Raw genomic sequence first — 144,179 nt, forward strand, 5'->3', positions numbered from 1 at the left:
CCATTTAGTATTGTTTTGACAAATCCGTTTGAGGTTCGTTGGGAGACGACTTTGGGTTGCACCCTTATTACAAATCCGAATCATTATTCATCTAATCTATCGGTGTTCAACAGCCCGACCAATTATCGAGTCGTTTGCGGATTCGAGCCGTCCAAGCGTCCGGCCTCTAACTCGTGATACGCGGCACGCGTCCGTTGGCAAGGAGAGCGGAATAGGAGTGCTAGCTCCTTCTCCTTTATGCGGCTTGTGTATGGACGGTAAAAGAACACCCACGTTTCAAATCGATGCCAAAAGAAACCGGGAAGAGTGAACGGCAATACATTTTTCAACTATTGAAAAACGACACCAAAAACACTACTATTTTGGGCAACTCATAAAGGGATATTTATAGTGAAATATCCTAGGGTTTCTAAAACCCTAATAGATTGGGCTAGCCCATTAATTCTAATTTAATTAGAATCTTAAGTGGGTTTATTCTAGTCCAACTAGAAATATAATTAAATGGCCCAATTCTTTTATAGGTTAAATAAAATATTATGGCCCAAATCTAATTCAAGCCCAAATATATTTTATTTAATATTTGGCCCAAATCTAATTTGGTCCAAATATAATATTTAATTTAATATTTGGCCCAAATCCAATTTAGTCCAAATATAATATTTAATTTAATATTTGGCCCAAATCTAATTTAGTCCAAATATTAACTTAAGCCCAAAAATATTTTATTTCCTATTTGCCACTCCAACAAATAGAAAATTATTAAATTAGAAACTCCTTCCTAATTTAATCAATTTTCATTTTAGGAAACACTTTCCATTATGATGACTCCTCGTCATATCGACGTCATTACGTCTATTTGTTCTTTTTCCGTGAGAACCTACGACGGCAAAACTTTTTGCCGAAGTGTCCCACTTAACCATACGTCCACTCTCCTGGTTTAAGCCAGGGACCGTGCCTATTGCGTATGACTCATTAGACTTCCGAATATGTTGGCAATGTGTCGGTACAAACACATAAGACAAGATTGGCCTCTAGCAAGGCATCATGCCTACTCAATTATTCAGAAGGATTCATAATCCGCAAATAACCTTTCACGAGCATGGTTACTGTGTAATTCGATCCTCTCGTCAATGTATCTTATGTGATCTCAAGTATGGCGATGTGTTGCTTGATAACGATCACATGAGTTTTCTTCAGTCTTCTGGATATCTTCACTTAATAGAAAGTAAATCAATAACTCCTTATTGATCTCTTTTACCATGCCCATGGATTTAAAGTGAATATCCACCGAAAGCGCCTTAGATACATCATCCTCTATCAAGGGATAGACGAGTCCCATCTTGGTTATACACCCATCTCCATAAGCCTCACGATATGCCTAACGATCGCCCACGTGCAGCCTTTATCTAGGACCATCGAAATGATGTCAAAGCATATCGGTCTTCTTATGAGATGACCGTGACAACCTCAGGTCCAAGGATTAGTTACACCTATCTCGTATGAGAATACCATCAACATATAATCAAAATGGATTCTCATGGCGAGTCATGTCCAGTGACACATTCTCCAACATTGGTCACCTATGTACTTGTTTAGGCATCCCCATGCCTATGGGTGTGAGACCCCCATTATTATCACATAGCAAAAACATAGCACATACAAGTCTTACGGCAATTGTCAATGTCCATTCTTGACATTGCTACGACTTGGGACGTTTAATGATGTCTAGAAATTGTGATGCATCATCTCACATCTTTATAGATTATTCACAGTATACATCATATGAACTTCTATCTAGTTTCATTCGGTTATTACAATAATAACAAGAAACTAATAGAATGACTTCTTGTGAATTTGAATAACTCCTTATTCAAATAATAACATGATTATAATTGTCAATGTACAACATGCCCAATCTGATTGGGTCTAGAGCACCTACACTAGCACTTGGGACATATCTGCACTCACAGGCACAAATTAGAAGGCAAGTGGTGACTCCTCACCTGCGTATGCCCTCTAATGCTTAAGTCAGTACCGATAGGAGAGAAAAGTAATAGACAACACAATTATTGAACATAAGATAGTTGTACCTTACCCGGTCAGAGAGGGTTGACCACAGTACTGTTACACGTGACAAGGGATTGACCTGCATGTTAGTAACATTCGGACGGGTTTAAGAAGAATCTATCCCGGAGGGTTGGATTGCCTAGGGGGCCTTCCAGGAGAAGGTGGGCCTCAAGGCGGGTTGTCGAGGCAGGGCCTCAGCCCCTAAGGGACTTGCCCGGGCGCAACTCCGGGCTTGGTGAGAGATGTTTCGAGGTGACTTTTACTTGACCATTGCTCTCTTAAGGGATATATCGCATTACACAAATGCCACCATATTACATTACCTAATATAAACATATCATGCATGGCATAACATAAACACTATGTTATATATATTATGTTGTGTTACACATTAAGATGTATGATGCGAGGGTGCATCATAATAGTATTCAAATACATTACATCCTATCACAGCATATGGATCCACTACTTGGCTGTCGCATTTATGCCCTAAGCTTATACACACATGTATATAATATATGGCTCTGCAACTTATATACATTCATACATATTGACGCATGCACATAGAGAGAGAGAGAGATCTTCCCGAGAGACCTCGGAGGGATCCTCTCTGAGAGACCTCTCGGGAAGAGGCCTTGTGAGAGATCTCAGGAAGAAGCCTTCTCGAGAGGGAAAAAGACACAAAACTCCAGTTGTCGCGATGGACCAAAGGATTTTCGAGAGAGCTCTGGCTCTGTCCGAGAGAGATGAGAGCCTTGAGAGAGATTGTTGCGGAGGGATGCTACCACCACTGAGATGCTACCACCGCCGGGAGTTGCCATACTTACCGAGAGAGAGGCTTCGCTTTTTGAGAGGACCTGTGCTACTGAGAAATATTCTAGTGCTTGCTGGGGAACACTGCCATGGCCGCTGAGAAAAAACACCGAAAGAGAAACCGCTTCAAGAGGCTCTGCTTCTTTCCGCAAGGATGCGTCTAAGAAGAGACCCATGCTGTCGAGAAAACCAAGGGCTTGCCATAGCCGGGGAGAGGGAAGGCTTGACTTCCCGAGAGGTCACTGAGAGTAGGGGAGCCTCTCCGAGAGAAGTTGGTTCTCTCTGAGAGGACCTCGTTTTCTTTTCAAGAGAGAGGATCCTCTCCGAGAGCGGAAAATCTCTCTCAAAGAGAGATCGACAGAGAGCGCGGGAGAGAGAAATGAAGAAGATAAACAGTGGCCTCCCCATCTTTTTGGCCAGCCTTTGGCCCTTTATATAGGGCCCTTAAATTTGCTTAATTATGGTTTTGACCCCTTTAACTTCTATATTGTTCATTTGCCCTTCGATTTAAACAATTTCTTCGTCGTTCGACCATGACTTTTTCTAAGGATTGAAATCAGAGCTAAGGATAACTTTTGGGATTTTCTCGCCTTGGGCTTAATGACCGAAATACCCCTTGGTGCCTAATGACTAAAATACCCCTAGGTGGACCTTAGGAATTTTATGGCACAACAGTCACGCTCTGCTTTAATCATCATTTTTTCTAGACATTTTAGTGACACTCCCATGAACTTTACTTCTTATTCAAATTCAGCCCAAACATCACGCTTATGTTGTCATTCAATTTTAGAGCCAAATCTTTGATACCAATTAATGTGAAGCCGGGATGGAACAAGGCCAAAGGAATCCACAAAAGATTGAAAGAAACCACAAAAAATCCAAAATCGGATATAAGGCAAAGAATTCCTAACCCATTGATTCACGAATCAAGGCCCTAGACTATATTAAAATCTACAAAAACAAGAACTAAAATTTGTGTTGTTGAATGCCACAAAGACTGCCTAGATCTTTAATAAGTTCAGGTCTTGAACACCACAAAAAAATCAATCATTTGATAAGTTCAAAGATTTGTTTATTAAAGAATAAGATAGAAAAAAGAGAAATTTCTCAAATTCAATTCATAACCTCCCCTTCTCGCCTATGTTTACAATCAAAAAGCCTTTAAATAAGCAGAACTAATTAAATCCTAATTCGACTTGGAAATTAATAAAAATCCTAAACCTAATGGGTTTTAGTTAGCCCAATCCAACTACGAGTTGGAATAATAAAACTAGCCCAATCCAATTACATGTGGGAATAATAAAACTAGCCCAATCCAATTATAAGTTGGAATAATAAAACTAAACATAGCTAAATAAGAATCATTTTCAAAAAGAAATTAAAAATCATATAATTAGACTTCTAAACTAAAAATGAATCAAAAATATGAAAATCTAGGAAAAATACAAATTTCCTGCTAGAATGATTAAAGTGCCAATTTGACATGCTAAATGATGGAATTTGGCCACAAAACTAGTGGGCTGATTTATCCCATGAGTTTTGCTCAATGGATCGTGTCTGCTTGGAAAACACATATTATTCATCCAATTCCGACACAATTGATTGGGTTGATTGATCCAATTACGTCATTGTTAGTCAGTCCTCCATGATTCTCATCAGGAATGCTCATGCCAAATGGATTGTCCTTAAGAGAAAACTAGTGTATCGTTAGAGTACCAAGGGGTCATTTGAGAATTGATGATGGAATGTGAGAGCTCTATCTTGATGTGAGCATGTGCAATAATGGCCTGGATTTTTTCTTTTGATATAGTCTCTAACGCTCAACTTAGTATAGTAAATGAGTAGTAAAACATATTAAATGATTAGAGTGTTTGGTTTATTCATGAGAGTTTCATGCCTTTATATAGGCAAAGACACTAAAATAGTTGGTGTTATCATCTTCGAAATTATTGGACTTGATGACTTTGACATATGAGAAAATTTCTTGTATAAGATAGAAGATAGAAAAGAGATGGTTGTCCTAGATTTCTCATATATGAAATGAGGCAAGTAGAGATAATGTTAATCCCTAATCATCTAGAGAAGACGTGATCTAAATAGAGATACAACTTCTGAATTGCTTGGAGATGCAATGAACTAGCAATTTTTTGTTAATAGTTGTTCTTGAAATTGAATTGGGTGAGGAGACATGTGTTATCTCTTTATTGGTTGATTTTTAAGGGGTATTTTGGTGATTTCCTATTTTTGGTTACCTTCTCATCTCTTGCCTCCTATTCCTTGAGTTGAGCAATCTATTTAGTTCAAGGAGTAGTAGAGATTATTTTTGGCCCTCCATTGGTCTTCCCTGAATTGGTTTTGTCAAATTGGTCTTCTCCCAACACAATTTCGTCGCCTTGGACTACTTTGTCTTGGCCTTCACGTTACTTAGGCGTGCATGGCTCAGTCCTACGTGGCTCTATCGCGCAAGGCATAGGGGGGCAGAGTTTAAAATTTTTTGTAAAATATAGTAATAATATTAGTATTTAACTTATATGATTATATTATTAGTAATTATTAATTAATACATAAAAAGTAAAATAAAAGCTTAAATATTCAAATTTCCAAATTGGAAACTATTTAAAAATACACCCACACACGCAGACACACAAAAAAACTAGTTAAGATATTGAAATCTCATGGTCATAATAATACAACACAAATAAGGTTTGATATAAGCTATTGGCGATGGGTAAATGAAGATGGCCCTTAATTGGAAGGAGGAGACTAGACTAGACTAAGAATTTGAAGTAAATAGTTGAATCCTATTTTGATAATAATTATGATGATATTTACAGTTATTACAAATCCTACTGTATAGAGATAAAGTTTAGAAAGAAAGATAAATGGAATGTTAATTATAGTTCTTGACATGCAAAAGGCCAATGGCAAATGGTGAAATTTATGATTTTATTTTTTATATTAAATTTGCACTCACAAAAAATTATGAATTTCTTTTTTAGCCTCTTAATCACAACACAATTAGATTAAGGAAACTAATTAGAGTTTTGCATGAATTATAGTTTAAACCGAACCTAAATAAACATCATATTTGACATTTATGTAAATAAGTGTAACAATTTATCATAATAGCAACAAGTATAGAAAAGTATTTGAGTAGTCCTCATTTCAACTAAAACATCTTAATTTACAAATATCTCCTAATCAATACTGAACATTTTGTACAATCAACTAACATGTTAGATATTGTTCAAGCTTTGTTCATACTGTATCTCATTCCTTTGAAACTATTCAATCCACGTAACATGTTGAATATGCTAAGGTAAGCGATACGACTACTTAGTAACACACCCAGAATTATTTTATGTGATTAATGAGGTTGTAAATGTCATTTTTTGCTTATTAATTTGAACCTAGGTGAAATGGTTCGAGGTGATTAACACATTAACCAACCATTTAATGTTAATACTACCTTAAATTAACACCCATCCATAAAGTTAAGATGATATGCCCATTTTTGCATAGTTTAAAGTCATCAAACTAGGTTTCAATGCAATAATTATAAATCTTGTGCACCTACTCTGATATTAATAAATTATAGGGCAATAGTGAAATTTCTACAAACTAGTAATGGCATGCATGCTTGATTTCCTTAATTGCAAGGTGAAAGGGAGCAACCATGTATATAATAAGCATGATTTAAGGGTGAAAATCCATTAATAGAAGTTTTGGGTAGATATGTCACCTTTGGAAATTTAGGATTTTTCATTAATTATGCTTTCACTCTTTATCCATCATATTCTTCTTCAACCAACTGCTTGCCACTAGCGAAGGTTCGGTTAACCCCTGTTGAGTAGGGTCATTACCATCTGATATGCCCACAAAAATCAATAAAGAGACTATGGGTCGAGTCCGTAAATAAGAATAAAAAATGCCCAACAAAATCTCTAGAAAAAAATAAGTGAAGACCAAAAAAGTTCCCTCCCACATCAAATCGAGAGGCTTTTGGTTCATTGGTTGTGGCCACCATTGGGTTGCCTAATCGAGAGGCTCTCAGTTGTGAACCGAGAGCTTATCGGCTCTCTTGTTTGGCCACTGTATGGTGTCTCAATCAAGAGGTTCTTGGTTGAACTAAGAGCCTCTTGGCTCTTTTGAAGAGAAGGGCCAAGGCCCCATCTCATTTAATTAAGGGGACTTCTCAGTTCAATTAAGGGGGGGTCGAGAGCCCCCATCTTATTTAATAAAGAAGGGTCTCTCGCCCCTCTCTCTTGTTTCATTAAGAGGCCCCTATCTTTTTTTAAGCTTAAGGAGCCGAAAGGCTCCTAGCCTTTTTGTAAAAATTAAGAGGCTCTCTCTTCATTTCCTAAGGGTGGTTATTAAAGTGGCCACCACCGAAACTCTCTCAGTTTTGAATCGAGAAACTCTTTATTCAAAGGGTGGCACCACCGAGAGGGACTTGATTCTATTGAAATGCTCTTGGTTTAAGTCTTCTTCAAAATCCCAAATGGAATATGTCGAGAATATGCCATCTAAGAAGCCCTAGATGGTTGCTACGTGTCCCCCAAGAAATCCAAGATGACTGCCATGTGTCCCTCACTCCCTCCTTTATAAATAGGCAGGCGACTTGCCTTTTCATTAAGGGGGATTCATTTTTGGACAAGGACTCTATTTTGCTCTCAAGAATTCCAAGGTCCAGTCAGTTCTTTGGAGCCAATCGGTTCTTTAGACCCAGTCAATTCTTAGGGGTCAGTCGATTCTTTAGGCCTAGTCGATTCTCAAGGGCTAGTGGATTCTTTAGACCTAGTCGGTTTTCAGGGCCATTTGGCTATTTGGACCCAATCGGTTATTTTAACAGTACTATTCATGAGGGAGTTATTTTTCAATTGCAACTATACATCAGCATAAACATGAGCATCTATGCATAAATCGATAATGTCATGTATATTATTTGTGACATGCATTGGACATATTTCTCAGAACGTTGTTTGACTTGGCTATCGTAGGACCCGCGTGGGGGACTCCCCCATGTGGACTTTTAACTGTTGTGGTGCCCGCAAGCTAAATCTTGGATTGTTTGCCCCTAGCCTTGGAAGACCAACCTATTGAAGACCTCCTCGGGGTCCCACATCGCTCGTCACTCAAGGACCCTTCAGGCCCCTTGTAGAAGAGATTTTGGAGACTATTATAGGCTTGTGTCTTGTTGAATTCCAACTTCGACCCGATCCAAATCCGTTGAAACCCCATTGATGATATCCTGGACCCTTGACAGCGGTGGATGCTTCTGTTTAGGCCGATCCTGAGACAAATAAATTTTATTGTTGTAACTTGTCCACAACACCATCAATGAGACTTTTTTTTTTTATTTCTTTTTCAAATGGTTGCCATGTTTTCAACTCATCATTATTATCGTGTTTTTGATCACCACATTGATTTTTTCAGCCAATTCCATGTCTTTTTCTCTATTTTTTTTAATCTTTTTCACTCACCTTCTTATTTTCCCTTTGCTCAATACCAAAGGGCCATTACCTTTATATAGCTAACAAAAAATAACTCCCTACGATATCACCATGTTGTTGTCACGTCACCACCTATTGCCATGATACATTGTTACTCTAGTCACCATCCTAGTCGACATCACAATGTTGTACCACACCACGATAATATCATCATCTTATTTGTCTCCATTCATTAATGTCGAAAAACCATGAGGAAACAGTAAAAAATTGCTACCAAATCGTAGCACTTGCATCACGTACACATACAATCCAAGTGATAGATTGAATTCGAATAGCATCTGTAAAACTTCATTGTCTTTGTCAACTTTAACTCAACTTTCTTGCACATTGGTGGTTGATAATTTGAAATGAAACCACCAAAGTGTTCATTTCCATGTCATTTATGAGATCCATAGCTCAGTTTTATCTGTTCTAAAATTGAGTTTGAAGTGACCCGCCTGCTTAAACTAACCAATACATCATTAACATATATTTCAATCATTTTTGGATCTCAATATCTTAATTAAAAATGTTGGTCACTAATGTCAATTAAAATCACTACCATTATGTTCTTTGTCAACTTACTTCAATAACTATAATACCCTAAAAATTCAATGGAACTTTGGGAAAAATGAATATAATAGTTATCTGGATAAAATTAAACATATAAAAAATTAAATTAAAAATTTAGGAGATAAGGATAAAAGTGTGTATATATATGTGTGTGTGTGAAATAAAATTACTAGATAAATAAATACACGGTGGAATTAATCCATAAAAATAAAATAGAAAACAATAAGAAAAACATATGGTACAAGGGTTCATCAACCATGGCTATTGGCGTAGGTACGCACTTCATAAGCTTAATTTCTATTCCATTAATTAAAGTTCTTAATGCACCGTAGGAAGTGATTTAAACCAGTTTCATGTTGAAACTAAAGGCAAAATCGAATTTAAGAAAAAAAAATTGATGTTATTCTAAGGCTGCTTTCTAATACTTAAAACAAGAATATTTATAGACTAATGCTAAACCTTAATTAACTAGAAGAATGAATTCCTAGCTAAATTAGGAAGAGAAAAACAAAAGTTAATAATCCTAACTAAAGTAGAAAACTGAAATCCTAATTGCAATGGGAAATTTGAAAGGCATTCTAATTGCAATAGGAAATCGAAAGGCTAATCTAGGTTCTTTCGAACTCTTATGGATTAGATGTTCCACGTCAATCCCATCCACTTGAGAAAAACTCAACCTCGAGTTGTCATGAAGATTAGAGTACAAGGGTTTGTCGGAGGAATGATAGGTATAAAGATCTGCAACATTGAATGTCTTAGATATACCCATCGATTTTGGCAAATCTACTACATAGGAATTGTCATTGATCTTCTTCAAAATCTTATAAGGACCATATTTCTTATGTTGTAACTTGTTGTAAGTGCTTGCTGGAAATCTCTCCTTTAACAGAAACACCAACACATAATCTCTGACTGAAAACAACTTCTCTTTACGATGTTGATCAATGGCTTGTTTATACTTAGAGTTAGCTTGTTGTAGCTTTTGCTTCACATCTTTTTTCACAATTTACCATTGTTCTTCCATATTCCAAGTAGCTACATTGACTCCTAGATCCTTTGGCAACTTGACTAGATCCAAAGTGTGTTGCAATGTCTTTTGATACACGACTGAAAATGGCGATCGTCCTATGGCACTATGAATAGCACTGTTGTTATCAAAGTCTGCATGTGCTAGTGATAAATCCCATTGTCTGGGCCTACCACTACAAATGCTTCAAATGATGTTTCCTAGAGTTATGTTCACCACTTCTATTTATCCATCTATTTAAGGGTGGGATGAACTGTTGAAATTCAATGAAGAATCGAACATCTTCAATAAAGTTCTCCAAAAATGGCTAAGGAACTTGGTGTCTCTATCTGAAGTGATGGTTTTTGATACTCCATGTAATCAGACTATTTCTTTAAAGAATAATTTAGCAATAACATGTATTAGTAGTCATCTTGTAAGGGATGAAATAAGCCATCTTTGAGAACATGTCAACAACAACACAAAAATAGAATCCATACCTCTTTGAGTTCGTGGTAAACCCAACACAAAATCCATGGATAGAACCTCCCAAATAGCTTCAGGAATAGGTAAATGAATGTATAACCCAATATTCTGCGATTATCCCTTAGTAGTTTGGCATATGTAGCACCTTTTCACAAATCTGGATGCATCTCTCCATAATTGTGGCCAATAAAAATGATCATTAATCGCAACAATGGTTTTATTACAACGAAGATGACCAAGTAAACCTCCTTTATGTAAGTCTCAAATAAGATTTTCCCTTAGAGAGGAACAAGGTATACAAAACTAATTTCCTTTCATGAAGTACCCCTCATGGATGTGAAAATCATTCACAAGTTCATTGCTATTGCACTTTCCCTAAAGAACTTGGAAATCCTCATATGTCTCATACAACTCATTCATTTGTTCAAAACCCATAACTTCTATGCTCATTGTCATCAATAAGTTTGATCGTTTACTTAAAGCATCCACCACTTTCTCCCAACTTATGCTTCAGTTTAAAAGGGAATTTCTGCAAAAACTGAGACCACCTGGTGTGCATATCATTACTGATTCTCTTTTGGCTATTCAAGTACTTCAAATCTTCATGATCTAAGTACAAAAAAAATTCTCTTCCAACTAGATAATGCTCCTATGTTTTCAAAACTCTGACGACAGAATATAATTCCTTGTCATATGTGCTCCGCTTCTTCCTTGCTTCACTCAACTTCTCATGAAGTATCCTATGGCCCTCTTCTCTTGGGACAGGATTGCCCCTATCCCTACTCCATTGCCATCACATTCCACTTCAAATAGTTTGTCAAAATTTGGTAGTGCTAATACTGGGGCAGTACACAACTTTTCTTTTAAGACAACAAAACTAGTGTTGGCTTCCTCTCCCCACTAGAATTTCCCCTTCCTCAAACATCTGGTTATGGGTGTGGCAATGCTACTAAAATTGCCTATAAAACGCTTATAGAAAGTTGCCAATCCTTGGAAACTTTGCACCTCACTGATAGTTTTCAGGATTGGTCAGTCTCTAATGGCTAGATCTTTTTCTTCATCTACTCGTAACTTACCAAAAAAAACATCCCACATCCACCAAACCCTCCTAGCTTATTCCTTTTTGAGATGGAGGTATGAATTTTTGCAGCATATGGTATCTTAGCTAATCAAGCACAAAGGTAGTCCAATCCATCTTTTTTGACTGTCTAACATCTTTAACCACCTTCAACAACTTACGACTAATACTATGACTCTGTGTGGGGCATAATAAGACTCCTAGGATGTATAGTATAATTTTTTTTTTAAATTCCTTATTTTTCAATTCTATTGAAAATTTACCCAATAAATCTAACTTAGAAATTTCTCTTCTATTGTTAAATTTCATTTTCAATTTACTCAATTTCTCCTAGTCAATATTGGTTGGAACTTTAAGTTTGCCTCCTGAAATACCCATAACCCAACCAACATGATTTGAATTGATCTTAGCATAATAGTCATTTCTAAGTTTCAACTCACACTTACTAAGGTTCCCTTTCCATGAACCAATAGCACAAATACTTGACAACCATTTTGCATCTCATTTTAATTAGGTCACCAAAACCCAACTCCTACCCATTTATGTTGTTCTTCCATTAAGGATACAACCATGGCTAGAAATTAACGTGTTACTTTTACATGATAGGGTGATAACTTACATTACCACCCCATCTTATACTTTTGTAGACTTGCACTTTTTTCTTAAATTTTCATTAGAACTGTTTCTTCTAACTTTATCACCTTTGTTGAGTTTGTTGTTATGAATGTTTTGATGATGATTACTTTATGTTAAAACTTTAATGTTCTCATATGTTAATATGTTTTATCTATTTGTATTAACATTATTTTTATGTCTTATATGTTGATGTGCTTTGTATTGATAGGTTTATACATTTGTACTACATAAGCTCTCATATTTGATGTGCTGAGGTTGAAAACCTCAATATGTTATTCTAGGTCTTCAACGGATATTCTAAATATCCATGATGCATAAGTGTCATTAATAGATGTCATGTGGACCTCATGATACTTAGAGTAAACTTGTCGACGTTCGAAATTGGTCAACTGTGATTCGTTGGTCCACACTGGTGCAATGAATCTGAGAGGGAGAAAGGGGTTATCTGGTTTGGTTTGTTGATCCGCCTATTGGTCAACCCTTGCAAAATAGTTCGATGCTCAAGTAAGTAAGCGAGTAAGGAAATGCAGAGTATTAGTAAGTTGGCAGGAAAAACATATCATGGCTCTGGGGAGAGCTAGCTGATATATAGGAGAAGGAGATATCCTCCTGCAAGTGTTGTACGTCTGCAAGTGATGGGACAGAATATTCGGCGTCGGTGGAAACGCCCATGCAGTGGCAAGGTGCCGACAAGACCCTCATTAATATGGATGGGATCCATCATTAATGAGGATGGGATCTAAGGTAGGCGCGTGAAAATCCAGAAGTGGCTGTAATGATGTTATTGCAAGGGGCCAGGATGGGAATGACATGGGCCGAGAGGACGGGGCCAAGTTAGGCCTGAATGGCCTAGCTGGGATGGCTCCTAGCCCATTAATATTCTCTGGCATATAATTTTCTTGTTATGCGAGCTGATCGGTTAGGCTGACAAACTGCAATAGTCGCTGGGAGCTTGCTCATATCAAGCCCGCTTGGTCTTGCGATCTGAGCTCAGGTTTCAATAATGTGCGAGCTCGCTTCGACGAACTCAACTCGGGGTCTACTGGGCTTTATGCGATTGGGCTGGCTTGCTGGGTCAAACCCATCCCATAAGGAGTAGAGCGGGAAATACCCGTAACAAAACTTAAGGTTGAAAAATATTTGAAGTTCTCAAAATATGTGGCAGCATGTAACGACCCATTAGTGGGTCTAGATTTATTTGATAATATTATTTTGATGAATGATATATGTTGGTATCGAGTGAATTAGAATTATGTTCCAAGAATTATTTTGCTTGGGTAATGTTTAGTATTATTTGGTTAAAATGAGGATAAAAATAAATAATGATGTGTAAGTGTTGTGGAAATGCATGAGAAGTGGTAAAAGAAGAAAAATGGTGAAATTACATAATGGGAATGTGTGTAAAAGAATTTTATGTTATTTGAGTTAATGTAAATGGTAAAGGATATTGCAGGGATTAAATGAAAAGGTGAAGGGCAAATGTGTAAATGAGATATATATATATATAGGAGAGCCCAATTCTTCCCCATTCTCATTCATCTTCTTGTCCGAGGCATTCTCTTCTTCTCTCCTTCTCAATTTCTCCATTTCCCATCAAATTCTTCAAGTTTGTTTATTCATTTTGGATTGGAGTTTCATTTGGGAGCTAAAGGCAAGGAAATAACGGATCAAAATTGCTCTGAAGTGTTTGTTTCTTCAAAAAGGAAAGTTCCTTTTCATTCTTCTTCATATCTTGCAAAACCCTAGCTTGATTCTTGGGGTAAATGCAAAAATTGGGTTTGAGGGTTCTTGGGTGTCCTAGTGGAGTGAGATTGTCGGTTTAAATTTGAGAGTTTTGGGGTTTGTTTGTCATGGGCTCGGGTTTTGCATAGAAATTTGGTTGATTGCATGTCATGAAGATCTTCTTGCAATTTTGGTAAAACGAGTTTATAACTTGAGGGAGGCCATGAGTTACCCCAATCTTTCAAAGGAACTTTGTATTATTGGGTTAAGGATTGAGAAAATTGGAGTTTTGAATGATTTTGGGGTGTTCCCAATAGTTTCTATGTGTTTCTGCTTTCAATAGTAGACTATTTTGGTCAATAGTCAACTAATTAGTGGGTTTGTTGACCCACGAAAGATTAGTTCTTGGCCTAGTCGACTAAGCCTTTCAATAGTCGACTAAGCTTCTTATTAGTTGACTAAACTTATTAATAGTCGACTAAGGGTTCTAGATAGCTTTGCGCAGCTTTTACTTTTTTACGCATAGCTTTTTGTAGAAATATCGGAATCGAGTTTTTTTTTTTTGTAAACTGGACTCGAGGAGGCTTCGATTTGGTATAAGATTTGGGCCATTTGGCCAAGTCCTGAAATAGTGAATTCCCTTTGAAATGCTTGCTGGGAATTGAGAAATTTGAAATTTGTGCCTTTGAATTCTCCTTGCATGGTCTACCTATTCCTTGGTTGAAATCATGTTTTGTGCCTATTCCCTTGCTTGGTTACCCTTGTGGTGATATTGAATTCATGTTGAATCTTGTTGAAAGCCTAAATAGGGTTTGATTCACCTTATCTTTCTCAACGAATGACGCTTTCTTGGTTAAGGTGTAGCTTATGCAAGACTTCGGTGTTGTCTTGCTTGTATTCTCTGACCAATCAACATTTCTATCTAATTCTTAGTTTAACCATTGAAATTGACATATGTGGGCGTATGATTGGGAAGGAAAGGGTACGGACATAAATATATGTGTTCATTTATGATGGTTATGATATGACGGGTGGGGGTAGAGATTGTAATATGATGAGGACATAACCTAGGCATGTGATAATATAATTGTGTATGGGAGTTAGCCCTATGAACTATAACATGGTATAACATGAATGTGGGAATGTGTGGTTATTATATGGGGTATTTGGGGAATACTTAGACATAACTATGATGACCAATAGTTTGGAAAGATTATTATGTGCATGTGATTATGTATGATCCAAATTGTGTTATCCCACAGTGGTTGATGTTGTTTCTGAGTTACTATCTTGTGTGGAGGACTAGGTACGCGGGATATCCCTAAATTATTTGGCCCGGCCATGATGCTTGCCTAGCTATGTTTAGTGCATGTGGTAACGCTTGCCTAGTGTGTATCTAGTTCATGTGGAGCATTAGCTCATGGTGTTTGCGCAGTGCATGCTGGTGCATGTGTGGTGTTGACCCCTAATGCTTACCTAGTGGTATCTAGTGCATGTGAGACCAGTCTGAGAGCGCTTCTATGATGGGGCCACTGCATATTGGGCGTGTGGTATCATAGGCATGTATCAATGTCACAGAGTTAGAAGCAGTCCGAGAGCACTGCTATGATGGGGCCACTACATACTTGGCATGTGGTATCACAGATGGGTGCTAGTGCCGTAAAGTTGAGAGTGGACCGAGAGCACTACTATGATGGGGCCACTGCATACAAGGTGTGTGGTATCATAGGCGGGTGCTAGTGTGGCAGAGTTGAAAGCATATTGAGGTCATTGTTATGATGAGCCCACTACATACGAGGCATGTGGTATCATAAGCGGGTGCTAGTGTGGCAGAGTTGAGAGAGGTCTAAGAGGATTGCTATGATAGGGCTACTGCATACAAGGCGTGTGGTATCATAGGTGAGTGCTAGCACCGCAGAGTTGAGAGCGGATTAAGGGCACTGCTATGATGGGGCCACTGCATACTTGGCATGTAGTATCACATGAGGGTGCTAGTGCCGCAAAGTTGGGAAAGGTCTAAGAGCATTGCTATGATGGAGTCACTGCATACTTGGCATGTGGTATCATAAGCGGGTGCTAGTGTCGCAAAGTTGAGAGTAGTCTGAGAGCACTGTTATGATGGGGCCACTACATACAAGGCGTGCGGTATCATAGGGGGGTGCTAGTGCCATAGAGTTGAGAGCGGATTGAGGGCATTGCTATGATGAGGCCACTGCATACGGGACCTGTGGTATCATAGGCGGGTGCTAATGCAGCAGAGTTGAGAGCAACTTAGAGCTTTGCTATGATAGGGCCACTACATACAGGGTGTGTGGTATCATAGGTGGGTGATAGTGCCACGGAGTTGAGAGTGGTCTGAGAGCACTGCTATGATGGGGCACTACATATGGGGCGTGTGGTATCATAGGCATGTGCTAGTGTCACAGAGTTGAGAGCAGTCTAAGAGCACTACTATGATATGGCCACTGCATACGAGGCGTGTGGTATCTTATGCAGGTGTTAGTGCCGCAGAGTTGAGAGCGAATTTAGGGCAGTGTATGATGGGGCTATTTCATACAGGGCGTGTGGTATCATAGGCATGTGCAAGTGTCGTAGAGTTGAGAGCGAATCGAGGGCACTGCTATGATAGGGTCATTACATTCTTGGCATGTGGTATCATAGGCAAGTGCTAGTGCCGCATAGTGGATTGGATTTATAGGCCTAGAGTGGGTTGCCTTGTGACATGAATGTATGATACCATAAGATAATATGTGTTATGCTTAGAGCATTAGATGGGTTCTAGAGATTATATAATAACAAGGCTACTGAAGTGTGCCTTATACATGCTATGGTAGGAGTTAGTTATTTTTGTAGATTGCACTAATCTTGATTATGACTATACCATGATCCTACCATATATTGCTTGTTATTGCTTACTGAGTCTCTATTTCGATATATCTCATGCTCTATTTCATTGTATTATGCTTGTTGGGCCTTGTGGCTCATTCTTTCTCTTCACATCATTCCAGGTGCAGGTAAAGCGATGGATGAGAGGGGTCCTAGCAAGGCATGATTTGTTGGGTTAGATGTGTACAGAGCTCACCCGAATAAAAGGTTTTGGGGGCCTTTGTTAGTTGGTTAGTTTGTACTATGTTATTAGTTGTATTTTATTATTGGGGTTTCTTGTATTCACCTTTGGGATAGCTTAATGAAATGTAAATAATAATGCTTATTTTGTTCTGTATATATGAAAAAAGTGGTGGAATCATTACTATTTGTTGTATGGTATAAATGATCTTGATTGAGTTACACTTTGTTTCCATCTTATATTGGACCTCCGAGTCATTACACTGCATTTCATAAGAAGCAATCAGTCTCACATATATAAAGTCTTAATGTTTATGGTTTGATCCATAGATCTTGGATTGCCCATTTGATATTTAATATCAAATTCCTAAAGTTCTCTAGTCCTGAAGTTTAAGAATGAACCCTTGAATAACTTATAAAGTTGAATGTTTGTTGTTTGCTTGATAAGGAAAATCATTCAAGTATTTGAAAAAAAAGAAAAGAATTTAGAGGTTATTGAATTCAACAGTATTTGATCAAGCTATTATGATTTCTTAAGGTATTAATTGAGTGATGCATGCTTATTCTTTCACTCAAACAGAGTTGTCAAATGCTTTCAGGTGATGATGTTTTGGATTATATATCTTTTAAAATGTTATTAGAAATATGCAATATATGTGTTCTTGTTTTGGTAAATGTGAATGAAATAACATGATGCTCAAGTTGTTGCATCTTTGTGTTATATGTTGTGATTTGATGAATGAGCTAAGTAGAATGATTTTTATTTGAATATAGAAAATAAAATCTTCTAGTTGAGTAACACATATTATGCTTAACATATTTGCAATCAAGAAAAATTCTATATATTCTATCTTAGTCAAGTAGCAACTAAGTTACTTGACTTGTGTGCGTGTGTTTGATAAGGTAAATATAAATAAATAGTTATTTGGGTAATTGTATTTCTATTAAATATGTCGTGTTGAGTGATAAGTAGAATGATCTTCCTTTGATTAAGAAAAGAATATTTTCAATTGAGTAGCAATCATTGTACTCAATTTTTTATTCTTTGAAAATCTAGTAAAATTTCATGATATGAGAATATCTTGTCATCTTGATCCATTAAACCTTTTTGTGTAACCAAGTGAATGTGATTGGAAAGTTAGCTTTAACCAACTTTCACAAACAACAATTGTGTTAAATGTCATCATATCACTCGAATGTAGATTGTTCTTGAATCAATTATATCTGAATATTAATCAAGTAAATATTCCATGTTACTCGAGTAAACTATTGATCTAGGTAATTGAGTCACTAAACTCATTGTTTTAATCGAGCATAAATTTAATTGTAATCGAGTACATCCTTGTATTTTATCTTGTAATCAAGTAAAATATTTATTTTCTTGGATAATAATCTTTTTTGAAGTAAGCATGTAAACTAAATCGAGTTAAGTCAAGTAGGCCTTTCTTGTAGTATAGTAAAATTCATTTGTAATTGAGTAAGTCAATTCTGCATAGTATATAATCAGTTAGAAGTTAAAATGTATTCAAGTATGAGATTATACTCGATTAAATATAATTTTGTAATTGAGTGATTATTACAAGTCTTTGGCATAGCAATTATAATCGAGTACCTATTTCAATATATTCGAGTAAAATCCAAATTGTAATCGAGTACTTATTCTCCAATGAATTCTGAAGTTTCTGGAATGTTAGTATAATTGATTATTCAAATGATTTGTAATCAAGTAGATGTTAAAAGTATATTCGATTAAATTCAAAATGTAACCGATTAATTATTTCAGATCTCTATCTCAGAATTGTAATCGATTAATTATTTCAGGTCTGTATCTCAGAAATGTAATCGATTACAAATGTTTTGTAATCAAGTAAAATCCAAAATGCATCATTTAACGACCCGATATAGGGTTTAGAGTGTGTTGGCCTTGTTTAGTGTGTGTTACATTTTGCCATGACTAATTTAGATGGTTGAAATATTGTAAGTGTTGTGAAAGACAAAAATTAAATGAAATTTATGCAAATTGAATATTCAAAGTCAAAGGAAATGAAAAGGTGTGGAAAAGTCAAAATATGTGATTGTACGTTGTGTGGTGTGAGTGTGTGAGATTATATAAGCATTTTCTATTTAATTTAATCAAGGAAATAAGGGTGTGGTAATCTCGTAAATTCTTGCAAGTGTAAGGGTAAATTGAGAAAGAGGAGGTGTATATATATATATAAAGTCTTCTGTAATCTTCTTCATTTTCTCTTTCTCCTTCTTCTTTTCTTATTCCACCGACCCTCCTTCTCCATCTCCTTGTGGAATCCAAAGAGAAGATTGGTTGCTAAAGCTAGCTAGTTGTGGTGGCTTGGTTCGTGGCTTTCCATTTTCTTTGAATTCAACCATCAACTAAGACAAGTTCCTCTTCTATTGTTTTTCTTTATCAAGCATCCTATTGGATTTTTGTGGATGGTTGCCGTGAGTCCCTTTCTCCTATGTGATTCTTGAAATGATTGTTTTAGGGTCAAGTTTTGATAAAACCTTTTGTTGGAAGGAAGTTTTGTATAACCTGGTTGGTTGCAACTCGTGTCATTTTTTCTTGTATTTCTGATAAACTGTGCCTATCATCAAAGCGGGGACTTGATTTACCTCGTATTTCTAAAAAGAATGGTGTGTTTCTTGCTAGGGTGTAGTTGCATGCAAGAGTTTGGTGATTGTTTGTATGGTTTTTGGCCTTTCGTGTTGTAATTTTTGGATTGTGGAGGTTGCCTATTGACTAAGTGGGGTGGGTTAGTTGACATACAACAAATTGTTTTTGGGTTAGTCGACAGAAGGCATCTTTCGATAGAGTGAGTTTCGACTTGCTATTAATCAATAGATCCCCTTACATTTGTTAACAAATTGGTGTCATGCATGGCGATTGGTTGATAGATGGGTGCATTATGTCAACAAATTGGGGTTTGGGCCTTCTGTTAGTCAACAGATGCAAGGCATGTGTTGACAGATTGGTGTATACAAAAGGAAATCGGTCGATAGATGGGTTGCATCTATCAACAAATTGTTGGCGTGGCTTCTAGTAGTCTACAGATTTCCTCTATATGTTGACAATTTGTTTCCCCCTGGTTGTTTGATTCTTCATTTTATGTTTACAACATACCCCTAATTTATTATCCAACCTTCTAGCAAGCCCCTCTATATGCTCTAGACTCGTTATCATCCTTGGAAGGTGGGGAAAATGGTTATTTGGCTATGTGTTTATTTATGTAAGTAGTATGTGAAAGGGGGAGTTGGGGGCTATGGTTGTGGGTAGTGTGAGGAAGGGTAATGCTTACATAAAACCCTTCTTAAGGAGACAATGGGAATAGATTCATAAGTACTCAAGGCTATGCTTATTATGGATGGGTAGGAGTATGTATGCGCCCATTAACCTAAAATGGCAGTGTATCGCGTAGATGTATGCCTTCCCCTATTTTCTTTTCTTTAAATTTTCAAGCATCCCTACACCCCACACTTCATTTATTTTGATCTTTCACACTTATTTCATTTTTAATTCCATGGATTAATTAATGACAAATATAGCTCACGTAAAAATATCAACAAAACCTCCTAAACCCGCTAACGAGTCGTTACATTATTTTTTAAAAAGGGAGAAGAAGCTTAGTTCACCCATCTTTTTAAGTTATAACTCGTATATCAACCATCTTCTGAGAAATCTAAGGATTGAGAATCACTTTAAGAAATCCTTAATCTGAAAGTATTTGTCAGATATTCTTAATATTTGAGAATAAGACTTTCATTAGAAAATCTAATGGCTTATTCATATATATTGATTGGAGAGGTATAAATGAAAATATGACCTTAAAATATGAAAATATATTTTATTATATTTGCAAGATTTACATCATTAATCCCAAAATACAACTGATATATGTCATTTAAATCTAGCATTAAGGGCACTAACAATAATAGTACTCACTAGGAAGTTCAATAGATTCATTAGAGGAAAAAAGTTGGAGGAAAGAAGAAACCTTAGGGAGAAGAAGGATAAGTTGAAGGGGGAGGAATATAGAAGATAAGCAAAATGTTTTGGATGCAAAAGGTTTGGACAAATCAAATTCGAATATCTCTTGTTCGAGGAGAGTGAGAAGAAATCCAAGAAGAAGACCAGTGCAACTTAGAGTGATGAAGATCAAGAATCATGCTAGATGTATATCATTTTTGTACATCTTGGGCTACACAAAAGGGTATTATGACCAAAATATCATTCGTCTTCATGCGCCTCACGCTCCTCTATACGCCTTGTGAGGGATATTTTTGTCATTAGTACACCTTTGTATAGCCTAAGGTGTACACAAAGGTGTACCAATAGCATTATTCGAAGATCAATCCACATCAAACAATAAATCAAGTGATGCCAACATATGCTTAATGGCTCAATATGAAGATCATGAGGTAACATCTCAAAATTTTGATACTTCAAATGATAATTTCTCTTTTGAAGAATTGCAAGATGCCTTTGATGAATTATCATATGATTTTAAGAAATTGAGTTTGAAAAATACTATGTTGAAAAAGAAAATTTTATCTCTAGAAAATAAAGAAAATTCTTTGAAAAATAAGAAGAAATTTTTGAAAGCTCAAAATGATAAATTTCAAGAGAAAAACTATTGTTTAAAAGTGTCTCTTGAAAAGCTTAACAAAGAAATGGAAGTATTGAAAAATGCCTTTGAAACTCAAATAAAAGATTTTCATAAATAGAAGAAAAAGGCTAAAATAGTTTTGTGAAAAGAAGACAAAAATCGTTTGTCTCACATTCTAAAATCTTTGTCATTATTGTGGAAAATGTGGGCATTCTATAAACAAATATTTTTTTTTAAGAAATTATCCCACTAAATTTAAGCAAATATGGGTTCCAAATGGAACTTTCAATGTTAACAATGATGAATTAAAAATGGTTTGGGCACCAAAATCTTATGTATAGTTAAATTTTGCAGGTATGTTTGACATCCAAATGAAGCTACAAAGTGACATCATTAAAGGATGAATCATGTATGAATGAAAATAGGGAAGTGAAGAAGAAAATCACCCCTCAAATGAATTATCAAATTGCCAACCAAGAGTAAGGAATTCTTTTTAACGTCAACCTTAGATGGTATACCCCTCAGCCTTCCATGATTGTGATCATTTTGATGATTTTGAATTATGTGCTTAATTATATTTATTGTTGTATCATAGACAAAATCTCATTAAAAACTCAAAAAAGTCTAAAAGTCCAAAATAAAATTTTGGGATAAAAAAGTTTAAATCTCCCCTTAATTTGTGGGGGAAGGGTCTCATGTAACCCACAAACTGGATAATTCTGACATCTGCAAATCCCCTCGAGGGTCCTATGAAAAGGAGGGTCTCATTATCCTTTAGGAATTCTAATAAAACCTTGGTAAAAAATGAGATAAATATTATCTATTAAAAATCCTAATTCTAATAAGATATTAGAATATTTGAGATAAACATCATTTATAAAAAAAATTCTAAATGAAAGAGATTTAGGATTTTTTCATTCTCCTTTATAAATAAGCTGGCCTTCATTCTAGAAAATGTATGTCTCTAGCTAATACTGATATAATTTTGCTCTATAGTTTTTTGTATCCTTAGTGTTTGACTTAAGTATCGAAATGTTTTCGCACTTCCTGACTATTTTTTTTCCTTGCAGACTTAGGCGGCTAGACGACGATGTTCCCAATCAAATAAATTCATTGATGATCTTGATGACAATAATTAGCACTATATGTGGGAAATGTATGAAAAGCCAACGAATGAGTCTACAATAGCCCAAACGAGGAGCACCACCAATTAACAGAGTTGAGAAGGAATGGAGTCTCAGTCCCTAGGGCTTTCACTCAGAGCAAGAAACGGTCCCTCACACCCTACGAGATCGCCACCGAATAGTTTACCTCACACCACTCGAGATTCTCAGCCCTAGGGCCCTTCGAGGGCTCTTTCTAAGGGCTCTTTCCATGGGCTAGCTAGGAATACATTCCCAAAGCCAATTGAGAATCCCCTCCCAAGAACTATTGGGACTCACTTTCAAGACCATCTTGGAATCCCCTCATAGAGCTAGCTGGGGACTCACTCTCAAAACCTGTTGGTAATCCCGTCTCAGGGTCAGCTAGGGATTCACTCTCAAGAATAGTTGGGAATCCCCTTCTAGGGCTAGCTGGGGACTCATTCTCAAGATTGATTGTGAATCCCCTCCCAAGTCCAGTTAGGGCTCATTCTTAAGGCCAACTAGAAGTTCATTCTCAAGATTAGTTGAGGATCCATCCCCGAGGCCAACTAGGGAACCATTCTCAAGATTAGCCAAAGACTTACTCCTAGGGTCGGTGAGAAACTCATCCCACAAGACTCATAGACCCAATCGAACAAACTCTTTTTGTGGTGCCATGGGCGGAGTATGAAGCCTTGTGATGCTAACATGAAGAAGGAATACATGCACTACAAGAAGTCATTGGGTTATTACATAATATTACCTCGTGAGTGGCACTGCCTTCAGACTTGAGGAAGTTTGTGTCCAACCCAATCGCTCTTCAAAGGGAGTAAGAGGAAAGTTCCGAGACTACAGTAGAACCACAAAGAATTTGGTCACAGCCCACTTCTTTTCGAATAACTCATACCTTAAACCCTTCTCCTCCTAGAATTTGGGATAAGGAAAGGGAGGCAACATTGAAAAGGTGCAAGGGAACCCAAAGGGATCCTCAAAAAGGGAAGTTCCTTGAGATTGTTGAAAGCATGTCTATTGACAAAGAATAAAATCTACCAATAAGTCTTATGAAAAGGATCAACGAAATCTAGGACCCGTTAGCATTTAGTGTTCGCGAGGCAGTGGATATGAAAAGAATGATCGAAGAAGTCTTGGAGCAAAAGAAGTTGTTGTCTATGTCAGAAGATCAACTTAGGAAGAGAATTCCTTTCACCACAACCATCATGGAGAAACCTTTGCCAAAGAAGTTCAAGATACCCAAATGACTGTGTACTTGAGTAAAAGCGACTCGCACGACCATATTCAGAATTATGAATCCCTCATGGTGTTACAGAGATGGGTAGATGAAATTATGTGTTGAGCTTTCTGTCTTACCTTAAAAGATCATGGTTGAGCATGGTACAATAGTTTGCCCAAAGATTCCATATTCACTTTCGGATAACTAAGATCAGAGTTTATTAAGGCATTCATCATCAACAGTCAATGGAAAAAGATGCAACTTATCTTCTTAGCATTGAACAAGGCAACAAAGAGACCCTTCACCGATACGTGGACAAGTTCTCCAATGCAACTTTTGAAATACAAGTCTTACAAGTTAATATTGTAGTGACAACCATGCTTCAAGGAACTAGGTCCACTTCTCTACAAGAATATTTGGCCTTAAACTGGCTAACTACCCTGACATACTTGTTTACTCAAGCTAATAAATATATTTTACAAGCCGAAGTAATGCAAATAGTTGGAAGAAATGAAGAAAGAGACCAGAAAAGAAAAGAAAAAGACTCCGATTGAGAGATAAGCTAAAGGGAAGAGAAGGCCAAACGAGAAGATGATACTATTCCACCCTAATTTATAGAATATACTCTACCTCACATAATCACACTCCAATATCTTGGCAATCGTTGGAGGAACGAGCCTTATTAAATTCCCCAAGAAGGTTGATAAGCGAAAATGGAGGAAAATGGACGCCTTCTGCTAATTCCACAATACTCAAGGCCACTCTATTAACAAATGCCAGGACTTGGAGAAACATGTTTCATCACTCGAAGGCCAAAAGCTTGCAAAAGAATTCAAAATCCATTTGCCCACCTCAGTAAAGTATCATAGGCAAGATTAAATTTATATATGTCATTTAATAATGCATGAATAAAATAACTTTCATCTTGTGGCAGTTCCCTTTTATGTAATTTGTTCTTCAGGACAATGAATGCATTAAAAAGGGATTGAAACTCTAGTAGACAAATGAAACCTAGTGTTGAAGCGTGAAGAGGTGAGAATGATCTAAAAATTGAAGCATGAAGGGGCAAGAATGGTCTAAAAACCAAAGTTCAAAAGTGCGAGAATGGTTTAAAAATCAAAGTGCAAAGGTGTGAGAATGATCTAAAATCTCAAGTAAGAAGGTGAGAGAACAATCCAAAAATCAAAGTGTGAAGGTGTGAGAATTGTCTAAAAGTCGAAACACGAAGGCAAGAGAATAATCTAAAAATTGAAGCGCGAAAGCGTGAGAACGATCCAAAAATTGAAGTGCAATGGTGTGAGAATGGTCCAAAAATTAAAGCGTGAAGGCTCAAGAACAGTTTAAAAGCCGAAGTGTGGAATAACGAAAAAGTTCAAGAAATCAAAGAAAATATAAGAATTGCCAGAATGTTAAAGAGAAAACCTAACATTAGGGGTGTAGAACACACAGATTGAATTACGAATAAAAAATGCTAAAGCACAAAAATGATCTAGGATAACCCAGAATCAAAGGTAATATATGCACAAGAATGATCAAGAATAATACAAAGTAGAAAAGTGCAAAATGTATGAGACCGGATCAAAATCGAAAATACAGAAGCGTGAGTGCAACATCAACAAAGAACTAAAGAATTGGGGAGCAAGCATAATGCTCTTCCCACATTCATAAAGGACTAGGAAGCAGGCGCGACACCCCTTCTTAGTGAAAGCAAAGTGTAAGTGGTAAAAGCTTTAAATGAATCACGATTCAAATGCTAAATTGCAAAATTTTATATGTTGTGTGAGCTACTAACATGTTAAGCAGAGAAACAAGTACAAATCTAGAATCAGAAGATCATGAAAGCTCGAGAATAATCTAAGGAAAATCTAGCATAAAAAAATGTGTCGATGCATTAACATGATTCGGGGACCATTGTCTAAGGAAAAAAGAAGTCAGAAGCACCAAAGGATTAAAAGGAAGACTGTTAAGATATTCGGGGATAACTTGTGTTGATGGGTGAAGGTTTTGCCCCGAACACATGCGGATAATAAGATGCCTAGGAGCCTTCATGGCATTTAGACATGAACGAACGCCTTGTCAAAGCCAAAGGATTGGGGAGTGACGATGCAATCCTTCCCAATGTGAAGTTTTATAACAAACTGGCCCACACAAAGGACTGGGGAGCGGTGACACAATCTTAAAGTCCTATCCATAAACCAATCTCCTTAAAGGAATAGGGAGCAACAACACAGTCTCCTTTAATATAAAGTCTTATTAATAAACTAGTTCACCTAAGGGACTATAGAGAGATGAAGGAATCTTCCTAAATGCATGACCATCATTAATAAAATCCCACAATAAAACTAGTCCACCGGAAGGAATGGGGAATGACGAAGGAGTCCTCCAAATAACATCTTTTGACGACACTAAGTTTTCCCAAAAGAGTTGGCAATTTACATAAATGTGTAATGCAAGATAAGTGAAGCAAGCAAAGCGAAGAGATTTCAATGTCACCAAACAAGAAAGTCAATAAAAAAAGAAAGTCATACAAAGAAGAAATCATTACAATAAAAGAAAAAAATATTCATACAACACAAAATAAAATCAAAATGGAATAAGGATGGTTCAAGGGACAATTATATCATCGAAAATATCAACAACCAAGAGTGTAGAAAGATCCAAAAATGCGGTAAAAGGAGTTGGGGTACCACTTACATCAATATCTAAACTTGGAAGGGTGCCAATTTGCTCAAGAGCTCTTGGCCCATCTTTATACAACTCCCAATGACCCGTCAGACTCTTCTAAAGAAGAACGATTACTTGACGAAATACTTAAAGAAATACCTTATGGAGGATTAAAACGTCAAAGGAAATTAGAAACAATTCTAAGAAAGGGCTACGGAGGCTAACTCTCACCTCCAAGAGAGCAACATACAAACTTCTGGGAAGTTGGCAACAATAATGATGGATCAGGAAAAAGAAGTAAGGGTAGGCCATAACACAATCTACCCTTCCATCCGAAAAACAATTGTTATGTCATATAGACAAAAGTCCATTACAAGTCCAAAAAACTTAAAAGGCTAAAATAACATTTTGGGTTAAAAAGGTTTAAATTTCCCCTTAATTAGGAGGGGGTCTCACGTAACACACAAATTAGATAACTCCAACATTTGCAAATCCTTTCAAAGGTCCCATAAATAGATATTATCCTTTAGGAATTCTAATAAAATCTTAGTACAAAATGGGATAAATATTTTTTATTAAAAATCATAATTCTGATAAGATATTAGAATATTTGAGATAAATATCATCTACAAAATCCCAAACTAAAGAGATTTAGGATTGCCCTATTTTTCTTTATAAAAAAAATCCTAAATTAAGAAGATTTATAATTGTCCCATTCTCCTTTATAAATATCATTTATAAAAAAATCCAAACTAATGAGATTTAGGATTGCCCATTCTCCTCTATAAATAAACATACATTCATTTTAGAAAACATCTCTAATACTAGTAGAAATATTACTATACAATTTTTAGCACGCTCAATATCTAAATTAAGTATCGAAGTATTTGCGCGGAGACATTTCTGCATTCTCTAACTATTTTCTTTCTTACAAATTCAGGTGGCCAAATGATGATATTCTCAATGAAATAAATTCATTATTATATCTTAATAACAATATTTATGATTTTGCTTGCAAATCTATCCCATGGCTTTTTATATATTTAGAATGAGCTTAAAATTATATCAAATAGTATCATCATTGTTATTAAGTTACATTAAATACAAAATGGTAACACTTAATTCCTATTAATAAAACAATTACAATATGATGTGAGTGAGAGAGAGATACTAAGGAGAGTACAAGCAGGGACAAATGAGTGCAAATACAAATGAGAAGAGGCTGTTTGGCTTATTGATTTTTTCATAGCTTTTAAGCTATTTAGATTTCAAATTAAAAGTTATGTAGTGTTTAAGCTGATAATGTATTTGGATAAATGTGTTTTTAAGTTATCAATTAGTATTTATGTGTTTGGTTTGAAAGAACTGATAAGTTATTAAAACTTGATAAAAAGATCAAAATAGATATGATGTTGAATGATGTAAATTTTTATTATTAAATGTTAATAAATTATACATAATTATTAAAAATATATTAATATAATATTACTATATATATTATATATGTTATATATAGTAATATATATTATTTTGTGTTATATATATATATATATATACACGCTGCACGCAGCGAGAAGAATAGCGGCCGATGGGGGTGATGGCTGATAGAAAGCGACTAGTGGGGGTGACGGCGATGGTCGACAATGGCGACCAAAAGAGGTTGAAATGGAACTCGATGGCGGCTTGTGGCGCCGATGGCTCGACCCACCAATCTGATGATGGCTTGAGGCAGCTTGGATGATGCCGGCAACAGAACTAAAGGAGGGGCGATGGCGTCAGCGACGATAATGGCAGAAGCTCGAAAATGGGAGAAGAAAGGGACAAGGTGTAAATATTCAAAATATTTGAGGGCAAAATAGTAATAGCATTAGTTAACACAATAGCTTCTTTCGCAGAAGGTGAGAGTACCAACTTTTCTCAAACATTATTATAATAGCGTTTAAACGTTTTTGTGTCGTCAAATACTTCACTCAAAAATGCTACTTAGCTTAAATACTGCTTATGCTTATGCAGCTTATAAGCAGACAAACGGCAGCAAAGCAAAGCGCAAGAGCTTGCCAAGTGGGCGCACGCATGTTAGATATACGTTACAGACAGACACGTGTCCTGCTCTCCGCTGTCTGGGGTCTGAGTAGTATGATTTTAGGCAAAATATTCACCCCCGCACCATCCTCCCAATATTCTCAGTTGCCAAGCCAGCGCAGAGCAGAAGAATGGCGGAGAATTCATCGCCGTTTCCGAAGCCAATTCGACAATCCAATGCGGCCGGATCCGTGTCTCATAGCCTAATCATCCCCTCACCGTCCCCATCCGTGGACGCCCACCGAATTCCCTTACCTCCATCTCAGCAACCGCCGATGACGCCGTCTACACTTCCGTGGCTTCAACAACAAATGCTACAGCAACGGCCGAGCAATTTGACGGCCGCACGGAATATCCAGATGCCACACAGGACGCCTTCCACGTCGAGGGTGCATCAGGTGCAGCACAACGTGGCGGCGGCGGCGTGGCGGCCGCAGATGAACTTCGGCGGCGGCGGTCTCGCTCAGCAACCACAGGAACAGCAGATGGCGAGATCGGCATTGATAGGGCAGACTGGCCAACTGCCTATATTGTCTGGCCAAGCCCCGGCGGCGTCAGCTGCGTCCCAGTTCAATTTGCAACCGCCGTTGTTAGCACTGGTACGCAACGCTTAATTGTTCCATTTTAACACTAAAACTAAAAGAGGGAAAAAAGGGAAAAGTTCGGGACCTATTTGGTTTGGATGCCAATTGTTTGTTTGGTTAGATTATTCAATTTCTTTACTCTTTTTTGCTGAATAGAAGGGGGTTCTGAAATCTGACCGACGCCTTTTCTAATTTACGAAACAAAGGATAGAAAGGGGAGAAACTTGTGGCTTGATTTTGTTCGAGTGGCAATTTACTCTAATTTCTATTTTGGTACGAGTTTTCAAAGAATTGCTTTGTGTCTCTCTGTTTGACAAGGCCATAACAGCACTAGTATGCACTATCTTACTGTTTTTTGCTTGAAAAGTAGAAGAGAAAAGGAAAAACTTGCAACTTATTTTGGATTGGGTGATATTTGTTGATCAGAAACTTTATTGTTTTTTTTTTTTTGGATTGTTTTCTGCACTTCTATTTAACAAGTGGGGTGTTTACTGCAGCCTAGTCAGAAAAGCAGGTTATTACAAGGATCCCAGTTCCCTGCTGTTAGTTCGGCCGGGCAAGCTCTAGAGGGAATGATGGGACCTCTCAACTTGAACTCTCAAATTAGAGCAAAAAGGCCCCTTCCATATGCCCAACGGATGAACCAGGGGCATTTAAGGCAGCAGTTGTCGCAGCGACATTCACTTCCGTCAAATCAGGTTTTAAGTCCACCTATATAGAGTTTTTCCTTATCCTTTTTTCTTAACTTGTCTTGTATGATGTCAAATTCTCATCTGAATGGAAAATGTGCACTTTTAATATAGCAGAAATGGTGAGTTAGGCTAGTGTTGCAAGATGAAGTTTCTACCACTGAGAAGATTGCTGTCTTCCGGTCTTTTTGCTCTACAGCCCCATTTTTTGGTCAAACCAAATGCTGCTAAAGCTTATTATTGGATGGAGGGATGCTTTGAATTTGAGAAGAAACTTTCATTATCCATTCTTTTGTTGGCTCTACTGATTTTACTACTTTCGGGTCTCAAAAGTAATTGTTCTATATGTCTGTTTCCTTGTGTAGATTGTTGTATATGCATATACATACATACATATATATATATATGTATATATTTAAGAACTGTCTTGAGTAGTAGATACTTATTTGTAACACTTGTGGTCTAGATTAGAAACAGATATACAAGATTATGTACAATGAGTTGCATAGAGTGCTGTACAGTGTATGGTAGATCTTTGTATTGTTGATATATTAATGATTATAAGTAATATTATAGAGGATGCTTGGATGAGATCTGGATATCATTCTTTCTTGCTGAATGCCATAGGTGATTGATTGGTCTTGCTTCTGTGCAAAGTTTAGTTCATTGTCTCCCCAATTCCATGTTTAACCAATTTGGGACTGCATTGAACTTGGAATGTCTGTGGCTGTTTCAATTGTATTGGTAATTTGCTTATGCAGTCATGTACCTAATACGAAACAATTTGCAACTTCTATGTAGTTTAAGTTGCATGATTATGATTCCATTTTCTAAGTAAATAAGAATGCACTAAAAAGAACACCTTAAAAAGGGGATTAACCTTTTATAACCCCCATAATGCTAATAGCAGTCTATATCTATTGCATGCAGTTCAAGCTGAACTTTGTTCCCATTTTGGTCTTATAAGCTATAATAATACTATTCCAGCATCAATATGATTTTCCTTCGGTAGAATGAGGCTCATGGATGAATGTTTGGGATCAGAGTGCAATATAAACTAAAAAAATTTAGAGGTACACTAGGTGCCTTTAGGTTAGTGGGGTATTAACTTTATGAAACAAACTTCTTGACCTATGTTGCCTATTTTCTGATACAGGAACAGGAGCGTAATATGCCTTGTGATGAATTTTTGAGATACTTTTAAAGCTCTTTTATTTTGATCAAGTAGTTACACGATGAAATAACATAATTAGTTTTGTAACTATCAACATTTGAGATGCTTTAAAATTTTAATTTTTTAACAATTAGACACCTAATGGAATAACATAATCTAGTCTATTGTTTGATTATACCAAAATATATTTCTTAGAACATGACTGCCAACTTTTTCTACATTTTCAAGCCAAAAATCTTCTATCTATGATTTTATTTGACATATATATTTCTTTCCTTCCTAAGAAGTCATTTAAGAGGATACAACAACAATATGTCAAGCCTCAATCCACTAGTTGGGGTGGGTTACATCCATTTTAGCTTGCCAGTAATTTCTGTCTTTGGCTGTATCTGCTATAATGCTCTTATAATTTGTATCATATCTGAAAGTCTTCCACCAAGTTTTTAATAGATTTATCATCATCCTCAACAACTACACCTTATCCTAACCAAGTTAGTATTAGTGGCACAACATCCATAATTTCAATTATCTCCTAAATATCACATTAACAATACAAATCCATGATGCAGAACAATGTGGCAAAATACAGATATTTGAAATGTAAATGTACCATGTTTTTGAATGTGCTTACTAATTCGTAGTGCATGAGGGTATTAGCTTTTTTTTTTCTTGGTTATCATAGATCTTGACAAGTCTACTACTGAAGGAACCTTGCAAGTCAAAAAGCTGTGAACCAAACAATAAGGGGCGCTTCTTTTCGTGTTTCAGTTTTAGTTTTGTATTTTGAATTCATTTTCAACTTTGTGTTTTGAGTGTCTGCTTTGAGATGGCTGAAAACGCGTTCTTTTTATCTGTAGCATTTTCTGCGTTTTGAAAATTTTTAGTATGTTTGTGATGAAAACAACCAAAACAACTTTTTAGTTGTTTTGAGTTTTTTTTTTACAAAATTTTTCATTGTTTTCAAAAATGCGTTTTTGAAAATATGAACGTAAATACGTTTTCACTATTTTGGAAAACTGAAAACTGAAAACGGCCTAAAAACAACAAAGATAACAAGGCCTAAGAGTCTGATTTGATGATGTAATCCTACTGGGTACATATGAAAAAGAAAATATAAGCATTTCCATTTAAACAACTAGATTTAATTCACATGAGACTTAAGATCATGTCCTCAATTTGGATTTGAACAATCTGACATGCATTCTTATCATTTATGCACTCTCATAAATAGAGGACCATCTTCTTGAGAAAGAGACGGTTTGAGGCTTAGAGCTAAGATGTCATTTCAACGACAGACCTCTGGACACTTATTGAGACATAGAGCTGAGATATTCTTTTTTCTGAAGACCTTTTGTAGATGGGACTTTGTAGATTATTACCATTCCACCATCTTTCTTAGAAATGCTACCTTTCAAATCCCACTACTGCCTAACTTTTCAGTCAATGGTTCAACATTCATGCTTTGACATCATTGATTTGGAAACTTGAATTTCAGTTCTGACACTCCTCAGATATGGAATTATTGGTAAGGGATTTAACACTTTTTCTGCAATACTTGATTCAATATCGCTAATCTTATGTGCTGCCTAACTCAATGAAAAAATGATTATTTTGCTGCTGATATTTTTCTTTTCATAATCATGAGGTTTCTTTATGTAAGGAGCAATTAGCGAAATGAAGTATTTGATCTAAAACAGGGCCAACGCATTACCACAATAAGCACGTGATCCAATATCCCAAACAAATTTTTTTCCTCAAATGCCCTATTCTAGACCATGATTGGTAGCAGTGGAACAATTAGTCATGTTCCCCCTCTTCCTCTTGTTAAACCCATAGACTGTATGGTGGAAATCATCTGAGCAATAATGGGGTTCATGCCATGACAACAATGGGTACACAAAGGAACAAAAACGGGTATAGGAGCATTTATAGCATTTACTCAAAAGTGAAGGTTGCAATTTACAATACTGCCCTTAAAAATTTAAAAGCACACGTTGTGGGGTCACTATTTGAGATAATTACTAAAATATATAATTTTGGATATTTAACAAACTCTTTTTCTTGATTTTTCAAGAACTGATTTATTCAAAATTTTCCATAAATGGAGAATAAATTAGGGACATCGCTCAAAAAAAGGAACAAGGATTTGTGATTGAGTATAGTTTTGTTATTTTTGGTGTTTATTCATGTTTTGCAGGCTGTTTTTATGTTTTTTTTCAATTTCTGTTTTTCATGCTTGATATTATATTTCAATCATTTTATTCTTCATTCTTTCTGCTTTCCATTGCGATTTCTTCCTTATTTCCCGCAATTGGGGTCTAATTTTGGTTAAGTGTGGCATAGAACCCCTGGTGTTGCCAGCGGATCTGAACCTGGAATAAAACCAAAAACAGCTGGTGGCACTGGGGGTTTTTCCCCGGTGATGGCACACAGGATCCTCTCACTGGGTGACTGCACGTGTCATGGAGGATGCTAGGTTGGTAAAAATTTGCAAATAGATGCCATTCTAGGAATCTTTTTTGAATTGGATGCTAACGTAGTAAAAAATTGTCTTATGTTTATTTCAATTTCTGTTTTATGTGCTTGATACTATATATCTGCCTTTTTTCATTATTTTTTTACTTTGCCATGCTAATTTCTTCTAGAAACTACAGGGTCAAAATGTACCGAGGGCCTCATTTATAAACCCTCAGTTATCTGGGCAGTCAGTTTTGAACCCTTTCTCTCCGCAACAATGGTCGATGCAAGAACCGACGATGTCTAATCCTAATTCTCCCTATCATCTTCAACACCAGAGGCTAGAACAACTACTTTTGCAGCAACAACTAGCTTCATCCTCTCAGATGCAGCAAAATTCTACATCATTGAACCCACAGCAGTTTTCCCAGCCTGTACAGCAGCAGCAGCCGATGGTGCATCCACAACTCAGTCATCAGCAACAGCAACAGCATCAAGTTCTGAATCAGCAACAGCAGCGGTCTCCAACGAGGGCAGTGCCTGCTGGCCAAAAGTGTCTCAGTTTGACAGGATCACAGCCAGATGATACTGGATCTGGAACAACTACACCAGGGGGGAGTTCAAGCCCGGGAGCGGAAGCAAACAATCGACTTCTTGGGAAGAGAAGAATTCAGGATTTGGTTTCCCAGGTCCCCTTATATTCAAATTGCTTGTTCTCTTTACCATGTTTGCTTGTTAGGCAATCCAATAAACCCAAATCCTAGATTTTAATTTGGAATCTTTTGGTCCCTGGGAATGATTTGACAGTTATTTTGATGATTCAGAGTTATTTTAGGAACATCCAAAATTGACACAAAATCTGAGCGTTTAGACATTTTTGGAGAAATTTTTTATTATTAGCATTTATGTAAAATATTTGCTAGGCAGGGATTGTTTAATTCCTCTTCTGCTTTCAGGTGGATCCAAATGCAAAACTAGATCCTGAAGTCGAAGATCTTCTTTTGGATCTTGCTGATAACTTTGTCGATTCGGTGAGGCCTATTGATGATATACCAGTTATTTGGAATATGCACTGTATTTCCTTGTGTCTACACATGTGCTTGATATTCAAACTTGTTATCTCATGATACCCATCTTTTGCATGTGTATTAATTGATTTATGCCAATAGATAAAATGACATGCAATATAAGACATCATGTTTACATTAAATTTTATATTGTTTTTGAATTAATATGTTGTTTGATTGAATGTGAGCCTTGGTAGTAATAATAAGGTTGCTCATTTGATAGGGGAAGAGGTTTAATTTTTTTCTTAGTTTTAGTTTAATTAACAGTGTTAGTAATAGGGGGGTTGTCCCTGAGATTTTAGCAAAGTAAAAGGATCAATTTACCAAAGTCCCAATGTACAAGGGGTGTATGGTCAATTTACCCTAAAAAATTTATTAAGAACTTTTATCATAGAGAAAAAAAGGTTTGTTAGGGTTTGTAGAGGAGATGATTGAACTTTCCCAATTATAATTGGTTTAATCAATCATCTTCATAGATTATTTTACCTCTTCGGTGTAGTGATGGATATAGTCACTAAGCACATATAAGAAGACATGCCTTGGCATATGTATAATATTGTGTTGAGATTGAAGATCAAGTTATTTCAAGAGAATATGAATTTATACATCTCAAATCAATTATTCAAAAAGATAATTAGATTATTGAGGATGATGCACACAAATTCATTGTAAAATCCCTTTAAAGATAGAAGGAAGCTTTTATTCCATAGCTACAAAGCCAACTCTATTGTATGACAGAATATTTGGAGAATTAAGTGTACAAAATGTTAAGTGTAACTGAGTGGGGGATGTTATGATTGATGTACATAATAAATGTAGGATGGATCATGTGAAGATTTGCTTTATACTTTTTATGCATTGTAAAATCACTTTAAAGGTAGAAAGAAAGTTTTATTGGACGGCTACAAGACCACTTTTGTTGTATGGAATTGAATATTTGGAGAGTTAAGTGCCAACATGTACAGAATATAAGCATAAGTGAGTTGAGGATGTTATGATACATCTATAACCATACAATATAAAACAAAATTAGAAATCAGATTGTTCACAGTATGCTTGGAGTGGCACCTATTAAAAATAAGATTTGCAAGATATGTTTATGTAAAGAATAGGAGAAATAAAACTATATTCTATCTTTTACATGTGTGGTACAGACCCATTTATAGGGTTAGAAATTTACACCATAAGAAATATTATATTTGTGCTAAACTAGGAAAGATAGGTGTCAAGAACCTAATGTTTGCATAAGGGTTTCTTGGTATTTTTGGCATGCTACTTACTGCAGTTGTTCTGTAACAAGCTGTCAACGATTGGGAAGACTGATTTTGTCCTTATTCTCGGACAAGATCAGATCAGCATTGATTCGTAATTGATTGATCGGTACTGATTATTTGTTTCCTAAAACAGAAGATGCATATTCTAGATTTAGATTGATGTATCTTTCTATTCTAAGCTGTATCTTTCTATTAGTTGTTGTATCCTAAAGCTTTATAAGTTTCCAAAACCAGGTTTGGAAACTCTCTTATTTAATTTCTTAGAAACTTCCCAAGTTAGTGAGGAAGTCCTGTATATAATTGGATCTACCCATTCAATGAGAATAAGATTGAAAAGCATTCTTTTCACGTCCTCTTTGACACAAGCTATTCAAAGTTGTACTTTGTATTGGCAGCTTTATTGATGCCAAAATTAACCGCTTGGATTAGTATAAAAACCTAATCCAGCTGAATGAGAGGGGATCAAAGCATTTTTCCAGAAATTCTTTGTTTCTCTCAATTTCTGTCTCTTGATCTTGCTTTCTCTCTCACCTACTTCTATTTTCCTCTCCTTCTCCAAATCTTCCTCTCATTTCTCCCTAAGTTCTTCCCCAATTCTCTCAATTAGCAGAGAACTGACCTGTTTAGATTTGAGGACTTGACAATAGGCTGTACTGAAAATAGGAAATGTTGACTATATAGAATATAGGAAATTATTCAAAAAAGATAGGCTGGAAATCACTCCTTAAAAGTAATCTCTAAACTAGGGATGATTTGGCCAATCAATCTCTTAATTTAAGAAATAATTCTAGTCAAACATTCCTCAAGTTGGTGAATAAATGTCTTTCATCACAGCTTGCACAATAACTCCTCATTTCTTCTTGTAGGTAGTCCCTTTGTCGATACATCAGCCAACTAGTTTTCGGATGGGACAAAGGGAATACAAATTAGGCTAGCTTTTAGCTTCTCCTTTATAAAATGTCGATCTATCTCAATATATTTTGTTCTATCATGTTCCACTAAATTATGTGCAATATTGATGGCTGACTTCTTGTCACAAAACAGCTTGATTGGTCCACTGCTAACAAGCTTTAGGTCATCCAAAACGATCTTTAGCCATAACAATTCACACATTCTAGGGGCCATAGCTCGAAATTCTGCCTCAGCACTGGATCTTGCAACTATGTCCTGCTTTTTTACTTCTCCAAGACACTAGATTCTCTCCTAAAAATACACAATAACCAGTTGTAGACCGACTATCAACTAGAGAACTTGTATAGTCTGCATATGTGCAGCTTGCAACAGCTAGGTTATTCCTTGATTTGAATAGAATTCCTTTCCCATGTGTGGACTTTAGATAACATAGAATTCTTTTGATTATTTGCATGTGTTCTTCATTTTGATTGTGCATAAACTGACTGACTGGGCTGATAACAAAGGCAATGTCAGGTCTAGTATGAGATAGGTATATTAGGCGACTAACCAACCTTTGATACCTTCCTTTGTCCACCAGTTGACAGTTGGGATTTTCACCAGTTTGAGATTTGGTTCCACTGGTGTGCTGGTTGCTTTTCCACATAACAACCCAATTTCTTTCAATAAATCTATGATATACTTCCGTTGGGAAAGGAAGATTCCTTCTTTGGAGTAGGCTACTTCTATTCCCAAAAAATACTTAAGTTTATCAAGATCCTTAATCTCAAATTCTTTTGTGAGGCTTTCTTTTAGCCATTGTTGCTTCATAGCATCATTTCCAGTCACTATGATATCATCCACATACATAAGCAAAGCTATAACCTTCCCCTCTGTTGAATGTTTAATAAAGAGAGTATGATCTCCCTTACTTTGTTGGTATCCCATCTTTCTTGTAGTTTTAGTAAATCTGTCAAACCATGCTCTAGGGGACTGTTTAAGCCCATAGAGCCTTATTTTCGCTTGCACACCCTGCCTGAAGCTTCTTTATTAAACCCTAGCGGTGGCTCCATAAAAATTTCCTCCCCTAAATCTCCATGGAGAAAGGCATTTTTTACTTTAAATTGCTATAATTGCCAACCACAACATGCAACCAATGATAGGAGGCTTTGGACAGTTGTCATCTTTGCCACTTGTGCAAAGGTCTCCAATTAATTTTGTAGGTTTTTGTGTACCCCTTAGCAACCAACCATGTCTTATCTCCCACCAATGTGCTATCTGCCCATATGCAACCCACAGGTCTTACTCCCTTTGGTTTAGGCACCATGTCCCGAGTTTGGTTCTTTTCCAAAGCTCTCATCTCTTCTTGCATGGCCTATGTCCAATTCTAATCCTTTAATGCATCTTCAGTTGTTTTAGGAATGGCAATGGCATCAAGAGAGAACAAGAAGCTTTTATGTTGGGGTGAGAGCCAATGATAGGAAATGTAATTGGCCAGTGGATGCTGTGTACAATGTCTAATCTCTTTTCTAATAGCAATATGTAAGTCCAAATCACTAGGAATAGAATTGGTATAACTAGGTGAGTGAGTGATTTCAATACTTGGTCTAGGAGTAGATGTTGGCACAAGCTGGGAATCTAAAATGGGTTGAGATCTTCTCTTGAAAACATGGGGGGAGCCTTTAAATCTGACAATAGGTGGTAGTAGTGGTTATGTTGTAGGGGAGTCACCCTGTTCTTGTGTGTCCTGCTCACCAAAATCTAAAACTAAGGAATCAAGAATAGAAGGGTTTGAGGCAAGCTCGGGTTTAGGTTCAACTGTGGCTGGCTTTGTTTTTAGTTGTCTCAAAGGGGCCAAATCCAAAGAGGGAAGGTCACCACTGATAGTCTTCCCCTGGTGACTGGGAAGAGAAAAAAAAAAAAAAAAGGTGTTGGGTTTTAATGAAAGTAACATCCTTGAACACAAAGTTTCCGAGGAGGAGGATAATAGCAAGGTTATCCCTTTTGGGCAGTAGAGTAGCCAGGGAAGATGCATTTAAGGGCTCGAGGATCAAATTTGTCTCTATGCTGTTTAAGAATGTGAACAAAGGGGACACATCCAAAAACTCTGATAGGAAGAAAGGTATGAAGATTGACATTCGGAAAGTGAGAAGAAAGACATTGCAATGGACTTTGGTTTTAGAGAATTTTAGAAGGAACTTGATTAATAAGGTGGGCAGCAGTTAAAACTGTTTCCCCCCAAAAAAGATTTATGAACATGATGATGATATAGGAGGGCTTGGGTAACATTGGGTAAATGTCTCATTTTTCTTTCAGCAACCCCATTTTGTTGAGGGGTATCAATGTAAGAGGAATCATGAACAATGCCTTTTTGCTGAAAGAAATGATGAATATGTTGATTAAAATAGTCCCTTGCATTATTAGTATGAAATCGCCTAATAAGGGACCCAACTTGGGGGTAGAAATCATCCTGTGGAAGAATGTCAAAATTGTACTAATGACTGCCCTATCTTTTAAGAGATACACCCAGGTTATTTTAGTACAATCATCAATAAATGAAATGAACCATCTAGCCCCAGAATAATTAGGGATCCTAGATGGTCCCCAAACATTAGAATGCACCAAAGAAAAAGGAATGGGAGAAAGTTTCTTAGTAATTGGATAGGACACTAGGTGATATTTGGATAATTCACAATCATAATGAATTTTAGTAACATTTAAACCCTTAAATAAGGAAGGAAACATAGTTAGCAACCAATTGAAGCAGGATGGCTTAAACGAAAATGGTGGAGCCAGATTTCAATCATGGCAGGTCTAGTTTGTGATGAGCTGGCAAGAATAGACTGGTCCCTTTAGAAACATGACAAACTCTCCTTAGATAATATAGGTCATTTTGTTCCTTAGCAGCCCCACTCATCTTCCCCTAGCCCAATTCTTGAAAAACACAATCATTGGGAGAGAAAATAGTTTGATAGTGTAATCGAGTGTGTTTGAATATATCTCAAGTTGTATGCTTCTTGAAATCGAGTATTCATTGCAAGGTTTCGGCTATTTCAAAATTAATGAAGTGATCTATGTGATAGCCGAGTGTTATGCCTTTATAATCGACTAAGAGATGTGCATAATCGAATATATTCTTGTATTAGTTGAGTATGATGATCCCATGGTCAAATGTTCATGATTATAAGGCTTTAATTGAGTATTTTTGAGAGCAATCAAGTGTTTGTTGATGGATGATCGACTATTAGTGAGTGATAGTTGAGTATTTTATGAAAGCTATCTATATTTCAAGTTAAATCGAGTAGCTGATGAGCTTACTCGAGTATCTAATGAATTCAATCAAGTAATAAGGTTGGTAGAAAGGTTAGGGACATGAAAAACTTTTTTTAACAAGGAGTGATGCATTGAGTATAACACTTTCCTGACCTACTCTAGGAACTGTGTGACCATTGGCTACAATTATTCTTTTGGAACTTAATATAGTTTTATAGGTTTCAAAAATAGTTGGGTCATAGGTCTTGTTATCAGTAGCTGCTGAATCTAGAATCCATAAGCCATTTCTAATAGTTTGTGAAGCATTAAAATTCTTAGAATTAAGACATGTTTGTGCTAGAGCAAGAACTAGTTTGAATAGTTTTCAGGAATGATTTCAGCTTACTGATTTCTTTTGCATTTTCTATTTTTTTTTTTTTTTGGGTGGGGGGTTCTCTCAAGTTTCTTGGGTGTGAGTTGGGCTTGAGCTTGATTTTTAGCCTGTAGATTTCAGAAGCATCCCATCCTGTTTAAAACAGTCTCCTTTCCATGAAGCTTGAAACACGTCTTTCTAGTGTGCTTTGGTTTCTTGCAGTATGAACATCGCAACCCTTCTCGGCTTTGTTGTTGTTGTTTAGGGTGAGAGTCATTTCTTCCTTACTGTGGCCTAGAATGTGAGATATCTACCTTGTTGGAAATTATGGTTGACCCCTCGGGATTAGGTTCATCAAGCATAGCTATTCTTCAATGATCTTCACTGTGGATCATAGAAAAAACTTCAATCAAGGATGGAAGTTTTTCCTTGCCAAGGATTTGAACCCTTACTTGATCGTACTTAGGATTGAGACCAACCAATAACTCCATAGTCCTGCCCCTTTCAAGTATGGAAATAAGAATGGTAGAATCTTTACTACACAACATCTTTATGTCTTGATAGTGATCTAACTCAAGCCAGTAACCACTCATTCTATTGTAATAATCAGTCATCGACAGAAATTCCTGCATGGTACTACTTATTTTTGTCTTCATCTGAAAGATAACAAAGGCATCTTGCACTTTAGAATAGGTTCTTTTTACTCTTTTCCAAATATCCTTGGCTATAGACAAAAATATGTGGTTTCTACTTATCTCTGGCAGCACAGAACTCTAGAACTAGGACATCAGCATTGAGTCCTCAACATCTTAGGCAACGAATGCTGGATCAGAGACTTGGGGTGCTGGTCTAGTTGGATGGGCTATCTTCCCTTAGCTCTTCAGAAAGGTTCTTACTAGTTGAGACTATAGATTATAGATCCTCTCAGCCATATGATCTATCACGTGCGTTACATTCAGTAGATGCTCCATTGACACCTACTCACGTATATACTATATTCATCTCATGGATTATGGCATGCAAATCACCATTCTTTATCATTACCATCTCATACTAATGAAAGGTAGTATCCCACGTACCAGTCCGTACTTGACTAATCATAGTCCGCTTCTGAGAAGTCTTAAGGACTGGGAATTAACCTTAAGATATCCTTAATACAAAAGTCCTTTGTCACATATTCTTAACATTTAAGAATAAGACTTTTAACAGGAAATCTAGGGACTTATTCATATATAATGATAGGAGAGTTATGAATGAAGATATGACCTTAAAATAAAAAAAGATATTTTATTACATTTGCAAGAATTATATCATTAGTCTCATTATTACAATTGCTAGATGCCATCTAAATCTAGCATTAGGGCACTAATACTAACACTAAACTCACAAATATTCAAGTTCCTTATAATATACAAGAAACTCTCCAAATACCTGAATGGAAGAAAGCTGTAAATGAAGAAATTAGAGCACTTGAAAAGAATGGAACTTGGGATGTAGTCAATTTGCCTCTTGGAAAGAATCCAGTTGGATGCAAATAGTTTGTTACCATTAAGCATAAAGTAGATGGAAGTGTTGAAAGGTTCAAAGCCTGATTAGTTGCTAAAGGTTTTATACAGACTTATGGTATTGACTATTAAGAGAATTTTGATCCTGTTGCTAAATTAAATACATTTTGAGTACTTTTATCTCTTGTTGTGAATAGTGATCGGAAATTACATCAATTAGATATCAAGAATGCTTTTCTCAATGGAGATTTAGAAGAGGAGATGTACATGGAGATACCTACAGGTCTTAAGGATTAAACAAATTCAAACAAAGTTTGTAAGTTAAGGAAATCTCTTTATGGTCTCAAACAATCTCCTAGAGCTTGGTTTGACAGATTTACTAAAGTAGTAAAGAAATTTGGTTATTCACATTGTCAATTTGATTACACTTTGTTTGTAAATAGTTCTCCTAGTGGAAGAATATCTATTATTATTGTGTATGTGGATGATATAATCCTAACAGGAGATCATGAGGAGGAGATTAGCAAACTTAAGAGATTTCTTGCAAATGAATTTGAAGTTAGAGACTTGGGAAATCTGAAATATTTTCTTGGGATGGAAATTGCAAGATCCAAGACAGGTATTGTAGTTTCTCAAAGTAATTAAGTAAGATCCAAGACAGGAATGTTTGGATGCAAACCTTCAGATACTCCAATGGAGATTGTAACTAAAGATAGAGAGGAAAGGAAAAATGCTCCAAGCTGACAAATGAAGATATTAGAGACTGGTTGGTAGACTTATTTATCTATCACATATAAGGCTTGATATTTTTTGCAATAAGTGTAGCTAGCCAATTTATGAACAATCTCACTAAAGAGCATATAAATTGATAGTATCACATTTTGAGATACCTAAAGAAAACTCCTAAGAAAGGTCTATACTTTAAAAAGACTAAGAAGAGGAATATTGAGGTATTCACTGATGCAGATTCGAATGGTTCTATTATTAATCGCAGGTCAACTTCTGGATATTATACTTATATATGGGGAAACTTGGTAACTTGGCATAGCAAGAAGCAAACAGTTGTGACTTGAAGTAGTGCAGTAGCGGAATTTAGAGCAATGGCTCATGGAATATGCAAAGGAATGTGGTTAAAGTGATTGCTCCTTGAACTTAAATTTGTATCAAGTGATCAAATTAATATATTGTGTGATAATCAAGCTGCTATAAGCATTGCTAAAATTCCAATTCATCATGATCGAACTAAACATGTGGAGATAGACAAACACTTTATAATAGAAAAAGTTGATGGTGGGACTATCAATATTTCCTACATACCTATTGCTCTTTAGATTGTAGACATTCTAACCAAGGCTCTACCTAAGATCAAGTTTGAGGATATGAAATCCAAGTTGGGTTTACTTAACATTTACAACCCAGCTCGAGAGGGAGTGTAGAAAATATGTAGTTATTTAGTTTTGAATATTCTATTTGAGTGTATAGTTTGTTATAATTTTATTTCTAGGATATTTCTTTTCTTTGTTTGTCAGTTTCTAAGTCATAAATGACTCTTATGGATTAGTTACATTTGTACCATATATATTGCTCTGTAAATTTTGAATGAAGTGATGTTGATTTTCTGTCAAATTCTACATATATCCATCTGTTCTATTCCAAGGGGAAAAAGGTCACCTTGGATGGTAGAAGTTCCTCCCCACATTGGTTGGTTTGCCATAGCCAATTGACCTGACCTCCCTCTTCCTAGAAAAGGGCAAGTGGAGGAACATTGCAAAGAAGATGGTTGTGGGGTTTATTTCTCAGTCTTGGAGATGCACTTAAACTGTGGTGACCAAATAAAGCCTTTTCGAGACCAGGTGTTAGGAATAAGTGAAACATTTCTTATCCCCCTTATTTTTCAAAAAAGGGGAAAGAAAATTTTTCCCTTGCCTTAGGTGTATAATCATTCTCTGATATTTGTAGGTAAGATGGCCATTGACACACCATTGTCCAAGCCCTGAATTTAATTTAGTACTTAAGAATTTGATTAGATTAGGATGTGAGTATATCAATCTTATTTGTGAAATCAAATACTGTGGCCAGTGGCCGTGCCTCAAATATCTTATATTGGGGCAAGTGTATACAATAAGTGCTGGACAAGTGCATATGCATCTTATGCTAATTGTATTGGGTTTTTTGAATGTATTTCTCTGTTTTTATAATGCACATTTATGTTATTTTGTTTGCTTGTGGTAAGAAGCTTGCCTTTAACCGTCCATATCAGTATTCTATTATTTCTATCAAATTGTTGTGGTGCCTAAATAACATCTTCTAACAAATATTTTGGAGGCATTTTATGACCATCCTGTGTGCCTCATTGCAGGTAACTACATTCGCATGCAACTTGGCAAAGCATCGCAACTCTTCAACTCTAGAAGCCAAGGACTTGCTGCTTCATCTAGGTTTGTTCATGTCACTTCATCAGTATATTTGTGTTGTCCTATATGAGAATCGTCAACCGTTCAAAATTTAGAATATATTGAGCTGCATGTGTTAAATCTCATTGAGTAATCTTGGGAAAAGAGTAGACTTATATATGCATTGAAAAATCAAAAGAAGCTGCAATACATTTGCTCACATTTATCTGCACTCTTCATGTAGCTTCTATTGTAACTGGATTTACTGGAATCTGATATATCATTCTTGTCAATAGCTTCTCCTTTTATTTTTAAGGATTCCAGTTTAATGCTCACCTTATAGGCATACCTTCAATTTCTTTCCATTACTTTTATGTCGTACATTGATAATGAAACTTTTAAGAATTCAAATTTCCCAGATTGCTTTTATTAATTATTTAGCTAGCCATGCAAACACATGAATATAGAATTTTGAAAGTAATAAAAAGACTGAATATTTTGATGTTTGCACTATGATCTTTCTTTATTTTTGCTGAGTAAAAGAGGAAAGTGGGGTGACTAGGGTAGCAACTCCCTTGGATGTGGCCATGAGGGCCCTTCCTCGCTAAGGACTGCCCTTCCTCACTAAGGACTGTTCACTCTGAGCCATAGCTACTGTCGAGAAAGTGAGTCTGTCACCCTAGCTCCACTGCAGTGCATAGGGTTAGGCCCTGCATCTATTGCTTACTTTTGGCATCATGGGTCTAGGTCATTCCATAAGCAGGATGGGTTTAAAGTTCGAACCCAGACCCAAGGGAGACAAGAGAACTCCCAAACAGTTAGGCTAACCACCATGATGGTTGCGCTATAAATCTTTGAATGATTAACAATGGTTGCAATTGTGTCATAGTCTTGTAAGTTGCTTGAAGAATCATTTTTCATTGTTCCTGCCATACTGAATCTTTGGCATATTTATGTCACATTTTGGTATCCAACATAGACCTTGAACTATTATTTGAATGAAACACTTGTTTGGAGATTTTGAAGTTGAAGCCCAGCATAAGTACCTTTCTTTTATCCTTGTCTCCAAGGCTATGTAGAATGATGCCCCATGTCTTCGTGGTTGTGGACAACTTGTTGGAATTGGATTCCACCACATAAAATTTTTGCAAGCCTTTGAACTCCGAACTCTTCTGTATGAAAGCTGAGTGAAAATCATTGCGGCCCTAGGCCCTAGACATCTATTCTATGCTCCACTTTGTCACATTGCTTCATTAGAATTTCAGTCCTAGTTTTGACTCTTGGAACATATAATTTGAATATTTCCATGACATGTAAGTTGCAGCCCTCTAAGATTCTCTCCAATGGTGCAAGAGATTCATTTTGTTGGATATCAAAATAAAAAGTTGTAATCCAGATAGTGCAGCTGTGTTAAGTTAGGTATTTTGTGACTTCTTCAAGTTTTCCTTAATTGTGATTCTACTTGTGCTTGGCTTGTGTGATGACTTGAACCGCACCACACACATTTCTAAATGCGTTTAAGAGAGTACATTGATCTGTTACTTCGAAGACTAAAGAATTGATAGGAATTACAACTTGATTTGGTAATGAAATCAACTGTGCATACATCCCTGTGCTAGATTTTTGTAACCTAATTAAATGGGCCAAGTGATTAACGAGGCAATCATTATTTTTACTTAGCCCTTTGCCCTTCTCAGAAATGATACACAAAGAATGATACTTTTTTGGATAGGACTCATGATATAGATCTTGTAAGAGGGACTGGGGCCGAAACAAGAGATTTGTTCTGGGATAAGTTGGTTTTCTCTTGGATTATGTGCCAAACTTGATTTTACTTTTGCTTGGGTTTTGCAATGATAGGAACTGCCTAAGATACACGGCTAAACAAACTAAGAAAATGTAAATCATATCTGTTAATTAAACTATCAAACTTAATGAATTATAACTTGATTGACAATATACTAGATTTAGTGGACCTATTTAAACAGGGCATGTGATTGACTGTAAATAATTGTTCTTACTTGGACCCATGCCTTTCCAGAAAGAAGCATGTTTTTATGCAAGGCTCAGATTTTTTTTTTTGTATAAATGTGCTCTCATGCCAATTGTAATTATTATTGGATATGAAAAACTGAGAAGAAGGAAAGGGATGGAGGTTTTGCAGAAAAGGTCAAAAAACTAAGCTGTAACCCTTTTTCATATATATGTGTAAATTATAGGACAAATAGGAATGGACATATTACGTCCTACACAAATCTAGCTCGTTTAACTTTTCCTGATTTTAAGGAGAATCACAAACTAGAAACAAAAAACAAAACATCATTAGGTTCTTCCCTAAATTCTGCAGCACATAAGCTGCATATATTCAGTCAAAATGACAGAAGTAAAACTGACAGCCAAAACATCATAATCTTTACACTCCTCCTTGATGTTTTTGCTGGAAACACCAAGATTAGACCTTAATGTTTCAAATCTTTCTCTTGGCAATGCCTTTGTCAGAATATCAGCAACTTGAACCTTTGAGCTGCAATGCTCCAATTTCACTTCTCTCTCTCTTTCAGCTTCTCTCACTGCATGATACCTTGATTCTGATATGTTTGGTTCTACCATGGAACACAGGGTTCTTTTCCATAGGAACTGCTGATTGATTGTCACAGAACACTTCTGTAGCTTCATTATGCTTTTGCTTCAAATCATTCAACACTTTTCTCAGCCATATAGCCTGATTGACTAGCATCTGCGACAGATATGTACTCTGCTTCAGCTGTTGATTGTGCAACAGACCCTTGTTTCTTTGAATTCCTACTGAATGCGCCAGAATTCAAGAAGAATACATATCCAAAAGTGCTCTTCATATCCTCGATATAACGAGCTCAATCAGTATCAGTATGTCCTATCAGCTTTGAGTTAGCTGATTTCCTGAACCAGATTCCCAAGTCTTTAGTTCCCTTTATATACCTTAACACTCTTTTTGCAGCTTTGAAGTTCAATTCACTAGGATCTTGCATGAATCTAGATAGCAAGCTAGTTGCAAACATAATATCTGGTCTTGTTGCCGTTAAATATAGTAAACAACCAATTAAGCTTTTGTCCGCCTTGCTTGCTCCATCTTCATTGATCACATACACATTATTGGCTCTAGATGGTTCATCTCCTTCATTGATGATCATACCAGGGTTACATGGCTATTCCTTATGAAAGACAAAGCCGAAGTGGGCCAAATCTTCCAAAACTTAAACATCATGATTCAAACCTAATTCCAAGCTAAGATCCAAGTATTTAAAATTGACAATGGGTGAGAGTACTTTCATTCCATCCTTGGATCATACTTGATGAAGCAAAGCATAGTTCATCAAAGTTTGTGTGTAGATACTCCTTAGCAAAATGGCGTTGTTGAAAAGAAAAATCGACATCTACTTGAAGTGGCTAGATCACTTATAGTTAGACCTAAAATCTACCAAATGTATCTTTTTGGGCTACTCTCCAACTCAAAAAGGCTACAAGTGTTTCTCACCCAAGACACATAAATTTTACACTTCTATGGATGTAACCTTTTTTGAACATCAGCCTTACTATGCCAAACCTACCATTCATGGGGAGAATCCTCTTACTCGGGACTTCCAGCTTTTGACAATTGATGTTACCAAACCATCAAGTACTCCTCACCCCAATGATCTTCCAAACCCGCGGCGATTTAGGGCTGGTCGGCACCCCTAGGCGTCGGCCCGACTAATCGGGCCATAGCGGCGCCTAGGCGGACCAGGTGGCCGCCTCCTAGGTTGTGCGCATCCTGGGCCGACCTTATTTCCCCCTTCCCTGTCTCTATTTCCCCTTTCCTTTTCTCTCTTTGGTCGTTCATTGTGGGTCTTCTCTCTCTCTCTCTCTCTCGCCTTCAATCTCCTCTTGGTCGTTCGCCGCCGCTATCGATCTCTTCTCTTGGTCCTGCTCTCTCGTCGCCGCCGACCTCACCTGTTGGTCGTTCTCTCTCGTCGCCACCAATCTCATCTGTTGGTTGTCATCTCTTGTTGCCGATCTCATCTTCCTCCGGTATGTATCCATCTTCCTCCGCCTCCGGTTATTTAGTAAAAAACATTGAAGAAGCTGCAGCAGCAAGCTTGCGTTGCTGCTTGCTGCAGCAAGCAGCGAGTAGCTGCAGCAAGTAGCACCAACTTGCTGCTTGCTGCTTGTTGCAGTAGGGAGAATATATTAAGAAAAAAATAAAAAAATATTAAATTTTCTAGGCCCTAGTCCTTGCCTAGGCGCTAGGCGCCAGTCTGCAGCCCGACTAGCGCCTTTTAGAACACTGATCATGAGGAAGATATCAATAACCTAAAAAGTCTCATAGCCAAAGTTCGAAATTAAGGACTTGGGACACCTCAAATACTTTATTGGCATGGAAGTAACTCAATCAAGGAATGGTATTTCTATTTCAGAGTGAAAGTATACCTTAGATTTACTAAACATGAATGCTTGGATGCAACCCTGTTGACAGTCCTATGGACCCTTCAATTAAGGTGGGAATGGAAGAAGGGTGTCCATCTACAAATAAGGGTATACATTAAAGACTTGTTGTTTAACTTATTTATCTCACACACGACCTACCTTTGGTTTTTTGTTAGTATGGTGAGTAGATTCATAAAAATCCAACTAAGCAACACTTAAGGGCTGTATATCAAATCTTACAATATCTAAAGAAGAGTCTTGTCAAAGGCCTATATTTCAAGAAGACATCAAACCGAGACATTGAAGTATTTTTTGATGTAGATTGGGTAGGATCAATGACAGACCAAAGATCAACTACTAGATATTGTACCTATGTGTGGGGAAATTTGGTTACTTGGCAAAGCAAGAAACAATCAGTTGTGGCAAGGAGTAGTGCAGAAGCTGAGTTCGGGCTGTCTCAAGGAATATGCGAGGGAATTTGGCTAAAAAGGTTACTAGGGGAGTTAAAAGATATCAGCTGGACAGTCCATAAAATTATTCTGTGACAACAATGCTTCCCACAAGCATTGCAAAAAATCCCATTCATCATGACAGGACAAAGTATGTGGAGATTGATTGTCAGTATCAAGGAAAAAATTGAGGAAGGAACTATCAAACTAGTATACACGCCTACATGCCTTCAAATTGCAGACATCCTTACAATGGCTCTTCCTTGACCCAACTTTGAAAGTTTGAAGTCCAAGCTAGGCATGATTGACATCTACCACCCAACTTGAGGGGGAGTATGGAAATCTGGCCTTGATTCTTTTAGAATAATTAGCAATATCTATATTTAGTTAAGTTGTTTTTTTTCAGTATAGTGTGATTTGGGTCCATTAACTAGTTTCCTAGTTTGAGTGGAGAATAAATCTCTCTCAAAACTAGCTGTAAGTTTCCTAATCTAGTGTAGCTGTAACTTCCTAATTCAGTCTATATAAATCTCAGAATAGGAAACTAGGAGATTTAGTCTTCTGTGTATATATATATATATATATATATTCCAATAAGGCAGATAAATAAGATTCTCTCTTCCTACCAAAATTTCTACAGCTCCCAAACACCCTGAGATGCTCCACAACTGGTTTAACTCCATACCAAGCCTCAAATGGAGTTTTATCCTTCACAGCCTTGGATGGAAGTCTGTTTAGCAAATGCACTGTTGTATAACTGCTTTTGCCCAGAATTTCTTAGGCAACCTCTTCTCAAAAAGAAAACACCTTGCCATTTCCACAACAGTTTTGTTCTTCCTGTCACTCACTCCATTTTTGTTGAGTGTAAGTGATGGACAACCGATGTTCAATTCTAGCTTCTACACAACTTTTCAAACTTAAGTATTGTGTATTTGGCCCCATTATCTGTTCTTATCACCTTGATACTGCAATTGGCTTGGTTTTCAACCAGAGCATTTAATTTTGGAAAATGTTATTGGTACACCTTTGTGTACACTTTGGGCTACATAAAGGTGTACCAATGATAAAAATATCCCTTATGAGGCGCATAGAGGTGCGTGAGGCGCATGGAGGCGAGGGGTATTTTGGTCATAATACTCCTTTGTGTAGCCCATGATGTACAAAAATAATGTACATCTAGCATGATTCTTTAATTTTTGAAACACGCCAGCCACTTTTGATGTCTGCCTCAATAAATAAACCCAACACATTCTAGGAGAATCATCTATAAACAAGATGAAATACCTGCTTCCATTCAGTGAGAGTGTCCTCACTGGTCCACATACATCAGTGTGAATCAACTACAACCTTTCAATAGCCCGCTAGATCTTCTTGATAGTAAATGGAAATTTGCTTTGCTTTCCAAATTGACAGGCTTGACACACATTATTATTAACACAAATAGCTGTCAGGCTTTGAGTTAAGCCTTTGTGATGCAAATGCTTGAGTGCTACATAATTAAAGTGGCCAAAACTTTTTTGCCACAAACTAGACTCCTCAAGAACAGTGGGCTTGCAAATTAGTCTCTTTCAGCTTAATTGGAAAGCTCTTCTCTCATTTTTATGGTCAGCAACTCACAACCAGCATGATCAACAATGATGCAAGACATATTTTGGAGATGCAAAGAGTAATTCTTCTTTAGCATTTGGCCTGCACTTAGTAAGCTTTGACTTATCTCAGGCACAAACAAACATTTGATATGAATTTAATACCTGTTGAAGTCTCAACAGCAACAACTCCCTTGTCTTTGACATCAACAAGTTCTCCATTCCCAATCTTCACCTTGAGTTGTATGTCTGATCCAACTCTCTGGAGCAGCTCAATTCCGGGGTCATGTGGTTTGTGCAGCCAATATCAATGAGCCAAGTTTCCGTGCAGCTGCTTGTTGCATAGCATGTGGCAACAAACAACTGCTCAGCCTGCTGTTGCTGCTGTTGATTTTCTTCCATTTATGCTTGCTGCCTTTGCTGATCATTTTTGTTTTTGCATACCTGATAAAACCCTGACACCTTGATTGAATTTTAACTCTAAAACAGTAGGAATTCCTCAATTACAGTAGCTTATAGCAATCGATATGAGCAAATACAATGAAAGATCACAAAAACAAGCCTATTCGAGAGGGCCTCACTCTCCAACGACTTATTCAAAAAATTCTCCAGATCCTTCTCTCTCCTCCTCCCTCCCCTTTTATACCTATCTCTCATTCTGTTTCAGCCACGTGAATGAATATTCCCCCCCAACCAACTTCTGACTCTTTTGCCCTTGAATCAATTCCCTTGGTTGCCCCTATCCTTCCTCTCCTTTTACGCCTTTGATAGGTAAGACTAATGGGAGTCCTAACAATACTCCCGCCCACAAGTTTCACCTTGTCCTCAAGGTGAAATTCAGGAAACTGATGCAGAATCTGATGATAGGGTTCCCAAGTGGCTTCTAGGGGTGGCAACCCTTTCCATTGTATCAAGACCTTAAGGTTTCGTAGATTCTTTCTCCGGCCCAGGCTTACACCCAACAAAAATTTTAGATGCACCTTCATTTCCCACTCAGCTGTTAACTGGTCGGGAAGTTTGATTGTTTCCCGCACTGCTCCTTCCGCTTTGCGAAGCTGGTAGACATGGAATACGGGGTGGATCGCACACGAAGATGGTAGGGATAGGGACAGCTTGTAGGCCACCTTTCCGATCCTTTTCTTCACTGCAAAGGGCTCGTAGAACTTAGGGGACAACTTGTCATTCATCCGAGTAGCCAATGTCTTCTGCCTGTGGCGAATTTTAACATAAACTAGATCAGCCACCTCGAATTTCACATCCCCTCCTCCTTTTATCTGCTGTTTCCTTCATCCTTACTTGTGCCCCACAATAGTTGGGACTGCGACTCTTCCAAAACAGAATCCCACTCTAACAACTGCTGTTCAATTATCAAAACAGCCGTGGTGCCCTTCTCGAACCTTAACAGTGGGGGAGGTTCACGCCTATAAACTATCTAGAATGGAGTCACTCTAGAGGAGACATGGAAGAGAGTGTTATACCAATATTCTGCCCATGGAAACTAGCTGTACCATGCCATAGGCTTGGAGGAGGAGAAGCATCGAAGGTGTGTCTCCAAGGTGCGATTTAAGACCTCCGTTTGGCCATCGGACTGAGGGTGGTAGGAAGTGCTTCTTCTCAATTGAGTGCCTTGCAACTTGAATAACTCTCCCCAAAAATGGCTAACAAAAATTCTATCTCTATCGGAAACGATAGAACTTGGAACCCCATGTAACTGCACAATCTCCTTCACAAAAAATCCTTGCAATGTTGGCAGGTAAAAGGGTGTTTCAAGGCAATAAAGTGTTCGTACTTACTTAGTTGATCCACTGCCATCAAGATAGTATCCATCATAGCTGACTTAGGTAACCCTTCGACGAAATCCATGGACACATCTTCCCAAACTTGACTAGGAACTGGAAGCGGCTGCAACAACCCATCAGGTGATAGAGCCTCATATTTATTTTCCTGGCACACATAATAACGTTGCTGAACATATTGCCGAATATCCCGCTTCATTCCCACTCGATACACATTGGCAGCTATCCTCTTACAAGTCTTGAGAAACTCAAAATGACCCCCAACCAGTCCATCATGCCCTTCCTTTAACATTAACGGAATTAATTTTGACCCTTTAGGAAGATACAGCCTGCGCTTGAATAGCAAATGGCCATCCACCAGCGCAAAGTTGGGTTTGCTAGAAGGATTCGTTTGTATTTCTCTGACAATATGTTGTAGTGTTGCATCTCCTTTCACCTCCTCTTTTAGTTGGTCTAGCTACAATATTCGAGGAATGGAGAGGGCCATCAATGTGGCAGGAGAATGGAAGCGTGAGAGAGCATTAGTTGCTCGGTTCTCCAATCCAGGATGATATTGAATCTCAAAATCGTATCCCATCAGCTTCATGACCCATTTTTGACACTCCGGGCTAACCACTCGCTGCTCTATAAGAAATTTAAGGCTTCGCTAATCTATTCTAATAACAAACTTACACCCAAGTAGGTAATGTCGCCACTTCCTCACTGCAAATACTATTGCCATCAATTCCCTCTCATACATTGACCTAACTCGACTAGTGGGATTTAGGGAGTGGCTGAAAAAGACAATTGGCCGTTGCTGTTGCATCAATACTGCCCCTAATCCGTGCCCTGATGCATCAGTTTCAACAATGAATTCCCTTGAAAAATCCGGCAAAGCCAACATGAGCAGATTGGTCATTTCCTTTTTAAGGGATTGAAAAGCCAGCTCTGCTAATTCATCCCAAAAGAAATTACCCTTCCGGAGGTGGTCTATCAATGGCTATGCCAACTTTCTGTAATCTTTCACAAATCTCCGATAATACCCCGTAAGACCCAAGAATCCTTGAAGTTCACGCAAGGATTTGGGGCTGGTCTATTCCACCACCGCCTTAACTTTAGAGCTATCCGCAGCCACCCCGTCTTGAGAAATGACGTGCCCCAAATACTCAATCTCTCACTGCCCAAACTAACACTTCTTCACATTTGCATATAGTCGGTGGACTACTAGGAGCCCCATCACACACCTCAAATGTACCCTATGTTCAACCATATCCTTACTGTAAACCAGAATGTTGCCAAAAAACACCAAAATGAAATTCCTCAAATGCTCCTTGAAGACCTCGTTCATCAAAGATTGGAACGTGGCGGGGGTATTTGTTAACCCAATCGGCATAACTAAAAATTCATAATGTTCCTCATGTGTGCGAAAAGCAGTCTTAGGAATGTCATTAGGTGCTATTCGAATCTGATGATACTCTGATTTCAAAACCAACTTGGAAAAAATAGCAGCCCCATTCAATTCATCCAATAATTCTTCAATAACTGGGATTGGAAATCTCTCGGGAACTGTTACCTTGTTTAAAACTCTCTAGTCAACACAAAATCTCTAGCCTCAATCCTTCTTCTTGACTAGTAACACCGGGTTGGAGAACGGACTCACACTCGACCTGATAAGTCCTGCTGCCAGCATTCCTCGAACCAGCCTCTTAATCTCATTTTTTTGAAGATGGGGGTACCGGTAGGGACCTATATTCACCGGTGACACTCCCGGTTGCAACGTAATCACGTGGTCCCGCCTCCGGTGTGGGGAAAGTCCACATGGCTCCTCAAACACATGCCTGAACTCTGCTAGCAGCTCCTGCAAGCTGCCAGGGATTGCCCAACCCGCATCCTTTTCCTAGGTAGTTAAACCCCCCAACTCCAATAACACCCCTTCTCCATTCTCCCTAAACGCCCTCATCATCGACTTCAACGTTACCAAAGTTTTACTGAGGCTGGGATCCCAATGTAATGTTATGGTAGCTCCCCCTACTCTAAACTTCATGACTAATGAGCCCCAATCCACTTGTGTTTTCCCGAGTGTGGCTAACCACTTCATTCCAAGGATTACGTCTGAGCTTCCCAGCTCCAATGGCAGGAAATCCTCCACTACTACCACATTTTGCAACGTTAAGGTTACCCCTTTACACACTCTAGCCCCCTGAACAGCCATGCTCGACCCCATGATCACTCCATAACCTCTTGTTTGTGACCGGACCAGTCCCAATTTCTACACCAATTTCGATGCTATAAAGTTATGGGAAGCCCTACTGTCAATTAGGACCACCACTTGCTGGCCTTCTATTTCTCCTTTGATCTCCTTGGTCTGTGGAGGGGTTAAACCAACTGCTGAGTTTATTGACAGCTCCACTACTTCCCCCGTTTTGATCGTATCACCTTCCTCCCTTGAATTTTCCCCTGTTTTAGCTCTTTCTATAACTTCCTCTTCCTCTTCCCTTTCCTCCTCGTGAATTACCATCACCTGCAGCTCCTTGTTCTTGCATTTGTGCCTAATCGTATATTTTTCGTCACAATGGAAACACAACCCCTTAGCTCGTTTAGCTTGAAGTTCACTTTCACTTAGTCATTTAAATGGGGGACTATTCCATTTTCTGATATTTAGAGGTTGGCGAGAGGAGCTGGGGTTGGTGGTCGTCGATCGGGGTGATGCCACCCGGGGAGGCGAGACCACTACTCGCTGGTGGTTGGTGACCAGGGTTGCAGGGGTCTGTGATCTGGTTGTGCCAAGACTGGAATGGCTCCCTCGAACCACCAGATTCCTCTCCTCAATTTGTTAGGCTAGGTCCATCATCTGCTCCAGCCTAATTTGTCTCAGTACCCTCATCTCCGCCCTTATGTCGGGCCTCAACCCATTTATAAAGTGACCCTCCAGCAGTGCCTCTGGTATGTCCTTGAGAGGTGCGGCCAGCGTCTCAAAGTAGAGGCGGTAGTCCTTGATAGACCCCCACTGCCGGAGTGCCAGGAATCGCTCTTCCACCGTGCCTTCCTGCGTGGGCCTGAATCTATTCCTCATCACTACCTTAAGCTCCTCCCAACTCCTCACCTGTCGCCTTCGCTGCTCCCACTGGAACCAAGCAAGAGCAGCTCCTTTAAAGCAGAGAGCATCGGAGTCTAACTTCTCCGCATTCGACAACTGGTTCACGGAGAAGTACCGCTCGGCTTGAAACACCCAACCATTTGGGTCGTCTCCTTCAAACACTAGCATCTCCAGTCGTCGGACCCTTCCGTCTGACCTCCCATAGGTATCGTACTCACCGCCAGTTTCCTTATGCCGATTTCCCAGTTTTGGCGTGGCCTCCCCAGTGAGGGATGAACCCACCAGTAAGTGCTCGCCTGACTGTTTCCCTTTCCTCCCTTTCTCTTGGTCCTCCCATCTCTCCATTAGCAAGCCAAATTGTTCCATCATCATCGCCATGTTTTTCTTGATGTTCTGCACCCTTTGGAACTCTTTTTTCATTGATTCCAATCCCATCCGTAATCCCTCCATCTTCCCCTCAGTCTGCTGTTGATAATTCTCCATTCATCCCTCCAAATTCCCCACTCTCTCATAGACGGTCACCCCCATGGATTGTTGCTTTGATACCAAAATGATAAAACCCTTGCACCTTGATTGAATTTTAACTCTAAAACAGTAGGAATTCTTTAATTACAATAGCTTACAACAATCGATATGAGCAAATACAATGAAAGAACACAAAAACAGGCCTATTCGAGTGGGCCTCACTCTCCAACAACTTCTTCAAAAAATTCTCCAAATCCTTCTCTCTTCTCCTTCCTCCCCTTTTATACCTATCTCTCATTCTGTTTCAACCACGTGAATGAATATTCCCTCCTAACAAACTTCTGACTCTTTTACCCCTAAATCAATTCCCTTGGTTGCCCCTATCCTTCCTCTCCTTTTATCCCTTTGATAGGTGAGGCTAATGGGAGTCCTAACAATACCCTTTCCACATGGGCAAACTGCTCACATGACCAAACTGCACACCAGGTCTAAACCAACAAAAATTCTCTGAATGACTCTTCTTTTTGCAGTGAGCATGGAGGATATGTCCTTTTGCCTCCACTTTTACTTCCTTGTCCTTCAATCTTCTTTTTGCAGTGAGCATGGAGGATATGTCCTTTTGCCTCCACTTTTACTTCCTTGTCCTTCAATCTTCTCCTTATCCTTCTTTTCACCAGATTGCTTCTTCTCTCCACTTGGAGAAGCTTTTCCTTTTTGTCTTACAAGGAAAGCCCCTTCACTGCTGTCTTCGTCTGATTGATCTCCTTTGTTCTTGAGCTTGAAAGGTATGAACAAGCTCTGATGAGGAAATCTGAGATAAATCCTTTTAAGTCTTCAAGAGAGGAGATCTTGGAATCAAATCTTTCAGGCAAGCTCACTAAAACCTTTTCCACAACCATCTTGTCTGTTAACTCCTCACCAAGAAGCCTGATCTTGTTGACAACTGTCATGAGCCTGTCAAAATACTTGGTAGATTCACTGTCTTTCATCCTCAAGACTTCAAATTCTCTCAAATTCAGAACCTGCATTTTCCTGGTTCTATCACTACCCATATACTCGTCCTCTAGCTTATCCCACCCCTCTTTTGGTGTTTCACAAGCCATGGTCCTTGTAAAGATCAAATCTGTAACTGCAGCATGGATATGGGCCAAATCTCTTGGAGCTTTTATTAATTCTTCTTCATGGATTCTGATTTGATTCAAGGTCGGATTTGCTCCCAAGGGTGTTGGTTCTCTATCAGTTTCAACCCACTGCCACAAACCCAGGCCTTTCAGGTAGGCTTTCATCTTGACAGCCCAAACCTGATAGATTTTTCCATTAAAAACTGAGGGTGAAAGAGAGGGAGAACTGCTGGAAGCCATGAGGGTTTGAAGTCTGGGTTTTAGTAGTCTTTTTGGAGGGGAAGCTTTGCTAGTTCTCTTTTTTGCTCATAGGTCCTCGAAGATCAGAAGAGGCTGTGATACCATTTATTGGATATGTAAACCTAAGAAGAAGGAAAGGATGGAGGTTTTGCAGAAAAGGTCAAAAAACTAAGCTGTAACCCTTTTTCATATATATGTGTAAATTATAGGACAAATAGGAATGGACATATTACGTCCTACACAAATCTAGCTCGTTTTAACTTTTCCTGATTTTAAGGAGAATCACAAACTAGAAACAAAAAACAAAGCATCATTACATTCTTCCCTAAATTCTGCAGCACATAAGCTGCATATATTCACTCAAAATAACAGAAGTAAAACTGACAGCCAAAGCATTGTAGCCTTAACAATTATGCATAAAGGAGGAGAATACATCAAGAAGAAAAGTAGATAGAAGGCCCGCTTAGCATTCAGGTATTTGATTGAGAGAGAATTTGTGCAAAGTACCTAACAAGTTGTGGTTAACAGAACGCACCCACTGAAGTGGTAGGAAGGGTTCTATTACAATCCAAAACGAGTATAAATTGGACCTGCTTTTTATTTATTTTTAAATTTTTACTTTTCTAGTTGTGACTTTAATATCTCCTCAGTTGTTTCAAGGCACAAATACATGAAAGAACTCTGTAATTTCTTTTTCCTAAAAAGCTCGGTTGCTAAATTTTCATTTAGTTTGCTTTCAACCATCGTTGATAAAAATCTAGAAGTTCCTAAAGGCTTCCAATTCTGTGTTGTTTAGAGCTCTAGAAAATCCCATTTCTAAACTAAATTCCAAAGTTCTTTGAAATGAACATTATAGATGTGACTACATGGTAGATGAAATGAAGAATATTGATCTGTGGTTATGCAATTATGTTCCTTGGGTTTAACTGCTGGTTATACTACTTGTTTATCTCATATGTGGCAGTATGGGTATTGGATTTTACTGTTCTGACGATACACACTGCATCCATTGAAAAGATAAACTTATTTCATATTTTTCTCAAAGTAAGTCTCATTTTAACTGAAGAAGATTATATGCAGAGAAAGATTGGAATTTGACCGTTCCTGGTTTCTCAAGTGAAGAAAAAAAATATCAACAGGATCAGGTAAGCTTCCAAACTTATTTATGAGATTTTGTTGCATGTACATGGTAGCTATGCTTGTTTGAATATAACTACAAAATTGCTTGTAATATTCCTTATGGTTTTTTATACAATATATAAATTGTGCTATTAATTCTTGTATATATATATATATTTCAGCAAAAAAAAAATCATGCATATATTATTATGTATTGTGATTTATGATATGGTCTTGGGTTAAATACATTGTAGCAATATGGTTGATAAGTGAACATATAATCCCCAGTCCAAATTGCAAACTCGATGGAGTTGACTGAATTTAACTGGTACTCAGATGCAGCATAGTGGATAAGAATTCCTGCAAGCTATGTCAACACAGAAAGTTAATTGCACTTTGACCTTGTGGGTTTCCTGAAAAGATGTAGCTGCTTGTAGTTCAAAGATCAACAAATGACTCCTGTCTAGAAGAACATTTCCTCTGTCATTCTCATCCTTGACTCACAGCCCTGCCTCCCCACCCCCTTTGACCAATCTTTCCTGCTTGAAAGGTGCTCTTATAATGGGCATGCTTGTCCTTTTACCAATTCACTGGACCAGAGGGGATTATGTGTTCACTTTTGGATTGTATGGAGGTTTCATGTTTTTTGCTTAAAGCATGTTAACGTATTTAATCCATATATTATAATTCCACTTAGACAACATATGGACATTTTTTTTTTTTTTTTTATTTAGGCTCTGATTTATCATCATCAAGTGCACCTTATCCTTATCAAGTTACAGTTGGTAGCACAACATTCATAACGGGCAATTGACTTTTAAAAGTTATATTGATAATACGAATTCATACAACAGAACAATGTGGCAAAATTTTGTGTCAGATGTCCTTCCTAATGCGACCCCTCTATAGATGGAATGATGAAATCTAACACCATCTTCATGTGTGTAAGAGATGGATGAAAAATACTTTGTATATTCATATTTCTGAAGCACATTACACTAATATATAAGGTCTAAATCTTAGGATTATACTTTAGGATATTCTACTTTCCATATTTACATAGTTGACTATCCTAAGCCTTCTATATTTACAACATTGAATGCTCTAGATCTAGTTTCTATAATACTCCCCCTCAAGTTGAAGTATAGATGTTAATCATACCCAACTTGTTACTTAGATAGTCAATTCTATCCATTCAATTCCTTTGTGAATATGTCACCTAGTTGTTCACCTATCTTGACATGACCAGTTGATATAATGTTTTGCTGGATTTTTTTCTCGGATGAAATGATAATCAACTTTAATGTGTTTGGTTCTCTCGTGGAAAACTGAATTTGATGTAATATGAGGAGCAACTTAATTATCACACCATAGCTTCATAGGTCGAGAATTGCCCAATCCAATTTCACTCATCAGCTAATGGATCCACATAAGTTCCCATGTTGACTAAGCCATTGCTCAATATTCTGATTCTGCACTAGACTGAGATACCACATTCTGCTTCTTACTCTTCCATAAAACCAAATTTCCACTAATGAAGACATAGTATCCCGTTGTTGATCTCTTGTCAACCTTAGAAGAAGCCCATTCTACGTCTGTGAAGCATTCAACATTATAGTGCCCTTGATTTTTATATAAGACACCATGTATTGGGTCTCTTTTTAGATAACACAAAATCTGCTCTAAAGCAGTCCAATGAGCCATTATGGGGGAGGACATAAATTGAGGTGCAATGCTTATAGGATAAGCAATATCAGGATGAGTCACGGTTCTATAGTTCAGTTTACCAACCAACCTTCTATACATTTTAGGATTTTTAAACAACTCTCCCTCGTCGGTTTTAAGTTGCAAGTTTGTAGTCATTGGCACATTACATGGTTTGACCCCCAGCTTCCCTAATTCAGTCAAAAGATCAAGGACATATTTACGTTGAGAGAGAAAGATACCTTTCTGGATCTCATTACTTCAATTCCCAAGAAATATTTCAACTCTCCCAAGTCCTTGGTCTGAAATCTCAACTGAATGAAGGACTTAAGAGCTACAATGCCTGAATTGTCACTCCCTGTGATAACAATATCATCAATGTATATGACTAACAATATTATACCAGTCTTCGATTGTATCAGAATAATCAACACCATAGGTTTGAGCATACCCTTTTGCAACCGAACACGCTTTAAGTCGAGCCATAGAACCATCAGGATTAACTTTGACAACAAAGACCCATTTGCATCAAATAGCCATCTTCCCAAAAGGTAAAGGAACTAGATCCCAAGTACCATTCTCATCTAAGGCCCGCATCTCATCAACCATAGCCGCATGCTAGACCCATTTGGTTGATAGAGTTCTTACATGATTTAACCAATTATTCTTAATGGATTTCATGGCTTATTCCGGTATATTGCTGGATGGTTTTGAATATTCTGAGTATGTTCTTCCAGTATTCTAGATGCAGTTTAACTAGTTATACTCACTGGATTTCATGGCTCGTCCTGGTTTATTTTTTATCACTTTAGGAATTCTGACTTTGCTTTTCAAGGCTTCCAGATGCATAGAGATGCTTGTTATATGTCTGAAAGAATCATTGTTAGCTTTATAATGATTTTAAAATGCATGTGCAGCAATCAAGTGATCTTCACAAGCAGCGTCTCGACTTGGTGAGTGAAATTATTTGTATTTTACTTTCATCTATCTTCTTTCATGTGGTTCCAAAACCTTACCATCAACATGAATATTGCTGTCAGATACACTCAAAGGTGGAGTCTTCCAATTCAGAAGCAAATATGAGTACTGCTAAACAGATGGTTTCGAAGTCTCCATAAATTGTGACTTAGGATAATGTGACTATTATTTATATGGTATCTGATAACAATATAGAGAGGTCTGAAATCTCCATAAATAGTTTAATAATGCTTTGGAATGAAAGAACAATCTCTTTATCCTGACAGAATGGTAATCAGATTTCAGAGTTCCAAATTGTCGTTGATTATAGGATCCGTTGTTTATTTGGGATGTCACAATATAATATTTTGGTTGCATGAGGCCCTTGTTTTCTAATAGGGGTTTAAAGAAGAAGAGTTGTTATTGGTTTCGTTTCAGATTGAAGTTAGGAGGGTAACTGACAGTGGAGTAGTTCCTGTAAGGTTCTTTGCCAGTGTCTTGGAGATGAGCTCTGAATCCTTCTTTATTTTATTTATCTCTAGTTCTATACTTTATGGAGCTGTTTTATCTGTTTTCTTTGATGATGGGGTGGTGTGCTTCCTAAAATTGTTTCATATTCGATCTGGGGCTTTGAGTGGGTAGAAGAAAAACTGTAAGATGTTTTGATTCACATGTCTTGGTCACTCCATGTCAAAACTGTACAGTTCTGTTGGCCTATTTGTGTTTTTACTTCGCTTTTGAATTTAAAAATAATAAATATTTATAAATAAAGCTGTTTTTGAAAAATTTAATTTTCTTATTGTAACTACTTGTGAAGCTATTAGTTTTTTTGTTTAGGCTTTATTCTGCCATAACAAATATAGCATTTACATTGATGGAAGGGGACATTCCAATCTCTCCCTGGCTGTCATATTTATCTTTGCAATTGTGGTCTCTCTCTCTCTCTCTGTTTTCAACGGTATTCAAGTTAATCAGAACCGTTCTTGAATTTGTCTTCAATTCAATTGCCACCTAACCTTCATGTTTTTGTGGAAAGTTGGTTGGTGTTGGCACAATCTTTCAAGATTGGCAGTCTACCAAATAGTACAAATCCAAGTTTCCTCTCTTTGCCACTACTCTTTATCTCCAACCCCTTTGCTTCAGTAACGTTATCTTTTTTTTTTGTGCATCTAATGGTGCAATTATTTGTACTTTTTCATTCCAAAGCTACAATACATCATTATGAGAAACTTTTTATACATACATATTATATAAGTTCTGTAGTTTTTTTATTAGGTTTTCAACTTATGGCAACACAGTTATTAGATGTTCAACTTTCTTTTTGCATAATGGTACAAATATCTTCTTAACACATATATATCACAATGCAGTATTAGTTTTCTTTTTTAGGTTCAATTCCTGTTATTATTTTTATAATCTCCTACTCTAAAGTGTGGACTTTCAAAGTAAACAAGCAAGTGAACTGTGAGAGATGCTATGCATAGAAATCCATGCTAAGAATATGAAAGAAGTGTTGCTGCATCCAATTCTGAATTCTGATTTTACAGGCAATATTCACAAGTAAACTTAGTTTAAAATTTAAATGCCCTCAAGTCTGAACTGTACAAACTAATAATAAATCTTACAAAAGGACAATTATAGGTCAGGCAAATTATTCAAAATAGGAAAATAATAATGGTAAGGAGTTTGTTTTGACTGAAAGATTACAGGTTCAAGTTATGGAATCAAATCTTTTTATAAAGTAAGGATGAGGTGATGTACAAAGGTAACCTTCGCAAAGCGGGGAGCCTTATGCATCAGGATGCCACTTTCTTGTACAAAAAAGTCATATTGAAATAATGTGACCTTATGATTCTAATAATTATGAGGCACTCTAACAACTTTTTATTTCTCAATAAATAAATAGAATTTGAATTACTTTAGTTGTCTTCTATATAAAGATTCACTTATACTTTGGACATCATTTTTCTTTCACATTTAATGTTGGTCCAAGAGAACATAAATGAGTGATGTGGTCATAAAATATACATTTGTCTGTGAAGTCCCATTTGAGTGTGGATAAAATACTCTATTTAGATCACCCTGTTAGTGATAAGCATCAACTAAAGTTCTCTTTACTAGAGATAACCCATAGAAAAATTCGATGACTAGTATGATGAGGTCAAAATTGAATACCAATGATGAGCTGTCACATGGGCTAAAAAAGGACATGTTAGATAAGCCCATAAATGTCCCATTCATAATTTGAGTGGATAGTTGTGTTTGACACAAGTAAGAAGCTAATTGTGTCTAATACTTACTTGAGTGGAAAGGGAGCTATGTTTGACATGAGCATTGAGGTATTCAACATGGCTGGATGACAGGATTGTCGACCCTCTTGAAAAATGAACGGTCGATAAGATAGAGAAGCTCTCTCAAGGTGGCATGATCAGACCTTAAAGTACAAGGTTTACCATGTATCATTTGGAGGGTTACCAAATAATGACAAAAGGGTGTGTATCCTCTTGAGGGATACCATACGATGACAAGATGGGCTTAAAAATCTCTTTACATGGAGAAGACTATAATTGGCCTGAAGTTAACAAGTTTGAGGGGATCGATTGTGATTAATGAGACATGCAGGCTTAATCGAATCAGTTAGAGCAAAGATTAGGGGATAGGAGCATCCTTAATTTCAAGGAGCTAACAAACTAATGACTGGTAAGGTTCATAAGCAACAAGAACCAACAAAATATGCTAATTTCTATATTTGGTCAAATACCAATTGATGTAGAACCAACAAGGAACATGAGCAAGAACAAAGAATTCAGCAAAGAAAAATCAATGTCAAATTAATTAGAGTCCTTAACTAAAATAGTATTATTTTCTTAAAAAATTACCAAAATAATATTGGGTTGAAACTATACACTAGAATAAGATTGGGGTCCCACAGTCAGCATGTCACATAAGTAAGGTTGCTTGCATGATAGTGAGCAAGGAAAAAACGCTCTTAGTAAGAGGGTTTTTCCTTTTGCTTAAAAATGCTCTTGCCAAAGCCTCTTTGTCTATGGGTTAAAAAGGGTCTTGCCAAGAGCGTTTTTAAGTGCAATAAAAAAAAACACTTAAAAAAAGTAACCATTTTGTGCGGCATATAAGAGTTGAACGAGTGACATGTCAACTTAAAGGATAAAGCCCAAAATAAACCCATCCAAACAATGATGACTTTGTAGTAAAATGTTACAAAATAATTAATTTACCCCATCAATGTCTTATGTCAATTATAACATGGATCACTTACTCAGTTCATTGTGGGCCTTTCCATAGTAGATTTGCAGTGGTTTTCTCCAATGTTCATGTACCATGATAGTGGAAAAATCAGGAATAGAGGCCAAAACAAGCATTTTGTTGGCAAAAGGACTGCCCCCAAATGGCCTGTGGCTGTTTGCAGTGCATAGATTTCATCAAGACACATGAAATCCACACAAAGATTGCAAAATGAACCACTGAGGGAAACGTTATGCTCTTTTCATTCTACTGTTTGACACTTGAATTTACTGTGTTAAAAAAACCCTTTTGCCAAGAGTGTTTATTGGCTGGTCTATAAACACTCTTGTCAAGATCATTTATTGCCACCTATACTCTCCTTCCATACTTAGATTTCTTCTTTGAGGTGTAGTTGTTTTCTTAAAAGTGCTATTGGCAAGAGCCACGCAAGCATCCCTCCTTGCATGGCATGTTGACTGGTGGCCTCTATACTATTCCAGTAAATAGCTTTAACCTAATACTAGTACGGTAATTTTTTTTTTAAAATAATATTCTTTTAGTGAAAAACTCAATTAATAATTAAATTTGTGTTGGAGGATACATCCAAAGATATTATATATATTATTGATCCTATAGGAAATATGAAGTATTTCTCTATTTAGGAATCTAGATAATGGAAACACCATAGAAAGATTAACTAGGAAAGAAATAAACAAAATATGCTAATTTCTATATTTGCTCCTTGAGTAATATCACCCAAAATACTTGCTACCATGCCCTCCATCATACATCTTCAGATTGTTAGAAAACCAGAACTGAAACTAGTTAAGACACTCAATGACGCCTCTCGAAAATAGTATTGGCCGCCTCCAACTATGCAAAGGATCTGAAACTCTATCTTTAGGATTCAACTTAGCTCGGATTTATCATGTTCCCTTTTCGTTTTTCACTAACTGATGGAAACCTAGCACGTCTCAACCTCAAATCTGGATGCCCAATATAGAAAAGTATTTTGAATGTCTTCGTTATGTGTGTGTATATATATGCTATCTTAAGTCAGCCTCCTTGTATATAAGTGAGCTATTCAATGTCATGTGTATATGCATGCATCTGCTTGTTGACTATTCAATGATACATGTACCTAGACAATGCCCTGATGTATAATGCATTTATGAGATACAAATAACCTACACAATACAAAGGGGGCACAGGATAAGGAGTAACTAATACGCCTTGTTTAGATAAGTTGTATTTATTACACCTTATTTTAGGTTCAAACCACTCTTATTGGTTGATAACTAATACACCTTATTCTCACACGCCACTAACCAATAAGAGTGCTTTGAGCCTTAAAATGAAATGAAATAAATATAAATAGTCTAAAAACAAGGTATTATGTTACTTATTAGGGCATGGGGTAGAAAAACCCTAATACAAAATACCCATTAATTGACTTTACTAAAATTCAATCACTTTCTGATAGGAATAGAGGTATGGACACTTGGATTATTTTTTGCTCAGGTTCCTTGTCAAAAGACTCAAACTAAGACATCTTCCTTCTATGAATGATTTCTCTATTCAGTTAGTATATTTATGCTTATTTCTGTGTTATGTAAGTGGTCAACCTGATTGGTTTGAAGTTTGGGTTCGCTACAAATGTCGATGCTCTTACCATCCCTCAAAATTCTAAAAGAGCCCATTTTAATGATTTCATTGCAACTTGATCTATTCCTTCATAAAGTAGAGTGCATTCTTCATCAGGGCTTCCATGAAATTTTCATTCCTACAGTATTTCTTTTTGAAAATGCTCGGCCACAACTTAAGTTCGCTTTCCTGTGAATCATCTAGCTTTGTCCACGCTGGGTTTCTTGGCAAAAAATTTCTTCATGTGCTCCATTCTTAGAACCAGCGACCTCTTTAGACCACACATATATTCAGAAGTCACTCAATTTCTACAATCTTTTCACATAGATCCTTAGGTAGGTTACAAGAACTAATTGTGTAATTTAACTCAGAGACATTTCTTCCAGCAAATGACAGCCTTGTAGAATCAGCTACTTTGCAAGCCTTGATTGGCTTAGGGATGAAAGTGATAAATTCATGGTTCATTTTTTTTTTTTTTTAAAAGAAATTCATTATTGAAGAAGGCGTTGACCATTCTGATTTCTATGGAAACCTCCTTTAGAATTTTGCAAGAAGCCATGTAGAATATTGGAGAGAATCAATGTGATCCTCAGTAAGAGACTTCTGTGGTCGTAAGATGGAAAGAACCTTTTTGTTCTTTAGTGAGCACTGGTTTGAGGATGTCAGCCACCAGTTCTGGTCTTTTTGGTTCGGATATCATTTAACTTATTCAGCTACTTCTTCTTGGCTTGGACATTTTTTCTTCATTTTGTAGATGTGCTTTTTGAGCTTTCTGCATGTTATTTTTCTGTTGTAAACTTATCCTTTGCATCTTTGGCAGGTTTGGGGCGGTGGAGGCAATCCAATCCATTTGCACTTTCTCAACAGTTTTTGCATAATATTTCATCATCTCCATTTCCAACTAGCACAGGAAAAAGGGCTTCCAAATTTGCTTGTTTGCTTTGTGAAAAGAAACCCTCATTGAAGAGGGATTTACTTCACTGTGTATTTGCAATGTTGGGATGTTTTCCACTTGTGCGCTCTTAAGTTTTTCTGCAGAGTCGATAAGTTCAGCATCTGGAGAGGCTGAAGACTGGAGATATTGAAACACAAATCTGATTGCAACATGGTCTGGAGGTTTGGTGATCTTCTTAAATACTACTAATCTAAAAAAGCATTACATGTGCCAAACTATTTAACAGGCTACTATTCTTCAATACATATTAGATGTTATGCTGGATATGATCCAATTAGTGGAAAAGTGCAATATACTCTGCTCCAATTTCCCAGTTTCAGCCCATGAAATTTCTTCTGGGTTCCAAGCTAAACCATGCCCACAAAAGAAACTAGAGGCCCTTTGATTATGGTTAAAACTGACGTTTAATTCTAGTAACAGGTGTATTTTAAATGCGTATGGTGAACTTCTTCTATAAAATTCTTTCAAAAAATTGATTCTACAACACCTAAATTTTCAGGACTAACAGAAAGCTAAAGATAAAAAAGTTCTATGAAATTGTTTTCAAATTCAAAATAATGAAAACAAAGATAAAAAACAAAAAATCTAACTATAATAAATTACTAACATTCTTTTATATTTAAAAAGATTTTCATAAATTTATTTGAATGAGTGAGTACTAGTAATATAAACCATATTGTTTTTCTTTTATAGATGTCGGGAAATAAGGAATATTTTTCAGAATTATCAGATTTATGGATTATTGTTTGTTTCCTATAGTTGTGGGTTGTTTTTTTTTTTTTTTTCAGTTGTTTTTGTCTTGTAGTGGGCTGATTTATGGTGCTTAATTTGTGTTTTGTTTTAGATTAGGTGGTTAGATAGTGGTTCCTTATTTTAAGGAAGTGGGCAGTTCTTCTCCTAAACTATATATATATAGCGAGTCTATTGTGCTGGAAATAAGATAGTTTTTCCTTGCTAAATCCTAACATGGTATTAGAGCCATAGGCATTCTATTTCTGGGAAGTTGATACTTTGTTCTGTAGTGACCTTAAGCCTAGCAATCTTGTGACTTGAGAGATCAAGTGCAATTCATCTGGAAGCTATGTCTACTGCAACAAAATCGAGTGGTGCATCTAAAGCACTAGTTACAACAACTATTAGCGGAGAGACCAAAAGCAGTACCCCAACCAAAGAATTGCAGAACATCTAGGCAGCCTATAGGCTAAATGGTAAGAATTATTTGAAGTGGTCTCAATTGGTTCATACATTTCTAGAAGGGAGAGGCGAGCTGAGCCATTTACTCGGTACTGGACCTAAACAAGGAGACCCTACATTTGAAACTTGGGATGAAGAAGATTTTATGGTAATGTCTTGGTTATGGAATTCAATGCTTTTTGAGATAAGTGATATTGTTATGTTCTTAAGTACAACTAGAGAAATTTGGGATGCAGTCAAGAAAACTTATTCTAAAGTTCGAGATGCAGCCTATATTTATGAGATTAAAACAAAGATCTCAACAACAAAGCATGGAAACCGATCAATTCCTGAATATTCCAATCTCTTTTAAACTTTGTGGCAGGAAATGGATCACTACCTGTGTATCAAAATGACCTGCAGTGAGGATGTAGATCTACTAAAAAGGTTTGTTGAAAAAGACAGATTTATGAATTTCTTGTTAGTTTAAACATTGAGTTTAATGTAGTGAGAGTATAGATACTTGGGAAAGAGGACTTTCCATCCCTAAATGAAACTCTAACTGTTGTCTATGCTGAGGAAGGAAAGAGAGGAGTCACGCACTAATGTCTACAATGGAAAATTCTGCACTAATGTCTAGGCTTCTATTATGGTGTACATATTGTAAGAAGCCTAGACATACTATAGACAAATGTTGGAAGTTACATGAAAAGCCACTAGCTGAGAGTAAAAGGACATCAGGCAAGAAGAAGAGGCAGGAGTAGGCTTATGTGGCAAACACACAATAGGTTGGAGAAATGGATTCTTCAGAATCATTGACAACTGAGTTCAACAAGGAAGAAATAAATTACCAAACTGAGACAACTAACCGGATCCCTAGAGAAACCTATTGGATCAAGTACCTGTACTCTTAACTTTTCCAAGTATTTCTTTCTTCTCTCATGCACTAAATGCCTCAAATACTACTCTCTCAAGTGCCTGGATTATTGATTCAGGGGCCATAGATTATATGACATGTTCCTCCAAAAAAATTATTTCGTATACCCCTTGTCCTAGCAACAGAAAAATTACCATAGCTGATGGTACAACCACTATGGTAGCAGGTCAAAGAGATGTTTATATCAATGAATGTCTTAACTTAAAAAATGCCATACATATACCTAAGTTATTTACTAACCTTGTTTCAATTCAGAAACTCACCACAAATTCTAATTGTAGGGTGTTTTTTCATCCTTCTCATTGCGAAATTTAGGAGCAGGACACAGGGAGGATGATTGGACATGCTAAAGAGAAAGAAGGTATCTATTATCTTGAGGAACAAAGTGGACAGGAGACTATAGCAGCTAAATTCTCTCTGATGTCCTATAAAACTGAATCCTCACAGTCACGCAGAGAAAGGATTTGGCTACAACACCTACGTCTTGGTCATCCATCTTTTAATGTTTTTAAGATAATGTATCCTTTATTGTTCAAAGGATTAGGTGGAGAAGACTTTTAGTGTGACATGTGAATTTCCATCTTTTAATGTTTTTAAGATAATGTATCCTTTATTGTTCAAAGGATTAGGTGGAGAAGACTTTTAGTGTGACATGTGAATTTGCAAAACACAAGAGGACGTCCTTTCCAATTAATATGAAAAGAAGTCCTTTTCCATTTGCTCTTATACATAGTGACATCCAGGGCCCATCTCCTATTCCTAATGTCACTGGGGCTAGGTGGTTGTCATTTATTGATGATTGTACTCGTGCCCCTTAGATTTATCTTTTAAAGAACAAATCTTAAGTGAGTTTTGTAGTTCTTGTTTTCTATAATATGGTAAGAACTCAATTCAATGTTGAGATCAAACGAATCCGATCTGATAATGCTAAGGACTATTTCAATCAGTTCCTTACTTCCTATTTCCAAGCAAGAGGCATAATTCAGGAGTCCTCGTGTGAATACTTCAAATCAAAATGGGGTGGCCAACATAAAGAATGGACATCTTCTAAATATCACTAGAACTCTCTTATTTCAAAGGAATGTTCCAAAACAGTATTGGGGGGAAGCTATCTGTTGGCTGTGAAGCTCCAAACGACGTCGTTGCTTGTGGCTAGTTGGAGGGCCACGTGCTGCAACCGCAACTTGCCATTTGGCAGCTGTCGGATGGCAGCACGTCGCAACCATCAGCAGTCCCTGATGGCGCCCGATTGTTCTCTCCTTGCCGTTCTTATTCTCTGCTCTCCTGCCATTTCTGTTGGAATAATCAATCATGCTTGCACGATTTGATCTCATCCATGCTTTATGAGGATCAATCCTGGCCACTCTTCATTGCTTTTATCCTCGCCTCGAGATGTGAACCGGTCAGACGAAAAATTGTGAAAAAGGCGGAAAGAAAAGAAAGAAAAAGGTGATTGGGTTATTTTTGGGGGAAAGGCTCTCGCCCTTGGCTAGGGTTCTTCTCTGGTTTGTTCTCTGTTTTCTCTTTCTGTAAATGATTGTATAGATCATTTTTATGGTTCGATAGGGTTGCCTCTTAATCTGTATTAAGTGATTATTTGGTATTTTTGTTTCTTCGAACCATTGTTTGTATCGAGGGTTTGTGAGGGTTTCATGTGGGTGTAATCTTGGATTCATCTCATAGTGCAGTGAGCTCTTCTCTCTCGAGCTTAACGTGGACGTAGCCTCATTTTGAGGTGAACCACGGTAAAATCTCTCGTGCCTATTTTCGTTTTTCGTTTCTGTTTTCATTTTCTATTTCAGTTCTGTGTATGAATGATTTGCTTCTTATTCTGTCCATCAATAATCTGAGATTGAAAGTTGTAAAACCCTAAGGTTATTTTGTTATCGGTTCCCAACACTATCTTACTCATCTCATAAACCGATTGCCATCAAAGAATCTAAATTCTCAAAATCCTCTCCAATTGTTGTCTCAATTCCTTCCACAAGTTTCAATCTCTAATGGTCTTATACCTAGAATATTTGGGTGTGTAGCATTTGTTCATTTACAGTCTCAACAAAGGGGAAAACTTGATCCTAGAGCCCTTAGATGTATTTTTGTGGGATATTCACCTACTCAAAAGGGGTATAAATGTTTTCATCCACCAACCAAAAGATTCTTTGTATTAGTGGATGTTACATTTGCTTAACAAAATCAGTATTTTGTTCAAAATTCCCTTCAAGGGGAGACCTCAATAACTGAGGAAAAGGATAGAGATCTATTTCTTTTGGAGGAGTTGTTCTTATTACCTTCTCCTATTCAACACATACAACTTACTGTTACATCCTTACAACCTGCATCTAACACCTAGTCCAAGCCTCAAGAATAGATACAAAAAGTTTTAGTTCAGGAACCTGAACACCGTCCACTTCAAGTATTCTCAAGAAGAAAGAGACCAATTGCTCCTTCAACACATGTTCAAGCATCTGGATCAGCACCTGGTCCTAACATTGAGCATAATGAGGTAATCACTTCTACTTCCATCTCTTCTAATGAAATTAAACCTGTTAATGATATATCTAACTCAAGTGATAGTGACCTACCTATTGCTACTTACAAAGGAACTAGAACCTGCACAAAACACCCCATGCACCTATCGCACCAACGCTAGCTCAATTTCCATACCAAAAACAGTATCTGAGGCATTAAGCAATGAGAATTGGAGGGATGCTATGACGATAGAGATGCATGCACTTGAGAAGAATAGGACATGGGATCCAGTAAGGTTGCCTAAAAGGAAGAGGCCAATGGGGTGTAGGTGGATATTCACACTGAAATAGATGGGTTATTAGAAAGGTATAAAACAAGGTTAGTTGCTAAGGGCTATACCCAAACCTATGGTGTGGATTATCTTGAAACCTTTACTTCGGTTACAAAAATGAATACCATAAGGATATTGCTATCCCTAGCTGCTAATAACTTTAGTTGGAAATTACAGCAATTTGATGTGAAAAATGTCTTTCTACATGGAAATCTAGAGGAAGAAATCTATATGGAAGTACCACTAGGATTGAATTCAACAAAAGAAAAAAGGCAGTATGCAAGTCAAACAAAGCTCTATATGGGTTAAAGCAATCACTAAGAGCTTGGTTTGGAAAATTTACCAAAGCCATGCTAAAGTTGGGATACAAACAAAACCAAGAAAACCATACTCTATTCATAAGACATTCTGTTGCTAGAAAAATGACTATTTTGTTGGTCTATGTAGATGATATTATAATGATAGGAGATGGCTTGGAAGGAATGGAAAGTCTAAAGAAGTGTTTAATAAAGGGATTTGAAATTAAAGAGTTAGGCAAGCTAAAGTATTTCTTAGGTATCGAAGTAGCACACTCTCAACAAGGGATTTTCATATCCAAACAGAAGTATATTCTTGATTTATAAAGCGAGATCGATATGCTAGGATGTAGGCCAACTAAAACCCCTATTGAGCATAACTATAGACTAAGTAGTAGTCCAGAAGATACAACAACAAATAAACGTCTCTACTAAAGATTAGTTGGGAGACTCATTTATCTATCACATATTAGGCCTAACATTACATATACAACTGGAGTTGTTAGTCAATTCATGCACAATCCTAAGGAGGTACACCTGAAAGCAGTGCATAGAATTTTGCATTATCTAAAGGGCACACCAGGTAAGGGAATTTTGTTCAAAAGAGGGCAAGAACTAACTCTTGAAGCCTATATGGATGCTGACTATGCATGATCAATAGTTGGTAGGAGGTCAACATCCAGGTATTGCACTTTCCTATGGGGGAATATTGTGACTTTGAGGAGCAAAAAGCAAAATGTGGTGTCAAGATCAAGTGCATAGGCAGAATTTAAGTCCATGGGCCTTGGAATTTGTGAGTTACTATGGATAAAAATAATTCTAGAAGATTTGAAAGTCAAATGGAAGGATCCTATGAAGCTATATTGTAATAATAAGTCAGCTGTTAATATTGCACACAATCTGGTGTAACATGATCAGATTAAACATGTGGAAGTTGACAAGCAATTCTTAAAAGAAAAGCTTGAAAGTGGTCTAATTTGTACTCCATTTGTGCCTACAAGAAGTCAGCTTGCAGATTTACTCATTGAAGGCTTTCCAGGGACTGCTTTTCAACGGTTAACAAGCAAGCAGGGAATGGAGGATATACATTCACCAGTTTGAGGGGGAGTGTTGGGAAATAAGGAATATTTTTCAGAATTATCAGATTTATGGATTATTGTTTGTTTCCTCTAGTTGTGGGTTGTTGTTTTTCAGTTGTTTTTATCTGGTTGTGGGATGATTTATGGTCCTTAATTTGTGTTTTGTTTTAGATTAGGTGGTTAGATAGTGGTTCCTTATTTTAAGGAAGTGGGCAATTCTTCTCCTAAATTGTATATATAGTGAGTTTATTGTGCTGGAAATAAGATAGTTTTTCCTTGCTAAATCCTAACAATAGATGCCTCTAATTTATATTTAAAATATCCCTTATTGGACATGGGAGCCCAATAGTAAAAAAAAAAAAAAACAAAGAAATTAAAGTAACATGATATATTTGGATGAGTGTCTGATAGGCATTTAGAAGTTTCCAATGAGTGTGTTTGGCACGATATGGCACCCTTCTAGAAGTGTTTGGTATGAGATGACGCACATTTAGAAATGTCCCACACATATTTTATCTATCCATGCTCATTTACACAAAAAAGGGTGACAAAGGCAAGATCTAAAGAAATACTCTCTTTCGATCACCAAAAGAAGAGAATTAGGAGTGTTCCCTATTAAAGTGAAATTGGTTCTTTATTACTTTCTTTACCTCCCCTTCTAGTGAGTCAAATTCATTTTCAATACCCTCAAATGCTATTCTATCCCTCTTTCTTCGTAAGGTCTACATCATGCACAAAACAAGCCATTCCCAAACACTCCCAAGTCTTCTCCTGTGGAAATTGTGCAACTAGGATAATCAATAGATAATTGTAACTAGCTTCATCAAATAATGCTAGCTTACTGAACAATATGACACCATAACCGATTTGCTTGGTCATGTAAAAAAAGATCATCCATTGTTTCTCCACAATTCTTGCACAGAAGCACAAGTTGGCCAATATGTGTCTCCCCTATCTTTGATCATAACTAAAACAGATATAGCCATGTGCTGTAGTCCAAGTAAAAAATGGCCAACCTAGTTAGTGCTCCAAGTGACTTAAGGAAAGGCAACCTCTCCATGCATAATAGTCGATGAAATTGGATAGTAGAAGTACTTCCCCTCATTTGTTGTCATAGCCAATTGACCTCCTCCTTACTAGAAAAGGTCAAATGGAGGAACATTGCCAAGAAGATGGTTGTGGAGTTTATTACCCTGTCTTCAACTGTGGTGACAAGATTATGCTTAAACTGTGGTGACAAAATAAAGCCTTTTTGACTCTAGATGTAGGAATAACTGAAACACTTTTATATCCCCTTGGGGCCGCCCCTATAAAAAGCAGGGAAAAAAATTCTTTATCACTTGTCATTGGTATATAGTCATTCTCTGTTGTTTATAGGTAAGATGGCCATGGACATACCAATTAACTGTCTATCTCAGTAGTCTTTTGTATCAAGCAAATAACTATGTTGCTGGAATAACATGTTTGAACAAATATTTCAGTGGCAACTTTTTGACCTTCCTGCGTGCTTCATTGCAATTGCTGGTGGTTAGAACTGGCATTGTACATATATAATATATATGTTGGATAGTGTTGTACATATATATTAGCAAGATATGTTGTGCCATGGTTGTACTTTGTAGATTGATATGTATATATATATATATATACATACCTCATTGTGAATAAAATAATCTTAAAACTTTTTTCCTCTCAAAACACAATATGGTACCAAAGTGACTAGACAAAACCTAACCCTAGTTCCAACTGTCGTTGCCGCTGTCGCTGAAGCCACCATCGCTGGTCACTCTGTTAGTTGCTGCCACTGCCGCCGCCATCGCTATCCAACACTGGTGTTGCGTATCTCTCCAGCTGACTCAATTCCCAGTGACATCTCATACATCTACAGTCGCGACTCTCAAATCTAGTGTGCATCTTTCTCCTCAGCCAGCGACTCTTAGATCTCTCTCTCTCTTTTTCTGACGACCCTTATCCTACAATTCTTAGGTCCCTCAGATTTCTCTTGGTGAACCTGACGTTAAACATCTATCGTCACCACCATTTCTCCTTTCGTCGTTGTCAACCACCTCTATCACCATTGGCCACCTGAACCAGCTCTGGGCTTTATAGTTTCAAATCTGGTTTGCAACACTATCTGGTTTTAGATTTAGGTTTTGCAGTTTCAGATCTGGTTTGCAGCAACTTCAGATCTGTTTTGGGTCATCAGGTTCAGATCTAGTTCACAACGCTTTGGTTTGTAAGATTTTGATTCAGATCGGGGTTGTGTTATTGTTGGTTGGGCTTGGGTTTTGCACTATGGCCTCTTCAAATCCTGGAGTGGTAAGTTCCTCTTTGACTGTGATCGTACCTATACCTTCTTGTTTTGGTATTATATCCATTTCCACTAAAAAATTGAATGGTAAGAATTATATGTCATGGTCAGCGTTTGTTCGAATGTGGTTTCATGGGGATGGTGTTAGTGACCATTTGATTACGAAGCTTTCTAACATCGCTGAAGCAGATAGGACTATATGGGATCGCATAGATGCACAATTGGTTACATTGCTATGATAGTCAATAGATGTTGATTTAATCCCCTTATTTCGTGTCTATGAGAACTGTTTCGATATTTGGTCTCATGTTCAGCAGCTATATACTAATGATATTGCGCGTTTATACACTATCATTAGTAATTTGTTCTGTATTCAAAAGGGGGACTCAAATGTGCCTACTTGGGTCATATTCAATCTGTTGTGACAGATTTTAATGCTATGCTCCCTATTACAGTCGATCTCACTGAGCAAAAAAATCAAAGACACAAGTTGTTTATGGTGCTTACCCTCGCAGGCCTTGGGCCTGGTATGGAGGATGTTCGCACTCAAATCTTTAGTCCCACTATACCCACCATGGAAGAGGTGTTTGCTCGGATCCTTCGTAGTACATAAACATTTTCTGAGGTTTTAGTTGGAGAGCAATCTATAATTGCCTCTCAGACTCCTAGATCTTCCTCTAAGATTAGACTTGGAGGTGGTTGTGGTAGAGGTGCTGGGTGTGGCCACAATGGTAAGCGTCCTTATTGTAATTATTGTCGTCGCCCTAGTCATTATAAGGATATATGTTATGTACTCCATGGTCGCCCTCCTTAGGACAATGTTGCAATTCGTGAGGGTGCAGACGCACAATCCGTGGTACCTAATACCTCTCATACTAAGCAACCAACTTCTACATATACGATCTCTACTGAGGAGTTGGCTGAGTATCGTTAGTTTTAGCTCGACAGGCCTCTTCCCCCATAGCTTCTATTTCCTAGGGATCTCTTTCTTCTACTCGGTCACCCACTAGTACTCCTCATATATGTCTTACTCATGCTTAGCTTAGTCCTTGGATTCTTGATTCTGCTGCTTCAGAGCATATTTTTGGTAATAAATCTTTATTCTCTCATTTTGATTCCTCTGCTTTCTTTTTTCCCATCACTATGACTAATGGGTTTAAAACCCTCCCCACTAATATCAGTGGGGTTGATCCACTTCTATCTCTCTCTTAATTATGTTTTACACGTTCCTAGTTGCCCATATAGTCTCATTTCTATTAGTCGTCTCATTCGTTCTTTTAATTATTGTGTCATCTTTGATTCTGATTCTGTTCTTATGCAGGATCGAGGTACAGGACGGATGATTGGCACTAGACGTGAGTTTAAGGGACTTTACCATCTTGCCTTGTTGTTATCTATGGCATCTGCCTATGCTACTACAGGGGTATCTCCTCTTCAGATTCATTCTTAGCTTGGTCATCCTCATTTTTCTACTCTTCAATAGATGATTCCTTTATTGTCTTTGTTGACTTTTCTAGAATGCAAGTCTTGTCAGCTAGACAAACATGTTCGTTCTTCTTATTCATGTCGTCTTAATAAACAAGTTAATGCTCCTTTTGATCTTATACATTTTGACATTTGGGGTCCTAGTAGAGTCAAGTCTAAACAAGGTTTCTCCTATTTTGTTACATTCATTGATGATCATTCTTGTTGTACTTGACTTTACTTAACGAAAGATTATACTGAATTGCAATCTTTATTCACTTCCTTTTGTAATGAAATTTCTACTCAATTTGGTCGTACCATTCGGATCCTTCACAGTGATAATGCCAAAGAATATTGTTCTCATGCATTTCAGGCTTTTCTCTCATCACAGTGTATTGTTCATCAGTTCTCTTGTCCTTATACTTCGTAACAAAATGGGGTGGTTGAACGTAAAAGCCGTCATCTCATTGAGACTGCTTGGATGCTTCTCCTTCACATGCATGTTCCTGTTGTTTTTTAGGATACCGCTTTTCTCACTTCTAGTTATCTAATTAACTGGATGCCATCCACTGTTTTGAATGGAGCCATTCCACATACTTTACTTTTTCCTCGTGATCCCATCTATCCTATACCCTCATGTGTCTTTTGAATCAACTTGTTTTGCCTATCTTCTTTCCCTTGGTCGTGATGAATTGTCTCCTCGCTCGATCAAGTGTGTATTTCTAGGCTACTCTTGTCATCAGAAGGGATACAAGTGCTACTCCCTTGAACTTGGTAGATACTTTCTCTCTTTTAATGTCACTTTCTTTGAGTTTACACCTTTTTTCTCTTCCTCGTCTAATGGGTCTTCCTCCTTTCATGAGGTTCTTCATGTCCCTTCTTTTTCTCCTATGGTGCTAGTACCTGTTCCTGTTCCTGTTCCTCTTGTTCTTCTTTAGACTTATCAATGTTGTCCTAAGCCTCCATTAGTGCCTCCAGCTCCAGCTCCTCCTATTGCCAGTGATGGTATTCCTTCAGACTCATGTCTTCCTCCAGCTGATGTCATTATTCCATCTCCCTCTAATTTTGCTCTAGCTCCTATTCATCGTGGTACATGTTACACTCGAAATTCTTATCCCATTTATACTTTTGTGAGCTATCACCATTTGTCACCTGTTTATTCCGCTTTTGTATTAGCTCTCTCTTTTGTTTATATTCCTAAGACAAATGCTGAAGCTCTTTCTCACCCTGGGTGGAGACATGCTATAGATGAGGAGATGTCTACCTTGCTGGCTAATGTGACGTGGGATCTAGTTCCTCTCCCTCTGAGGAAGTCTACTGTTAGTTGTCGGTGGGTGTTTACTGTCAAGGTTGGTACGGATGGTTTTGTTGATCATTTGAAGTCTCGGTTGGTTGCTAAGGGCTATACGCAAATTTTTGGCCTAGACTATGGTGATATATTTTCTCCCATGGCTAAGATTGCTTATGTTTGTGTTTTTCTTGCTATGGCCACTATTTAGCAGTGTCCTCTTTATCAGTTGGATATTAAAAATGCTTTTCTTCATGGCGACCTTCAAGAGGAAGCGTATTGGAGCAACCTCCTGGGTGCTCAGGGGGAGTCTCAACTAGTATGTCGCCTAAAGAAGTCCGTATATGGCCTAAAACAATCTCCTAGGTGCTATTTTGGTCGCTTTAGTTTTGTCATCCAGTCTTTTGGTATGAGTAGAAGTGAAGTTGATCATTTTATTTTCTATCACCATTCTTCTAGTGAGGTCATGTTATTAGTGGTGTATGTAGATGACATTGTTATTACAGGAGATGATGAGGTTGGTATTGAGTAGTCGAAGACTCATTTGCATTCTCATTTTCAGACCAAGGATTTGGGTAGGTTGAAGTATTTTCTTGGCATTGAGGTAGTTCAATCTACCCATAATGTGTGCATCTCTCAAGGGAAGTATGCCCTAGACTGGTATGCTTGATTCCCAGCCTATATATACTCCTATGGATCCTAATATTAAGCTTGTACCAGGACAGGGGGAAGTCATTGGAGGATCCTTGGCAATAAAGGAGACTGGTTGGGAAGCTACTTACTTCACCATTGCATGACCAAACATCTCTTTTGTTGTTAGTGTGGTAAGTCCATTATTGGACTCCCCTTATGATAGTCAATGGCATGCTTTAGTGCATATCGTTAAATACATTAAAAGTGCTCCTGGTAAAGGCTTGTTGTTTGAGAACAAAGAAAACAAGTAGGTTGTTGGATACACTGATGCAGATTGGGTTGGTTATCCTACAGATAGGCACTCTACCTCGGATTACTGTATCCTGTTTGGAGGAAATTTACTGTCTTGGAAGAGTAAGAAGTAAAATATTGTGGCTAGATCTAGCGCATAAACGAATATTGAGCAGTGGCTTTAGCCACATGTGAGTTGATTTGGCTTAAGCAACTTCTTACGGAACTGAAATTTAGAGATTCAGGGCCTATGCAACTTATTTGTGATAATCAGGTGGCTCTTCAGATTGGCTCTAATCTAATTTTTCATGAGCGGACCAAACACATAAAGATAGACTGTCACTTTGTGAGATAGAAATTTATTTCTGGAGATATTACTACCTCATTTGTTGGCTCTAATGACCAGCTATCTAATCTTCTTACCAAAGCATTACGGGGTCCACTGCTTGCCTACATTTATACCAAACTAGGTGCATATAGGGGAAGTGTTAAAACTAGTGTTATACATATATAATATATATGCTGAATAGTGTTGTACATATATATTAGAAAGATATGTTGTCCTATGGTTATACCTTGTAGATTGTGTGTGTGTGTGCGTATACACCTCATTGTGAATAAAATAATCCGAAAACGTTTCTCCTCTCAAAACTCAATACAGGTAACTACCTTTGCATGCAGCTTGGCAAAGCTTCTCAATTCTTCAACTCTTGAAGCTGCCGCTCCTAGGTTTGTCCATTTCTCTTCATCATTATATTTGTGTTGTCATTTATGAGAAAAATCAATTGTTCAAAATCTAGAACATATTGATTTTCGTGTGCTAAATCTCATTGAGGAATCTTGGAAAAAGTGTAGACTTATTATACACATTGGAAAATTGCAAGAAGTTGCAATACGTGCATCTCTGTTCACTTTTATCTGCACTCTTCACGTGGCATCTTTTCTGACTGGATTTGCAGGTATACGGTATATCATTCTTGTCAATAAATTCTACTTTTATTTTTAAGAATTCTCTTTTAATTCTCTCCTTTCTGGCATACCTTCAATTTCTTTCCGAATATTTTTTATGTAATTCTTTTGTTGTATAACATACATTAATACTGAAAATTTTTAAGAACTTAAATTTCACAGATTACTTTATTACTTATAAGATACGAGCAGATGCAAAATATGAACTTAGAATAGTGGAAGCAAGAAAAGGACTTAATATTTGATGGCTGTACCATAAATGAGAAACCATGGTGGCAACTGACTCATAGCCTATTTGTAAGTTTTTGTGGAATCATTTTCACTGTTCCTGTATTAGACTGCGCCATGCTGATTCTTTGTGATCTTTTTGTCACATTTTGAATTCTAACATAGACCTTGAACTATTATTTGAATGAATCACTTGTTTGGAGATTTTTGAGTTGAAGGCCAATATAATATACCGTTCCAAACTGTTCTTGTATGGACTAGGATTAGGATTAGGATTATACCTTGTAAGGTGAACTTGTTGGATTAGTATTACTACCTTGTAAGGATCTGGAAATCCTCTGGATTCTATCTCCTTTGAATGAAGGGTGAGCGGAAATTATTGTGGGCTTGATTCTCCTAGGCCTCTATTCCATGCTCCAGTTTGTCACACTGCACCTTTACAATTTCAATCCTAGTGTTGACTCTTGGAACATATATTTGGAAATCTTCATGACATTTAAGTTGTGCAGACTGTGTCCAATGGCGCAAGAATTAATTTTGTTGGACATCAGAATAATAAGTTATAAGCCAATTATTGGTGTGATGTCAAGTTTGCCTTTTTGGGATTTCTTCAATTTTGCCTGAAAAGTGATGCTGCTTGTCCTTGGCTTGTGCCATGACTTGATCCATTTCAAACACATTTCTAAATGCTTTTAGAAGAACACCTTGTTCTGTTGAATTCTAAAGATTTAATGAATTACAACTTGATTGATAATGAAATTGACAATACACACACCACCACACTAGGCCTCGTGCCCTTTCTAGAAACAAGGATAAACAAAGAGTTGTACTTTTCTGGATAGCACTCATGATATGGATCATGTGAACCAAGAGATATGTTCTGATATTAGTTGGGCTACTGGCAATTTCTTAAATACATTTCTGATATTATTTGTGATTATGTGAACTGCTTCAAATACATTTCTAAGCACACTAAGAAAAAGTAAATTATATATGTTAATTGAACTATAAAACTTATGAAATAATAACTCAATTGACAATATACTAGACTTAGAGGACCTATTTAAACATGACAAATTATTGATGAGAAATAATTATTCCTACTACTCTTCTTCCTCTATTCTTATTCTCTATACTTCATAATTTCTTTTTCCTACAAAACCTGGTGCTGAAAATTTTCATTTAGGTTCTGTTTGTTTCGACATAAAACATTTTACATTGGAAAATGTTTTTGATGTAAAATGTTTTACACAAAAAAGACTCTTTATTTTATTTTCTGGTGTTTGGTTTGCATGGTAAAGTGTGTTCCAAAAATTAGTTGTATGTGCATATAACATATTTATATGTGCGTGTATGTATGTATGCACATGTGTGTGCATATATATATTTGTGAATGGATGTATATTTGTGTGTGCATGTGTATGTATATTTGTGTGCGTGCACGCAAGTTTATGTATAGGCATAAGGCATAAATATGCCCTCAAACTTTTACTTTATAGCCATTTGGCCCCCTTAACTTCAAAGTGAGCTTATCATGCCCCTAAACTTTCAATTTTGCTACAATCACACACCTATCTCTCAAATGAGCATGCGTGAGATACATGTTGTCTGTGGGTTGCTGGCGAGAGAGGGGGGAGGTGGGTCGTTGGCTAGGGAGGCCAATAGCTGGTGGGTTGATCGGCCATGCCGAGAGGCACGATGGCTCTGTGGGTTGGTCGGCCAAGGCGAGAGCGGTAATGGTTGGGTCAGCCAACGACATAAGGAATGAGGGAAAGGTCAGTTATCAACACACAGAAGAGGAACCTCTGTTGGTCGTTGGCTTGAGAAAGCTTCGTCAGTCAGTCATTGTCCTCCCACCTCCGACCTCTGTTTCCTTCTTCCTTACGCTACCGGCCGACCCACCTATCATCGCTCTCACCTTGGCCGATGGACCCACCTACCCATTCCATCTCTCAGCTTGGCCGATCGACCCACTAGCCATTAGCCTCCCTGGCCGGCGACCCACAGACAATGCGTGTATCTCACGTGCACTCATTTGAGAGATAAAATGTGTAATTGTAGCAAAATTGAAAGTTTTAAGTCCACTTTGAAGTTGAGGGGACCAAATGGCTATAAGGAAAAAGTTTGAGGGCATATTTATGCGTTATGCCTTTATGTATACATGTATGTATGTATATACATCTGCGTGTACATGTGTATGTATATTTATGTGCAGCTGCATGTGTATGTATATATGTATTTATTTATGATACACGCATATACAAATGTGTAGAGATGTTTTAATGAAAGAAAAAATTATTTTATTAGCTTTGGTGAAAAATGACTTGTGGATTTTGAATTGGCAAGTCATTTTACATCATTTGGTCCTTTTTTGTCAACCAAACACCGAAAAAAAGTTAAATGTTTTCACAGAGAACATTTTACACCCAAACAAACGGATTTTCATGCAAGTCAACAATGAAGATGCGAATGCAGATTAGATGAAATGGTGAATATTGATCTGTGTTTATGCAATGATGCTCCTTGGGTTTAAATGCTGGTTAGACTCCCTTATTTATCTAATATGAAGGAATATTTGAGCAGTAAGGGTATTGGACTCTACTGTTGGGATAATATCCACTGCATCCATTGACGAGATAAACTTATTTCCTATTTCTTCTCAAGGTGAATTGGAGTCTCAATTTAACTGAAGAAGATCATGTGCAGTGCAGAGAAAATATCAAAAGAATCAGGTAAGCTTCTAAACTTGTTTACAAGATGTTGTTGCGTGTATGTATGGTAGCTATGTTTGTGTGAATATAACTAAAAAAATATTGTTTACATCACTCCTTATGGGCACTTCATTTTTCAAATTTTGGATTTCAACAAGTTTCAGATCAATATTAGAAATTTGAACATGCTTTGCCTACCATAAAATGTTAAAGTGGATTCGTAAACAGTATGAATACGTATTGACCTTTGTACTCAAATTTCATAAATAGCCCATCTTTGGTCACACTATTAGGATCTTGTTGGAGTGGATAGGCTAGCATTTGAATACCAGATACTGTAGCCACAGGCGACATACAATACATAAATTGTACCATTAATTGTTGCATATAAGATTACTATATACTGTGATTTGTAAAATGATATTGGATTCAATACATTTTATAGGTGTAGTTCATAGGTGAACATATAAGCTCCAGTTCAAACTGCAAAATGGGTGGAGTTGACTGAATTAAACATTAGTTACTGTACTTGTACTCATATGCAGCGCAGTGGGGATGACTTCCTGCATACTATACCAAAACAGAAAGTTAAATCGCCCCGTGACCTTGTGCTTAAGTGAAAAAGGTGTAGCTACCCGTAGTTGCAAAATACTACAAGTTTCATACAATTTAGCAAACTATTACAAATCTTCCACCGGGGCGGTCCACGTTGGAAATGGGGCCAACGTGGCAAACTGCCAGGAAAAGTGAGTTTTTTTACGACATGCTTTTCTTAGTAGCAAGATAGGTTTTTTATTTGTCCTTTTTTATTCCAATCTCGCTACTTGGAGTAGCAAGTGACACTATAACTCGCCACCGACAAAAGCGAGTTACAACCAATCTACAATTGGTCAATCCAAAGCCACAACATCAACTGGTTGGTTACTGCCAATAGTGAGTTTCTCTGCCTGCCCTGCATTAACATTAAGCACAAAAGTGTCAGAGGACACAAACATTATATTCACAATCAACAACCAAGGAAAGAACGCCAAAATCCAACATGTCACTAAAAGAACATTGTGAATACTTCTTTCTCCCCAATCGGTCTTATCTACCATTTATGTTTATTGGGTGTCGATTTTTGTGCTCCTCAAGAAAGTTCATAAAGAAGTTGAGAAAGTCATACGTGCTTTCTTGTGGGATGGTTTGGATCTGTCTCCCCATAAAACTAAGGTTGTCTGGTCTGAAATTTGCTTCCCAAAAGACCAGGGAGGCCTTGGTTTGCATCCCCTCTATATATGGAATCTAGCTCTTGCCGCCAAATTGATCTGGCGCCTCATGCAGGCTTCTTCCGAATCCCTTTGGATTTGATGGATTCACTCGTACCATATTAAGGATTCTTGCTTGTGGCTTCTTACTCCTCTTTACTCTTGTCCGTTTTACTGGCGTAGGATCCTTAACCTTAGAGGCATTGTTCGTCCGCTTCTCAGGTGGAAAATTGGTAATGGGCATCGTGTTTTTCTCTGGCATGACCAATGGCACCCCTTTGGTGTGCCGGTGGATTACTTCTCCCGTGGCCTACCTAGGAGGACGGATCTCCCTTCTACAGCTAGGTTTTCCTCCATTATCTCTCAAGGTGACTGGTTGTGGCCCCATGCAGTTTTTTCAAGGGAAGCCCAGCTAATTTTGGAGACTTTGCCAAGTCCCCCTCGGTCCCTTTCCCCTAACCTCCTTTGGTGGGTCCCTGCTCCTAATGGTTGTTTCTCAACCCGCTCTACTATGAGTGTTTTAAGAGGCAGGAGAGCTCGAGTCCCTTGGTTTCGGTTATTCTGGCACTCCTCCGGGGTCCCATCCTATGTTTTTATCTTTTGGCTTACCATTAAGGAGCGTCTTTCTATTCTGGATCAGTTAAACTTATATCTAGCGTTTTCTAACAGGTGTTTCTTGTGCAGGTGTGCGATGGAGCGCCATAGCCACTTATCTTTTAGCTGTGTTTATTCTATACAGGTTTTACAGCAGCTTAGATGCCATGTGAAGTTTGCTTGGCCTTGGATGAGTTGGGAGCGAGGTGTTTCCTAGGAAACTCATCAGTTGCGCGGTAGATTCCCGTGGATGGTGGCACACCGGCTTACTTTTCAGGCGGGGGTTTACTTTATATGGCGCAAGTGTAACAACCGTTGCTTTTGAGATAGTGAGCGGCCTCTGGGTCAGCTTGCGTACTAGATCCAGCAAGCGGTTTGGGTGAGGCTGGCCTCCATGCAATTTTCTCAGTCCCTTCAGAGCATTGCCCTGGTTCATTTCTGGCGGCTTCCTCATTCTTGTTTTCGCTCATGTCCGGGTGCTTGATCTTCTCTCCCATCTTTATGCCTTTGGTCATGTTCTCTCTCCATGGTGTGTTGTGCCTGGGAAGTCTCGTCGTATTTTCTTTGTAGCTTCGATGGTGCAACTTTCCATGGTTCTGTTATTTTCATGTATTTTGTCTTATATGACTCTTTCCTGCCTCGTGTGTTTGAGATGGTGTTTTCTATCCTTATTTTTGCCTTGCATTGGCTTGTGATGTAGTTCTGTTCTCTACTTGGGGTATGCCCCAGTTGTGTTTGTAGTCACTCATGTGCTTCTTGTTTGTTCTATATAATTCTTATTTACGGAAGAAGAAGAAAATAAATAAATAAAAAAAACTTCTGTATAAACATCCAGTAAATTCAAAATAGTAATGTGATAAATTTATATTATGTCTCTCCTTGCTACATTATGCTTTCATACATATCAGCAGGTAGGGAATTTCCTTGTTTTAGAACTAATGCATTATGTCTTCCCTATATTTATATTTTATATCTAATTACTGGAAATTATCTGCTAATTTGAGGTTGAAATGATTATGGTTGCTTTAATCTGATCCTAAGGTAAAGCCCATTAATTCTGCATCTTTCCCCACCTTTAGATGAAGTGCAAATAAAAGTGGAACTAATATGAAAAAGTTAAGGTTGCGGTCTCTTTACTGTTTTCAAGTCATTTTTAGTTTTTAATTTTCTAAAATAATGAAAACGCGTTCTCTTTGTTGTTTTTAAAAATATATTTTTTGAAAAAAAAAAAAAAAAAATTGTAAAGAAAACTCAAAACAACAAAAAGTTGTTTTGAGTGTTTTCATCCAAAATAAACTCTAAACTCAAAATACATCTATTTATTTATTTATTCATATTTTATTATTGTAATGAAAAAAATATTACAAAATTTATTAACTTTAAAATTTATATATATTTTTTAATAATATATTAACATTAAATATTTATAATTTACTTAATAATCAAATTTATTGAATAAAATATCATTAAAAAAATATTTTTAAAATTTCAGAGAGAATGCGTTTTCTAATTTTCTGTTTTGAAAAATAATTTGTCAAAATGACAAAGAGAACGCGTTTTCAATTTTATAAAAATAGATTATTAAAATAGAAAATTAAAAATGAATTCAAAATTTAAAACTGAAAATTGAAAAGTAAAGAGAACGCAGTCTAAATATTTTGAATGTGAAAATGAGTTCAGTTTGGGAACACTGCTCTTCTATGTTTCTTTCTTACGATGTTTTTTCATTTTCTTTTTTTTGTCTCTTTCTTTGTGGAGCCAAAACACTTATTAGTCTTTTAGTATTTGGTCACTCTTTTTAGAATTTGAAAATGATTAGTGAAATTAATTTATAAAATATCTAAAATGGTTTCGAAATATTGCTATTCAAAGTCTTTATATATTTATATATTTTATTGATACCAAATGATAAAAGTCCTAAATGTTTTTTCAATATAAAATTATGTGAGAAATATTTCTTGAAAAATAATATTATAGCATCAAAGAAAAATTATTTTAAAGCTCCCACGACACAGGTCAATTGGTTGGGCCATGGCGAGCGGCTGTCGAACCATTCCAGAATTAGATATCTCTTCTCTAGTTTGCAGCAAAGTGCACCCTAGGTCGTCGCTCACAAGGAGCCTCACCTTCTTCTACTAACAAGGAGAACCAATATAAACAACAGTTTGTTTAAGGGGGGGGGGGGGTTTGACAGAAAACTAAGTGACAAAACAGAAAAACAATGATAGATGAAAATCAGTAAATGAAATGCAACCGGCTGTGTATTTGTCCCCTATGTGAAATCTTCCTTGTCCAACCTATAAATCTTGGCTTGTTAGATGTTTTAATCTCCGGATATCAAACTTAAAGTATCCCCAACAACCGTCCAAGGATTAGAATGATTGGAATAACAAAATGAATACAGAAATCTCTTATAAACAAAATGCAACCATTCACTCTCTATTCAACCTATTCGGAGCTATGCAAGAACAACCATTCAAGCACATTATATTCACTTCCGAGATGTTATACCAACCGGCTACAATATTCTGCTCTCTTAAGCATTTAACAGAAAATGAATCCATGCAAATTCACACAAACCTGCCATGAACTCCATGCATTCACAAATCTGCTCAAACTAAACCAAATGGAAATGAATAAGAAACAAACAACAAACCAGGTTTTTGTAGCTCATCCAGGACTTAGATTCCACATGGGTTTAAGATACACAACCAGTTACAATAGCTCTAGCCTTTCATTACAGCAAGGAAGACAAAATGGAGACAAAAAAATAAAGAAAAACAGAAAATGCTAAAAACAATAAAAACGACCAGAATCTCTTCTCCTTCTCTCCTCCCTCCCATCCCTGGAAATAAGTGCTAAGAGGCCTTAAATACATGGCTAAGAAAGGAAGAGCTAAGAAGGCTAGGGTTGGGCCTAGCCCAACAGAAAAGCAAAGAAATAAGTGAGCCCAAAACAGCAAAATCGAGCAGCCCAAATCTGCTCCTTGAAAGTGAGCTCAAGCTCCTTTAGATGAGTCCCACAATTGCCCAAAGCCGGCCTACCCTCATGAAGTCTGAAATGAGCTACTTCAAGTCTTTTCCAGCTGCTTCTCTAACCCATCCAATATTCCCTAAAGCTAAGCAAGCTTGGATCCATAGAAGTAAGATAGAAACTAGTGTAAGGATGATTTGAAGTATAATAAAATAGAAACAATGAAAGATCAGCAAAAATTACTTCAAATGGCGTAATAAGACTGAGGTGAAATGCCAAAATATAGCATAAATATGCATGCTATCAGGCCACGATAAGTTAGGATTCGTACCAATAGATTATGGGTTCGATTTCTTGTTCTGCGCAATGAGACAAAGCTGTTACTTGCGATTTATTTCATCTGTCGAAATTGAAGGCACGAGTGACGGGGGACCCCGTAAGGGCGGTAATTCCAAGAAAAATTATTTTGAAATCAAATGAATTATTATATGAAATGTGTCAAAATTATTTTGCTTTTGATATTATTTTAATGATGAATTTCATGATTACTTATTGATGATAATCACCATGTTGAATTTCTTTGATGAAAAATACTCTAATAATGTAAAAAATATTTATGATACAAAATATTTTCATATTATCTACATGTTCATAATGAAAATAAAGTATATATTCCTGAAAGTGAAAAAATGAAAAATCCATTTATTTGTAAAATATCTAAAATGGTTTTGAAATATTGCTATTCAAAGTCTTTATATATTTTATTGATGTCAAATGATAAAAGTCCTAAATGTTCTTTCAATATAAAATCTTTTGTGGGAAATATTTCTTCACTTCATGTAATCAAACAATTTTCTGGATGTAGAGTTGGGTAAGCTGTTCGGCACCCATAGTACTCCTTATAGGTAAGAAATGCTCTGACTTTGTTAGTCAATCCACAATCATCCAAATAGCATCAACCTTCTCTAGAGTTCGGGGTAAACCTATGATAAAGTCTGTTATTACATGCTCATATTTCTATTTGGGAATTTTCAAGGGTTGCAAACTCCCTGACAGCTTTTAATGCTTGGCTTTTATTCGCTGACAGGTATCACATTTTCTTACGAACTTTGCCACATCTCTCTTCATTCCTAGCCATTAGTACGCTTCTCATAGATCATGATACATCTTGGTGGATCTAGGGTGTACTATATATGGTGTCTGATGTGCCTCATTCAGAATTGTTGTAGCTTCCCAAAGGCCTGCACATACACTCGTCCATTCATTCGGAGTATTCCATTACGATATTCAAATATCAGTTGCTTTGGTTGTCCATTCTCATCCATCGATTGCTCCAAATTTCCTTATTTAACTATAACTTGTTTAATTTCATCCCACAAACTTACTTGCAACTGTATCTACGCTACAACCGTTGTCTTATCATACAATTCTGCCTTGAGGGTTAATTCTACAAATTCCTCAGTCAGAGCTTGTAAACGAACAACCTAATAAGCTCCCAACATAAAACTCTTCTGACTTAGCGCATTTGCCACCATATTTGCTCACCCAGGTCGGTATTGGATGGTATAGTCGTAATCCTATAGAAGTTTCAACCATGGACGTTAACGAAGATTTAAATCCCATTGGGAGAAGATATACTTTAAACTCTGATGATCCATATGTATAAGAAATTTCTCTCCATATAGATAATGTTATCACAGTTTCAGGGCATGTACCACAACTGCTAATTTCCAATCATGCATTGGATAATTCTTTTCGTGAGGGCATAGTTGTCAAGACCCATATGCAATTATCGTCTCATGTTGCATCAACACGCATTCTAATCCTATTCCCGAGGCATCTGTGTATACTTTATATCCTCCGAAACCTTGAGATATCCCCAAAATTGGTGTTGTTATTAGTTTGAATTTAAGTTCTTATTGTAAGCCGATTACTGATCTTATCATATCCCTCGATTGCACACTATTTCGATGCATGAATAATCCAATAAAATGATGACATAATCGAAACTGTGACAGATTTGTTACATGGCAGAAACGATAATAGATTTGAAAACATTCACAGAAACTAACTGTTCAAGGCTCAAGATAACCTGAACACTCTAATACCACTGTTGGAAATCGTGACCATGCAGCCTTTGATTCTGTACGTTTCCAATTCGTAGAGATGCAAGCGCGAGCTCCTTTAAGTCAGTCAACATGATTGGCCCTTTCCACAACGTCCCAAGTTGTGCTAGCAACTAGGATGATTTTTGAGAGAGAGACATGAAAAAACTTCTTCTTTTTCTTTTAAGTGTTTAGAAGCGACATATTTATAGAGCACAAAGCCCTAATCCTGCCATAACAAAACCCTAATTGTTTTAAGGCTGGACCCTAATCATATTGGGCTGGGTCTCTCCTTTAGTTGTGAAACAGGTTCAAACCAAGTGTGTTACCATTAGACTAGATATAGGACCCAACTCTATTGGGCTACTTTAGGGCCTAACTCATTGGTTTAATTTAAACACATCTCATGGGTTTCTTAATTATACTATTTAATTAATAGTTTTAGAATTAATCAAATTAAAATAGGATTTTATGAAACTAAAGCAGGCGGCTCACCTAACTGTGTCCGAATATGAGGAGGAATTTATAAAGCTGCTAAAGTACATTCCGACATACATGCTGACGGAGGTCGATAAAACAGAATAATTGATTCAGGGATTGCAGCCCTGAGGTGTGTCTGGAAATAAGCTATGTGGAGGCTAGTTCGTTCCAACAGGCGATGGCCAAAGCTGTGAACATTGAGAAGAAGCTGATGAATTACGGGAAAATCACCCTAGTTAAGGAATTGTCAAGTGAGGGTAAAAAAAGACTGTGTTAAAGAAAGGATATTGATTCAGCCGTCCAAGGGCAAACAAATTCAAGGAGTTGAAAGCATGCCCTACTGTTACCAACCTCACTAGTGGAACCTCCCGTGCAATGCTGCCAGAGTTGTGAAGGGTTGTCATTACTGTGGTGAGGTAGGGCATCTTATAAGAAATTGCCCAAGGAGAACAGAAATGACTGCAACCAAGTCTACTTCGCCAATCAAGGGAATCTAAAGGAGACCAGTGGTGTGTTTTAATTGTAACGCGCCAGGGCATATCGCTTCTCAATGCCCACAACATGGCAGGGCTAAGCAGATGAAGCTAACTGGAGAAAAGGTACTGGTGGCAGACAAAGACCAACACGGCGACGGACCCACGAGTAATCGAAGGTATGCTCATTGTCCAAGATACATATATGCATGCATTGGTAGACTCAAGATTTACGCACTCTTTTATATCATATGCCATAGTAGATTGTGCGAATCTAAGTACTAAGGAGTCGTGCGTGCCTAAGAGCATACAAACTCCAATGGGGACCTGGTTTTATTCACATCGGGTAGTGCCAAAGTGCCCAGTTACAATAGAAGAAACTATATTCTTGGTAGATTTGAATTTATTGGAGATTCGGGACTTCAATATCATACTTGGCATGAACTTTTTGTTTTAGTATCAAGCTCAGTTGGACTATGAAGCGGGTGGCTAAGTTGATAGGGCTTGACAAATAGGCTGTGAAGTTTGTGGGAGCTCAAGTAGGGCGACCTTTAAAGATTATGTCTACTTTGGGAGCTAGGAAATGTTTAAATAAGGGAACTCTGGGATATGCGGTACAAGTGGTGGCCCTACTCTTAGGTGTGACCGTAACCCAAGGTTACATCAAAGGTCTTCATCGAAGGCCGATTATACCCTCACAGAATAAGGGAATAAAATTATGTGGGCGCCCTGGGTGGGGTCCAGGCTTCGCCCTCTCCAGCCATCAAGAATTTGAGGTCTACGATTCATAAGCAGCGGAGGGACACTCGAGTCTCGCATCCGATTAAGTCTTATAAGTAAAATCAATGAGCTGCAGTTTAAATGTATTTACAAGATCTATTCGAGCAAGCTATTTCTCCCTTACTTCAAGCCAACATATCAGTGATCGACAATGTCTCCCATATAATGTTTCATAGGGTGCCATCCCTATGCTTTCCTGGTAACTATTATTATAGGCAAACTCGGCCAAACTCAAATACTCATCCCAATTACCCCCAAAGTCTCGTACACAAGCCCTAAGCATGTCTTCCAAAATTTGATTAACACGCTCAGTTTGATCGTGTGTTTTGGGGTGATAGGCTGTGTTGAAATTCGGCTGAGTTCCTAGTTCTTCTTGCATAGATTTTTTGAAATTTGACATGAATTGACTATCTCTATCTGACACAATACTCACAGAAACCCCATATAGTCGAACAACTTCTTGGATGTAGAGTTGGGCAAATAGTTCGGCGCCCATAGTACTCCATACAGGTAAGAAATGTACCGACTTTGTTAGTTGATCCACAACCACCCAAATAACATTAGCCTTCTTTGGAGTTGGCGGCAAACCCATGATAAAGTTTGTCGTTACATGCTCCCATTTCAATTTGGGAATTTCTAAGGGTTGCAAACTCCCTAACTGCTTTTTATGCTTGACCTTTATCCCGTTAAAAGATGTCACATTTTCTTATGAACTCCACCACGTCTCTCTTCATTCCTGGCCACCAGTACACTTCTCACAGATCATGAAACATCTTAGTGGCTCAAGGGTGTACCGTATATGGTGTCTGATGTGCCTCGTTCAAAATTTCCTATTGTAGATTCCCAAAGGCTGACACATACACTCGTCCATTCATTCGAAGTATTCCATTATGATATTCAAATCCCAGTGTTTGGGTTGTCCATTCTCATCTATCCACTATGTAACGACCCGCTCCCACCTACAGGCATTATCGATGAATAATCAATTGAATTACACGACAAACTAACAACTAAAGGGTTGGACTATGTTTCAACAGGAAACGCCCTAGGTGGGAACTAGGTTTCGTCATTCCCTTTGCTCCACTCGAGAAATCGGTCCCAAAACATAAAAGGAAGCACAGCGGAACGGGACCTGAAACTCGATTGAGTTTCACTTTTTTTCAACTCGCCTCACAACAAGCCAAAGGTGATCCAGGCACAAAACTAGCACATTAACTTTGCTGAGTACTGAAAATTTATGGGAACATACCTTTTCGATCCTTACCTGATTCGAAACTCGGCTCCACTAACTAATGCCTTATACATCAAGTAATCTCCCAATCTCATATACATTAGCGCTCAGCAACACTTACATTCAATCACATGAATACATATATGAGTATATACCACATACAAACTCAAGCGACAACGTTAGTCACCACATCATCCTCCTGGCATTATCCCTGCTTCCATCTAGACATGCATCATCTACAACACGAGGTAAAATCTCATGAGTCATAAAGACTCAGTAAGACTGCAAATGCATAAGTAAATGAAGCATGAGAGAGCATATAATTCAAAAATGCAATAAAAAATGGGTAGTCTTCCATGCCTTCATAACCTCCATAGGTTAAGGCATCAACCAACCCTTCCCACAACACTAGTCCTCCATATGGTCATAGGTACACTAGAACTCATATCATGCAAGTATTATCCACTACATACAACTCATAAGAAAAACATTTACAAATGCATGCAAGACCACCACCCTTGGGGTCATCCCTTACCTGGTTCGAAGCCTCTTCTCTGCCACGGATGAGAACGCTAGCCAGAACTTCGAACTCTTCTAGGATCACTGCCTCCTTGGTTGAACCTAGATGCAATCACAAAACCTAACAACAAAAATTAAACCAGGGTCTATGTTTTTGCCATTCACCACAAAACCACCCACCAATAACTTCCAACCAACCCCAACCAAGGGTTTAATCCAACTAACACTGTTCACATAATCCCACATAATGAAAATACTCGAAAAGAAATAATTTATTTTACCTTAACCATCTGGAGGAGAAATTTAGAAATCACCTATACTGGCGTTGCCTCCTGAGCTGCCACTTAACGCCCAATCTCCATTTTCGAGCCTTTAGCACGCTCCTCGAGCCCCAAAATAATTTTCAGAATTTTCTCCCATTTTTTTTATTTTCTAGATTTCTTTTTATTTTATTTTATTTTCTTTTTTTTCTTCTTCTTCCTCCTTCGCGCACGCGCACAGTGCGCCACCTGCGCACGGCCGCCAGCCATAGCTGCTAGACACCACCGCCAGGGCCTTCGCTGGCCATCGACCGCCCCTGACCATCACTTTTGGCTGCCAACCGCCGCGAGCAGCAACCCAGCCAGCCTCCCGCGTGTAACCAGCCTGTGCGCGACCACTGCCGCCACACACAACACCTCCGGTCATCGGTTAAGGCCGCTTCTAACGTCGCCTCCCACCCCTGCCATCGTCATGCGCCTCCATGCGAGCTACCGCAGTTGTTCCTGCTTTACCTGCTACTGTTTCAATCGGCCATGGCCGCTTCTGCGGCTTCTTTAAGTTGCCGCTGTTGCTTTAAGCCATTGTTGGCCAGCTGCGATCTTGCTCCCACTCAATCTCCTGATCTCTCTTTCTCTGCTCTCACGAGCTCTCCTTTCTCTCTTTCTCTGCTTTCAAATTTCAGAGTGGGGTGCATTGTAGAAAACTTGGGTAGCAAGCCCTCTCGCGCATATATATATATATATACTAATTACACATTTAACCCCTTCTATATTCTCATAATCTCACTTGGGGAATTTTTATTTGCACTTGGACCCTCTAATGCTTTAAATTAAATACCCCTAAACCACACAATAGCTTAATTTCTCAAAAATTAATAATCGGCAATTGCTCAATAAAGCCAATTTCATCCCTACGCCTGTACGTGACATTTTCTCCACCTAAAAACACTTCAGGGTTGCTTCACTCGCAAAATCGGACCACCCCTAGTGTCCCCTCAACTTCTCAGAGGCCCTCTACGACCATTCGGTATCGGTACCCATTCGGGTTTATACATAAATTATTCCAAAAATTATTCTTGGTCGAACTGCTTCTAACGTCATTAGCCTCACCTCGAGACGCTCACCAATCTCATGCCCTCTTCCCTAGACATCCAAGTTCCGAGGCATTCCCTGTCGTTAATTCGATAATTTTATTAATTAATTTCTTGAAACCCACTTTTGGGCTCTCCGGACCACCCTAGGCCCTTCAAAATCACTGAAAATCCTATATTTTCCAGCATCATGTAATACCGGGTATTACACACTATTCCAAATATCTTTACTAAGTTGTAGCTTGTTTAATTTCATCCCATAGACTTGCAATCGTATCTGCGCTATAGCCGTTTTCTTATTATACGGTTCTGCCTTGAAGGTTAATCCTGTAAATTCCTTAGTTGGAACTTGTAAACGGACAACTTGACAAGCTCCCAACATAAAACTCTTTTGACTTAGCGTATCTACCACCATATTTTCTCGCCCAGGTTGGTATTGGATGGTACAATCATTATCCTTTAGAAGTTCCATCCACTGACGCTGACAAAAATTTAAATCTTGTTGCGAGAAGATATACTTTAAACTCTGATGATCCACATATATAAAAAATTTCTCTCCATATAGATAATGTCACCACAGTTTCAGGGCATGTACCATAACTGATAATTCCAAATCATGCACTGAGCAATTATTTTCATGAGGGCATAGTTGTCCAGACCCGTATGCAATTACCGTCTTGTGTTGCATTAGCACACATCCTAATCATATTCTTGAGGCATTTGTGTATACCTTATATCCCCTGGAACCTTGAAGTATCCCAGAATTGGTACTATTGTCAATCTAAACTTGAGTTCTCAAAAGCTCTTTTCACAATACTCATCTCAAACAAACTTGACCCCTTTTCGGGTTAATTGAGTCAATGGAGCGGCAATGCTTGAGAATTTCTTGATGAACTTGTGATAATACCTTGCCAATCAAAGGAAGCTTCTTGGTTCAGGAACAGTAGTGGGTTGTGGCCACTCTTTTACTGCCTTTACCTTTGCAGGGTTCACTAATATGCCTTGCCCCGAGATTATATGGCCCAAAAAGCCAACTTCCTTCAACCAAAAGTCACACTTACTAAATTCTACATACAACTTATGGTCCCTTAGTGTGGACAGGGTAATTCTCAAATATTTCTGATAGGCTTTCTCGGTCAGAGAGTATATCAATACATCATCAATAAACACAATGATAAATTTGTTTAAGTACGGTTGGAACATCCAGTTTATCAAATCCATAAATGTTGCCTGTACATTGGTCAAACCAAACGGCATCACTAGATATTCATAGTGGTCATACCATGACCAGAACACTGTCTTAGGAACATCCTCCTCTTTTTATCTTCAATTGGTAATACCCTGACTGCAAGTCAATCTTAGAGAATATTTGAGCCCCTTACAATTAGTCAAACAAAACTTCTATCCTGGGTAACAGATACTTGTCCTTAATGGTCAACTTGTTTATAACATGATAATCAATACGCATCCTTAAACTTTCATCCTTTTTGCACACAAATAACACAAGCACACCCCAAGGCGACACACTAGGGCAAATAAAACCTTTGTCCGGCAAGTCTTGTAATTGTATTTTGAGTTCTTGTAGCTCAATTGGGGCCATTCTATAGGCCAGAATAGATATAGGGTTTGATTGGGTTTCAAGAATCAAATCAATGGTAAATTCGATTTCTCTATCTGGAGGAAACTCGATAAATCCTCTGAAAACACATATGGGTATTCTTTTACAACTTCCACGGCCTCCACCTTCTTTTGTGGCTTCTCACTGGCCACCACTTGCACTACATATCCCAAAGCTCCCTTATTTAAACATTTCCTAACTCCCAAAGCATATATAATCTTTAAAGGTTTCCCTACTTGAACTCCCACAAATTTCACAGCCTGTCCGTCAGGCCCTATCAACTTAGCCACCCACTTCCCAGAGTTCAACTGAGCTTGATACCAGAACAAGAAGTCCATACCCAGTATGATATCGAAGTCCCGAACCTCCAATAAATTCAAATCTATCGGGAATATAGTTTCTTCTATTGTAACTGGGCACTTTGGCACTACCCGATGTGAATAAGACCAAGTCCCCATTGGAGTTTGTATGCTCTTAGGCACACACGACTCCTCAGTACTTAGATTCGCACAATCTACTACGACATATGATATAAAAGAGTACGTAGCTCTTAAGTCTACTAGTGCATGCATATAGGTATCTTGGACAAGGAGTGTACCTTCAATTACTCGCGGGTCCGCCGCTGCATCGGTCTTTGCCAAGTTAAACATTCTTCCGGCTGCCACAGTTACCTTCTCTCCAGTCGGTTTCATCTGTTTGACCCTTCCATGCTACGGGCACCAGGAAGCAATATGCCTTAGCGTGTTGCAATTAAAACACACCACTAGTCTCCTCTGGCTTCCCTTGATTGGTGAAATAGACTTGGCCGCAGTCATTTCCGCTCTCCTTGGGCAATTCTTATAAGATGTCCCACCTCACCACAGTAATGACAACCCTTTACAGCTCTAAAAGCATTGCACGAGAGATTCCACTAGTGAGGTTGGTGACATTAGGGGGCATGCTTTCAACTCCTTGAATTTATTTGCCTCTAGATGGATGAACCGATATCCTTGCTTTGACACAGTCTTCTTTTGGCCCTTACATGTCAATTCCTTAACCTAGGTGATTTTCCCATAATTCATCAACTTCTTCTCAATGTTCACAGCTTTGGCTATCGCCTCTCGGAATGAACTAGCCTCCATATATCTCATTCCCCAATGCACCTCGGGCCACAATCCCTGAATGAACTGTTCTGTCTTATCGGCCTCTATCAGCATGTATGTCGGAATGTACTTTAGCAGTTACCAGTTGTGTGGGTAGTACTTATTGTTAAAAGCTTCCTTAAACTGCTCCCAGCTGACCGATGATATTAGAGCGGGGTGTGCCTAATACCACCTTGTGAAATGCTGGGTGTGTTGCCTTGGGGCGCTTGTGTTATTTGTGCGCAAAAAGGATGGAATTTAAGGATGTGTATTGATTATCATGCTATAAAAAAAGTGACCATTAAGAACAAGTATCTATTACCCAAGATAGATGATTTGTTTGACCAATTGCAAGGGACTCGAGTATTCTCTAAGATTGACTTACAGTCAAGGTATTACCAATTGAAGATAAAAGAGGAGGATGTTCCTAAGACGGCGTTCCGGTCACGATACTATCACTATGAATATTTAGTGATGCCGTTTGGTTTGACCAATGAGCTGGTGACATTTATGGATTTGATGAACCAGATGTTCCGACCATAATTAGACAAATTTATTATTGTGTTTATTGATGATATATTGATATACTCTCCGAGCGAGAAGGCCCATCAGGAACATTTGAGAATTATCCTATCCACACTAAGGGACCATAAATTGTATGCGAAATTTAGTAAGTGTGACTTTTGGTTGAAGGAAGTTACCTTTTTGGGGCATATAATCTCGGGGTAAATGCATATCAGTTGACCCTGCAAAGGTAAAGACAGTAAAAGAGTGGTTGCCACCCACTACTGTTTCTGAAGTAAGAAGTTTCTTTGGATTGTTAGGATATTATCACAAGTTCATCGAGAAATTCTCAAGCATTGGTGCTCCACTGACTCAATTAACCCGGAAAGAGGTTAACTTTGTTTGGGATGAGTGTTGTGAAAAGAACTTTCAAGAACTTAAGTTCAGACTGATAACAACACCGATTCTAGGGATACTTCAAGGTTCCAGAAGATACAAGGTATACACAGATGCCTCAAGAATAGGATTAGGATGCGTGCTGATGCAATACGAGACAGTAATTGCATACGGGTCTCGATAACTATCCCTTCATGAAAAGAATTACCCAATGCATGATTTGGAATTAACAACTATGATACATACCCTAAAACTGTAGCGACTTTATCTATATGGAGAGAAATTTGTTATATATGTGGATCATTAGAGTTTATAATATATGTTCTCCTAACCGGATTTAAATCTTCGTCAACGTCGGTGGATGGAACTTCTAAAAGATTATGAATGTGCCATCCAATATCGACATGCGCGAGAAAATGTGGCGGCAGATGCACTAAGTCAGAAGAGTTTTATGTTGGGAGCTTGTCAGGTTGTCCGTTTACAAGAGTTGGCTGAGAAATTTGCAGAATTGACCCTCAAGGCTAAACCGTATGATAAGACAACGGTTGTAATGCAGATATGGTTGCAAGTAAGTCTGTGGGATGAAATTAAACAAGCTACAACTCAGAAAGAGAATTTGGAGCAGTGGATAGATAAGAATAGACAACCCAAGCAACCGGGACTTGAAAAATAACATTATAGCATCAAAGAAAAATTATTTTGAAATCAAAAGAATTATTGTATGAAATGTGTCAAAATTATTTTGTTTTTGATATTATTTTAATGATGAAGAATCTAATGATTACTTATTGATGATAATCACCATGTTGAATTTCTTTGATGAAAAATACTCTGATAATGAAAAACAAATTATGATGAATAATATTTTAATGTTATCTACGTGTTCATAATGAAAATAAAGTATATATTCCTAAAAATAAAAAATGTAAAATCCATTTATTGCCTAAGAATGTTAGTTGTTCCAAATATTTTGTCAATTCTTATAAAATTCTTAGTGTCAATCTCTTAATATTAGAAATCATCTTTTCATTTAAGAAATATGATTTTGAAATCAAATGATTTTTTGTATTAGATGTGTTAAGAATTCTTTTAAAATCATACACATCTTTTAAAAGTATAAGACAAATCTGTCGGCCATATTGGGAAAATTGTCGACCGTTTTATGCCTTAGTCATTTGGGCTGAACATATGAACAAAATTGTCGTCTTTCTTGTGAAAACAATCGACTGTTTATAGCCTTTGGTTAAAAATAGTCGCCAGTCCTTAAAACTATCGACACAAACTTTTTATACTCTTGGTTGATTGTTTGTAAGTTTAAATTTTGTTGACTTTGAATGTATAATGTCGACTTTCTCTCAAATCTATCAACTTGTTGCTTCAAATTGTCGACCGTTTGTCAAAGAAGTCGAACTCTTTATAAAAGAGTCGATTATTTACCCAAAGCCGTTATGTGCTTCAAATTTTTCAAAAAAAATTGTTGATTGGTTTGGTAAAATTATTGACCTTTTCCTTCACTAACGTGTTTTAACGACTAGTTTTTGCAAGCTCTTTTTCTCCAATGACCATATTCTTCAAAACACGAGAGAAACCTATAAATATCATCCCAATGATGCACTAAAAAAGCTAATGGATAGAAATGAAGTGATTAAAGCTTACAAGAATTATTTTCTCAGAAGTGCTTATGTTTTTATTTTTCTCTCAAGAGGCTATAGATATCATTTATATTATTTTGTTTTACCCTTTGTATTTTTATTTGAGAGCATTGTAACTGAGAGCTTATATCTCTCAGATCATCTCATTCTAACTTACTATTGTATTTCCTAGTAGTTGTGTTGGAGGTCTTACTTTTGTATAAGTAAGAGGTTGTTATTTCTAACGGTTTTGCTAGAAGGCCTACTTGGTTAAATATGAGGTTTTAGTAATTTTGAAAACCTATAGTGAGGAGTTAAAGGTAGTGAAGTAGGCTGGTTGAGCCAAACCTGTAATGACCCATTGGCAGGTTTAGGATGTTTTGTCATCATTTTTATGTGTGTTGTATTTTGTCATTATTTGATCAATGCTTTGAGAAGTTATATGTTAAGTTTGAAAAGTCAAAATAAATAAAAATTGATGTATGTTGAAAAGTGAAGCAAAGGAAGTGTAGACAAAGGGATTAAAGTTAAATGTTGAAAATCCAAAATTAGGGAAAATATTTGGCTACCGTGTATATATATATTTATATATATTGTAACACCCCATTAGTATGATATGGATATGTTATTATTTTGGGGAATTTCCTCTTATTTGAAATAACACTAATTTGGGATTTTAATTTGGTATGTTGAAGTGAAGGTGTTGGCTAGTCAAGGGGGTTGACTATTCAAAGTCAAGGGAGAGGGAATCAAGTCAACACAAGGATAAGCTTGGAATGTTTAAAGTGAGATAAGAGGGTTTCTAATTAAAAGAGGATTAAGGGGTAAGAAGAGAGGATTACTTAAGTGGGTTGGATGTTTAGTGATTAAATTAAAATAAAATGAGGGAAGTATAAATAGGGATAAGTTTAAGAGGGAGAGAAGCATGAGGCGGTGGAGAGCTTTGGGAGAAAGAGCTTCTAGCTGCTAGGGTTCTTCCTCTTCTTCATTCTCTTCTTCTTGTGGTTGCTAGAGATCTCAAGGGAGGAATTTAAGGTATGGAATCTATCTATTAGCCCTTCTCTAGCTTAGAGTCCATCTTATCCCTTGTTTTGTAGCTAAAAATGAGTTGGAAATCTTCATGTAGGGGAGCTTGCAAGAGGTGTTAAGGGTCAAGAAAGGCTAGAAAGTATTAGACAAGGAATCTAAGGCAAGTTCTAACTCTTGTTTATCGTTTAAAACCTAGAATTTCAGTTGTTCAAAAGGATTTCTACCAAAACCCTCTATTTTCGGAGTAAATTCCTATGTACTTGTAACAAACTTGCTTTTCTTTGTTTAATCTCTTCCTTAATGCTTCCAAGGGGATTTGTTCTCCCCAACTTTGCTTGGGAATGATGTATTTTTGTTGGGTTGAAGATTAGGCAAGAGCTTGAGCCACATTGCCTAGGTTTTGTGTGTAAGAAGCAAGGGTGTCGGGCATTTCTGTCGATAGATTGAAAGCAATTTGTCGACAGATTGCCACATTAATGGGCAATCTGTCGACTATCAACCCCCTGTTTGGCTTAAAAGACTCTTGCAAGTTTTGAATCCCTTTTTCTTTCTCTTGGCTCGGGTTTCCTTGTACATAAACACATCCCATGCATATTGTTCATGATTAAATGAGTGAGCTAACCTTATACACCTAAAGTAAAAAGATCTTTTGCATGTATCATGTGTATGTTGCTTATTTTATTGAGCATGGTTATGAGCATAAGGCATGTTATATGTGTGTAAATGCCCCCTACGGTGGTACACCATCAAGCTTGGGTGGCTTGAGAGCCGGACTCGTGTAAGCTCGAGTGGGCCGTAAGGCCGGACTCGTGTGGGACTCCAAATTTGCATTGCTACACTTGTTATATGGGCTGGTAATGTAGAAGCATGCATCTTGTTTATGTGTACATTGTGATGGCTTGAAGTTTGCATGTACATGATTTCCCTCCTCATGTCATGCATTGGTGGGATATTGATGGCTATCTCCCTATGGTTCTCCTCAATTTACTTGCCTTTTTATTCTATGTACTTGTTGGGCTTTGCAGCTCTTTTGTTTTTACATCATTCCAGGTAAGAGTAAGACTGTAGCTAATGGGGAGCTTAGTCAGGCAGGGTCCGGCATCTAGGTGTGTACAGAGCCGTCCATGACCAAAAGATCTCTAGGGTTTTGGGCGTGTGCTTGGACTATAGATATATAGTTTTGTAGGCCTTATTTTGTCTTTTGTTGTGCTATTTAAGATGTATGACCGATTGCACATGGCAAGATGTTACCTTACTATTTATAAAGTCTTGTTATCTTTTCCAATCTTGTGTGCATATGTTCCCTGTAACCCCAACAGGTACCGTTTCTTTTTGACACCTTTCCCTTGGTGCCTTGGTCGAGGTGTCCAAGGGCGGGGTCATCATATATATATATTAAGAGATGCAATTTGGAGATATTTTCTAGAGTTTGGCATGCAAGCTTCTTCTGGGACACACGTAACTTACTTACATGCTTAATGATAATAATATTCATATAAAAATGTCTGGAGCTTAAAACCAAAATCATACTTCCTTTAAATCAAATAAAATTCCAAGACATACTTTATGGCATACAAATAGGAAAAGATCAGAGTTCAACCCTATAAAACATTGTTTCAAAAGGAAACTAAACTTAAATTCTTAAAAATCTTTTTTAAACAAGCCACCACGCTCCACGTCCATGTCCTGGTCTCCTCATTCATGCTTACCTGGGGGAGGGGGAAACATAAGGGGGGTGAGATTATGCAAATCTCAGTAAGTACAAGAGAACCATCATATGTATTTAAACAAGTCATGATATAACATAACATATCGTATGGAGACACGAGAGGTTCCACCAACTTGCAGGGGTAAGAACCCTCGTGCGTAGCGCTACCGAGCTCCGGTCCCGAAACTTGCGTGAACATAACATAACATGAGGGACCACATAACATAGTTCATGGTCATGCTTAAACATCATAAATAGTTCATAATGTACTTACCTTAACTTGGTTTGATGAGATTTGAATGCTGAAGGCTTCACCTTTACAAAAAGCTCGAAGCACTCCCGTCTAGCACGAATTTATCCCAACTTAGAATGAGGAAACTCTTGGCCATGAGCCCTATTTATAAGCTTGGAAACTTGGTCACCAAGTAAGTCACAATCATTTCAAATCTTTTCTAAATCTTTTAAGGTATTCTAATCATTTCAAATCTTCTAAAATATTCTCTAATCATTCCAAATCTTCTAAGATATTCTGCAATCATTCTTATCAAATCTTATCTGAATCAAATCTTATTCAAATAAGATCTTATCAAATCTTATCCAAATCAAATCAAATCTTATCCTTAAAGTCATCATGAGGCTTAATCTTTATCTCTAAAGTCATCATGAACACTTATCTTATCTCTAAAGTCATCATGAGCCTTCATCTTATCTCTAATATCATCATGAGGCTTCATCCTTATCTCTAATATCATCATGAGACTTCATCCTTATCTCTAAAATCATTTATGAGGCTTTTCTTGAATCTCCCAAATGCCCTTAGGAAAAAGGTTTCAAGAATTACACTTTGGCCCAAACTTTTCAGGTAATTACACTTAGACCCTTCTCAACTTGGTCCCTAGGCCAATTTTTAATTGCATTTTAGTCCCCGAAGAAAGGACTAATTACGCTAATACCCCTGGTTTTTAGGTAAATTACACTTTTACCCGAACCTCAATATTTACGATTTTGCCACTGGCTTAAAAACTGAACCTTTGTCTCAAGGCTTCTATAATCCCTTGAAAGGACATATTTCCTCAAGTATTAGAAGCTAAAATAAAATCCCAAGTATTACATTATATTTTAGTTTAAAAATCTTGGGCATTACAATCTACCCTTCTAAAAAAATTTTCGTCCTCGAAAATTTACCTTACTTCTTGTCATCAAACAGCTGGGGATATTTGGATCGCATATCGTCCTCGCGCTCCCATGTTGCTTCTTCAACTAAATGATGTTTCCATAACACCTTGACCAACGGTATATCTTTATTGCGAAGCCTTTGTACCTCCCGTGTAACAATGCTTATTGGTGCCTCCTCATATTTCAGGTCTTGCTGTATCTCTAATGGTTGATGCTTTATTACATGGGTTGGGTCGGGGACATACTTTCTGAGCATTGATATGTGGAAAACGTCATGTACTGCTGAGAGTTCTGGTGGTAAGGCTAGCTGATAAGCAACGTTCCCAACCCGCTTGAAGATCTCAAATGGGCCTATAAATCGAGGTCTAAGCTTTCCTTTCTTCCCAAACCGTAAAACTCCTTTTATGGGTGTAACTTTTAAGAATACCTTATCACCAATGGAAAACTCCAAATCCCTTCTTCTTTTATCTATATAGTTTTTCTGTCTATCTTGAGCCTTCTTCATACTATCTTTGATCTTTTCAATGGCTTGTACAGTTTGTTCCACAATCTCTGGACCCAAAATCTTCCGCTCGCCTACTTCATTCCAATGAACAGGTGATCTGCATTTCCTTCCATATAGCGCCTCATAAGGTGCCATGCCAATAGATGCATGGTGACTATTGTTGTATGCGAATTCAATTAATGGTAGATGTTTCTCCCAATGTCCACCAAATCTAGGGTACAAATACGAAGCATATCCTCTAAAGTTTGTATTGTCCTTTCAGATTGTCCATTTGTCTGAGGATGAAAAGCTGTACTAAAACTCAATTTGGTTCCCATGGCTCTATGTAAGCTCCTCCAAAAGTTAGATGTGAATCTCGGGTCCCTATCCGATACAATGGAAACTGGAACACCATGTAGTCTTACTATTTCCTTAACATACAGTCCTGCAAGCTGATCCATTGTAAATGTCATCCGAATAGGTAAGAAGTGAGCTGATTTGGTAAGTCGATCCACGATCACCCAAATAGCCTCATGTCCTGTTACTGATTTTGGAAATCCTACAACAAAGTCCATCGTCACATGTTCCTATTTCCATTCTGGAACCTCCAATGGTTGCAGTAACCCTGATGGTCGTTGGTGCTCAGCTTTCACCTGCTGACATATCAAACACTTCTCGACAAATTTAGCTATGTCTTCTTTCATATTCCTCCACCAAAACACTGCCTTTAGGTCACGATACATCTTTGTACTTCCAGGATGTACAGAATAAGGAGTGGAGTGGGCTTCTTCTAGAATTTCTTGCCTTAGTTCCTCAAAGTTTGGCACACACAGTCTCCCTTAGTAGTAGAGTGTGTCATCACTAGCTATTGTGAAGTCCTTCCGCTTCTCAATGTTAACCTCAGCTTTGATGTATTCAAAGAATTGGTCTCCCTTCTGATGGCTCTTAATCCGATCATGGAGAGTCGGTCGAACAGAGAGTGTTGCCATACGAGCATTAGAATTAGATGGCGTAGCAACAAACTCGAGGCTTAACCTCTCAAACTCCTTCCACAAAGGCTTTTGTGCTGTCAAAGCTGCTACTTGCCTCATTTTCTTTCTACTCAAGGCGTCCGCCACCACGTTTGCTTTGCCGGGGTGGTAGTGGATTTCACAATCATAATCCTTCACTAATTCCAGCCATCTCCTTTGCCTCATATTTAACTCTTTTTGTGTGAAGATATACTTAAGGCTCTTATGATCGGTATAGATATCGCATTTACCTCCGTATAGATAGTGTCTCCAGATTTTCAAGGCATGCACTACTGCAGCAAGTTCTAGGTCATGTGTAAGATAGTTTTGCTCATAAGGCTTCAACTGCCTTGATGCATATGCAACTACCTTACCTTTTTGCTTCAATACGCATCCAATTCCTTGTTTGGACGCATCACTATAAATAACAAAACCTTCTGACCCTTGAGGAATAGTTAATACTGGCGCGTTGACCAGCCTCTTCTTTAATTCTTCAAAACTAGTTTCACATTTCTCTATCCATTCAAACTTAGTACCTTTGCGAGTCAACTGCGTCAAAGGCCCCGCCAATTTGGAGAACCCTTCGATGAACCTCCTATAGTATCCAGCTAAACCCAAAAAGCTGCGAACCTCATTTACATTGGTTGGTCTTGACCAATTTAATACCGCTTCTACCTTGCTGGGGTCCACTTCTATTCCTTGAGCTGTGACAACATGTCCAAGGAATACCACTCGCTCCAACCAAAACTCGCACTTCTTGAATTTTGCAAATAGCTTCTTTTCCTTCAAGATCCCTAAAACAACCCTCAAATGTTTTTCATGCTCTTCTTCACTTCGAGAATACACCAATATATCATCAATAAAGACAATGACAAATTTATCCAAGTACTCATAGAAAACTCGATTCATTAGGTCCATAAAAACTCCAGGCGCATTAGTCAAGCCAAAGGGCATGACTAAAAACTCATAATGACCATACCGAGTTCTGAAAGCTGTCTTCGAGATGTCACTAGATTTGATCCTCAACTGGTGATATCCTGACCTTAGATCAATCTTTGAGAATACTTGTGCACCTTGTAACTGATCAAATAAGTCCTCGATCCTAGGAAGAGGATACTTGTTCTTAATAGTAATCTTATTCAATTCTCGGTAATCGATGCACATCCTCATTGATCCGTCTTTCTTCTTGACGAATAATACCGGTGCTCCCCAGGGGGATACACTTGGTCGAATAAATCCTTTCCCCAATAGTTCGTCTAACTGGGTTTTCAACTCGTGTAGCTCCTTTGGTGCCATCCTGTAAGGAGCTTTAGAAATAGGTGCGGAACCGGGCACCAGATCAATAGTGAACTCTACTTCTCGTTCTGGTGGCATTTCAGTCAAGTCATCAGGGAAAACCTCTGGGAAGTCCTTTACTACTTTAACGTCATTCACTGTTAATTCTTTTCCTCCCTTAACCACCACTGACATTAAGAATCCAATACATCCTTCCGACTGTAATAGTTTCTTGGCTTTTAATGCTGAAATAACACGGGGAAGGTATTTTGTCTCAGCCACTGAAAGGCAAAGTTCTATCCCTTTAGGATACTTACAAACTATTTCCTTTTCAAAGCATAGAATGGTCGCATGGTGCTTGGAAAGCCAGTCCATCCCAAAATCACATCGAATTCTTGCATATCTAAGACATATAAGGTTGTTTCTAGAAACTTTCCCCCGACTTCCACCTTAGCTGTTCTTACTACATGATTCGTGCTTATTATATCTCCTGAGGGTACTGCTACTCCTAAGAGAGTACTTACATGTTCCACATGTGCATTGCATTTACTTGCAAACTTAGGGGATATAAAAGAATGGGTGGAACCAGAATCAAACAAAGTATAAGCAGGTATTCTAGAGATGAGGATGTTACCTGCCAACACGTTGCGGTCCTGATCCTCCTCCTGTCCTGTGAGTGCATACACCCTAGCTTGCCCCTTAGAGGGATTTCCTGGCTTCTGTTGATATGGTTGTTGCTGCAGTTTCTTTACCTGACCCTTGGGACAGAATTTCGCAACATGACGCCACTTGCCACACCACCAGTTGCACCTCCCCAAGAAAACCTAAGAAACAATGCTACCTTGGTAGAGCAGTTTTGGAAGCTTCAACCTCCAACTTTCGAGGGTGGGTTAGACCCTCTAGTAGCTGAAGATTGGATAGCAACAATTGAACGGATCTTTAATCTCATAGATTGTCCAGACCCTAGGAAGGTAACTTGCGCTACATATATGTTACAACATGGAGCAAGGCATTGGTGGGATTCTACTGCCAGATCCCGACCCCAAGGACATGTGTGGACCTGGGATCAGTTCAAGGAACTTTTTTTTAAGAAGTATTACCCCGCTAACATCCGTAACCAGAAGGAAGCAGAGTTCCTCATGTTAAAACAAGGTAGCTTGACCTTGATTGAATACGAAAGGAAGTTTGATGAGCTATCACGTTTTGCCCCAGCCTTAGTGGATACAGAACAAAAGCGGGCAAGGCGCTTTGAACAAGGGTTGAGAGATGATTTACGACAGGCAGTCGTAACTTTTGAGTTAGGCACGTATCATGAGGTGCTAGCTAAGGCCCAACTGGTGAACTTTAGAGAAAGCTCCAGCAGCAATAGCAAGCTATCACAGTCTGGACCACTAGAAAAACGTAAGTGGGAGGATAAAGGTAAAGGAAAGCAGGATTATTCGAAGAAGAATAAAGGAGGCGGTCCAACATCAGGGTATTATCAACTGAACCCAGTGTGTGGCAAATGTATACCACCTGTAACATCCCACATCGAGCGATAGGAAGAACCGGAACAACTTACCCTGATAGGCCTACACAAACTTCCCAGGGGGGTCACCCATCCCTGGATTACCCTAGGCCAAGCACGCTTAACTTGGGAGTTCTTTGCCAACATTCAGCCCAAAAGGTATCCAGCTGGTGTTGTTTCCTTTCTTACACTATCCTCGATATATACTAACTTCTCTGGGCTCTCGGGGTATTACATTCTCCCCCCTTTAAGCATATGACGTCCTCGTCATGCGACCTTACAATCGGTCCCAGATCTCCCCCCGATGCATGGCCGATGTGGGATTCGCCTAAGGTGCCTACACGCACCCCCCCTCAGGGACTCAGCCTCCTCACTGAGGTTTGCCCCACCACCGCGCTCAGAGGCTCGGGGGTCGGCTCTGATACCACCTGTGACACCCGTAACTTACTTACATGCTTAATGATAATAATATTCATATAAAAATGTCTGGAGCTTAAAACCAAAATCATACTTCCTTTAAATCAAATAAAATTCCAAGACATACTTTATGGCATACATATAGGAAAAGATTGAAAGGAAAGCAAGATCGCTACGGGGCAAGCAGCGTAGTTCAAAAATTTTGAACCTTACCCCGATCCCGGCGATTGGATCAACGTCGAAATCAAATCATTCACAAACAAATAAATAAATCTAACCTTTAGATTATCGAGTCGTTCGCGGATTCGAGCCGTCCAAGCGTCCGGCCTCTAACTCGTGATACGCGGCACACGTCCGTTGGCAAGGAGAGCGGAATAGGAGTGCTAGCTCCTTCTCCTTTGCGCGGCTTGTGTATGGACGGTAAAAGAACACCCACGTTTCAAATCGATGCCAAAAGAAACGGGGAAGAGTGAACGACAATGCATTTTTCAACTCTTGAAAAACGACACCAAAAATCACCACTATAATGGGCAACCTATAAAAGGATATTTATAATGAAATATCCTAGGGTTTCTAAAACCCTAATGGATTGGGCTAGCCCATTAATTCTAATTTAATTAGAATCATAAGTGGGCTTATTCTAGTCCAACTAGAAATATAATTAAATGGCCCAATCCTTTTATAGGTTAAATAAAATATTATGGCCCAAATCTAATTCAAGCCCAAATATATTTTATTTAATATTTGGCCCAAATCTAATTTGGTCCAAATATAATATTTAATATTTGGCCCAAATCTAATTTAGTCCAAATATAATATTTATTTTAATATTTGGCCCAAATCCAATTTAGTCCAAATATAATATTTAATTTAATATTTGGCCCAAATCTAATTTAGTCCAAATATTAACTTAAGCCCAAAAATATTTTATTTCCTATTTGCCAATCCAACAAATAGAAAATCATTAAATTAGAAACTCCTTCCTAATTTAATCAAATGCCATTTTTAGGAAACTCTTTCCATTACGACGACTCCTCGTCATATCGACGTCATTACGTCTATCTGTTCTTTTTCCGTGAGAACCTACGACGGCACAACTTCTTGCCGAAGTGTCCCACTTAACCATACGTCCACTCTCCTGGTTTAAGCCAGGGACCGTGCCTATTGCGTATGACTCATTAGGCTTCCGAATATGTTGGCAATGTGTCGGTACGAACACATAAGACAAGATTGGCCTCTAGCAAGGCGTCATGCCTACCCAATTATTCAGAAGGATTCATAATCCGCAAATAACCTTTCACGAGCATGGTTACCGTGTAATACGATCCTCTCGTCAATGCATCTTATGTGATCTCAAGTATGGCGATGTGTTGCTTGATAATGATCACATGAGTTTTCTTCGGTCTTTCGGATATCTTCACTTAATAGAAAGTGAATCAATAACTCCTTATTGATTTCTTTCACCATGGCCATGGATTTAAAGTGAATATCCACCGAAGGCGCCTTAGATACATCATCCTCTATCGAGGGATAGACGAGTCCCATCTTGGCTATGCACCCATCTCCATAAGCCTCATGATATACCCAACGATCGCCCACGTGCAGCCTTTGTCTAGGCCCATCGAAACAATGTCAAAGCATACCAGTCTTCTTATGAGATGACCGTGACAACCTCAGGTCCAAGGATTAGTTACACCCATCTCGTATGAGAATTTCATCAACATATAACCAAAATGGATTCTCATGGCGAGTCATGTCCAGTGACACGTTCTCCAACATTGGTCACCTATGTACTTGTCTAGGCATCCCCATGCCTATGGGTGTGAGACCCCCATTGCTATCACATAGCAAAAACATAGCACATACAAGTCTTACCGCAATTGTCAATGTCCATTCTTGACATTGCTACGACTTGGGACGTTTAATGATGTCTATAAACTGTGATGCATCATCTCACATCTTTATAGATTATTCACAGTATACATCATATGGACTTCTATCTAGTTTCATTCGGTTATTACAATAATAACAAGAAACTAATAGAATGACTTCTTGTGAATTTGAATAACTCTTTATTCAAATAATAACATGATTACAATTGTCAGTGTACAACATGCCCAATCTTATTGGGTCTAGAGCACCTACACTAACAAAGATCAGAGTTCAACCCTATAAAACATTGTTTCAAAAGGAAACTAAACTTAAATTCTTGAAAATCTTTTTTAAACAAGCCACCACGCTCCACGTCCATGTCCTGGTCTCCTCATTCATGCTTACCTGGGGGAGGGGGAAACATAAGGGGGGTGAGATTATGCAAATCTCAGTAAGTGCAAGAGAACCATCATATGTATTTAAACAAGTCATGATATAACATAACATATCGTATGGAGACACAAGAGGTTCCACCAACTTGCAGGGGTAAGAACCCTCGTGCGTAGCGCTACCGAGCTCCGGTCCCGAAACTTGCGTGAACATAACATAACATGAGGGACCACATAACATAGTTCATGGTCATGCTTAAACATCATAAATAGTTCATAATGTACTTACCTTAACTTGGTTTGATGAGATTTGAATGCTGAAGGCTTCACCTTTACAAAAAGCTCGAAGCACTCCCATCTAGCACGAATTTATCCCAACTTAGAATGAGGAAACTCTTGGCCATGAGCCCTATTTATAAGCTTGGAAACTTGGTCACCAAGTAAGTCACAATCATTTCAAATCTTTTCTAAATCTTTCAAGGTATTCTAATCATTTCAAATCTTCTAAAATATTCTCTAATCATTCCAAATCTTCTAAGATATTCTGCAATCATTCTTATCAAATCTTATCTGAATCAAATCTTATTCAAATAAGATCTTATCAAATCTTATCCAAATCAAATCAAATCTTATCCTTAAAGTCATCATGAGGCTTAATCTTTATCTCTAAAGTCATCATGAACACTTATCTTATCTCTAAAATCATCATGAGCCTTCATCTTATCTCTAATATCATCATGAGGCTTCATCCTTATCTCTAATATCATCATGAGACTTCATCCTTATCTTTAAAATCATTTATGAGGCTTTTCTTGAATCTCCCAAATGCCCTTAGGAAAAAGGTTTCAAGAATTACACTTTGGCCCAAACTTTTCAGGTAATTACACTTAGACCCTTCTCAACTTGGTCCCTAGGCCAATTTTTAATTGCATTTTAGTCCCCGAAGAAAGGACTAATTACGCTAATACCCCTAGTTTTTAGGTAAATTACACTTTTACCCGAACCTCAATATTTACGATTTTGCCACTGGCTTAAAAACTGAACCTTTGTCTCAAGGCTTCTATAATCCCTTGAAAGGACATATTTCCCAAGTATTAGAAGCTAAAATAAAATCCCAAGTATTACATTATATTTTAGTTTAAAAATCTTGGGCGTTACATCTTCACCTTTACTTCTTCTTCTTTCATCTCTTTCTCTCATTCTCTCATTTTCTCTTCTTGATCTTCGAAGATCCAAGAAGGGTGAGGGTATAAGCTATAGAGCTTTTGCTTCTTCATTTTAGCGGCTTTGTTTTGTTGCTTTTTGTTGCTTTGCTCTTCTGTTTAGTTCACATGGTTGTGTTTCTCTCATTCGTAGCAGCCTTCCAAGCAAGAATCGAGGGGTAAATCATCTAAGGCTAGTTCCTAATCCTTTTTTCAATTCAGGATCATTGGTTCTTTCAGTTCTTTGGGGTGTTGTTCTTGAAACCCCATTTCCAAATAATATAACATCCATTTCCCGAGCTACACTAATCCCTGGGCAACCTAGAAGAGAGAGCATTGTGAGTTAAGAAAAGATTCGACAACCATCGACAAACATATGATATATCTATACATCATGTGTAAGCCACCGAACCCAAAAATATACATAGAAAACTTTAGGGGTTACAAACCCAATTCTAGGTTAGGTTACATGTTACAAGACCTTTGATTTGATAAAACCTATACAATCTTTAGCCACAAATTTCCCCAAGACCTTTGATTTGAGAGTAGACTCGCACACACATCTTACTACCCATCCATCCCGCTTGACCCCTTGCCAGCTATTTCTTTACTTTACCTGGAATGGTGAAGAGTACAAGGTGAGCTACAAAACTTAGCAAGTATAAGAACTAGGAGGGAAAAACATGGTACATAGTAATGTGACAGAGGTAAGATGAGTGGTATCTGAAGCATCTAGATGTGGATGATAGATTACAACACATGTACCACACACCTATCCATGATAATAATGTCATGCATAGCACACAAGAAAGCCGGTAAACACATAACTGGCCAACGACCTCACATAATAATATAAAATGCATCAAAATACATATCGACTTGTAACTGATACCTATAACTAAAGAATCTGTTATAATTTGTGGACCATAGGTCCTATCTCATATACTCGGTTATAGCCATACATATATATAATCTCGCCCAAGGTCGTTACCTTTGGGCACCGCCCCTTAGTCGTCACTGCATGAGCGTAACTCTAGTCAGGCTAGTGCCTACTAGTTTTTGGAGATATATCCTGGTGGTATACAACCACAGCGCACATAACCATCTCTGATCTTACCAGTGCATATGCAACACGTAGGATGATTACATACAAATGCACGTGATATAGTGGCAATATGTTATGCTCGTGTCCACTCATGTTACATGGTGATAATATTCATGCTAGTCCATGTCCTTGATGCACAATTACCACACTATCAAAACATGTCATGACATGGAGTAACATTCTCAGTTGCAATTATTCTCATCTCATTATCATGGATATCACAGTTATTGAATAGCACCAGAAGTAGGGAAATTTCATGCTCAACTCCCAGGACCATGAAAAGTAAGAGAAAATATCATTAGGCGTGCAAGGTAGTAACGGGGCTCAAACCATACATGCCATGGTTGGGAGTAATATTTGAATTTTAAAATTATTTCATTTTCATGTTGTGTCCATCAATGACAGTAAATAACACTGAGGGTATGGAAGGCTTTACCCTTAGGCTTCAAGAGTAAATCATAGTAAATTGGTTAATATTTGAAACGTTGGTAGGGCAAGGGGAAGGGACAAGCTTCCCATGCAAAATCTTAATAAATTCACCATTCCTTAAGAAAATGGGGGAAGAACAAGCCCCACATGGCTATCAAAATGTTCCTCAAGTTGTAATCCATTAATCCATAAGAATCAACATTATACAACTCACACCCCTGTTTATGTAGTAGCTTTTGTTTACTTCCCCTATATTTAACCTCAACAACACCCTTAAGTTCTTAAACCACTCTCACGGTTCTCCTCTCGCCACCCCCAAGTGCATATATCAAAATTCTATCCAAAGTTTCCAGAACCCAATACCACGTTTATAGTGAATTATAATTCAAAAGATAGGAAGGAAGGAAGAGAACTTGCTTTCTTAAGCTTCCTATGACGCTCAATAGTAGCTAGAAGCCCCTTGGATGGTGATATTCGACTTGGGGTTAGAGAGGAGGAGGGGGTTTGTAAAGAAGAAGGAACTTTCGAGAGAAGTTTTAGGTTGCTCGATTGATACGTTGGTATTTTTTCCCAAAATTTATCTCTTTTATATTTTTTTCAAAAGTGATACTTATCCATCCGATTATTTTCATAATTTCTCTAAAATCTCCTTCTTATGTCATAATTCTAGAATTTTCTACGCCTTTCCAGAGTTAACGATGACTTAGAATGTATATATATATGTATTGCTGAGAGGGACATCTGAATGTGTTATGAGGCATTTGAATGTCAAGGAGTCAAAATTCAAAAGATACGAGAGTCATTCGAATGTATCTTAGGCAATTCGGATGTCTCTCTTAAAGATATGGGGTTCCATGCAAAGACATTCGGATGGGATGGCTCATTTTCGAATGAATTAGAGAGAAATTTCAAGTTATGAGAGTGACATTCGAATGATGCAATGGGGCATTCGAATGAATTTTAAATAGTTGGGTGAATTGTTGAAGAAATTGGAAGGTCATTCGAATGTAACAGTGGCGTCATACGGATGAATTTCTCAATTTTTGCTTGGCTCATTCGAATGAGAGGCTAGTCGAATGTGAGGGTTTAATTTACAAAATCAGATTCTGGACACCTCCGACACCCATTCGAACTTTGGGAATAACTCTCGCGTCCGAACTTCGATTGAGGTGATTCAAGATGATATGGAACGAAAAGAGAAAGATCTACAACTTTCATGTTTTGAGTTTTGAGAGATTCGAACTGAATCATGGTCGAAATTGGGTTTCAAAGACAATACGCACACAGGAACATAGGCCATTTGAATTGCTTAGCCCCCCCATTCGAATGCTCCACACCCTATTCGAATGGCTCCCTATAGCATTCGAATCCCTTCACTAAAATTCACAAAAATCATCCAAATAATGCCTAAGACTCACGCATCTGAATACCTAAGCTCTCATTTGAATATCCTAGCTTAGATTCGGATATCTAAGCTACAATTTTCACATACATTCAGTTACAATACCAAAAATATAGCTTAGTCAAGCTTACACACTTAACCCTTATTCAACACTTAGAAAATTATCACCAAAACTATATTTTAAACATCAAGGCTAACCAACTCAATCCTCTAGACATGACACAAGAGTATCTAAATTCGGATCATTATAAGTCCTCCCACCCTTAAAAGAATTTGGTTCCCCAAATTTGGGTTCGGTAATTTGAAAAGCTAGGGGGTATATATTTTATCTTGCTATCTTTTTTTTACCATAGAATCCATTCAAAAATGTTATCATGCTGAACATATAAATCCACTTGTCGATTTTGAGCAACACTACTTTCCTTATTCCTTCCACAATTTGCTATATCATCCCACGTTCGTGGAGGTGAGCATGAAAAATCATTTAATGTAAATATTTCCTTATACCAAAATACCTTGAGAACCAAAACATCACTATGCTCCTCAACACTTTTTCCTTTCCGATGCAGAATGCAATTAAGAACCTCTTCATAGGACAAGTTTTCTTTTAGCTCTAAAGGCTAAAAGTCAATCACATGCTAAGGAGTTGGAACATATTTTTGAAGCATATAAACATAAAATACATTATGCACGTTAAATAACTAAGGAGGCAAAGTTCGTCAATTCACTAAAGGCCCAACACATTCTAAGATCTCCAAAGGACATGTACAACGTGGGATGAGCTTTCCTGAAACTCTAAATCTTGCTTCTGATGATCTATATACCTCTTCTATCTGTCCTAAGCTGCTTGTAAGGCGTCCCCAAAACACTTCATGTCAAAATCTTTGAGTAGTACCACGTAGGCTTTATTGCCAACATCGATTTGATGATGTAAATTTCAACTCCAATCATCAAATTAACAACCCCAAAATATCAAGGCACGAATAATTTCAATTTCCATATTAGGGGATTAGACTCCACCTGCTACGTATCTCATTAACCTGATTGTCCCCCCTTAAGAATTCGGTGCTAATTGGACCATATCATTACCTTTAGTGTATTTGACCTTCTTAAAAACATTACTGATGCTTGTCCTTACGAAATTATGATCCTTTACTATCATGAAGGGAAACTTATTTTGCCTCAATATCTTGTTTGTGTCATGAAACCCATTCAAATATGAATTTAAGCTGATTCCTTAATTCATCATTCGCTTGTTGCCTTACTAAAAATAGAAGATTCTTACATTCCCCTGTCATGAATTATCCCCAAATTTTATCATTAATTTATTTTTGGGTTTTGCCCGACTTTAGAGTGTGGCACTTCAATATTCGATCTTCTACAATCCTTGTAAGATATCTATAATCTTCAGATCAAATATCATGTTACTACTCAGAATAAACTATCCCCTTATCCAAATTAAATTCGTACCATTTCCCAAGTCCGTTCCACGACATATCATTCATAATCACTGACGAAATGCCATATTTTACTCCTTTAGTGTTTAGTATTTTATATTTATTTGGTGTCTAAATGTACTCATTATTCTTATATTTTGATTTAGGAAGCAAAAGGAGGCATTAAATGAAAAACGAAGTTAATTCTGTAATTTTGGACAGTTTCAACACTGCGCCTTAATTTGGGCATAGCTCTCTCATACGAGCTCGGATTGAGATGATTCAAGATGCTACGGAAATCCAAGAAAACAATCTACAACTTTCATATTTTGTGATTTTAGATATTCTGTCTACATCAAGGTCGAAATCGGGGTTAAAGTTGCTGTAATTGCACAATTGGAAGAGAAATTAATGAAGAATGGGCCATGCGCATGCTTTATGTATTAATTATGAAGGCCCAATTGGAAAGCAGCATCCACGAGAACTTAAAGTCCAAGAAGCAACTGAATATATCATGGGGAAATTGGGGTCCACATATTTATTATATTATAAAGTGGAAAGATTAATTGGAAGTAGGAAATTGAAGCCCAAAAGGAAGGTGCGTGCACTTGAAGTCCAATTGCAACTGATGTGGGGCCCATGGAGCAAATAGAGTTAGGGTCATGCGCATATGCTATTATATAGTCACGAAGGCTTAATGAAACAGGGGAGATTGGACGGAGGTAGCAAGGAGGCGTGCAGGAACCATGCACAGGAGGTGCACGAAAGTTCTCTTTCCCTTTTATTTTCATTATTTTCTTTTGAGTTTTAATCAATGGCCATGTGTGGCTAAGTTTTTGTACTTGGTTTAAGAAAACGGAAGCCTCAAAATCAATAAATCTGTGAGATTTAATTTGTTTTTATCATTCAATTTATGCTTTGAATATCGGATGTTCTTCTATATATATCTTTATGATTGTTTCATTTAATTATTAGGAGGCCTACTAGTTTATTATTCGTTGCAATCTATTGCTAAGTTAGATATCAAATTCGTAATTGTTTGATCCCTCTAATTTGTGAAGCAACTAAGATTTAATGATTTGCTGCGTCAGAAATTATTAGATCTTAGGAAGAACTCTCGACTAAATTAAATGCAACCACTTGTGCTTGTGTTGTTTAGTTTCATCGATCTCTCTAACTCGTAAGGCTGCTATTAGATTTAACCTTCAGCACTTGTCTTGGGTTATTTAATAGTTGGGGTTGATTAGATCGCTTGTTTTCTAATTAACTATGACTAAGGAGAGATAGAAAAATAATTTTAAAGATGAATATTTAGAGTGTGAATTGATATATATTTGTATCGATGATCAGTTGTAAGATTCCGATGGTGAATGTTGACTTAGACCAAGATTTGTTCTTTTAATTGATTTTGATATTTTAATTTGATTGATTAGTTGTTATTCTTAAAATTGATTTTGTTATGCTCAAACCCCCCATCAGTGTTCACATAGCATAAAATTGGGCTAGATACTCTCCGTGGGAACGATCCTTACTCGCATTACTACATATATTTTTAGGAGTATAGGTTTTATTTTTGGTTGCCTGCGACAGCACACCAAATTTTGGCCCCCGTTGCTGGGGAGTGATTTTAGTTTATTTTTGTGCTTATTGTGATCCTTATTTTGTTTTTGAAATTTTCAAAAAATAAAATAAAATAAAATATATATAAAAAAATTTTCACCTTGATTGTTTGTGATATAGCATAGAATTCTTACTTATTTTCATCACTTTATATTTTTCCTGATTTATTTTTCATTGTTTATTAGAGTTTCCTTGATTGTTCATGCTTGTAACACGATCTTCCAATCAAGGTGATTTTCAATACAATCCAGAAATGGAAAGGACTTTGCGCAAGTTAAGGAGGGAAGCTTGGAGAAATTCTGAAGAGAACAATCTAGCTCTTAATTCCCTATTTGCTAGTGATTCTTATTTAGAAGAGGAAGAAGTCATGGCTGGAAATCGAACTTTGAAAGAGCTTGCCACCCTTGATTTGAATCAACAACCCTTATGCATAACGTTCCTTACTTTAGATGCTACTACTACTTTTGAATTAAAATATGGACTAATAGATCTCTTACCCACTTTTCATGGCCTTACAGGTGAAGATCCTCACAAGCATCTAAAGGAGCTTCATGTGGTATGTTCAAGTATGAGACCCATGGGGGTGACAGAAGAGAAAATTAAATTTTGAGCCTTTTCGTTTTCTTTGAAGGATTCGGCTAAGGATTGGCTCTATTATCTACTCTCCGGGAGTGTTACCACATGGAATGAGATGAAGAGGTTGTTTTTAGAAAAATATTTCCCAGCTTCAAGGGCAGCTAACATTCGAAAAGAAATATGTGGTGTAAGGCAGTACAATGGAGAATCCCTACACGAATACTGGGAATGCTTCAAGAAATTATGTGTAAGTTGTCCCCATCATCAAATCAGTGAGCAACTGCTTATCCAGTATTTCTATGAGGGCCTTCTACCCATTGATAGGAACATGATTGATGCTGCTAGTGGAGGAGCTTTGGTGGATAAAACTCCTGAGGCTGCAAGAAACTTGATTGCAAATATGGCGGCCAATTCTCAACAATTTGGAACTAGGCTTGACCCTCCATTAAAGCATGTCAATGAGGTAAATATTTCCTCCCTTGAACAACAAATTGCGAATTTAACTTATCTTGTTCATCAAATGGCTGTAGGGAGTATGCAAACAATGAAGGCTTGTGGAATTTGTTCAGTAGTAGGGCATCCAGCTGATATGCACCCAACTCTTCAAGAGGAGCCCATTGAGCAAGTAAATGCAATAGGTGGTTTTCCTGGACAACAGCAAAGGAAGTATGATCCCTATTCAAGCACGTATAACCCAGGATGGAGGGATCACCCTAATCATAGCTATTGGAATCCACGAGTACATCATTCTACGACTCAAAACTACCCAAGTTTCCAACAATATAAGCAGCCATACCTTCCTAGAGAACAACCGAGCCAAACTTCTAATTCTGGTATGTCTTTAGAAGATATTGTTAAATCTCTTGCTACTAATACTTTACAATTTCAACAGGAGACGAGGGCCAGTATTCAAAATTTGGACAATCAGATAAGTCAGATGGCAACCGCAATGAGTCGACTAGAGGCACAAAGTTTGAAGAAATTGCCCTATCAAACAGTGGTAAATCCAAGAGAAAATGTAAGTGCAATCGTTCTGAGAAGTGGTAAAGAGGTTGAGATTCCAGTAAAGGAAACCCCTACATCATCAAAGCAAGAGAAGGAGAAAAACATCATTGCAGACAAGAACATTCCCAATGACGATGACGTACCTAAGTGTAAGTTTTCGCCTCTTTCTGATTATAAACCAGTACCTCCTTTCCTCAGGCTTTAGGAAAATCTAGAAAATATGAGCAAAATAAAGATTTGTATGAGACTTTTCGTAGATGCGAGGTAAATATTCCACTTTTAGATGCTATGAAACAAGTACCTCGTTATGCTAAATTCCTGAAAGAAGTGTGTACAATTAAGAGGAAACAAAAGCTTAAAAGATACAAGAAGGTGAGAATAGGGGAGAATGTTTTTGCAATTATTCAAAGAAGACTCCTTGCGAAGTGCAAAGATCCAGGTATGTTTACTATCCCTTGTATGATAGGTAACATTAGTTTTGAGAAGGTCATGTTAGATTTAGGAGCTTCTATTAATGCCATGCCATATTCTATATATGCTTCTTTGAAACTTGGACCTTTGAATAAAACTAGTGTTGTGATTCAATTGGCTAATAAATCTAATGCCTTTCCTAAGGGTGTAGTTGAGGATGTCCTTGTGCAAGTTAATGAATTGGTTTTCCCTGCTGATTTCTATGTGCTTGATATGGAGAATGATGATCAAACTACTCCTATTTGGTTAGGAAGACCATTCCTAAAAACATCCAAGACTAAGATAGATGTTCATAGTGGCACATTTACCATGGAATTTGAAGGTGAAATTGTTAAATTTAATATTTATGATGCCATGAAATTTTCTTGTGATGATAATTCTATTTATTTTATTGATGTGATGGATGAAAGTGGAGAACACAGGAAGTTGCAACTACAAGAGTTAGAGGAAATTCACAATGATGCCTATGAGAGTGCAAGGATTTATAAGGAAAAGACGAAGGCTTTTCATGACAAGATGATCTCTAGGAAGGACTTTAAAATTTGTCAAAAAGTCCTTCTATACCATTCACGGCTTCGTTTGTTCCCAGGTAAGTTGCGTTCTCGTTGGATTGGTCCTTTTGTTGTTACTAATGTTTTTTCTCATGGTGCAGTTGGAATTCAAAGTTTGGCAACTTCCAAAGTGTTCAAGGTGAATGGCCATAGACTTAAGTCTTTCTATGAAGGTTTCCAAGAAGAGGATGTGGCAAAATTGGACCTTGAGGATCCGATTTATTCTGGTTAAAGAAGGAAGCATTGAGTCGAGCTAACGACAATAAATAAAGGTGCTACTTGGGAGGCAACCTAAGGGGAGTTCGTTCTTTTTCTTCTTATTTTCGCATATATATTTTATTTTTTTTCTTTTTTCCTTTTCTTTGCATTTCACCTTACATTGGGGACAATGTAAGTTTTAAGTGTGGGGGAGGGGATAAAATGTGTGGTTTTTCAATAAAAAAAACTATTTTGGTTTTTGGTTGTGTATGTCATGAGCAAGATTCATTTAAGTTTGAAGAATTCATAACATGATTGAATAAGTAATCTTTCAACTTAGAATTAATTAGTCTAGTTATTTTCCTTGATGATGGTAGTGACTAAATTTGGTAGACAAAAGCTGGTGAGATTTTGAGCCTTTAGACTGACACATCCATATCAGTCTCACTATTTTCTTTCGTGTGAGATATTCTTCCATGGATTTGTTTCTCTAGAACTTTCTTTGATTCTCTTTGAGGTCACATTGTCACATGCATGCACCTCTTTGTTATAAGCTACATTAGCCAAATGGCCTGCCTTGTAATTAATTTTTCCCTTTGTTGAACTTCTGTGAGCTTTATTAGCCTTTTTCGTTTATTGTGAACCCACGTTACAAGCTTTAAACCCAAAAAATAATGTCTTTACCCAAGCCATAGAGCTAGTGGAGCATTGTTCATCATTATGATGTATATGGGTGTGTAAGAAATAAGTGTGGGGGAATTTGGATTTGTGGTATGGCTATGGCTGGTGAAATGGAACATGTTTTTATTCTCAATACGAGAGTTCTATTATTGAAGTATCTTAAAAAAAAGTCAAAAAAAAAAAAAAGAACAAAAAAGAAGGAAAAAAAGAAGAGAAAAGAACAAAAAAAGAATAAAGGGAGTGAAGGAGGAAATTGCTTTTAATGTTACAAAATGTCCATGTTCATAATTCCTCCTAAAATTCCAAGGAAGGGGTCTGTGTAAATGTGATACGTATAAAGGTGGAAGTTGTTGCAAAAGATCGTTCCCTATTGCAAACGAAAAATGTTCATTTTGAACGATCTCTTTTTCAATATAGGAGTTTTACATGGTTTAAATGCTTCAAAGCCAAATTGAAGACGCCACTGAATGGAGTGATTGGTTTTACATGTCTTATATATTCGAGCTTGAGTTGATTCATTTTTACTCCACTAGTTTCGATGGCTTTTGAGCTACATTCCCAAATATTTCCCACCTTGGTCCTAAACCCCGTTACAACCCTGAAAAGTCCTTATGATTTGTGTTATGTACTTGATCCTAGTGATGGAGAATGAGAAAATATGCAAGCCTATGGTAGATCATTTCCATTGGAATGAATTTGAGCAAAACACATACTCTTCAAACACATGAGAGTCGAGTGTTTATTTCCGTGAGAGTCTACATAATTAGTTTACTCCATCATCGAGTGAAAATTCTTACTAAGTGATTTTAAGTTGTTTAAGACTGTTTGTTCATGATATGTTATGAGTTTTGAAAAGTTTAGTTGTTCTTTGTTGATGGCGTTGCAACTTTTGTGTTTTTGGGAAGTGAATTTGAGTTTTTGCCCGAGGACGAGCAAAAGTTAAGTGTGGGGGAATTTGATGAGAATGTAAAATTCCATATTTTACTCCCTTAATGTTTAGTATTTTATATTTATTTGGTGTCTAAATGTACTCATTATTCTTATATTTTGATTTAAGAAGCAAAAGGAGGCATTAAATGAAAAACGAAGTTAATTCTGCTATTCTGGACAGTTTCAACACTGCACCATAATTTGGGCATAGCTCTCTCATACGAGCTTCGATTGAGATGATTCAAGATGATAAGGAAAGCCAAGAAAACGATCTACAACTTTCATATTTTGAGTTTTAGAGATTCTATCTGAATCAAGGTCGAAATAGGGGATAAAGTTGCTGTAATTGCACAATTGGAAGAGAAATTAATGAAGAATGGGCCATGCTTTATATATTAATTATGAAGGCCCAATTGGAAAGCAGCATGCGAGAACTTAAAGTCCAAGAAGCAGCTGAATATATCATGGGGAAATTGGGGTCCACATATTTATTATATTATAAAGTGGAAAGATTAATTGGAAGAAGGAAATTGAAGCCTAAAAGGAATCTGCGTGCACTTGAAGTCCAATTACAATTGATGTGGGGCCCATGGAGCAATTAGAGTTAGGGCCATACGCATATGCTGCACATAATCTTACAAAATAATGCTGAACATGTCATAATAAAATAATGTTGAACATGATATGATCTTCATCTATATATTGGAATACAAAGATTCTACTAATTATGTGTTATGGTATGGGCATGATTAACTTGTTATATTCTAACATATAAATTCAATATTTGGAGATATTGAATATTTTTATTTGAATAAAACTTGAATGAAGTTGTATTAAAAGTTTAATTGGATTTCTGGAAAAGCCATTCGGATATTAGGAAGGATATCCGGATATGATGAAAGACATCCGGATATGAAAAAAACTCATCCGAATACATTATCATTCAAATCAGAAGCTATTTGGATATGCTGGGATGTATTCGAATATGAACCAGGACATCCGAATATGATTCAGGTCATCTAGATATCTCACTGAGGTATTCGGATATGAAATTCCAAAACTTGAGAGGGACATCCAGATATAAAATAAGGCATCCGGATATATTGGGTCTATAAAACACAAGCTATTTGGATATGTTGAGACTTATTTAGCTATGGCACAAACATCAAACAAAACCATCCGGGTGTGGGGGATTTCATCCGGATACTTGAACCATCATACGATATGAGTATTCTTGTTCTAATACAAACCTACCATAGCTACACCATTCTGAAGGAAACGTGGGTGATCAAAACCCAACTGACATGAAACAATATCTGGAATGATTCAAAGATCGTATTGGAAGGAATTTTTGTAAGGAAAAATACAGGACTTACCCCAATAAAATGAGAATTCACTGAAACCTATAAAGAAGGATTACAAGGAGAGATATTTGCATTAAGAACTTGCACTAAACATTAAAGAACTTACAACGAATATTAAAGAACTTGCTGATATTTTACTCTTAGTAATAAAATGGTTTTGATAATGACCATATGAAAATCAATTTCTATTATATGGATTATATGAATGAGAAAATAAAATTTTAATATATGAGTTTTGAAGCAAGGTATGAAAACCTATAGAGGAAATATTGAGTATGGTTGAGTGTGGTTTGTTTCAAAATATATTTTTGATAATCTCAACTTGCTTTCAAAAGAATCAAAATGAGGATTTGTTAAGTTTTCAATGTTTTCAAAAGGATGGTCGACTATGTGGTTTAATACTATTGACTATGCCTAAATATAGTCGACTATGTTATAAGGATAGTTGACTATGCATAAGGATAGTCGACTATACTTGTTCAATTTGTCGACTATATATGGTATCTGTTGACTATTTTTACATCTGTCGACTATCATGTAAGGATAGTCGACTATGGCTTTTCATCTGTCGACTATATTTGTTCATGAATTTCAAAATCTTCTTCATATTTTTGCATCTGTCGACTATGTCTATGTGTTTATCGACTATGAAAAATTTTTGTTAGAGATAGTCAACTATAATTTTCTGTCTGTCGACTATGGCTAGTTTTATTTGATAAAATAGTCGACTAACCTATTTTCTCTGTCAACTATGTGTTTCACAGAAACTTATAACGGCTAGTTTTTGGCGCATTTAATGCTCGCCCAACCACCCACAACGGTCCAAAATTCAAACTTACCCACCATCAACTATAAATAGGTGATTGAAGACGCATTGAAGGCTGTTGAATACAATTGAATATCTTAAACTACCATGCTTTCACTGTTACATCGAGTATTTAATTTTTTCTCTCTGTATTATCATTTAAGAGGCTTTGATATCTTACTGTTCTATTCATTTTAAGCCTCGGTCATTCATTTAAAGAGAGAGCTTGTAACTAAGAGTTGTACTCTTAGAATCTCTATTTCATGATTTCTGTATTTTTCCTAGCAGTAGCTAGAGGGCCCATTAAATTGGGAGGTTGTACATTACCTAGTCAAGGACTAGAGGACCTGCTCATATTGAGTAGGGGGTTTGATAGTGAAGTTGGTTTTAAAATCCTTAGTGGATAGCTAAGGTAGTGGACTAAACTTGGAAAGCTGAACCACTATAAATCTGTGTCTTCTCTGCTTTCCATCTTTTCTTGCTTTCGTTTGCATTTTTGCTCCTATTGACTTTGTTTATTCATTGATAAGATTTCAATTTATTCTTCTCCATACGAGAGTGTCTGTGCTTCTCAAAATAAATTTTTAATTATACCAATTCACCCCCCTCTTGGTGTGTGTGCCATATCAGTTCAATTCTATCAATTGGTATCAGAGCCAAGTTCCCTTGCTTTTATCGGTTTAACAACCTAGGGAAAAAGATCTTGTCATATGGCTCATTTTGTCTCATCATCTCAGTCCGAGGGTCTAAGCACCACTCGTCCCCCATTCTTTAATGGAACTAACTATAATTACTGGAAAACAAGAATGTAGATTTATTTGATGCAGGATTCAAGCTTAATGCAAGCTGTTCATAAGGACATCAAGTTAGCTGACATGGAGAAAATTGAGACCTGGACACCAGAAGAAAGAAGAAATATGGAGATAAATGCTAAAGCCATGAATACTCTAATCTGTGCATTGAGCTTAGAGGAGTTCAATCGAGTGTCAACATGCAAAACAGCTAAGGAGATTTGGGACAAATTAAAGGTAACAAATGAAGGAACCAATCAGGTAAAGGAAACGAAAATTAATCTTCTTGTCCATGATTATGAGCTATTTTCAATGAAGGATGACGAATCTATAAAAGATATGTACACTAGATTCAATGACATTGTTACTACTTTAGAGGCCTTAGGTAAGACATTTACAAATGGCGAAAGAGTTAGAAAAATTCTAAGAAGTCTACCTAGATCATGGGAATCCAAAGTCACTGCCATAACAGAAGCTAAAGACTTAGATACACTTCCATTTGACAAATTGCTAGGTTCTTTAATGACACATGAAATAATGATGAAAAGAAATGAAGTTGATGATTCCAAGAAAAACAAAAATGTAGCATTTAAAATTGAGGATGAAGATAAAGACTCTCAAAGTGAAGATGATGATTTTGCATTTTAGCTAGGAGATTTAGGAAATTTATGAAGAGAGGTAGGTTTAATTAGAGGAGAACATTTCAAAAAGAAAAAGATCAAAAAGAGACTAACCCACCTAATGAGCTTCGATGTTTTGAATGTAAGAAACTAGGTCACATTAGGAGTGACTGCCCTCAGTTGAAAAAGAAGGATCGTAAGGAAAGAAAAATGAAGAAGAAGGCTCTAGTTGCATGGGGTGAAGATGAGCTCTCATCAAGTGATGAATCAGAAGATGATGAAGTTGCCAACATTTGCTTTATGGCCAATATTGAAGATGAGGTAAATTCTCAGCATCCTAATTCAATCTCTAAATTTACATTTGAAGAACTTCATGATGCATTCAATGATTTACTAAGTGAATGTGAGCATATGAATGAGAAAAACATTGATTTAAAAAGGGAATTGAATTCTTTAGAAAATGAGGTAAATGATCTGAAAAACAAAATATGAATGTTGGAAAATGAAAGAAACAGTCTAAGTACTGAAAAGGAAAATCTCTTGAAAGAAAACAAAGACATGAAGGAATCGTTAGAAAAATTAGTTGAAGGTAAAAATAAACTAGAAATGATACTTGGAGCTCAAAGAAATTTTGGAGATAAACAAGGAATTGGTTTTGATCCATTCCAAGCAAGCTCCAGTAAAACAGTGTTTGTTAAAGCCTCAAACCAAAAGTTTATTCAAAGAAAACCACTCTTCAAACCAAAGTTTTCAAAAAGAAGTATTACCTGTCATTACTGTGGAAAAAATGGTCATTCAGTCAACAAATGTTATATACGAAATTTTCCTCAAAAATTCAAACAAGTTTGGGTTCCTAAAGATGTAGTATCTTCTAACAAGAATGGACCCAAGATGATGTGGGTACCAAAGGGAACAACGTGAATGATTTCTTGTGTAGATTGTATTGGTTTCAAATGATTCAAGGAGCAAGTGGTTCCTTGACAGTGGGTTCTCAAGGCACATGACAGGAGATCAAGATCTTCTTAGCAACATTGTTTTCAAGGAAGGAGGTAAGGTTTTCTACGGTGACAATTCTCAAGGTAAGATTATAGGTATGGGTTCCATTTCTTTTGAAAACATTACATTAGAAAATGTATTTCTTGTTGATGGACTTAAACATAATCTGATCAGTATTAGTCAATTGTGTGATTTAAATTATGAAGTTTTCTTTGATGCTAGCTCTTGTAAAGTTATATGTTCTAAGACAAAAGAAATGAAATTACAACGAAATAGAGTAGGGAACATCTATCTCACATTTCTAGAATCATCTAAGATGGAAAACTGTTTAGTTGCAAATTCATCACAAAACTCTTGGCTATGGCATAATAGGTTAGGGCATGCTAGTATGAACCTAATAAACAAATTAGTAAAGCATGATCTTGTTAATGGATTGCCCAAGCTTAAATTTGAAAGAGATCACATTTGTGGCACTTGTATGAAAGGTAAGCAAATCAGTGTATCATTCAAACCAATAAATGAAGTATCAACATCTAGACCTCTAACACTACTTCACTTAGACTTGTTTGGTCTAATGAGAACATTAAGCTTAGGAGGCAAACAATATGTTTTAGTAATGGTAGATGATTATTCTAGATTCACATGGGTAATCTTTCTTGCATCTAAAAATGAAACCTTTAAGTCATTTGAAATATTCAGTAAAAGAATTCAAAGAGAAAAAGGCTTTTGTATTTCACAAATTAGAAGTGATCATGGAGGAGAATTTGAAAATGAATAATAGATCATAACTTCTCTTGTGCTAGGACTCCCCAACAAAATGGTGTAGTAGAAAGAAAAAATAGATCTTTACAAGAAATGGCTAGAACAATGCTTTGTGATAAAAACCTTCCTAAATATTTTTGGACAGAAGCAGTTCATACTACTTGTCACATTCTAAATAGAGTATCAATAAGACCAATTTTGAAAAAGACTCCTTATGAACTATTCAAAGGAAGAAAGCCTAACATACGTCATTTCCATGTTTTTGGTAACACTTGATATATTCTCAATAATGGAAAAGAATCTCTAGGTAAATTTGATAATCTCTTATTGCGTAGCCACTAGCTAAGGAAATAGTAGCACATGATGTTTGGATGATACACGAGAGTGATATGATCACTATTTGGTTTATCATCTTAGCTGCCATGATCCCATAGCATAAGAGACAACATAAAAGTTATGATGTATATGAGATCATGGCTAGGCTTAGGGATCCTTGTTGAGAAACATGTCATGGAGATGATACGTTTTATCAATAGGTTGCTAGAGCTAAACTTGGGTATGGATGCAGAAACTTACCTTAGATTTGGTGCTACAGTCCCTCCTTAACGGTTATGGAAGAGACTCTTGGAGAGTTGTTATCCATGCTAAGAGACGTCGAGCCTAAAATTGTATAAAGGCCAAGGGAAGTGTTCTCTCAGTTAAAGGGCCCAAGGAGCATAGGGGTAAGCTCAAGAGTAAGAAAGCCAAAAGGAAGAAAAGTTCTTCCATGGCACAATCCGGAAGAGTCCAGAAAACCAAAACCCAAAAGGGCAAGGAGGATCCGATCTATCTGGCCAGCGATTGTCGAACCGCTCCAGAATTAGAGATCTATGAATCTCTTCTCTAGTTTGCAGCAAAGTGCACCCTAGGTCATCTCTCACAAGGAGCCTCACCTTCTTCTACCAACAAGGAGAACCAATACAAATAACAGTTTGTTTGGGGGGGGGGGGGTTTGACAGAAAACTAATTAACAAAACAGAAAGATAAAGATGATGAAAAATCAGTAAAAGATATGCAACCGGCTGTGTATTTGTCTCCTATGTGGAATCTTCCTTGTCCAACCTATATGTCTTGGCTTGCTAGATGTTTTGATCTCCGGAAAACAAACTCAAAGCATCCCCAACAACCGTCCAAGGATTAGAATGATTGGAAATAACAAAATGAATGCAGAAATCTCTTGCAAACAAAATGCAACCATTCACTCTCTATTCAACCTATCCGGACCTATGCAAGAACAACCGTTCAAGCACACAATATTCATTTCCGAGATGTTATACCAACCGGCTATAACATTCTGTTCTCTTAAGCATTTAACAGAAAATGAAACCATGCAAGTTCACACAAACCTGCCATGAACTCCATGCATTCACAAATCTGCTCAAACTAAACCAAATAGAAATGAATAAGAAACAAACAACAAACCAGATTCTTGTAGCTCATCCGGGACTCAAATTCCACATGGATTCAAGACACACAACCGGTTACAAAATGTTCTAGCCTATCATTACAGCAAGGAAAACAGAATGGAACAAAAGATGTAGAAAACAGAAAAATGCTACAATAACAAAAACGGGCAGAATCCTCTCTATTTTCTCCTCTCCTTCTATATCCTCCTCTCTGAAAATTAATGCTAAGAGGCCTTAAATACATGGCTAAGAAAGGAAAGCTAGGAAGGCTAGGGTTGGGCCTGGCCCAACAGAAAACAAGTAAGCCCAAAAACAGCATAATTTGAGTAGCCCAAGTTTGCTCCTTGAAAGTAAGCCCAAGCTCCTTGAGTGAGCCACTTCTCTAGCCCATCCAATATTCCCTAAAGCCTGGATCCATAGAGGTAAGATAGAAAATAGTGTAAGGACAATTTGAAGCATAATAAAATAGAAACAATGAAATATCAGCAAAAATTACTTCAAATGGCCTAATAAGAATGAAGTGAAATGCCAAAATATGGTATAAATATGCATGCTATCAATTCCCCCATACTTAGACTTTTGCACTCTTGGGCAAAACACTAGACTCTATGACTCAAGAATAGAAATGTGGAAAAACACAAATTAGATGCAAGGTAGGTAAGTCTTCAAGAATTCATCATTCAAAGATCATCTTTCCTCTACTTCCAAGAAAACAAGTGACATGGCAATTCATTCAATAAGACAAATCAAAAGTAGAAGCCTCTCACAGGACAAGTGTATGCTCAAAAATCTCTCAAGAGGTGGTGGTGACTGTTTCGCTCAAATTCACCCAATCACAATTCCACTACCATAAGCTTGTTTATCTTCTCAATCTCCACTATCCATGTCACATGCATGTCACAAATCAAAAGGGCTTATTCAGGGTTGTAATGTGGGGAAGAAAGAAATGGAAAGACAACAATGAAGGAAAACATGCCTTAGGTTGAGAAAACATTTCATGCAACTCCAAGATCAAGAGATAGAATTTCCAAGCATTATGAAGAACATTGCATCTTTATTCGGTTGAGTGCGTTTTACGCTCTGTCTCAACTTTGCTTTCTTCTTTTTCTCATCAATTTTTTTTTTTTTTTTTTTTTTTTGAAAAAGGTGAGTGCGTTTTCCTTCTCACCATTCTATCCTTTTCTTGCTTTTCTTTTTCTGTTTCATGGATGCAAATGGCCTTTGGCCTTATGACTTGCTTGATGAATTCAATCTCTCTCACTAGAATGCACTTAGTATTCCTCTTCCTAAGGTTGGAAGGTCCAAAAAGGTGTATGAAAATGAAGGGTAATAATGATGGCTCTAAGTGGCAAGCGAAAGGGATTGATTGATTTTGATTTTTTTTTTTTTTGTTTTTGTTTTTGTTTTTTTTTTTTTTTTTTTGAATGAGAAAAATGGCCAAATGGGGACAAGAAAGAATGCCTTAATCATGTTTGAGTCATGCATGAACAAATATAGCCTCAACCAAGAATCAAAACAAGTTCTAGAGTGGAGATCATGATAGGTGAATGCACACACAAGAAAGACAATAGGCTCAAAATCCTCACGGCTGTAGACTACCCAATCAATCTATCAAATCAAACTCATTGCCAAGTCACTCGAAATTAAGGAAGATAAGATTGAAGTTCTAATCATGATGGGTTCTTTTAGACTTAATTGCTTAACTTGCATTTCCACGCAAAACAAGCTCAACTAAACCCAAGGAAAAAGAAATATGAAAAGATAAAGAAAATGTTGCCAAAATAAGAATGCTGCCTCCCCCCACACTTAGACTTTACATTGCCCTCAATGTAAACATGCAATTCCAATCAAGAATAAGACAAGTAAATGTAAAATACTAGGGAGAGAGAAACAGCCTGATGTATCAAATGTAGGTGGCGTTGAGGAGATGCAGCTCCTCCACAATATGCTCCTGAAAGCTCTCGTAGAATGGCTTAAGTCGCTGCCCGTTCACTGTGAATTGCTTTGCATTGGACTCGTCCTTGATTGCAACTGCACCAAAGGGAAAAACATGAATAACTATGAAAGGACTAGTCCAACGAGAACGTAACTTACCGGGCATCAACTTGAGACGAGAATTGTATAGCAGAACTTTCTGGCCAACTTCGAATGTCTTCTTCACAATAAGCTTGTCATGCACAGCCTTGGTCTTCTCCTTGTAGATGCGTGAGTTCTCATATGCGTCCATCCTAATCTCCTCAAGCTCTTGAAGTTGGAGCTTTCTTTGGGACCCCGATTGACTGATGTCCATATTGCATTGCTTCACCGCCCAATATGCCTTATGCTCCACCTCCACCGGCAAGTGACACGCCTTTCCAAAAACCAACCTGTAGGGGGACATGCCGATGGGGGTTTTGTAGGCAGTGCGGTAGGCCCATAACGCATCTTCTAATCTCTTGCTCCAGTCTTTCCTATTGGGCTGGACAGTCTTCTCCAAAATCTGCTTGATTTCCCTATTTGAGACTTCAGCTTGCCCATTAGTCTGTGGATGATAAGGAGTCGCCACTTTGTGTATTACCCCATACTTACGAAGTAGGGTGTCCATCTTTCTATTGCAAAAGTGGGATCCTTGGTCACTGATGATGGCCCTGGGTATGCCAAACCTACAAAAGATGTTAGAACGAACAAAATCTGCAACCACAGAAGCATCATCAGTCCTGGTGGCTTTAGCTTCCACCCACTTTGAAACATAATCCACAGCTAACAGAATGTACACATAACCAAATGACACAGGAAATGGACCCATGAAGTCAATACCCCAAACATCGAAGATTTCACAAAACAATAAGGGTCGTTGAGGCATTTCATTCCTACGTGATATAGTGCCTGTGTGTTGGCAACGTGTGCAATTCTTACAGAACTCATATGAATCCTTAAAGAGTGAAGGCCAATATAATCCAGAATCTAGGACTTTCCTAGCTGTACGTTGGGGACCAAAGTGACCACCACATGCAAGTGTGTGACAAAAATTTAAGACAGATGCAAACTCATGGTTAGGCACACATCTCCTAATGACCTGGTCACTACACATGCGCCACAGATAGGGATCATCCCACACATAATACCGAGCCTGACTCTTAAATTTATTTAGCTGTTCCTTCTTAAAATATGCAGGTAATTCAGAAGCAACTAAATAATTTACTAAATCAGCATACCAGGGCTCAACACCATGAATGTGGTATAATAACTCATCTGGGAAATCATCCCTGATAGGCTGGGAGTCCATGACTGTGGAATCTGAAGAAGGAGGGACCCTGCTCAAATGATCAGCTACTAGGTTCTCGGCCCCACTCTTGTCTTTTATCTCAACATTGAACTCCTGAAGTAGGAGCATCCATCGTATCAACCGGGGCTTAGCATCGGGCTTCTTCAATAGGTATTTCAAGGCTGCATGGTCAGAAAACACGACAACATTAGAACCCAGAAGATAGGAGCGAAATTTATCTAAAGCAAACACAATAGCTAAAAGCTCCTTCTCAGTCGTGGTGTAGTTTGCTTGAGCAGCATCCAAGGTGCGTGAGGCATAGGCAATGACATGTGACTTCTTCTCCACACGCTGTGAAAGGACGGCACCCACTGCAAAGTTGGAGGCATCGCACATCAACTCGAAGGGCAACTCCCAGTCGGGTGGCTGTATGATGGGTGGAGAAATCAAACGACTCTTCAGTTCCTCGAATGCCCGCTTGCACTGTTCATCAAAGTGGAAGGTCACTTCTTTCTGGAGAAGGTGGGAAAGTGGAAGTGCAATCTTGCTGAAATCCTTGATGAATCTCCTGTAAAATCCTGCATGGCCAAGGAAAGAACGCACCTCTCTCACAGAGGTGGGGTAAGGCAATGAAGCAATGACATCAACTTTAGACCGATCCACTTCTATACCCTTCTTAGACAGAACATGCCCTAAAACAATTCCTTGTTCTACCATGAAATGACATTTTTCGAAATTTAAAACAAGGTTCTTTTCAATGCATCTCTCTAGGACTCTACCCAAGCTAACCAAGCAATCATCAAAAGAAGTGCCATAAACTGAAAAATCATCCATGAACACTTCCATGCAATGCTCTATAAAATCTGAAAATATACTTACCATGCATCGCTGAAAGGTACCTGGAGCATTACATAGACCGAAAGGCATTCTTCTATAAGCGAATGTGCCAAAGGGGCAGGTGAAGGTGGTCTTCTCTTGATCCTCTGGGGCTATGCAAATCTGAAAGTATCCAGAAAAACTGTCAAGGAAACAATAGTGCGACTTACTGGCCAACTTCTCCAACATCTGATCAATGAATGGAAGGGGGAAATGATCTTTTCTGGTTGCTTGGTTCAGCTTTCTATAATCAATGCAGACTCTCCAACTGTTCTGCACTCTCATGGGGATGAGCTCCTTGTGCTCATTTGGGACCACCGTGATGCCCGTCTTTTTTGGAACAACCTGCACGGGACTCACCCACTTGCTGTCAGAAATAGGGTAAATAATACCGGCTGCAAGTAATTTACTTACCTCCTGTTTTACCACATCAAGGATGGTTGGGTTAAGTCTTCTTTGAGGCTGCCTTGCTAGTTTTGCTCCTTCCTCCAATAAAATACGATGCATGCAAATAGATGGGCTGATTCCAGTTATGTCCGCTAAAGTCCACCCAATTGCTTTCTTATTATTTTTCAGCACATCCAGCAACTTTCTCTCTTGGTCAGGCTGCAAGTTGTTTGCAATGATGACTGGCAGCTTCTCATCTTTCTCCAAGAATGCATACTTGAGGTGCTGAGGCAAAGGCTTGCACTGAATGGTGGGTGGCTGCTGCAAAGAGGGGGCTGATCTATTTGACTGGAACTCTAACTCCAAGGCACTATCAACCTGCTCAACAAGGTTAGCAGCACTATCTTCCACTTGGGAAATGTTAGCATCAAAATCAAACTCATGTCTATGCAAAAATTTAGCAATCTCTAAGCATGCAGCACATTGACTCTCTCCATCACTACAATTAGTGCAAATAATCGTATCTGGGAACTCATGCACAGTGGGGAGTTTATCAATTAAATCAGAAGACTCAGAACATGCTTCGTTCACTAACAGGTCAACTCTATTTACTTGAAAAGTGGAATGATCCTCAGCAGGGAATTTCATGGCATCAAGTATCTTGAAGTTAATTGTGTTACCAGCAAATTCCATGGAAAGTGTACCCTCATGCACATTGATAATAGTTCTAGCAGTTTTTAAGAATGGTCTCCCTAGGATCAAGGGTGCATGCTCAAGTGTGCTGTTATCTTCCATATTCAAAACATAAAAATCTGCTGGAAAGATTAAATCCTTAACCTTAACCAGCACATCTTCTAGGACTCCAGTGGGGTGTGCAGTACTTCTATTGGCTAGTTGGACAACCACTCCTGTTGGCTTCAAAGGACCACACTGCAATGAAGCATAAATAGAGTTAGGCATGACATTAATGGATGCACCTAAATCTAGTAAAGCATTGCTAAATTGCATGTCTCCTATAGTACAAGGAATGGAGAACATCCCTGGATCTTTACACTTTGCTGGCATGGCAGGTTGGATAAGGGCAGAGACATTTCTCCCAAGGTTGATCTTCTCATTCCCCATAAGCTTCCTCTTGTGAGTACACAAATCTTTGAGAAATTTTGCATACTTGGGGATCTGTCTAATGGCTTCAAGGAGGGGGATGTTGACTTCAACTTTCTGGAATGTTTCCAGAATCTCTTTATCCACTTCGGCCTCTGCTCTTTTCTTGTTTTGTGTTGCTCGATGTGGGAATGGCAGGGGCTGGATGTTGGAAGACTCTCCTTGTTCTTGATAGCTGGAGTTTGGCTGCTTGGCTTCTTGGACTAAGGAGGGTTGCTGCTCTTTGCTGCCCTCTACATTCTGCTGCTCTGCATGCTGCTCTTTGTTTGATGATGGTGGAGGGGTTGGGATGATCACTTCTTTCCCACTTCGAAGCATGATGGCACTAACATTGCCCCTTGGATTGGCAACTGGTTGTGAAGGAAGCTGCCCGGAACCTTGACTCCTTAACTCATTGATGTTTGTGGCTAGCTGGCCTATTTGGGTCTCCAAATTTTGAATGGTGGTTTCTGTTTTCTGTTGGAATTGGAGTGTATTGGAGGCTAGTTGTTTGACAAGATCATCTAAGGTAGGTTCTGACTTGGGTAATGGTGGTGCTTGTTGCATGGCTTGATTCTGCCTTGGTGGTGGAGTATGGTTGCTTGAAATTGAAGGATGGAACCTCTGCTGAAATGGTTGATTCTGGTGGTATGGCTGCTGGTGCACATGTTGATTGGAAGGGTTGCCATATCTGAGGTTCGGATGGTCTCTCCAACCTGGATTGTAGGTGGCTGAGTATGGATCATACTTGTGTTGTGGCTGCTGCTGGAAAGGTGGATTGTGCTGCTGGAATGGTCTACCAGGGAAGATGCCAGCAACAGATTCATTATTTTCTTGCAACTGTGGGCATTAGTCTGTTGTATGGGATGGCAAGGAGCAAATGCCACAAAGCTGCTGCTGGGGTTGCTTTCTCTCTAAAGCCAACTGCCTGACCATGGAAGCCAATTCCTCAAGCTTGTTTTCCATCCTTTGCTGGTCCATAGTGGCAGCCACATTGACTTCATTGATGGCTTTTGTAGGAGTGTTAATTCTAGTGCCAAATTGCTGGGCATTTTGTGCCATCTTTGATATCAGCTCTTGTGCAGCTGCTGGGGTCTTCTCTGCCAAAGCTCCTCCACTTGCAGCATCTACCAAGTATCTGTCCATGGGGATTAGACCTTCATAGAGATACTGAATTAGGAGTTGGTCACTTATCTGATGGTGAGGACAGCTGGAACACAACTTCTTGAACCTCTCCCAATACTCATGTAGAGTTTCACCACTCATCTGCCTTATACCACAAATTTCCTTCCTTATTGATGCTATTCTGGAGGCTGGAAAGAATTTTTCCAGGAAGATCCTCTTCAATCCATCCCAGCTGGTAATGGCAGCTGGTGGCAGGTAGTAGAGCCAATCTTTGGCGGATCCATCAAGTGAGAATGGAAAGGCTCTTAGCTTGATTTGCTCTTCATCTACTCCTTGTGGCCGCATGGTTGAGCAAACCACATGAAACTCTTTCAGATGCTTGTGTGGATCCTCTCCTGCAAGGCCATGAAACTTGGGCAACAAATGGATCAGTCTAGACTTAAGTTCGAAGTTGGCATCTAGCTGTGGGTATTGAATACATAGGGGCTGGTAATGCACATCAGGTGCAGCCAGCTCTCTAATAGTTCTACCATCCAAATGACCATGATTTGCATTATTTCCATTACCATTATTTCCATTATTTCCATTACCATTATTTCCATTACCATTATCTGCCATATTGATGAATTCTGGAATAGGTTCGGATGAAGTATTAGAAGCACTGTTAGAGTCAATCCTATCCCGAGACTTAAGCTCTCTAGCTTGCCTTCTAAGAGTGTTCTCTAATTCAAGATCCAAGTCAAGTAATGTTTTCTTAGATGACCTGGTCATGCACTAGAGATCAGCACAAAAACAACACACAAAATGGCCTATGCATACCAAGAACACAGAAACACAAACAAAAACACACAAGCAAAAACAAAAACACACAAACAAGAACACACAAACACAAAAACACAAAAACAGGTCAAACAATAAGCCCTTAGATGATTTTTTTATGCAATTTTTCACAAAATTTCAACACAAAAACACTGAGGGACCTAAAAACACTAAAAACCACACCAAATTAGCCACTGAGAAACACAAAATGGCCCAAAAAGTGGTCTAAACGTTGGAATTTGGCCAAAAAAGGGTCTCCTCACTGAAAACCAGTGACTCTTTATCCCCACACCCCCATTTCTTTGGACACCAAAAATCAGCTCAATCGGAGCAAGTGAAAATTTGTGAACAGTAACCGTCAAAATCGTTTTTTTTATCAAATCAGCTCCTATTTTGCCTCAAAGACCACTCTAAATGCAAGAAAACATCAAGGGATGCATATGGACATGAAAGAACATCAAGTAAGGATGAGAAAGGAAGAGGATAGCACCGGTATCTCGAGCTCAATCCTTAAATAATGCTATCTGTTATGGGGATGGTCAAAACAGCTGCTGAATGGAAGGCTGCTGTGGGTTGCTTTCTTTTGGTTGCAGCTGCTGATGCCTATCTGCCAAACGAAAAGGGAGATTAGTGTGGAAGGTAAAGACAACGTTGAATGGAGTGTTAAAAGAGAGAAACTAAAAGAAAAATGTGAGAAAGAGAAACGGAATATCCTCTTGGTCAGGTGATCTGCTGTCAGATGCAGAAAAGTGGGATTCAGAGCATTCTAAAAATAGTTATGCTCCTGATCTGTTGCAGGGTTGTCTCCTTGCTGTGTGAGCTTGCTTTTCAGCGCCTATCAGAGCACATGAAGACCAGAGAAGGACACAAACAAGGTGTGATACTGAAAAATCAGAGAAGGACTGCAGGTGTTTTGCTTTTTCAGTTGCTGCAGGGTTGCTTTTTCAGTTGTTCAGGTTGTGCAGCCCTCTCCAACAGCCACTTCTTGGTTCAAAAATGATTCCAAAAACGAGAAAACATAAAAGGAAAATACACACAAACAAAAAGAAGATCGAAAAGGCAAATGAGGCTTCTCTGTTGCTGCTTGCTATCAGTTTATCTCAAGAACAGAATAGCTTTTCACCAAGAACACCAAACTGATAACCTCATAAACAACTGATAACCTTTTCACCAAGAACACAAAACTGATAAAACACTCAAACGAGAAAACAAAACAAACAGAAAATAGGGTCGGTCCTCTATGTTTTTAGAAGAAAAACTTGGCTCCCCGGCAATGGCGCCAAAATTCTGGCCAGCGATTGTCGAACCGCTCCAGAATTAGAGATCTATGAATCTCTTCTCTAGTTTGCAGCAAAGTGCACCCTAGGTCATCTCTCACAAGGAGCCTCACCTTCTTCTACCAACAAGGAGAACCAATACAAATAACAGTTTGTTTGGGGGGGGGGGGGTTTGACAGAAAACTAATTAACAAAACAGAAAGATAAAGATGATGAAAAATCAGTAAAAGATATGCAACCGGCTGTGTATTTGTCTCCTATGTGGAATCTTCCTTGTCCAACCTATATGTCTTGGCTTGCTAGATGTTTTGATCTCCGGAAAACAAACTCAAAGCATCCCCAACAACCGTCCAAGGATTAGAATGATTGGAAATAACAAAATGAATGCAGAAATCTCTTGCAAACAAAATGCAACCATTCACTCTCTATTCAACCTATCCGGACCTATGCAAGAACAACCGTTCAAGCACACAATATTCATTTCCGAGATGTTATACCAACCGGCTATAACATTCTGTTCTCTTAAGCATTTAACAGAAAATGAAACCATGCAAGTTCACACAAACCTGCCATGAACTCCATGCATTCACAAATCTGCTCAAACTAAACCAAATAGAAATGAATAAGAAACAAACAACAAACCAGATTCTTGTAGCTCATCCGGGACTCAAATTCCACATGGATTCAAGACACACAACCGGTTACAAAATGTTCTAGCCTATCATTACAGCAAGGAAAACAGAATGGAACAAAAGATGTAGAAAACAGAAAAATGCTACAATAACAAAAACGGGCAGAATCCTCTCTATTTTCTCCTCTCCTTCTATATCCTCCTCTCTGAAAATTAATGCTAAGAGGCCTTAAATACATGGCTAAGAAAGGAAAGCTAGGAAGGCTAGGGTTGGGCCTGGCCCAACAGAAAACAGGTAAGCCCAAAAACAGCATAATTTGAGTAGCCCAAGTTTGCTCCTTGAAAGTAAGCCCAAGCTCCTTGAGTGAGCCACTTCTCTAGCCCATCCAATATTCCCTAAAGCCTGGATCCATAGAGGTAAGATAGAAAATAGTGTAAGGACAATTTGAAGCATAATAAAATAGAAACAATGAAATATCAGCAAAAATTACTTCAAATGGCCTAATAAGAATGAAGTGAAATGCCAAAATATGGTATAAATATGCATGCTATCACTATCTCCACTGTAATAAACCGGGAGGTGTAGAGTAAGAAAAGTTCTACTCAGGGCACTCTAGGTATTTATGTTATTGGAATTAATCTATCTACTTCCGATCAGTCCACATGGGTATTAGATACTAGATCTAGTGCTCATATTTTCACTTTTGTGTATGGGTTTAGGAGTATGAGGAGATTAATAATAAGAGAAGTGTACCTACACGTGAGAAATTGATCAAGAGTTGTTTCATTAGTTATAAGGACCTATTTACTGATATTGCCCACAGGGTTTATATTGGAGTTACATAATTGTCACTACAATCCTAGTTTAACTAGGAATATAATTTCTAATTCTTGTTTGACAATGATAGATATTCATTTTTATTTAAGGACAATAGTTATTCATTTTATAAAAATGAGTTATTTTATGGTAAAGCAACAGTACGTAACGGTTTGTATGTCCTTGATGTTGATACTCCTATCAATAACATAAATATTAAGCGACTTAAATCAGGTGATTTAAATAACACTTATTTATGGCATTGTCGCCTTGGCCATATAAATGAGACTCGCACATCCAACTTGTATAAAGTTAGATATCTTGGCACATTTGATTATGAATCATAAGTTGCTTGTGAATCTTGTTTGCTTAGCAAAATGACTAAGTCTCCTTTTAAAGTAAAGGGAGTGAAGGCCACAGAAGTGTTGAAGCTTGTGCACATTGATATGTGTGGGCCCATGTCCACCCAAGCTAGAGGTGGATATGTCTACTTCATAACCTTTACTAATGATAGATCATGTTTTGGTTATGTATATCTCATGAGACACAAATCTGAGGCTTTTGAAAAGTTCAAAGAATTCAGATTTGAAGTAGAGAAACAAACTGGGAAAAGTATCAAAGTACTTCGATCAGATCTAGGTGGTGAATACTTGAACAGTGAATTTTTAGATCATCTGAAGCAGAATGAGATTCTCTTACAATGGACTCCACCTGGAACACCAGAGATCAAAGGTGTGTCTGAAGGAGGAATAAGACCTTATTGGACATGGTCCGGTCCATGATGAGTCGCACTGAACCCCCCATTTCATTTTGGGGATATGCACTCCTCACCGCGATCTTTGTTTTGAACAGGGTTCCAAGTAAATCAGTTACTCAGACTCCATATAAGATATGGAAAGGAAAGAAGCTAAATCTATCTTTCCTTAAGATTTGGGGTTGTCAAATTTATGTTAAACGTGTTGACAGTAATAAGCTACAACCCAAATCGATGAGATGTCTGTTTGTGGGATATCTAAATGGATATTACTTTTACCACCCATATGAACAAAAGGTGTTTTGTTGCCAAGCATGTGGTATTCCTTGAGATGGAATTCTTAGATGTTGTGGCTAGTGGGAGGAATGTTAAGCTCGAAGAGATTCGAGGCGAACCACAAACAAATACTTCCCTCCAGGAACCCGAGAAAGATCAGGCACAAGATGTTGTGTTAACTCCCCAACCTTCTACACAAGAACCTCGTAGGTCGACAAGGGTTCATCGCGAGCAAGAGAGATATGGAGTTCTCATCTCCGCATATGGAGATGTGCTTCTAACTGTGAACGATGAGCTTACTACCTATGATGAGGAAATGTCTGACATTGACTTTGGGTTACGAAAGATGGATGACGAAACATCTTTTCTTAAAGGAAACCTGGTTGAGGATGTGTATATGACACAACCTGACAATTTTGTTACCCATGAACATGCAAATAAGATTTGTAAGTTGCAAAGGTCCATTTATGGACTAAAACAAGAACCCCAGAGTTGGAATCAATGCTTTGATGAAAAGATCAAAAGGGTTTGATTTTTCACAAAAAGAAAATTGATCCTTGTGTTTACAAGAAGGTTAGTGGGAGCGCGGTTACCATTTTTAGTCCTATATGTGGACAATATATTGCTCATTAGGAATGTTGTTCCTATGTTGCAATTAGTTAAAAGATGGCTTTCAGAAAATTTCTCCAAGAAGAATTTCGGAGAAGCAGCCTATATTATGGGAATAAGGATCTATAGAGATAGATCCAGGAGGTTGCTAGCACTCTCCCAAAGTGCGTACATTGACAAGGTCCTAAAGAGGTTTAGCATGGAAGATTCTAGGAGCGAAATCTTCCCATGTGACATGGAATACATCTCTCCAAGGCTATGTGTCCAAAGACACAAGATGAGAGAGATAGGATGAGTCGAGTACCATATGCCTTGGCTATTGGCTCGATCATGTATGCCATGTTATGTATGAGGCTTGATGTCGCATATACTTTGAGCATATGTAGTAGATATCAAGCTAATCCAGGTGAAAAATACTGGATTGTAGTTAAGAACATCCTTAAGTACTTGAGAAGGATTGAAGAGATGTTCTTGGTATATGGAGAAGGAGAGCATACCGTGAAGGGGTTCACGGATGCCAGTTTCCAATTCTACCATGATGATTTTAAATCACGTACACTCGAATGTTGCCAAACTCATTCGAATGCATAGAAGAAATCAGAGAGAAAAATCAGAAATTCATTCGAATATGGTTACTGTTGCATTCGAATAACTGAAGCAAATCAATGCGAAAATGAATAGTAAAAGGAAATTCATTCGAAAGAGCCTTGTACTCATTTGAATGATGCAAGCATCTAAAGGGAATCAAGATGGTCATTCGAATGTCTTCTCCCACTCATTCGAATGATACCCCGAGAAAAGCCTTCAAATGCGCAAATGAACGCGGTGGCACAAGCAATAAATTCATTCAACTTTTTGGATAATTTTTCACTAAGTGCTTCCATGGATGACAAGTTTAAAAAGGGATGATCCTCCTCAGAATCAAGACAGTAGGGACAACAGTAGAAAACTCTTTTTGTGCTTAGAATCAGATAATCAGTAGAGTAGTCTTTTCCTTTACATTCTGCATGTTTGTTTGTACCTTTAAACACGTACTTTAATTCTTATTCACCATTTGTTCTTTTAGTTTACTGCAAGTTCATTATCAGTTGTAGTTCTTTTCCTTCTTTTAGTACTCAACACAACAGTAGTTCATTTTACAGTTATCGTTGTTGGTTGTTTTTCATTTTCTGTTCTTTACATATCTGTTGAGTTTAGTTTAAGTTATTTATTTTCTTTAAAGATGTGTGGCTAACTCAAAACTTGGGGCAAGGCAAGGATGGTGTCCAATGCCTCTGATTACCCAAGGTAGCCAAACTTCAGATATTCAATAACAGAAACTAAGAAAGCTTGAGAGTTGTTCTTCATTTAAAACTTTAGGCTTGGATTGGTTTTGCAATACCCCGAGAGCCCAGAGAAGTTAGTATATATCGAGGATAGTGTAAGAAAGGAAACAACACCAGTTGGATACCTTTTGGGCTAAATGTTGGCAAAGAACTCCCAAGTTAAGCGTGCTTGACCTGGGGTAATCCAGGGATGGGTGACCCCCTAGGAAGTTCGTGTAGGCCCATCAGGATAAGTTGTTCCGGTTCTTCCTATCGCTCGAACGGGTCGTTACAGGTGGTATTAGAGCCGACCCCCGAGCCTCTGAGCGCGGTGGTGGGGCAAACCTCAGCGAGGAGGCTGAGTCCCGAGGGGGTGTGTAGGCCCCTATGGGGGGTGCGTGTAGGCACCTTAGGTGAATCCCACATCGGCCATGCAAGGGGGGAGAGATCTGGGACCGGTTGTGAGGTCGCATGACGAGGACGTCATGGGCTTAAGGGGGGGAGAATGTAATACCCTGAGAGCCCAGAGAAGTTAGTATATATCGAGGATAGTGTAAGAAAGGAAACAACACCAGCTGGATACCTTTTGGGCTGAATGTTGGCAAAGAACTCCCAAATTAAGCGTGCTTGACCTGGGGTAATCCAGGGATGGGTGACCCCCCTGGGAAGTTCATGTAGGCCCATCAGGATAAGTTGTTCCGGATCTTCCTATCGCTCGAACGGGATGTTACAGATGGTATCAGAGCCGACCCCCGAGCCGCTGAGCGCGGTGGTGGGGCAAACCTCAGCAAGGATGCTGAGTCCCTATGGGGGGTGCGTGTAGGCACCTTAGGCGAATCCCACATCAGCCATGCAAAGGGGGGAGATCTGGGACCGGTTGTAAGGTCACATGACGAGGACGTCATGTGCTCAAGGGGGGGAGAATGTAATACCCCGAGAGCCCAGAGAAGTTAGTATATATCGAGGATAGTGTAAGGAAGGAAACAACACCAGCTGGATACTTTTTGGGCTGAATGTTGGCAAAGAACTCTCAAGTTAAGCGTGTGCTTGACCTGGGGTAATCCAGGGATGGGTGACCCCCCTGGGAAGTTCATGTAGGCCCATCAGAATAAGTTGTTCCGGATCTTCCTATCGCTCGAACGGGATGTTACAGGTTCGTATGCCTAACCTAGAGTCTTCATGTCATGTATGAAGGTTACTTAACCTGGAAACGTTTGCATACCCAAGCCTGAATGATCATCTTTGTAAAACATTGTTTACACACTAATTTATGATAGCTGCTTAACATAGAATCCTCCATGCCATGTATGGGGATTGCTAGAACTAGAGTTATCATTATCTCGAT

General features: G+C 37.8%; 1 protein-coding gene and 1 non-coding gene across 16 annotated transcripts; both read left to right on the forward strand.

The window, feature by feature from the left end:
* Window positions 1-28,646: 28,646 nt before the first annotated feature.
* Window positions 28,647-117,664, forward strand: LOC127794267 (transcription initiation factor TFIID subunit 12b-like). 15 transcript variants are annotated; one of them, XM_052325233.1, is made up of 12 exons: window positions 28,647-29,258; window positions 29,741-29,941; window positions 33,761-34,252; window positions 34,520-34,594; window positions 44,285-44,363; window positions 58,575-58,639; window positions 61,235-61,270; window positions 66,982-67,277; window positions 80,050-80,117; window positions 80,244-80,347; window positions 83,250-83,317; window positions 116,928-117,657. In XM_052325233.1, the coding sequence occupies exons 1-8, from the start codon at window positions 28,791-28,793 to the stop codon at window positions 67,123-67,125; spliced, it is 1,560 nt and encodes a 519-aa protein (XP_052181193.1). In that variant the 5' UTR covers window positions 28,647-28,790; the 3' UTR covers window positions 67,126-67,277; window positions 80,050-80,117; window positions 80,244-80,347; window positions 83,250-83,317; window positions 116,928-117,657. The 15 variants fall into 15 exon arrangements, with proteins under 15 accessions (XP_052181193.1, XP_052181191.1, XP_052181187.1 ...); XM_052325231.1 differs by lacking the exon at window positions 116,928-117,657 and adding an exon at window positions 85,228-86,025; XM_052325227.1 differs by lacking the exon at window positions 116,928-117,657 and adding an exon at window positions 85,283-86,023.
* An 18,750-nt stretch (window positions 117,665-136,414) lies between these two features.
* On the forward strand, window positions 136,415-136,519 carry LOC127796117 (small nucleolar RNA R71). Its single transcript, XR_008021946.1, has one exon. It is a non-coding gene; the product is annotated as a small nucleolar RNA R71 (small nucleolar RNA).
* Window positions 136,520-144,179: the final 7,660 nt, after the last annotated feature.

The sequence above is a fragment of the Diospyros lotus genome, chromosome 2, assembly GCF_014633365.1.
Source record: "Diospyros lotus cultivar Yz01 chromosome 2, ASM1463336v1, whole genome shotgun sequence".
Taxonomy (NCBI): domain Eukaryota; kingdom Viridiplantae; phylum Streptophyta; class Magnoliopsida; order Ericales; family Ebenaceae; genus Diospyros; species Diospyros lotus.

What these genes read in the sequence shown, in the direction of transcription:
- LOC127794267 (XM_052325232.1), top strand. Translation starts at nt 28,791, where the DNA reads ATGGCGGAGAATTCATCGCCGTTTCCGAAGCCAATTCGACAATCCAAT. An exon ending in TTCAGGATTTGGTTTCCCAG is followed by an intron (nt 34,253 to 34,519) that starts GTCCCCTTATAT and finishes TTCTGCTTTCAG; the next exon opens with GTGGATCCAAATGCAAAACT. An exon ending in CTGATAACTTTGTCGATTCG is followed by an intron (nt 34,595 to 44,284) that starts GTGAGGCCTATT and finishes GCCTCATTGCAG; the next exon opens with GTAACTACATTCGCATGCAA.